The sequence below is a fragment of the Lontra canadensis genome, unplaced genomic scaffold, assembly GCF_010015895.1.
Source record: "Lontra canadensis isolate GAN:19392208 unplaced genomic scaffold, GSC_riverotter_1.0 scaffold64, whole genome shotgun sequence".
NCBI lineage: Eukaryota > Metazoa > Chordata > Mammalia > Carnivora > Mustelidae > Lontra > Lontra canadensis.
The window spans coordinates 11,623,964-11,738,120 of record NW_022631058.1 but is presented as its reverse complement, the minus strand read 5'-3'; the positions used below and the strand labels follow the sequence as shown (position 1 = coordinate 11,738,120).

Here is a 114,157-nt window from a genome sequence, read left to right as displayed (position 1 = left end):
GCATTTAAAAAGGAATATCTATTGCTATGACACTGGTGAATTTCAAATTAATTATACTGGATGAAAGAGGCCAGACAGAAAGTACACACTTTTGGTTCCATTTATATAAATAATGTTGACACTGTAAACTATGGTAACAAAGCAGACTAGTGGTTGCCTGGAGGAACATGGTCTAGAAAGGGTTAGAAGTAAGAATTACAAGGGGGAGGACACCTGGGTGGCTCAATTGGTTGATCAGCTACCTTCGGCTTAGGCCATCATGATCCCAGAGTCTTGGGATTGAGCCCCACATGGGGCTCCCTGCTCAGTGGGGAGTCTGCTTCTCCCCCTGCCTCTCACCCTGCTCATGCTCACTCACTCTTACTAAATAATAAATTTTTAAAAATCTTAAAAGAATTACAAGGGGGCACAAGGAAACTTCGGAGTATACGTTGTTCATTTGCCTATGATGGTTCCATTTATGCATACATGTTATCTGTTGTATTCAACTACCTCTTCTCAGAAAACATTTTGTTTTAGGTAATACTGAGTTTAGGAGAAGTAAAATTACAATAAAGTGGTAGTCCCTAATTATCACTGATAGGGTCTTTGACAGTATAATTAAAGATCTCAGTATGAAATCACCCTGGATTAGGGCAGGATCTAAATCCAATCATTGGTACTTATAAGAGGAGAGGACAGAGACACAAAAGGAAAAAGGCCACATGAAAACCAAGGTTGGAGTTCTGCAACCACAAGCCAGCTCATGCCAGGCACAGCTCGAAGTTGGAAGAAGTGAGGAAAGAATTCTTCCTGTCACCATGGAGCATGACCCTGCTAACACCTTGGTTTCAGACTTGTGGCCTCAAGAACAGTGAGAGAATAAATTTCTGTTTTTAGCCACCAAGTTTGTGATGATTTGGTGCAGGAGCCATAGCAAATGAATACAATTTTTTTTTTCTGAGAATCTAATACATTAAATATTTGAAAAATCAAGAATAAAACTGTATACTGTGAAAAGTCTCGTTTCCACCCCTGTCTCCTATTGCCTAGTTCTCTTCCCATCTCAAACACATGCATAACCTCAGGATTTCTTGAATATTCTTCCACAGATTTGTAATGTATATCAACAACAAAAAGATATGTGTTTCTGTACACATTCACTTTCTTTAAAAATAAACCAGGAGGGACACCTGGGTGGCTCCATTAGTTAGGCATCTGCCTTTGGCTTGGGTCATGATCCCAGGGTCCTGGAATTGAGTCTAGCATCTGGCTCCTTGTTCAGGGGGGAACCTGCTTCCTCTGTATGCTGCTCCCCCTGCTTGTGCATGCGGTCTTTCTGTTAAATAAGATCTTTTAAAAATTAAATAAATAAAAATAATAAATCAGGAAAAAATGTTTTGCATATTTTTTCACTTCTTGAGACCCTGATTTGTTTCCCCAGTTAGGCCACAGTTCCTTAAGAACATGCATATACTGTTCCCCCAATAAGGAAATGTGGACTGTGCACCCAGGAGCATTCAGTAAAGGGTAACTAGGTAACACTGAGCACCTGGTCCTCACTAGTACTCTCTATTTCCTTACCTCCCGCTGCCCATTCTGTTCCTCTGAGACTACACTCGCTGATGTCCCCAGTGGTCTCCATAGCAACAATTTAGTGGACTCTTATAAGTCCTTATGTTGCTGGACCCCTTAGCAGCAACTGACAATGATTCTTGAAACATTCCTTTCTTGGGTCTTTGGTAATGTTACACCCTCCTGCTTTTCCTCCCTTCTCCTTGGCTATTCCTTCTCTACCCTCAGGGTTCTACTCTAAAGCCTCTTCAATCTCTTCCTTTTCCCCTAAATGATTTTATTCACTCCTGTGAATAACTCCCCATTCTACAGCAAAACCAAGCCCCTGAATCGAGACCATTTATATAGAAAGAAAGATAGATAACATCCACTCATTATTTGTCTTACAGATCATAGGTATACCCCCAAACCTTGCCCCTTCCTCCAGTATTCCCTATCTCACTGAATACTATTCCTGCCACAGAGGCTGCCTAGGGCAGAAACCCAGACATCATTCCTAACATTTCTGTGTCCTTCACTCTCCACTCTCACCAAGTTCTGTTGAGTCTCCCCACTTCCTAATCATCTCTCAAAATGGTTTCCTCTCCACTGCAGGTCATTACTCTAGCCCAAACACCACCATCTCTCCCAAGATTCCTTCCACAGCATCAGCTCTTTTCTGCAGCTAGAGTGATCTTAATAAAATGCAAATCTGAGCATCTCTTCGTTAAAAATTTTATATAACTCCCCAACTGTCTTTAAAAACATAACTTCCTTAATCTAATTTCAAGGTGCAAAATCTACTATTTTCCTACTCCTTCAGCTTCATCAAACCCCTTCCTCCACTTCACTGAACTTTCAGTTCCCCCAATTCATGCTACTTTTTCAGGGTCAGAACACAGACACTTAGTAACAAGGTGTCTGGATTTGGACCCCAGCAAGGGCAACTCACTAGCTGACCTTGGAGTCCCTTCTTTTCTTAACCTCCCTGTGCATCAGTGCCCTCGTGTAAAACAGGGATCATAACAACACCTATGTCAAAGGTTGTTGTATTAAATACGTTAATATATGCAAAGTAGTTAGAATGCCTACCTTACAGTAAGCTCTCTATAAATATTGTATTTTTACACAAGCGCTAGTGTTGGGGAATGCAATGATGTCTGCTTAATCAGGCTTTCACTGGGGTAGGAGGAGAAAGATATTAAATAGTTTAACGCAGATACAAGCAGAAAGTACAAAGTGGAAAACATAAAAGAACATAGAACCCAAGTGTTCCTCACCCAGACCCCTTAACAGCCTAAAAATCCATGGCAATGGGTGGGAAGCAGAGAAATTCCTCCAGACCGTAGGTGGCGCTGCAACACCCCCAGCCCGGCCGATAGAGGGATATGGAGGACGCGCTACAAAGGTCACGTGCGCTTGCATTTACCGCCCCGGCGTTCACTTGCTCTTCGTTCCACGTGATTCATACCCTTGGGGATGATTGGTCTGTGCAAGGCACGTGGGCGGGGGCGGCTCGAGGCGGGGCGGGGCGGGGTGGGAGGAGGGGTGGGGCCCAGGGGCGGGGCTGGAGGGGGGTGGTTCGGCGCGGGGGCCGTTGGCTCCAGACAAATAAACATGGAGTCCATCTTCCACGAGAAAGTGAGTGTCCGCGTTCGGTGGGGAGCTGTCTGCGGTGCGGTGGCTGCGGTGGGGCACGGTACCTCCTCCTGTCCGAGCGCTGGCGGGGGCCCCCGTCGCCCCCGTCCCAGTCTTGCCGGGCGGAGGAGCTTCATAGGGCGGGGAGCTTCACCGACGCCCCCACCGCACCTTGTGCCCCAGAGGCGGGTGCCGGTGGAGTCCCGGGCAGGGAGCGCCGGGGAGCTGCGAGGGAATGAAGCAGGGCCGGGGGCGCCATGGGGCACGGGAGCGGGGTGGCACCGAATGGGTTAGCTTCTGCGCTTCCCCTCCACTTTCCGTGGGATTCGTTCTCCAGTCCCTTCTCCTTCACTCTCCTAGGTTTCTAGCTGTTCACCTCTTCGACAAGTCCCTCAATCCTTGCCAACTCCATCCCACTCCTCCAGTCCTGCTCCTGGCAGAATTAACTTTTCCTTCTCTGGGCTCCTCAATTCTTTGTTGGAACCTCCCATACACTTAGATCTCTGGGGTTGTGTTCTTGTTCGCCTGCACTAGGTCCCGGAGCCTCCCGAGGGCGGGGTCCTTGGCTTGTCCCCTGTAGGGGCTGACACTTAGGGAAGTGAGGTAGGAAATCCTCCGCGCCCCTAAATAGGGAAGTCGTCACAAGAGATTTTGTTACGGGATGTTTAGGTTTCGTTTCTTTTGGTAGTTGCATCTTTCCGGATCAGGAGGCCAGCTCTCTTATTAGGTATTAGGAGTGGACTGGAATAATTGTGTTGTGGTCCGCCTAGTGTTTTTGTTTTATTCTTGGATGACCACGCACTTGATACTGTTTGTGGCTTGTGGAGAAACTCGTCTTTTCTCACATACAGTAAACAAGCTATTTGGGTGTGAGTGAAACCTTCCTCAGGACAACTTTGGCACATAATATGTTGTTTCATAATAGTTTCATGTTTGGAAAGGGTTGCTAGTGAGGTTATTATGTAGTAAGAGCAAAAGAGTTTTGTTAAGTACTTGTAAACTTTCATTTATCCATTTAAAAAGTCACACAATTCAGAGCCATCAAAGATGAAAGAGGCACAGAATAAATCTAAACGAGTGGTTAAGTAGAATGCTTTTCTTTGTAGAAAACATTTTAGCACATTTTAACACTGGAGTAGACTAGTTTTTATGTGTGGGTAAGGGCTCAGTGGTATAGTTATCACTAAACTTTTGACTTAATTGACATGATTTATGAATCTTGCACAAGAGAAATTTAGTTGCTTAAGGAGATTGGGTGATGAAACCCTACATATACATATTTTTATTATTACTTTTCAAAAGTTTAGTGTAGGACCAGATGTTTCAAATGGAAGACTTTAAACATTTCCACACCACCTCTTGAGATTCATATAATGTGTTTTTACAAATATTGATTGGTGGGTATGGGGCGCTATTTGGATAGATTTCAGTGAAGGTAACAACTGAACCACCAGATCAGAAGAAGCTGTGTGCTAGCCTCATAAAGGTGTCCTTTCCTGAAAGAACTCACTATCCAGGGGTGCCTGGGTGGCTCAGTCTGTCGAGCCTCTCTGCCTTTGGCTGGAGTCATGATTCTCGGGTCCTGGGATCCAGTCCTGCATCAGGCTCCTTGTTCAGCCGGGATCCTGCTTCTCATTCTGCCTGCCACTCCTCCTGCTTGTGCAGTCCTTCTTTGACAAATAAATAAAATCTTTAAAAAAAAAGTCACAATAAGCATCTGTGTAGGCTTAAAGATACTTAAAACGTACAATTTACCTTGGTCATCAACTTAAATGTACTTAATAGATGAGGCTGGTAAGGTTTGGGGGCATATTTCAAGAATGGAAAGCACCTGTGATCATAGGGCCCATTGTTAGTTTTGTACACAGCCCATTCTGGGAATGTTTAAGCTTAATATGCCATTTTCTAGCACATTCCCTTCCCCTATGCCACACACATTTAACCTTTGCTAGAGTCAGAGAACCAGCTTTGACTCTAATGAAGCTATGTATGTAGAGATACCTGCCTACAACAGGCCTTGCAATTGCTTTCTGTGAGGTGTTGGTTTCCCCATTTTCAGAGTTACCATTTTGAGTGTCCTTTTTAAAGATAGAATCTAAGCTTAACAGTTGCTTGGTGATCTGTCCCCGGTGCCTAAGACAGTGCCTGGCACATAGTAATTGCTCAATAAATATTTGACTGACTCAAGAATTTCTTGAGCTTCTAAGATGTGTGTGGTGCTATTTATCTAAAGTAAATAATTTCTTTTTACATATTTTAGGCTTTCTAGGCTATCTATGGTATCTCACATATCCTTGTTTGATGTGTGTATGGGTGTGTTACCCAGCCATCTAAGATCATAAAACCTGGGGCACCTGGGTAGCTCGGTCAGTTGCATAGCTGGTTCTTGGTCTTAGCTCAGGTCATGATCTCAGGGGTTATGTGGTCCAGGCCCATGTGGGGCTCCGTACTGAGCACAGAGTCTGCTTCAGATTCTTTCTCCCTCTCCCCCATCCTTCTCCCTCCTTAGATGCACGCTCCCTCTCTCTAAAATAAATAAAAACATCTTTAAAAATTTTTTAAAAATAAAATCGTAAAAACCATTCTTAGCTACTGGAGCAGGTTGTATTTATCTATGGGCTAGAGTTTGCCAACCCCTAGCTTAAATCCTAATACTAATTGGCCACTAACTACTGGGTGTTTTTTCTCGTGTCTGCTGTCATTTTTGTTACTACTTCTGTTGCTGCCTGCTCTTGGTACAGTCACTGTGCCATCTCAATTGGTACTTTTAATGTAATGAAAACTGAGAATGATAATCAAAGTTTTGGGGATTGTATTTGAAAATACTTAAAAGATGCTGAGCTTTGACTATGATATTCATTTTGCCCTTCGGTGATTGTTGGTTCATAATTGTATTTAGGATAGTTTGGGTTTGGGAATAACCAAATTCCAAATGAGTGGTTTGAGGAAGTAATAATATCATAGACATGAAACTTCTGCCTGAGTTTGAATCCCAGCTCTGCCATTTACTACCCATACGATCTTGGGCAAGTTACTTGTTATGTCTCTCTGCTCCAGTTTCCTCCTCTGTGGTGCAAGGATAGTAAAGTGTCCACCTCAGTTATAAGCACTTGGAAGGCTTCCTAGCCAGCAGTATAGACATACTGGCTGTTGTTGTTATTTAGATGCATGTGTTTGCTGAACCTCATAATAGGGAGTGAGACCTTATCATCCCTGAGATGGGATGAAGATCTGCTAGGTTGATGGCGTGGCCCTCTAGGTTAGGCCATTTCCGAGCACACACTCTTAGGTTTATGCCTTGTTTCTATTGTAATCTGTTGTAAACAGTAGTATCTCTGGGAATTTGAACTAGTGGCAGGTTGGTCCTGAAGACTTTGGGGACAGTAAGGGAGTGATGTGGTTCCAGTTACTATTCATGGTTTTGGGTTTTTTTCTTTTTTTTTTTTTTTTGAAGATTTTATTTATTTATTTGACAGACAGAGATCACAAGTAGGCAGAGAGGCAGGCAGAGGGGGAGGGGGAAGCAGGCTTCTTGCTGAGCAGAGAGCCCGATGTGGGGCTTGATCCCAGGACCCTGGGATTATGACCTGAGCTGAAGGCAGAGGCTTTAACCCACTGAGCCACCCAGGTGCCTCACTATTTATGGTTTTATAAAACACCTTGATAGGGACATCTAGGGGGCTCAGTGGGTTAAGCATCTGCCTTCAGCTCAGGCCTGATCTCAGGGTCCTGGGATTGAGCCCTGCATGGGTCTCCTTGTTCAGTGGGGAGTCTTCTTTTCCCTCTTCCTCTCCCTGTGCTTTCTCTCTCTCTCTCTCAAATAAATAAATAAAATCTTTTTTTTTAAGATTTTATTTATTTATTTGACAGATAGAGATCACAAGTAGGCAGAGAGGCAGGCAGAGAGAGAGGGAGGAAGCAGGCTCCCTGCTGAGCAGAGAGACGGATTTGGGGCTCAATCCCAGGACCTGAGATCATGACCTGAGCTGAAGGCAGAGGCTTAACCTATTGAGCCACCCAGGCGCCCCATCAAATAAATAAATAAAATTTTAAAAATAAAATATCTTAGTTTGTTCATCCTCTGATCCCAGCACAATAAGTCTGGGCCTGAAATCATGGAATTTCAGTACTACTGAATTTTGACTATGGCACAGCTAAACTTCTATCTAACTTTGGTTGAAGTTCCATGAGAAAGAGGTGGGTGGGGATAAGTTGGGCACAGGGATGCATCTTAGGTGGGGCCATTGTGCAATTTTTTTTGGTTCATACAGAATTTGATTCATCTTGTGACTTTAAAAAATGATTTTAAATTTGTACAGAACAGTTCTTTTCTTCCATTAAATCATATTAGAAGTACAGAACTTGATGTTTCCTATAGCACTACAGTTTTACTTAGACAAGGTTTGATATTAAATGCTTACTTTTTTTTAATTTCAAGGCTTTTTTATAGAGACTTTCTTCAGTTTTTTATAGAGAGAATTTTTAAACTAATAGTTGGATTCACAATTTCAATGTATGTATTCAGTGTGATGACTGTAGTTTGAGAGTACCAAGCTGAGGCATGTAGCCTGTCAGCTGGACAGAAAATTTGCATTAAAACTGTTCCCAGAAAATCCAGTGTCTGGTCACCGTAGTAGGGAGCTCTTGATATGTGAAAATAGCTGTATCTTAGCAGAGGTCTTTTTGTTGTTACTTGAATTTTCTTAAGTGTAACAAAAACAGGTTAGGGGCACACAGATCATCAGAGTACAGCTCAGTGAGGTCTCACCAAGTGAACACATAAATGTAAATAATTCTTAGATTGGGTAACAGAACATTTATCTGCATTCTATAAGCTCCCCTTAGGCCATCTTCCAGATACTCTCCCTCTGCCCCAGCTTCACCCCTGCAAGGTTAATTGCTATGCTGAATTCTAATGTCATAGATGAGTTTTGCCTCTTTTTGAGCTTTGTAAATAGAATCATATAGTGTGTGTTCTTTTGAGTCTGTCGTCGTCGTCGTCTTCTTTTTTTTTTTTAAGATTTTATTTAGAGAGAAAGTTTGAGCACGGGGAGGGGCAGAGGGAGTAGGAGAGAGAATCTCAAGCACACTGTGCTGAGAGCAGAGCCCGATGCAGGGCTCAATCCCATGACCCTGAGATCATGACCTGAGCTGAAGTTAAAAGTCAGATGCTGGGGCCCCTGGGTGGCTCAGTGGGTTAAGCCTCTGCCTTCGGCTCGGGTCATGGTCTCAGGCTCCTGGGATCGAGCTCCACATCGGGCTCTCTGCTCCGTGGAGAGCCTGTTTCCTCCTCTCTCTCTCTGCCTGCCTTTCTGCCTACTTGTGATCTCTGTCTGTCAAATAAATAAATAAAATCTTTAAAAAAAAAAAAAGTTGGATGCTTAACCAACTGAGCTACCCAGGTGCCCCTTGAATCTGTCTTCTTTAACATTGATTGATCCATACTGTTGCAGGTGGCTGTAGTTAATTCATTGTCATTGTCATATAGTATTCCCTTGTGAATATAACACAACCTACTGTGATGGCATCTGGGTGGTTTGGGTTGGGAACGTTACGAATAGTGGCTCTTTTATAGATGTCTTTTGATAAATGTATGTTTACATTTCTAATGTTGGCATTATGCACGTAGTTGTGGAATTGCTAGATCATAGGGTTGGTATATGTTAAGTTTTAGTAGATACTCCAAATAGTTTGCCCAAGTGGGTGTGCAATTTAATGTCCACCAGCGGTATACAGTAGTTTTAATGTTTCTAATCTCCAACATTTTAGGCATTTTGGAGAGTCTGTAGTAGTAACGTTGTGGTTTTACTATGTCATTCCCTGATGGTTAATGAAGTGGAACATCTTTTTGTGTTTTTTAGCCATTTGGCTATCTTCTTTTGAATACTTGTCTTGCCCATCTTTCAGTACAGTAGAATATTATTAGTAGGATGTCTGTGTATCCCTTCAATTCACATTTTATTTTTAAGGAGTTGCTTTTTGGCAATAGGAATACGGTAGGAGGGAAACAAGGTCAAGATAAGTTCTCTCTCACTATGTAGCTGTGACTTGAGGGAAAGATTGTGTCTTCACCTTCAGGTGAAGTACCTATTCTGTGCTAGAATTTGAAGATGAGTTTATGTCAGTCCCCTATTGCACACTCAGATGGTCTCAATGCTCCCATCCTGTTCTGTTGTATACATATACCCTGTATCATTTTCAGAAGCTGAATCTTGTTCCTAGAAAATTAATTCATTAGGAAAAATATGTATCTTGCAAAGTGTTGCTCTCTGGGGCCACCATCTCTTGAGTAACATAGCTCAGAACAGATTGCACAAGGTAAGACAGGCTGGGGAAGACTTTACTGGGGAAAAAGAACTAGAGGGCAGGGTCAGCAGGAAAAGAAAAGTGTTGTCATCTTCTTCCATCATCCCGCAGAGGGATCTGTGTTCACAGGAAGGGATCTCACTCACCAGTCTGTCTCCCTTCTTACAAGGCAAGCGTGGGAGAGTGGCCTTGTTGCGGGGAGCAGGGTGATAGGCAGACCGCTCGGTGCCAGGCGGCTTGGATTTAGATTTGGGGAGCCAGCGGTGTGAGAGCCAGCCGCCCAGCACCGGAAGACCCTGGGCCCGTGGGAAGTTACTCCCTCCACCCCGCACCATAGGAAGGTGGTGATATCGAAGATCCTGTGGTTTCGTGGATGCAGCTCTCCTTGCTGGCTTGTCTGGAAATGAGCTCCAGGGGTGGTTTTTGGAAGTTTTGCCCATTGTACTGTACTATATACACATTTTGTGCAGAGTTCCCCAAAGAGAACCTTGGCTCTCTTAGCTACAGTCTTCATTAACATCAAATGGGATCTTTCTTACCTGTATCAATTCTTGAAATTCTTTTGTTCACTGATTTCAAATTCCTTGAATAAGCATTTTTTTTTTTTTTAAGATTTTATTTATTTATTTGACAGACAGAGACACAGCGAGAGAGGGAACACAGGCAGGGGGAGTGGGAGAGGAAGAAGCTGGCTTCCAGCTAAGCAGGGAGTCAGATGCGGGATCATGACCTGAGCGGAAGGCAGACGCTTAATGACTGAACCACCCAGGCGCCCCTCCTTGAATAAGCATTTAGATTGGGTAAAATGTCTTGATAAAAGAATACAAATGTTCTAGGGATTAAAATTCCCTTTCAGCATTTTTAATTTGTGTTGGAGCCTCCGAAGATGTATGTATTTTAGGTACTGAAAATGAGAGGTGCTAATGCTTTTTATAGAGTAGTTTCTAATAAAGTATGAAATTGGACATATCTGATAGAGAGTGATATTTGTTTAATATAAATCATTCTTAAGGGGCACCTGGGTGGCTCAGTGGGTTAAGCCTCTGCGTTCTGTTCAGGTCATGATCTCCTGGGATTGATCCCCCACATAGGGCTCTCTGCTCAGCAGGGAGCCTGCTCTCCCCTCTCTCTCTCTCTCTGCCTGCCTCTCTGTCTGCTTATGATCTGTATCAAATAAAAAAAAAAATCTAAAAAAAAAATCATTCTCAGGTTTTTGTTCATATAGCTAAATAATTATAGTTTTATTAGTGGTAAAATAATGAAATAAGTGTTAGCAAGTGAAAACTCCTGCATTTATGTTAATCATACTTATCTAAAGCCAAACGGTTCTATTTGGCTGCATTAAGTTAATGATTAAATTCCTCTTTAGAGGAAGCTACTGTACAAATCTGTTAAACCAGTCACATTTGAATTTTTTCTTTTGGAAATATTAGCAAGAAGGCTCACTTTGTGCCCAACATTGCTTGAATAATCTATTGCAAGGAGAATATTTTAGCCCTGTGGAATTATCTTCAATTGCACATCAGCTAGATGAAGAAGAGAGGATGAGAATGGCAGAAGGAGGTGTTACTAGTGAAGACTATCGCACATTTTTACAGGTACTGATTTTAAACCCACTAAATCATGTTTTTGTTTTTTGTTTTTTAATGTGGGTACTGTTTAGAAAAGGATGCGCCATTCTTCCTATGGGGCTCTGACTTGTTAATTATAATTGTGCTCTTGACTGTGTAAATGGGAACGCACAAGATGTTATTTTAAATATGCACACTAATGACAGTTTTTATCCTTCTCTCCCCACCCTCAACCTCGGCCTCAACTACCTATCCAAATTAAACAGCAGCCTTCTGGAAATATGGATGACAGTGGTTTTTTCTCTATTCAAGTAAGTAGTCAAAGCGTGTTCTAAGGGTTGTTTATGTCCCAGGCACTGTTCAAGTTAAGGATAGGGTTGATGTGAATATCTTTTCACAGCCTTTCATGGTCAGTGTAATGATATGACCTTCAGAAATTCCTCCGGTAGATGGTGTCTAAGAGTATACGATTATTAAAAAAATAAAAATGAGGGACACCTGGGTGGCTCAGTGGGTTAAGCCTCTGCCTTCATTCAGCTCAGGACATGATCTCAGGGTCCTGGGATCAAGCCTGGCATTGGGCTCTCTGCTCGGCATTTTGGCCCCCCCTTCTTGTGATCTCTGTCTGTCAAATAAACAAATAAAATCTTTTTAAAAAAAATAAATAAATAAAAAGTAAAAATGAGCTATAGAGCACAAGAAAAAAACTGGAAAAAAGTGTAAGATTATACTCTAGAGTACTAGATTTTTATAGAGATAAACATGAAAATTAGGATCGTAGATGCTTCATTTTATTTTATTTTATTTTATTACTCTTTATTTATTTTTATTTATTTATTTTTATTTTTTATTTATTTTTTTTTTAAAGAGAGCAGAGAGCCCGATGTGGGGCTCGGTCCCAGGACACTGGGATCATGACCTGAGCCGAAGGCAGAGGCTTTAACCCACTGAGCCAGCCAGGCGCCCCACTTCTTATTTTTTTAAGTAGGCTCCATGCCCAACCTGGATCCCAGTGTGAGGCTTGAACTCACAACCCTGAGATCAAGACCTGAGTTGAAATCAAGAGTCAGACACTTAACCGACTGAGCTACCCAAGCGCCCCAGAACCTTCATTTTTAGAGTAGGGCTTTTTGAAAGGAGACTATTTAATTTACATCTGGATGCTGATAACTATAATTCCAATAAGTTGCAGTATTTCATGCTTCCTACTTGTGTAAATTTGAGAAAACGTAACACCTCACTGCCTTCCATTTAAATCCACCTACCAGGATTGGATTCCTTTATTATGGTCTATGGCTTCTGTTGGTTTTCTTTTTTGCAACTTAAGTCTCCCCTTGAATTCTGTGGGTGATTGTACATGTACTGGTGAGATCTTTCATCTTCTCTTTGGATCTTTCATTCTGTTTCTGACCCCTGAGAGGTTGAGAGGTGTGTCCAGAGTTCTTTCAGAAGCTCTCATGAGGAGTCCGTTTATACACATATCTCTGTCGCACTCCCCTGTGCTGTCCTGCTGGACTCCTTATACAGCGGCCTGTCCGCCCAGCGCTCCATGGTGGCCTGCAGCCCTCCGTGGCTGCTGCAGAACTGGAGGAGGCCAGGGCAGGCCCAGCACCTGCTGTTGCCTGTGCGTACAGTGCTGTTCTTGGTGCCTGCTCACATGTGCCCACTGTACTGCGTTCACTGTGTGTCGACGCAGGTATGTGCTTCACTTCAGGCTCTGTTGGCTGCCTTGGAGGGCAGAGGGTGAATTCTCAGAAAGCTTTTTGTTTTCTCAGTTTGAAGTAATCAGGTATGTTTTTTGGGGTTTTTTCCCCCTACAAATTACAAACCCATGATAACAGAAGCTTAAATTCTGAAAGCTTCCGTTAAATTCCCAGAAAAAATTCTTTTTAATAGACAGAATTTTTATCACTACTGAAACCTCTAGATAGTGAGTTGAATATAACTTTTCTAAAGCAGGACCCGTAGCAGCCAAATTACCGCATGTGTATATTGGACTAGTTTTAAGAGTAGTACCCACTGGGATAGAATGTACATCTGGATTTTTGAGGCACTTCTATCTAGGAATTGCGTGCTTCTCTAGAACGTTCCAGAAACCTAGTGTAAATAGCACTCTCTTAATGCTATGTTTGTTCTTCTGTGGATTTAGTGATGCAGCTATACACACACTTTTTAAAAAACCATAACCTTCTGGGGAAAATTATATATAAAATATAGTTGTTTATACCCTAACATGCCTACACTACTTAAATTTGTAATTGATGGTTTAGCTTATGGAAAGTTGCTATTTTTTTTTTAACAGGTTATAAGCAATGCCTTGAAAGTTTGGGGTTTAGAACTAATTCTCTTCAACAGTCCAGAGTATCAGAGGCTCAGGATCGATCCCATGTAAGATTTTATTTTGCTTTTCCTAAATTTGATTTTTTAAAGTTAAAATTTCCTAAAGAAGAAATGTTTATTCTGCATGCTTTTGTTTTGATGATCCCTGTTTCATTCCCTCGGTTTCCCATTACATTTTTTGGGGATGTCGTGAACATCTGCCCACTGAGCCTTCCCCACACCTCAGTGTTGGAGCTGATGTTAAATGCTGTGCGAGGCCAATGTGTGTGCCTGGCACCACTAATCTGTAGAGAGATTTATACTGTTTTGTAATTTCTTGAAAACCAGTGATCCCTGTGAGCATAATCCTAATGTTTTTTATAATACTTGCCAGTAGATAAAGTAAATGAATATGAACTCTACTATTTCAACTTGTGTATGTATCTTTTTCTTTTTCTAGAAATGAAAGATCATTTATATGCAATTACAAAGAACACTGGTTTACAGTTAGAAAATTAGGGAAACAGGTAATGTTTCTCCCCTTCCCTCTCTTTTTTCTCATTTTCTCATTTTGCACTCCATTTGCAACTATAATGTAAAGGATTGGTACCTTAAAGGTGAAGAAACTTACCAGTAATGTGTGTATATGGTACGGTTTCAATCTTGATAGATTTGCTATTTCTTTTTTTTTTTTTTTAATTGAGATTTTACTTATTTGACAGAAAGAGACAGTGAGAAAGGGAATATAAGCAGAGGGAGTGGGAGAGGGAGATGCAGGCTTCCTGCTGAACAGAGAGCCTGATGTGGGGCTCGATCCCAGGACTCTGGGATCATGACTTGAGCTGAAGGCAGACGCTTAACAACTGAGCCACTCAAGCGCTCCAAGATTTCCTATCTTAAAAGACAGTATCAGTTTCCTTAGGGCACCTGGGTGGCTCAGTCGTTAAGCGTCTGCCTTCAGCTCAGGTCATGATCCCAGGGTTCTGGGATCGAACCCCACATCAGGCTCCCTGCTCTGTGAGAAGCCTGCTTCTCCCTCTCCCACTCCCCCTGCTTGTGTTCCCTCTCTCGCTGTCTCTCTCTCTCTGTTAAAAATAAAATCTTAAAAAAAAAAAAAAGACAGTATCAGTTTCCCTTATAGATTTATTTATAACAACCATGCAGAGTTGGCTCTTGAACAGCATGAGTTTGAACTACATGGGTCCACTTACACATGGATTTTTTTTTTTTACAGTAGAATACTGTAAATGTATTCTCTGTATGGTTTTCATAGTAACATTTTCTTTTCTCTAGCTTTATTGTAAAAATAAGTATATAAGGGGCACTTGGCTGGTTGTAGAGCATGCAACTCTTAGTTTCAGAGTTGCGAGTTCAAGGCCCATGTTGTACATGGAGACTACTTAAAAAAAAAAAGGTACATAATACATTATACAAAATACATGTAAATTGTTCATGTTAGCAGTAAGGCATCTAGTCACCAGTAGGCTATTAGTAGTTGAGTTTCTTGAGGAGTCAAAAGTTACATGTGAATTTTCAACTGTGGAAGGGGTCAGCACCCCGAGCCATGGTGAACTGCACAATTTAACTATATCATAAGAAAAAGTTTCTATTTAATACAGATGTGGTTACTTTTAGTGGGTTTTTATGTAATAAAGATGTTAATCCAGTTAATGGTGACTTTTATAGATTTGTGTTTAGTGTATAATAGTGTAATGAAGCCTAAAACAATGTCCAACATGAGTAAAATTTTTTCAGTTATGTTCGCTTTAGCGTATCAGGATTATTCACATGCCAAAATGCCATGTGATACATATATCTACATGAAGTCATTTCTGGTTTTGGGTGGGGGGCAGTTTCAAAAAAGAATATCAAGAAATATACTTAAAATCAAGAAATGTACTTAAGATATCATTTTTGTAAACAGTAACCAAAGATCTTTATATACATGATACCACTTTTGAAACAATTATTTAAAGTCTTTTTTTTTTTTTAGAATTTAGAATTTTCAAAAGAGGGTTATTGTAAATGATCAAATATAAAAAGAAATGAACTATTGGTATGTTCAATAACATGGATGGATCTAAAAATAATTAAGCTGAGTGAAAGAAGCCAGACACGAAATACTACGTAGTGGATGTTTCTATTACATAAAGGTCTAGAAGATTCAAGCTAACCTATAGAGACAGAAAACAGATTGACCAGTGGTTGCCTGGGGATGAGGAAGGCAAGGAGCAGTGAGAGATTAGGTTTATATGGGGCACCAGAAACTCGGTTGTGGTGATGGTTTCTTAGGTGTATAGATATGATAAACTTCAAATTGGACATTTTAAATGTGTGCGATTTCTTGCATGTCAGTTACATCCCCATAAAACTTTAAAAAAAAATGATACAGGGCAGGGGCACCTGGGTGGCTCAGTGGGTTAAACCTCTGCCTTCAGCTCAGGTCATGATCTCAGGGTTCTGGAATCAAACCCCGCATCGGGCTCTCTGCCTGGCGGGGAGCCTTCTTCCTCCTCTCTCTCTGCCTGCTGCTCTGCCTACTTGTGATATCTGTCTCTCTCTGTCAAATAAATAAATCTTTAAAAAAATAATACAGAACAAAAAAATGAAGTCAAAAATGAGTGCATTTAATTAAATCAATGAGATCATTCAAAAGCAGGAACTGTACTGTTACCTTTTAAGTCAGCTACCTAGAGGCAGCTTCATATGACATGGTTATCCCTAAAGGTCCCTCTTAAGGTACAAAGAGCAGGGAAGGGGCTGTGGCGCATTAGGGGTGAACTGAATGGGGATCAACTCTAGGGAAAGACAGTGGAGGATGCTGCCAAGATTATTTAACCTCTGGCTTTTATTTATATTTTTTTAAAAATGCAATTAAGTATTCCTTACTTTTTCTGTATAAGGTAATCACTAGATGTCTTTAAGATCTGAAAACTTAGGTCCCAGAAGTTCCTTTATATTGATTTGCATATAAACTTAACATCATTATTTTGATAGGTTGTAAAAATTTTAGTTCTTAATTTTTTTAAGATTTTATTTATCTATTTGTCAGAGAGAGAAAGAATGCAAGAGAGCACACAAGCAGGGGGAGAAGCAGGCTCCCCACTGAGCAAGGAACCCAATGTGGGGCTCAGGCCCAAGAACTTGGGATCATGACCTGAGCTGAGGGTAGACACTTGACTGACTGAGCCACAGAGCCATCCCCCAAATTTTAGTTCTTTAAAATTGAACTTTTAGGGTGCCTGGGTGGCTCAGTCAGTTAACTGTCCAAGTCCTGATTTTGGCTCAAGTCTGATCTCATGATTCGTGAAATCCAGCCCGCTGAGCAAGGAGCGTGCTCGAGCATTCTCTTTCCCTCTGGCCCTCCCCACACACTCCCACTCTCTCTCTTTCTTTCTCAAATAAATAAATAAAACTTGAAAAAAAATTAGTAAATAAAACTGAGTTTTCACATTTTAAATTACTTTATCTTTGACAAATACAAGAAATGCTATCACTTTGATTTATCTTTGGCTCTAATTTCTATTTTTGTTTATAGTTCTGTTTCTCGTTACATAGTCTTTTGTATGAGGTTCTTGTATTACGAAAAAGATGACGGGAAAAGTTTCTTTTTTTTTTCCTGTGTATGTTTTTTATTCCGGTGTAGTTAACGTGCAGCGTCTCAGTGTGCAGTGTAGTGAATCAGCGACTCTGCGCTACCCAGTGCTGCTCACAGTCCGCGTGTTCATCACCTTCACCCGTTTCACCCATCCCTTCAGTTTGTTCTTTGTAGTTAAGAGTCTGCTTTTGGGGCACCCGGGTGGTGCAGTGGGTCAGGCCTCTGCCTTCAGCCCAGGTCATGGTCTCAGGGTCCTGGGATCGAGCCTCACATCAGGCTCTCTGCTCAGCTGGAGGTCTGCTTCCCTACCTCTCTCTCTCTGCCTGCTGCTCTGCCTACTTGTGATCTCTCTCTGTCAAATAAATAAATAAAATCTTTAAAAAAAAAAACAGTCTGTTTTTGGTTTGTCTCTCTTTTCTTTGTTCCTTTGTTCTGTTTCTTAAATTCCACATATGAGTGAAATTATATATTATTTGTCTTTCTCTGACTGATTTCACTTTTTTTTTTTTTTATTTGACAGAGATCACAAGCAGGCAGAGAGGCGGGCAGAGGGGGGGGGGGGAAGCAGGCGCCCCACTGAGCAGAGAGCCTGTGCGGGGCTCGATCCCAGGACCCTGAGATCATGACCTGAGCCGAAGGCAGAGGCTTTAACCCACTGAGTCACCCAGGCGCCCCCTTTTTTTTTTTTAATGATTTCACTTATTATACTCTCTAGATCCATCCATGTTGTGGCAAGTAGCAAGAGTTCTTCTTCTTTTTTTTTTTTTCTTTTCAGATTTATTTATTTAGAGAGAGAAAGCATGAGTTGGGGGGGAGAGCCAAAGGGGGAGAGCCAGAGGGGGAGGGAGAGAGAGTCTTAAGCAGACTCTGATCTAAGCACAGAGCTAGACTTAGGGCTTGACCTCTTGACCCCCAGATCATGACCTAAGCCAAAATCAACAGTCGGAGGCTTACCAACTGAGCCCCCCAGGTGCCCCAAGATTTCATTCTTTTTTATGGCTGAGTAATATCCCAAGTGTGTGTTTGTGTGTGTGTGTGTGTGTGTGTGTGTATCTTCTATCTTCAGCCATTCGTGTGTCGGTGGATACTTGGGCTGCTTCCATAATTTGGCTCTTGTAAATAATGCTGCAGTAAACATAGAGGTGCATATATCTTTTCAAAGTAGCGTTCGGTATTCTTTGGGTAAATATCCAGTAGTGGAATTACTGGATTGTAGGGTAGTTCTATTTTTAATTTTTTGAGGAACCTCCATACTGTTTTCCACAGTGGCTGCACCAGCTTGCATTCCCACCAGCAGAGCACAAGGGTTCCTCTTTCACCTCATCCTTGTCAACACTTGTTGTTTCTTGTGTGTTTGATTTTAGCCATTCTGACAGCTGGTATCTCATGGTAGTTTTGATATGCATTTCTGTGATGATGAATGATGTTGAGCATCTTTTCATGTGTCTGTTGGCCATCGGCATGTTGTCTTTGGCAAAATAAATGACTGGAAAAGCATTGTATCTGTCAAAATCAAGGAAACCTAATAGGTCATGATGCTGAGTCATTTTTGAAACTTCTGGATCTTGTGGGTTAAATTAGGAGTCCTGTGAAGTAGTGACTAAATGATCTTAATTACATGTGATAGGGGCTTAGTGATGTTTGTAAGATAATTGGCGATTATGAATTCTCTTCCTGGAATGTCTAGTTCTCTCACAACTGAAATCTTTTTAAATTTTATTTACTTGAGAAAGAGGGAGAGCATGTGCAGGAGCAGGAAGAGGGGCGGGGGGAGAGAGAATCCTTGAGTAGAGTCTGCATTGAACCTGGAGCCGAACATGGGGCTCCATCTCATAGCCCTGAGATCATTACCTGAGCTGAGACCAAGAGTCAGACACTTAACTGACTGAGCCACCCAGGCACCCCTGAAATCTCTTGACCAAAATTATCAGCAGTGGGAAAATTTTGTGTAGTTTATTTTTCTTCAGTATAATGTGATAAGGATTTGTTGGGCCAATACTTTGAAAAAAGATTCAGTTACACCTATCAATAAAGATACTTTAAAGTACTGATTTAGTTTCTATACTCTTTTTGGGAGTGGGAGATTTAGAATTTATGACTTAAAGCACAATTCTATTTTTAAACATTTTTTAAAGGCATTTAATATTGATAAATCTGCAATGCTTATCTCAGTTCTTAAAAATCACATTATTACTTTTAAAAAATCTTGGTTTAACAGTGTTTTCAGTATTTAGATAGTTTTAATATGTTTAGACGTGTTATATTCTTAACACATGGAACTCCCTTATTACTTATAATGTACATTAACTTAAATATTTACAATTTTTTTTCCAGTGGTTCAACTTGAATTCTCTCTTGACGGGTCCAGAATTAATATCAGACACATACCTTGCACTTTTCTTGGCTCAATTACAACAGGAAGGTAAATAAAGACCTAAATTTTTATAATGTTATCTTTCGAAGTACCTAAATAAAACTAGTTCTATTAGGTTTAAGTATAAAAAGAACTTTAGGGCAGTGAAATCATCTTGGTGAACTTTAATCTGTGATTTGGATGACACCGTCCAGGCAGAATTTTCACTGATACTTTGCGCTCACCTGAGGATGCTGCTTCCTTAGTAGCCCCACTAAGTGTAGCTTTTTTTCCTTACAGACCCCACAGACCCCCATGGCTAAGGGTTGGGGGTGGGTAATCTTCCTGCTTCTCCTTGCCCCTCTTGGGCCACTGTCCTTTGCTGAAAACTCTAGCTCCTTTAAAATATGTGACCCTAAAAAATTAATTAATTAATTAATTAAAAAGCTAAAATAAAACCCTTCGCACGAGTAAACTCTCCCTTCTGTTCTGTTGCATTTATCTGTGATCCTCCTTTTCCACAGAAGATTTTTAGAGTCTGGCTCGCTGTTTTCTCTCAACTTCAACTCCTTTCGTCATTCTTAAGTGATTTCTACATCAAAATAGGAACCACATCAGCAACACCTTGACTGGGTTTTGAGCCTTGGTTTCCCAGTTCCTGTTTTCAGCAAGGAGGGGGTTGTGTGTGCGTGCGCCCGTGAGTGTGTGCGTGCATACGTGTGCATAAGGTTGGAGGGGGTCAGCTGTTTCTACAGATGATTCATTTTACCCATATTTCACATTATTACATTACATTATCTGGCTGTATCCTTACAACAGCCCTCTGAGGAAGGTACCAGTATCATTAGTCTAACAGTGGCAAAAACTGAGATGTAGCCGATTACACTGATTGACCAAAGACCATGCTCAGTCTTGGAATTGGAAGAGCTAGGACCAAAACCCTGGCCATCTGATTCCAAATTCCTTGCTCTTCCCCACTCCTTTACCTGCCTCCCTGTTAGCATTTAGTGAGTAGTCTCCTTGGTCACACATTCTCTTGGTAGGGCCCTTTGCAAACATTATTTCATTTATTCCTCACAGTCACTCTATGAGATGGCTATTCCCATCTTGCAGATGAAGAAAGTGGGGCTTCGAAACTTTCAGTAGTTTGTCCTAGATCACCCTGCCAGTAAGTGTAAGAACCATTATTTGAACCCAGGTCTTTCCCACCCTTCAGCTTGTATTCTTTCCACTCTACTGTGCTGCCTTTCCATCTGCTGTCATTTTAAACCTATTTTTAATCTCTTACTAGCTGTTTTAGTGTATTTTTGCCTTTTTTTTAGGTTATTCTATATTTGTTGTTAAGGGTGACCTGCCAGATTGTGAAGCCGACCAACTTCTACAGATGATCAGGGTCCAACAGATGCAGAGACCAAGACTCATTGGAGAAGAACTAGCACAACTGAAAGAACAGAGGTAAAATTGGGCCTGCAGTATGGAGTATATGATAGTATTTCATCACAAGAATTACATTTCTTTCTTTTTCTTTAAAGATTTTGTTTTTTTCAGTAATCTCTATATCCAGTATGAGGCTTGTACTCACAAGGCCGAGATCAAGAGCTGCAAGCTCTACTGACTAAGTCAGCCAGGGGCCCCAAGAATTACATTTTCATGCTTGTTTTGGGTATGTGGTCCTTTTATTGTTGGTGATTTTTTTTCTTTTTAGACTTGTTATATTTTTAGTGAAGTTTTTTGGTTCAAACTTGAATCGGTTCTTTGAATTACTTAATTAGCTTAGATCCAAATCACAGCATGATCTTTTTATTTTTTAAAAAAGATTTTTATTTACTTATTTATTTAACAGAGAGAGAGATCACAAGCAGGCAGAGAGGCAGGCAGAGAGAGAGAGAAAGGGAAGCAGGCCCCCCGCCGAGCAGAGAGCCCAATGTGGGGCTCGATCCCAGGACCCTGAGAACATGACCCGAGCCGAAGGCAGAGGCTTAACATACTGAGCCACCCAGGCACCCCAGCATGATCTTTATATTATGAGATGCTCTGCCAGAAAACGTGTAATTCTTGACTTACATAGACTCTTTGGGGGCAACTGGCTGGCTCAGTCATTGGATCATGTAACTCTCGATATCGGGGTTGTGAGTTCAAACCCCACATTGGATGTAGAGATTACTTAAAAATAAAATCTTAAAAAATTATTAAAAAAAGTTTTTCATTTATAAGTGTCTCTATTGTTCATCCAAACCAGGAAGACTGATCTGCAGTTACTATCTGTTTTTGTTCTTCAGAGTCCAGAAAACAGATCTGGAACGAGTCTTAGAAACAAATGACGGGTCGGCCACGTTAGACGAAGATGAGGAAGATTTGCAGAGGGCTTTGGCACTAAGTCGCCAAGAAATTGACATGGAAGATGAAGAAGCAGATCTCCGCAGGGCTATTCAGCTCAGTATGCAAGGTCGTGATGTTTGGATGTGTACTTCATTTGTTGTCTAAGGGCTGATTCCGATCATTCTTTGTTCCCCTGGTAGTAAACGTACTGTTGGTAAAAGTTCTTTGACAATTACTGCAAGAGCAGTAACTATGTACATACAGTCAGCTATTCTTTGAGCTTTCTTAAAATACAAATAACTTTTTACAACCTAAATTATATTAGGACTATTTATGTTTTTATGCTGGTTTTTCTGTTTGGTTATAACAAATGGAAGCACAACAATAGCACAACAATAAATGGAGCTTAATCTTTTTGGGCAAAAAGCAGGGAGGCCCTTCCCAGACCAGCTCTTCTGTAAACATATGCTGTTGGATACAAAGGAAGGCCTGGGCAGAAAATATTTAAAAAGTCTAACTTAGGGGCTGTGCAACTTAACAGCTTAAGCCCACTTGGATGGGTCTGCCTTGACAGTGACATAAGGAGAATGAAGATGTATCCCCCAGGGAGTCCAGGCAGAGGGAATTGTCTGGGATATAGCTCAGAGAGGCTTCCTGAAAGGTGTGCGTGGTTTTTTTTGGCTGTTTTGTTTTCATCCAATTAATGTGAATTTGCCTGCTGCTTAATGAGATTACTCAATGGAATTTCTTAAATATCTAAACAAAATTGAAGTTATGTTACTATGAAGATTATCCTTTCTATCCTGAATTCTCCTGCCTCCTGTCACATCTTGGAGTGCTTCATATGTGTGCAATCAAGCTTTGTGCAGTGGCAGTATCGTAGCCAATGAGGTTTATCTGAGGCGCGATTATTGCTAATTGAAAACTTTTCCCATATGTGTGCAATCCCACTTTTGATTAGTAGAGCCCTGCTCGATTAGCCCAACAATGAACAGATAGCAGCTTTTGTAATTTTAGATATTTTGGGGACCTTCACTTTTCTTCCTGCTTTATTTCACCATCTGAGCAGGATCTCTGCTTGGTGCAGTTATTAAGTGAGAACAGGGACACACACTTCCTTGACTTGGTATATAGCGTGCGAGTATTTTAGGTTAGAGGAATACAGAGAATGGTTTCCAGTCAACCACTTTAAGTTGTTTCTAGTTGAAAGGGCCCATTTCTTTCTAGTAAGTTAAAGATGGCGCATACATGTGATGTTAATGGCTCTTCCTTCCGTGTTGGCTTTTGGACTTGAATCCTCACATCTGCTATGTCACAGATGGGTGTGGACATGGATTATATTTGAACTGCCTTATTCAGATTTGTCCTTGAAAGTTTCAGAGCCTTTCTTATATTTATAGAATAGTAGCACAATGTTTTTAAGAGGAAAACTTTTCAAAAACTTGCTCAAATAAGTATAAACATAGGGTTGCTTAAATTGGTAAATAAAGGGGGCGCCTGGGTGGCTCATTTGTTTAACTGACTGCCTTCGGCTCAGGTCGTGATCCTGGAGTCCTGGGATCGAGTCCCACATCATCTCCCTGCTCAGCAGGGAGTCTGCTTCTCCCTCTGACCCTCCCCCTTCTCATGCTCTCTTTCTCTCTCATTCTCTCTCTCTCTTTCTCAAATAAATAAATAGAATCTTTTAAAAAAAATTTTTAGTTTTTAATCTTTAAAAAAAAATTAGTTTTTTATTCTGTTTTCTTTTGTTTTCAGGTAGTTCCAGAAGCATATCTCAAGATACTCCACACACCTCAGATACACATCTGACTTCAGAAGAGCTCCGGAAGAGAAGAGAAGCCTACTTTGAAAAGTAAAGTAGTTGGTACAATATTAAAATTGCATATTTAATGTGTGCTTTGTCTGTTGTGTCTACAGTTTATACGTGTAGAGCTTTGGTTTAAACTATTTTATTTAGGATTCTCGCCTTTCAAAAGATTGGTTACCCCCTGAACCCTGTGAACATCTAAGTGTATTTTTTTTTTTAATTTATGATGAATGATCTGAAATGATAAGTAGTTTTAGGGAAAACCTTTGCCTTGATACCAATTAAGTTTATATGAAATAAGGTGAAGGAAACCCATTTGAATTTCAGTCATCAAAAGAAAATGGACCAAAGCAAGAACAATGCCTGGTGATCCTCTGGATATGCTTCTTGGTTATCTGACCAACCCTGCAAAGTTCTTCTATCACTTAGCAGTGAAAACAGCATTGCGGTCAGGAAGCGCACTCCCATCTCAGATAGAGGTGGTGGTTCATTGTTCTGATGGTCACTTGAGGGGTTATTGCAGGCCTATTGGCATAGGGACATGGGGGCAAACCATAAATCTGAATCATCAGCTCCCAAAATCCATCTGCTTAAGTGCTCTCAAATTAGAAAATAAAAATGTCATCCTTCCCAGTAATAACCATGCACAAGTTGTCTTCCCTTTTTCTTCTTTTAAGGATAAAACTTTATTTTAAAGGTTACACAGTAAAGTAAAGGTTACACAGATAGATAAATACTCAGATCCTCTGATCCCAGACCAGAAACCAGGAGGCCAGTGGCTGAATCTGGCCTGTTCACTGTGTTTCATCAATTCTGAGATGTATGTATTTTCACATTTCAACATCTCCACAATTAAGCATCTCACAATCATAATTGGCAGTATTAGAGGAATCTAAAATATTGGTGCATTTTACATTTGATGGTGTAATGAAGATAATATTTACTTTGTTTTCTGTTTTGTTTTGTTTTTTTTTAAGTCACAGCTCAGAAGTATGTGAAGGAAAGTTCTGATCAGCTGACATCCTCTTAATGTGAGATATTTCTAGTCTTTATTCAGTGATAGATTAATGGATTTAATTATATAAAATTTCAAAATAGCGCTTATTAGTGCTTCACTTCCCTTCAAATTTTTAATTTTCTTACTTTTTAATTTTGATAAACTTCAGATATCTATAAAAGTAGAGAAACCAGCATAATGAACCCCTGTTTACTTAACGTTGCCCAGTTTTAACCAATGTCAGCACATGGCCAGTGTAGTTTTCTGTGCCCCCATCTCCCCTGCTTTCTCCTCTCCTACTACCAAGCTGGGATTATTTTGTGACATCTAAATTATTTTATCCTTTCATCCATTTTTTTGGAATATAGTGAAATGTTATTGTCACACTATAATATTAATAATTACCACATGATAATTGTTGGTAATTCTACAGTATCATCAAACATCTAGTTAGTGTTAAAAATAAGGGGTGCTTGTCTGGCTTAGTCAGTGAAGCAGATGACTCTTGACCTTGGAGTTAAGTTTGAGCCCCACATTGGGTATGCATATTATTTATAAAGTCTTTTTTTTTTTTTAAGATTTTATTTAATTATTTGACAGAGAGATCACAAGTATGCAGAGAGGCAGGCAGAAAGGGAGAGGGAAGCAGGCTCCCTGCTGAGCAGAGAGCCCGATGGGGGTCTCGATCCCAGAACCCCGAGATCATGACCTGAGCCAAAGGCAGAGGCTTTAACCCACAGAGCCACACATGCGCCCCTATTTATAAAATCTTAAAAAAAAAACAAACAAAAACTCCAAACTGTTTAATTAGATAAAAACCAATATTCTAGAAAATTTCAGACATATCAAAATTAAAGGAAAACAATCCTAGGCCTTAAAAATTAATGTTATTATTTTGACACATTCTCTTCTAGTCACACACATGTATATTGTATGTTAGTTACATCCATTTTTAGTCTTTATAATAGGCTGTGTGGTATTTCATAAAATGAATGTATATATCATAATTTATATGTGAACCTTTGACTTTTACTATTACAATTAATAGTGCAATGAATAATGTTTGTATTAACCCTGTGGCTCAAACCTCTCATCATTTCTTCCAGTTATTCTGAGATTTTTGGGTCAAAGGACAGAAACATTTTTTTAAGGTCTTGGTACAGATTTCTAAACTGCTTTTCAGAACGTTCCCAAATGATACTTCTATCATGCTTATTTCACATTCCATTTTTTGCCAGATTAAATTGGTCCAAACAGATATACTTTATTTTTTTTAAAGATTTTATTTATTTATTTGACAGAGAGATCACAAGTAGGCAGAGAGGCAAGCAGAAAGGGAGAGGGAAGCAGGCTCCCTGCTGAGCAGAAAGCCCAATGCAGGGCTTGATCCCAGGACCCTGAGACCATGACCCGAGCTGAAGGCAGAGGCTTAACCCACTGAGCCACCCAATTGCCCCAAACAGATATACTTTATAGCAAAACTACAAAATTCACAAGTAGACCTAAGAAAAAGAAAAATTTTTATACTTTAAAAAACAAATCCCTTTTTTATTTTTTTAAAAAAATTTTCTTTTAGTTTTTTTTTTATTTTTTTTTGTGGCAGTTGGGCGGGTTGAAAATGTGGAACTTTAATACATGTCATCTTTATCGTAGAGAGGATTTAAAATGTTTGAGTGTCAGTGCAGCTCCTTCCAGGTTGGAGGATAGTTGACTGGGTAGGAAGATGTGCAGTGATGGTTTCCAGCTTCAGTTTCATCATCTGCCTCCTGATTTGATCTTGAAAATATTGCTGGGAACTTAAGGAGAACTAGAGAATGTTTTACAGTCACATATTGCTGAAAAGAGTTAAGAGCTGACTTCTTGATGTTTCTTTTCAGCATTGTCTAGCATTCAGAATCTTGTAAGACTCGTTAGTAAAGGAGCTGAGAAACAGTATTAATCTCTAATATTAGGCCTTTCACTAGAATTCCTGATTACTTAGACTACAAGCTTCAGTCTTTGGGAACTGAGCTCTAAGGTTATTGAGCTCTTTGTTCCTGCTGACCCTCTCTAAATGGGCCCTGGTGCTAACTTGTTATTCAAACAAATTTTGAATTCAAAATAAGGGTTTTTTTTTTTTTTCCCATTTAAAGGGTTTATGATTCATTCAAATAGCTTTTTTCGCCCCGTACGGTATTTGAAGTTCATGCCTAATGTAGTAAACCACAGTATTCATGCACCAAGCATAAAAGTACTGTTTAAAAACCTACTTGTTAAAAAGTCATAGTCAATGGGGGCACTTGGGTGGCTCATTTGGCTAAGTGTCCAACTCTTTTGATTTCTGCTGAGGTCATGATCTCAGGGTTGTGAGATCCAGCGCTGCATTGGGCTCCCCGCTCAGCAGAGAGTCTGCTTCTCTCTCTCTCCCATTGCCCCCATATGCACATATGTGCATTCTCTCTCCCTCTCACTGAAATAAATCTTAAAAACAAACCAACAAAGTCATTGTTAATGAGTATTAAGTAATATGTTCATAGCCAAGATATATTTTCCAGTAGTAATCTCTAAACCCATTACCTATTACTACACCCCAGGTAAAACTCTTACTATATATCCGCAATGTCACTATAAAACCTACCTTAAAAACTCACAAATTGAGTGTCAAATTAGACAAAGTGTGTAAAGCTATTGTGTAAACTGTAAAGTATTCCACAAATACCTTAATTCCCAAGAATTTTTAATTCTTCTCCACGTGTAGCTCTGAAATGATACAAATTCTTTCCTCTGTTACTAAAAAACCATTTCCCAACAAAGAGGGAATTGCTGGCATTGTCTTCATGGTCATGGATTGGTGTGATTTTTTTCATTATTTAACACTTGAGCTCAGTGCCCAGTGGCATGGCATAACAGGATTCAGTTTAAGAAACAAGCTAGTAGAGGTATTTTAAGCAGGAAAATACTTAGTACAGAAACTCAGCGCTTACCCAGTCTTAGGAAGAGCTGGAGGAACAGTCTTTAGGCCAGGCTTCCAGAATTCCAAAGACCAGCTTGTTTGAAGAGCTGTGTTCACTGCCCCAGTTGTCATCATGGGGAATTGGGATATATGGAGTTGAAGAACAGACTGCTATGGCTGTCATCCTAGGATCAGGAAGCTGCCACCACAGTTGCCTAGACATGGGAACACAAAATCTGGCCCCCACTGCAGCTGGCATGAAGCAGAATCCTGGCATGGCAGCTCCCTGACTTGACTTGCCAGCAGAGAACAGCCAAAGCAGCAGGAGGATGGTTGTGTCTCATTTCTGCGAGTGCTTAATTGATAACCAGAATCCTAGCTGTACAGAGACCTAAGATGATGTTTTTAGCTTTCTAGCCTCCGATTCCGAGGGCACATTCAAAGCCACAGTGAAAATGGTGCCGCTTTGCTGTTCAAACATGTTGCATATTACTGTGTCATCAAATATGAAAAGTGTCAAAATTGTTTCAAGGTTGGCAACTCATTTACTTCTCACTTTTCATAAATTTAAAGTAGAATAAAGGTTATCCCTCTTAAGGTCACTGCCTCACCTACCATGCTCCTGTGTTCTGACATACTGTCTTGATTGAAGGGGGAAAGGGCATGGAGAGAGAGCTGATGGGCCAAGATTTTCCTCCTGCCTCGCAAGCCTGTCTCGTGCACATTCCAGACTCAGGGTATGCTGGTGGGAGCATTCTGCCATCTTAGGCATCATTAGCCCCGCATGCCTGAGATTAAACTGAGACAAATGTCGGTATACTTGGGTTTTCTTTGTTACTCATATTTAAAACAGAAGATTGAGACTCTAAGGGGAAAGAAGTATGCTATTCTATTAATAGTGTTACTGGTAAATTTAAAATACTGGTTCCTTTAAAAATCCTTCTGAACATTTATTTTTAAAGCTATGGCTTCTCAGAGTATCAGCTCTTTGTAAGGTTCATCTAATTTTCAACATATATATCTGCATATGATGTGAAATAATTCGAAATTTATGTAAAAGCAGAACTAGTTAATAGAATTCCTTTATACCTTTTGTCCAAATTCCCCAATTGTTGACATTTCTGAGGGGTTTGAACATAACTTGCAGACATGATCTCCCATTACATCTCATTATTTCAGTATGTATTTTTTTACATACAAGGACACTGTCCTACATATATATTTATTTATTTATTTATTTATTTTTTAAAGATTTTATTTATTTATTTGACTGACGGAGATCACAAGTATGCAGAGAGGCAGGCAGAGAGAGAGGAGGAAGCAGCCCCCCCTACCCCCTGCCGAGCAGAGAGCCCGATGTGGGGCTCGATCCCAGGACCCTGGGACCGTGACCTGAGCCGAAGGCAGAGGCTTTAACCCACTAAGCCACCCAGGCGCTCCTGTCCTACATATTTAGATCATAACCACCATGTTAAAAGTTTTAAAATGTGGATTTTTCTGACATTGTTTTTCTGTCTGAAAAAATACAGGGAAAATTTATTTTAACGCAATAAATGGTACTGAAACTTGATCATGCATCTTAAAGTTACATTCTTTCATTGATCAAGTATTTGGTGAATGCCTGCTAACATGACAGGCACTATTTTAGGCACTTGGGAAACAAGATAAAGTATGTGCTCTTGTTAGCTGATGCTCGAAAGAGACACAGTATATCAGATGGTGATAAGTTGATGCCAGAAATTGAAAGGGAGCAGCGATGAGATAATGAGAGTACTTGGAGACTGCTGCAGGTGGCTGGTCAGGAAAGGTCTCTCGGAGGACATGCTGAACCTCAGAGCTGGAGGACAAGGAGGAGCTGGCCATGGAAAGATAATGTTAACTTGCGTGGTAGTTGGGATGTTTCATATTCTCAAAGGTGCTTATTTTTAGTGACTTCAACAATATTAAGGATCTGTAAACCAACATGTTTGCATAAGAATAGCTACCAGCAAATGCTTACGTTGATGTGTTATTTTGTGGTGAAAATTTTTCCTATTAATTTGATAATTCAGATTTTGTATCTAGGTTTCCTAGGATCGGCACTGTGATACTTTCAAGTAACGTAAATCGGACTGGTTGCTCTGGAATTCTTTTGTGGAGTCGTGACAATGACTCTTGTTTTGTGGAACTTTATATTTTCCATATGAATACTTTTTCTCATGGCATATTTATTCTTAGGGTTTGTTTTTTTAATGTACATTCACTTTTGACTTGTTTCAGGCGGCAGCAGCAGCAGCAGCAGCAGCAGGGTCCTCCCGGACAGCTGTCACAGCCGTGTGAGAGACCGACCACAAGTTCAGGAGCACCGGTTAGTGATCCAGGTATGCATCTCTACCCATGCTCTGACACAGGCTCCCTGTGATCTTGGCTTTACAGGCTTTTTTTCTCCCCTCCTTAATATACTGAAACTCTTGTATAACTTCGTAATCTACTAAATCCTTAGATTAAGAAGCAGGCAGACTAGAGTACTCAGTGAATATGTTTCTTTAGAATTACAAACAACAGGGCACCTGGGTGGCTCAGTCATTAGGTGTCTGCCTTTAGGTTGGATCATCCCAGGGTCCTGTTGGGCTCCCTGCTCAGCGGGAAGCCTACTTCTCCCTCTCCCGCTCCCCCTGCTCATGTTCCCTCTCTCGCTGTCTCTCTGTCAAATAAATAAATAAAATCTTTAAAAAAATAATAATAAACAACACTTGCAATTTAGAGTAATTAATAATTCTCCAAAAATTCCTCAGATATAATGGATACTAGTAGTTGGAAGATGAATACATTTTACCCCCTGGAAAACTAAAATGCCCAAGGGTAGTCTAGAATTATTTATCAGGCCTTGGTTTAATAGGTCTTAAACTTTGGTCAATTATTGGTAGTACAAGTTGAGTAAGAAAACAACTGTATGTGACAAAGGCCAAGAAAATTCAGATGGGCAAAGATTTGAATAGCTCCTTCACCAAACATATGGTTGACAAAGAAGCCCATGAAAATATGGTCACTATTAATAATCATTAGGGAAATGTAAATTAAAATACAAAGAGATACCATTACACACCTTATTATAAGAATGGTTTAAATAAATGTGAATAAAATGTAAAAAAAAAAAAAAAGAATGGTTTAATAAAAAACAAAATCGAGAGTACCAAATGCTGGCTAGGATCAGAGCAATTAGACACCCTTACATTGTTGGTAGGAATATAAAATGGTACAGCAACTTTGGAAAACGGTTTAGTATTTTCTTACAAATTTAAATGTACACTTAACCATATGATTCAGTAGGCCCCATTCCTAGGTATATAACCAAGAAAAAAAAGAAAACATAAGTTCCCAGAAAAACTTGCAGGTGAATGTTCACAGCAGCTTCATTTTTAATTGTCAGAATCTAGAAGTTACCTAACTGTGGTCCTTCAGTGGTGAGTGAATGCACAAACTGTGGTACTTGCAAACAGTGGACTACTATTTCACAATAAAAAGAAATGAACTGGGGCTTTTCCCTATTCTCCTGCTATTTACAGCTAATAACCTGGACATTTATAACAAACGTAAGAAAATTCTGAAAGGCAGAGAGAAGACAGGCTGTATAGGAGGCTCAAGGACCAGAGGAATGACACAGTAATGTGTAGCCTGGATTTTCTTTTTGTCTCACATATTCTGGACTTGGTGCTGAAGAAGCCACAGTAAGGATGAAGTAATAAAGCCTGTTCTGTATGGTCAAAAGGGACTACTTAGCAAGTAAAAACTTTTGAGATAATAAATACTCTATTCCAGCCAAACAGGATTAGGTAAATAAACTGGCCTTACTGTCACCCCACCCCATTGACACAGACCAGGTAGGAGGGTAGACTGGTATCCCAGCTGCCAGGAACGAGGTGTACCTCCTGCTTCCCCTGGCTAGGGTGGTGTCAGAGAAAGCCACGTGGGAAGCTGGGACTTTAGGTCCCTCCAGGAGACAACGAGGGGCTCTTTCCCATGGTGTCCATGGTTGTAGGGAGCCTACACTTCCCACCCACCAATACAATGTGGAGGCGTCCCTCTGGCTTCCTGCCTGGCTGGTTTCAAAAGAGGCCCAGTGGAGAATTGGAGTTAGTGATTTGAGGCACTAAAGAGGCCATACCCAGAATGTTGGTGAGAGGCGATAAGGAAGCATTCCTGCCCCTTCTGGTCAAGGAGCTAGCAGTTGAGAACAGTGAGGAGCCAGAACCCCCACATGGGCACAGAAGTAATGATCACACACACGCTCCCCGTCTCGGGCTGCAGCAGGGCAGTGCCCCTCTCCCCCACTTGGTGCTGTGTCAGAAGAAGCCTCCTAAAAGAAAAGATTTAAGTAAGACTTACAGTCTTATAAAATGCAACACCACAGATGTTTAGGATGTGATCAGAAGTGTTACCATACCAAGAGCCAGGGAAAATTCAGCTTGACTGAGAAAAGACAGTTCATAGATACCATCACCAAAATGACACTGGTATCAGAATAAATTCTCACAAGGCTTTTTAAAGCAGCCATCCTAAAAATGCTACACTAAGCAACTATGAACATGCTTAAAACAAATGAAGAAACAGAAAGCTTCAAGAAAGAAATAGAAGATGAACTAAATGGAAATTTTAGAGCTGAAAAATAATAATACCTGAAATTTGAAAGTGCAGTGATTGGATTCAACAGGTGAATGGAAGGACAGAGGAGAGAATCCATGAACTTGAGGACTGTTGCCCATTCTGAGCAACAGCGAGAATTAGACTGGAAAAAATTAACAAAACCTGTGGGACTATAGTAGAAGATCTAATGTGCCATGGGAATCCTAGGAGATGAGGAGAGTGGGGCTGAAAAGATATTTGAAGACATAATGGCTGAAAATCCCCAGCTTTGGCAAAAGATCTAAAATTACAGAATCAGGGTACTTGGGTGGCTCACTAGGTTAAGCGTCTGACTCTTGATTTTGGCTCAGGTCATGGTCTCAGGATGTAAGATCAAGCCCCATGTTTGACTCCACACTGTGAAGCCTGCTTAAGATTCTCCCTCCCTCCCTCCTCCTCTCTCTGCCCCTCCCTGCCTAATAAATAAATAAATAAAGTAATTAATTAAATAAAACAAACTGCAGAATTAAGAAGCCAAGTGAAGCTCTGACAGTTAAGCGAAAGAAATTTATGCCAGAACATCATAGTCTAACTTCTGAAAACTGAACAAAAGAGGAAAATCTTGAAACCAACTAGAAACATCTTGCCTATAGCAATTTGTATGATAGCACATTTCTCACCTGAAATCACGGATATCAGTAGAAAGTGGCACAACTTCTTTTTTTTTTTAAGATTTATTTATTTTACAATCTTCAAGCATGCATGAGCAGGCAGAGGCAGAGAGAGAATCTTCAAGCAGATTCTCCACTGAGCACAGAGCCTGATCTCGTGACCCTGAGATCCTGACCTGAGCCAAAATCAAGAGTCAGATGCTTAACCAACTGAGCCACCCAGGCACCCTTCATTTTTCAAGTGTTGGAAAGAAAAAACAACCCAGGGGCACCTGGGTGGCTCAGTCGGTTAAGCATATGCCTTTGGCTCAGGTCATGATCCCGGACTTCTGGGATTGAGTCCTGAGTCAGGCTCCCTACTTGGTAAGGAGTCTGCTTCTCTCTCTCCCTCCGCCCCTCCCCCTCACTGGTAGTTCCTCTCCCTCCCTTTCTCAAATAAATAAAATCTTAAAAAAAAAAAAAGAGAAAAAAAAAAGGAACCCTAGAATTCCCAGTGAAAATTTTTTTCAGGAATGAAGAGAAAAATTAAGAGAATTTTCATTGGTAGACCCATCCTAAAATAATGGCTAAAGGAAGCTTTCTAAACAGAAATAATGGGGGCGCCTGGGTGGCTCAGTCATTAGGAGTCTGCCTTCAGCTCAGGTCATGATCCCAGGGTCCTGGGATCGAGCCCCACGTTGGGCTCCTTGCTCAGCGCCTGGTTCTCCCTCTCCCACTCTCCCTGCTTGTGTTCTCTCTCTCGCTGTATCTGTCAAATAAATAAATGAAATCTTTAAAAAAAGAAAAAAAAAACAATAAGAATTAATCTGGGAACATTAGAAAAAAAGAATAGTAGTAAGAGTAAAAATATGGGTAAGCAATAGATACTCCTCTCCTTTTGAGTTTTCTAAATTATGTTGGATGATTGAAGCAAGAATGTTTTTAGTGTACATGTAGAAAATATTTAAGGCAATTACATTATAAATGGTAGAGTAAAGGGAGGTGAAATTTCTATGTTTTTCACCTGTTACAGTCATTCTGGAAAATAGTTTGTCAATTTCTTTAAAAATTGAACTTGTACCTACCATACAACCCAGCAGTTACACTCCTGGACATTTATCTCAGAGAAAGGAACACTTAACCTGTCCATGCAAAAACCTGTACACAAATGTTCATAGCAGTTTTATTTCTCATAATGAAAATCTGGAGACAACCAAAATGTTCTACAGAAAGGCAGAGAAGTTTAAACAAGTGGTAGTATATCTATGAAATACTACTCAGGACTAAAAAAGAAACCAGCTCTTGATACATGAGCAGTTTGGTTGTGCCTCAAGGGCACTATGCTAAGTGCAGGAAAGATCTGTTACAGTGTGGTTATAGTTGTGTAACATTCTAAAAATGACAAATTTGGGGGCACCTGGGTGGTTCAGTCGGTTAAGCATCCGCCTTCGGCTCAGGTCATGATCCCAGGGTCCCAGGATTGAGTCATGCATAGGGCTCCCTGCTCAGCCAGGGAGTCTGCTTATCTCTCTGCCTCTCCCCCACTTGTGTTCTCTCTCTCTGTCAAATAAATTAATAAAATCTTCAAAAAAATAAATAAATAAAAATGACAAATTTGTAGAGATGGAGAACAAATTAGTGGCTGCCTGCAGTTAGGGAAGTTGGGGGCAGAGAAGTGGGTATGAATCAGAAGGGACAGCAGGAAAGAAATCTTTGTGGTAGTTGAACAGTTCTCCGTCCTGGTTGTGGTGCTGGTGGTTACACAAATCTACACATATGACGACATAGCATAGAACTACACACAGCTTTGTACCAATGTCAATATCCAAGTTTGGGGTTAAACTGTAGTTCCCTAGGATTTAACTATTGGGTGAAATTGAGCCAAAATGTACACAGGAACCCTTTGAACTATCTTTGTAACTTGCTGTAAATAAATTGTTTAAAAACAAGATCTAGGTAACAAATTATGTATATGTATGTATACACACACACACACACAAACTAAGTTTAATTTTTCATTTAGCATAATGCACTTGTTTTGAAATACAGAATAAATGTATTATGGGGATTGACCACAAAGGGGCAGCACGTGCAAATTTGGGAGAGCAGTGGGCAGGTCTGGATCTGGTGGTGATGGTAGTTATATGGCTCTGTGCATTTGTCAAAACTTATAAAACTGTAAGAGAGTGCATGTTACTTTATTTAAGTATAAGAAATTTAAAAAGGAAGCTATAGTAGTCAAATGTATTTTCTAAGAGCTCACCTTTTGATGACTTTTAGAATTTTCCAGAAACGTCTAAGAGAGATGCTTGTTTTCTTTCCCAACAGGAGATGCTATGAGTGAAGAAGACATGCTTCAGGCAGCCGTGACCATGTCTTTAGAAACTGTTAGAAATAATTTCAAAACAGAAGGGAAAAAATAATACCTTTTACAAATCATTTAGATATTCATATTTTCCAACATTATTATTCTGTGTGGTTAGAGCATAGAGGGTCCATTTTAGTAATGTGTCAAACAATGTTCAACAGAGGAGATAAGACTGTTAGGTGGTTTGCAACAAAAAGATGAGAAAGTGGAAAAATGCGCCAGTTGTGGGACTAAATAGTGATCTTCCAAACACTAGCCAACGAGGCATTTAGCAATTAAAGAAACTTAAAATAGTTTTCTAAATGTTCCTTTTTCTTTCTGAGTGTGCAATATCTCTCATGTCTAAAATTAGGGCATTTTTCTTGGATCTTTTTGCAGACCAACTAATTAGCTCTTGCCACAGAACATTTTCCATACATGTTCTTCTCATCCTTTCTGTTCAGGTCGTTTGACTCACTTTCCATCACCTCATAGTTGCTTTTCTTTCTCATTAACCAAGTTAACCTTTTAGGACAGTGTCTCTTTTCTGTGTTGATAGTAGTAACAGTTCCAGAAAGATCCACTGCTTTCCCTCCAATTATGTAGCTTGCCCTGGGATGTTTTCTTATGTTATTTCTCTAATCACAGTTTCTTTGCTACTTGGTTTTCCTTACTTTTCTACAGCTCTTTTGAAAGATGGTAATCTTTCTGGAGGTTTTGCTTTTTAAGCCCTCTAAGATGGGATCATTAGTTCATGATTCTGGTGCATTCCAAAACGCTGAAATCAACAAGTATTTGAGAATAAATGAGAATTTTTTTTAATGTGTGAGCACATCCTTTTCTAGATGTTTTCTAGACTGTCACAGCTCTGCTGTGACTTTTTCTCCTGCACCTTGATATTTCCTTTTCTCCAGCTGAGAAAAAATAGGAGAAGCACAGTATGCAAGCAAGTTTCCTTCTGTGTCAGACTTCACAAATAATACCCACCATGAATGTATGAGAGACAAAGTTTGGCTTTCAATTTAGCGGCAGCTTCATTTTATTCTCTCTTGTGACCGGAGCTCTCTTGTTTACGGTGGAGTCATGGAACATAGATGTCTGCTTCTGCTGCATATCTTGTAGTAGGTATTATTTGCCAGAGATGATGATCTGGAACATGAAATTAATCTACTAACAAAAGTACATTTACATTTATACTGTGATTTGACACTGACATCATGTTTAAATAGCTTAAGAATTACAGAAGTCACACAGTACTTAATGGGTCTGTAAATAAGAAAGCCTTTAGTTTTGATAAACATTCTTTAATTGGGATGCACAGAAAGTTTCTTGCTGTGTCAGTACAGTGGTATGATTTTGGTGAAAATTAACTATGTCTCTCTGAAATGGACATTTTGGATTCTGTCATTTACTCCCCATCCCTCATTCTCCACCCCCTTTGAAGCCCTTTGAAATGCTGAATTATTCATAAGCTAAAGGTTAGGAAATTTCAGCTAACAACATAGAAAATTAAAGTATGATATGTTGCCATGACTAGTGTATGGCTACACATTTTATCAGGGAAATTTTTTTGACCTAGGATTTATTGCTGAGTTGAAAGGAGATGAAAAATATGCCTTTTATGATTATGAAATAGTTTTTTTTTTTTGGATAGAGACAGATTTTTTTAGTCATTATTTTGTGCCAAATAACATTTTCTGAAGTTTACCTTGCAAAAGTAGACTGTTTTACTTTAAAGTTTTCTTTTGAGAATTGAAAATGTTTCAGAAGAGTTATAAAACTTTAGAATTGCAAGGGACATTGGCGTTAGTACTGCTCCCTCGAGATTTATAAACCAAAATATTTTAAGATTGAACATTTCTGTAGTAATCCCCAATATACTTGTCCTATTTTCCATGGATATTAGTTTTTATCTTATCCCATTGGAAAAATACATTAAATTTTTCATACACGAATGGGTGACTTACCTAATATAAAAATGAGAAAAGAAATATGCATTTGAAAGTTTTAACCTTAGAGTTTATAAAGTTCTTATATTACATGCCTTTCTTAAAGCACTTAAGGAAATATGGTATGTTGACCTTCATTTAGGGATTTTTTTTTCCCTCTGCAGCAGAGTTGAGCACACACTGAATACGTTTGAATGTGTTTAGTTTATTTTGAATATTGCATTTGGCAGGCAGATCCAGAATGACTAGAGAACTGCCAGATTTTTGGATTGGCTTAAACTTAATTTAGATTCCATCCCTTAATTGATTGGCCAGTATGAAAAGATGCCAATGCTCATAATTACAGTATCAGAAAACTTAGTTATACAAAGGTATAGTTCACACATGAGGAACTGTTATTTACTGTAAGCAACCTGCAAGAAAGTCAGAAACAATGAAATTCACAATAGCAGTCCTGCTCAGAACTCTATATAAAGATTTCCATTCTGTTTTACCAATTGGGAACACCTTAATGTTTAATATTTAAACTACTGGTATCATTTTTCTAATGTATAAATTGCGTTACCAGGATAAAATACGTACAGTGGTTATGCTAGTGTTTAAACACGTTTTAGAAACACCACTTTCATATTTTGAGATGTCAAAAATATAATAAGTAGTTATTTATGTTTTAAAAATTCACAGTAGTTTAAAGAAATTAACAGTAATTAACCTCTGCTCTAAAATCATCAATAAACATTTTTACAGTAATTCACATGCAGATATTTCAGTAACGTAAATTGAAAAGATTGCTGCAGGCAAACTGTATTTTAACTTTTAAGATCCTGATCGAATAATTTACAATTCACAGAATATTTAAGGAGGTGCTTTTTTTTCTTTAAAACTTAATTTTTCTTAATTAAGACTTTATTCATGCCAAAGTTAATGAAAAAAGTTCAACACTGGTTGAGGGTCATTATAGGCAAAACTACCAATAGTCTGTGGTTTTTCATGTAATACTAAGTTGAATAAAGTAAATTTTATTCCTGAATGATGAATCACATTTTTAATGTCTGCATGTTTGATACTCTTTTTAAATAGTATCATGCCAGTGCCAAGATTTACTAAATGTGTTAAAATTGGCCTATTGGGCCCACACAAATTTAAAGAAGATTGAGTCAGTGCGTAAGCAAAATATAGTGATAGAAATTAAAATATCTCCAGTTGAAATAAATCTCGATGTCGAGAATTCAATCATATTGATGCCTTCCTATTTAAAACTTTATGTGCAACTGGAAAGCCCAATGACTACTACTCTAAAAGTAAATAGTTTGTTGTATCTGGGCCCTAACAAGTACGGAGATATTATATATGTGACCTTAATTAAGAAAAAACAGATTGGATCAACTAATCATTTCAGCAGTGTCAATAATTTTTCGTATTAAAAAAAAAAAAAAAAAACTTTCCTTTGTTCCTGGTCCCTCTATGAACAAGCATCTTCTGCTAAAGAGATGAACTGGCTTGTATTTTTTAAAGTCTTACATTAGCAAAAATGTTTTGTTTCATTTTACTTTCATGAATGAAAAGATTATTGACACAGTTTAATCCTTGAATTTTGATTTGTTTTTATTTGAAGAAAATCTTTGCTTTTAATTTTGCAAAATGTTCTGGCATTTTAAGAATACTAGTAACATAATTTCTAAATTTACAGTAATTGGCATGTTTAACAATAGTGTATCAGTAAATATATTAAGACTGTGGATTCATAGACAAGGAATGGGAAGCAATAGTGAAATGTATGTAAAAATTCCTGATTCATTTAGGAAGCACTTCACCTTCTTGCATAGTTCAAAGGTGAATGTCTCCAGGAACTTTTAAAAATTTTTTTAAAAGAGAAAGATGTACATTGGAATGTGAAAAATTAATTTCTGTAACACTGGACTACTAGAAATAACTTTGTAAAAATTACTGTTCTGTATAAACTATTTGAAATTCAAGTACAAAGAAAACACCTGAAATCATTGTCTTTTGGCCATGACACCAGTGCACTGTGGCGGTGCCATTTGCTCAGGACCCAACCCCATAGCCCTCTCTGTGTGTGCCCTCCCTCCAAGTTCTGTTGCAGTTACTACACACACAGGTCTTCCTGTCTGGTCCTTAGAAAAGCCGGGCTTCCAAAGCACTGTTGAACACTGAGGATTCTATTGTTAATGTGGATGTTCGATGAGTTGTATTTTAAATATCAAAGATTATTAAATAAAGATAATGTTTGCTTTTTTTATTTCTGTTTTTATTTGTGCTGACGGGTTAATTCCTAGCCTTGCTAATTAAGCAAAGGATGGTGGGAAGACCAGCCGCCTCTGCACCACCTGAGAGCTTTCCAGAAATGCAGAGCTTTAGGCCACACCTACTGACTCAGGACCTGTGTTTTTAACAAGACCCCCAAGGAATCACATGCAGATTCAAGTATGAGAGGCTTGTTTTATGGGCAGTTTGTGACAAATAAAAGGGGTGGGGCACTGATAATCCATTCCAGCTCACTGCTGCCCAAGGGCCCACTATTACTAGAACCTCTCATCGTTTCTTAGAGATGCTAGGTCCAAAGTTTTACTTGAAATCTGATTTTTAAATGGTTGCTCCACTGCTTCTATAATCCTGAGGGCCAAACAAAGCACGCTGGTAACAATTTTTAGGAGTGCTGTTTTTTCCTCATCCAACTCTGGACACCAGAATCCAACTGTAGTAATTGGAATCCACTTGGACGGATGGAAGGTTCTAGAATCCTCAAACCATAATGAGGGTTATATATCCATTTTATCCTTAATTAGGGTTGGGCATGAATATTGAAATATAAAATGTTCAAACTGATCACATGAATCTTAGCAAAACCTCATAGCTTAGTGCTTAGAAGGACCGTTTCATTGAATTTGGATGCCACCAAATGGCTCTGATCTCATCAATACCTACTTGTGGGCCCCATGAATTTTAAGTTGACCCATTTTATATGTTAGTTGATATAAAAGGGAATTTGAGGGTTGTCTTTATCCCCAAGATTTGCATGTTTGAGGACTCTTTAACCATTTTGTCACCAAATGCTCAAAAGTTCATTCTTTAGGGGCGCCTGGGTGGCTCAGTGGGTTAAAGCCTCTTCCTTTGGCTCAGGTCATGATCCCAGGGTCCTGGAATTGAGCCCCGCATCAGCAGGGAGCCTGCTTCCTCCCCTCTCTCTGCCTCCTTCTCTGCCTACTTGTGATCTCTGTCAAATAAATAAAATCTTCAAAAAAAAAAACAAAGTTCATTCTTTAACTAATTTGGGTTGGGCTGACCTACGCTCTTGACGTTTCCCCTTTACACACTGTGGTCCTAGCAGGCCTCCTTGTGGGTCTTTCCCACCCCCCGGGTGCTCCCTAACATTCTCCTCGCTCCCTTCCCTTTGCTCATTTGATATCCCTGCCCCAGAAGTCTGTTGGCCACCCCCTTACTGGGAGGGCTCTTTCAACGGGGCTACCACCCTTTGCTGTGCCCTGTTCTCCCCTACCATCGTTCCAGTGCTTTCTGTGTTGGGAATGGCAGCCACCCTCTGTCTCAGGCTGCTAGCAAGAAACAATCACTGTGGCATTCATTCACTCATTCAGCAAAACATCTGAGCACTCCCTGTGTGCCAGGCATGGTTCTGGGTCCTTGGAAATAAGAGTCATGAGTCAGATACTGTGCTCTTGTCCTTGCATTCTGGCTGGCTGTTGCGCAGAGGAAACGTTTCATGAGCATAACTTCACAACATGTAAAGAACTGTGCTTGTTCTGTGAGCTCCGAAGACAAACAGGGTGATGCACTGGAGTGTGATTGAGAGGGAGGACTGCTCATTCTGGATGAAAGGAAAGGCCTGCGCAGAGGTGACTTTCACACAAACACCTGGTAACTCCTGAGGCCTCCCTGCAAAGGTGAAGGGCGTGAGACCGGCCTGAGGAAACGGCAAGCACAGCAGCTCTGAGGTGAGGGCTGGTTGTGTCCGAGGAACGGAGAGAAAGCTGGAAGAGGCTAGCAGGTAGTGAAGAGAGATGGAATTAGGATGTAGACAATTTCTGTAAGCTTTTATAAATACAGATAAGTTTGTATTGTATTGTTCTATTTATACCAAGCCATCTGCTTCCATTTTCTAAAATATTCCCCACTTCTTTCTAGAATAGTCCCAAGACTTTTTTAGGATTTATTAGAGAGAGAGAGCGCATGCACGAGCTTGAGCAGCGGGGAGGGGCAGACAGAGAGAATGAATCTCAGGCGGACACCCATCTGAGAACAGAGCCTCACTCCGGCTCAATCCCCTGACCCTGAGATCGTGACCTGAGCCAAAATCAAGAGTCAGACACTTAACTGACTGAACCACCCAGGTGCCCCCCAAAAAATAATCTTTTAAAAGGTTTATTAACTACATCTACCAAAGATCATGCCAGTGCTCACCTTCAGCAACACCAGAAACTGGCTGTATTTTAGCATTAAAGATACTGCTTAACATACCTGAGATCAGGATTTCAGGCAAGCCTCCCATTCCCCACCTGTGCATTTTGTTTTTCTTCCTCTCATATCTATGCAATTGTTTCATCACTATCAGACAACTATAGTTCGTTTTGAAATCTTAGCGTCATATTTTGGTTGGTAATCCACATCAACTGTAGTGATTAATATCCAGATATCTCCCTTTCGTCCTGTGCATTTCGTCCAGGACGCCATCATATTATGGTAAGCATGAGCAACAATATCATAGCTCTTCACTTGGACTTCAGCCTTTAGATTTGGTTGTCGGAGAAAAACAATATAACAGTGACTTTATTAGCTCTAAGTTTTTTCTCTCTCAGCTTAAGAAAACCAGAACTGATTGGGCATTACACAGTGTAAAGAATTTTTTTTTTTTTTTTCTTACAATCTGCTTTCTGGCGGCACCTAGGTGGCTTAGTCCGTTAAGCCTCTGCCTTTAGCTCAGGTCATGATCTCAAGGTCCTGCGAGTAGGCTCCCTACTCAGCGGCAAGCTGCTTCTCCCTCTCATCCCCAGCTCGTGCTCTCTATAGATATCTCTGTGTCTCTCTCAAATAAATAAATTTTTAAAAAATCTTTAAAAGAATCTGCTTTCTGTATTCTTGCTTTACATACATGGATGGCTTCATTGCTAAGATCGATTCATGGTTCAAGAAAGCTGCTGCAGGCGGGGCCCATGATTACATCTGCATCCCAGCAAACAGAAAGCAAAAGGAGGATGGAAGAAGGCCATGTGCCCATCCTTTTTTTAAATAATATCTATGCTTAAAGTGGGACTCGAATTCACGACTCTGAGATCAAGTGTCCCATGCTCTACTGAATGAGCCAGCCAGGTGCCCCCATGTGCCTTTTCCTTAAGGTTACCTCCTTGAAGTTGCATACACCATTTCCACTTAAGTTTACATGGGCCAGAACTGAATCCCATGTCCCTTTCCAGCTATAAGATGGTTTTTATTTGGGTTGGTCATGAGTCTTAGCTTGGGCATCCTAGAGGCAGACTCTGAGATGGGGATTCCTGTGAAAGTGATTTTTTTTTTAAAGTGTTTCCAGGGGCACCTGGGTGGCTCAGTCAGTTAAGCATCTGACTTCATTTCGGGTCATGATCTCAGGGTCCTGGGATTGAGTCCCCTTATTGAGCCCTGTATAAGCCCCGCACTGGGCTCGCCGCTCAGCAGGGAGTCTGGTTCTCCCTTTCCCTCTGCCCTACCCACTCATGCACTCTCTCTCTCAAATAAATAAAATCTTTAAAAAGAAAAAAAGTAATTCCAGGAAGAAAGGGAAGGGGGCATAGTGGGGTAAGAAAGTGGAATAAGGAAAGGAAGCCAAGCAAGGGTATAACAATAAGCAAAGGCTTAATCATGCAGACAGATCCGGTCGGATACAGTATATTCACATCTTGGAGTTACTACATCGTGGGCAGGGAGCTGCATCATTTTGTTTTTTTTTTTAAGATTTTACTTATTTATTTGACAGAGAGAGAGAGTAGGGGGGTGGGTAGCAGGATCCCCGCTGAGCAGAGAGCCCGATGCAGGGCTCGATCCCAGGACCCTGAGATCATGACCTGAGCCAAAGGCAGAGGCTTAACCCACTGAGCCACCCAGGCGCCCCTCATTTTAAATACTACTACACGGGGTTGTCTCAGCATCTCTGGGAACACACACAATTCCTCCAGCAGAGGAACACCTGTTGAGAGTGAAAGCACCCCAAGAAAAGGTGTGCACAAAAGAAGTAAAAGGATGAAGGGGTCAGGAGGGGGCCCCGGCATTTTCTGCTATACCACGCATCCAGGCAACAAGGGAAGGTTTAATAACTGCGCGTGAAGTGGAGAACAGACTCTGGGAAACGATTAGCCACTGCTAGGTGAGGCGACCGCAGAAGTGAGATGTGTGGCATTTTGGGCAAAGATGGAAAGTCTGTACAGGACTGAGCAGAGCTGAGGAGACCGAACACTGTGTTGAAGAGAGGTACACGCAATAGCAAACAGGAGACAAAAGCAACAACTATCTTGGAAGGTGGGGGTGAGATGTGGACTGAAATCAAGAGGATTAATTTAAATTCTCTAAAACTAGCAGAGACCCCACAGAGGAGGCACTAACCAATTAAAACAAAACCACAACGCTTTTAAATAATTTGCTGAACTAAAAGACATAGTTTTTTAAAGTGTTTGCTGGATGCCCAGCATAATGAATGAAACTACAAACAACCGATTGCAAAACACATCATTATTAATTTCAGAGCATCAGGGGCACCTGGGTGGCTCAGTCGGTTAAGCCTCTGCCTTCAGCTCAGGTCATGATCCCAGGGTCCTGGGATTAAGCCCCTTGTCTGGGCTCCCTGCTCATCAGGGGGCCTGCTTCATGCTCTACCTGCCACTCCCCTGCTTGTGCTCTCTCTCTGATAAATAAACAAACAAATTAATTAATTAATTAAATATTTAAAGTGAAATAAAGTGGGTTTTTTGCTTTACACTTGCATAAATAAACCCATTTAGATAGTTTTCTCACAAGAAAGGAACTTTTTTTTTTTTTTCTGGAGATGTATTGATGATCCCACCACTTGAGAAACCAGGTTCCAGCTGATAATACTGTTGTTTCCTTTTTTTTTTTTTTTTTTGTTTCCAGCCATTGAGATTTCAAAACTCCTAGGTTCAGGGGGTGCCTAGGTGGCTCAGTCATTTAAGAGTCCAACTCTTGGTTTCAGACCAGGTCATGATCTCAGGGTCATGAGTCAGCCCTGCATCGGGCTCTGCAATGGGTATGGAGCTTGCTTAAGAGTCTCTCTCTGGGGATGCCTGGGTGGCTCAGTGGGTTAAAGCCTCTGCCTTTGGCTCAGGTCATGATCCCAGGGTCCTGGGATCGAGCCTCACATGGGGCTCTCTGCTTGGCAGGAAGCCTGCTTCTCTCTCTCTCTGCCTGCCTCTCTGCCTGCTTGTAATCTCCATCTGTCAGATAAATAAATAAAATCTTTAAAAAAAATTTAAAAAAAAGAGTCTCTCTCTCTCTCTGCCTCTGCACCACCCCCTCTCCAGCCCCTAAATAGCATGCTTGTGCTCTCTTTAAAAAAAAAAAAATCCTAGGTTCAGAATTTCAGGTAATCAACCTAGCCCATCACCTAGAGCCACTCAGGTTCATGGGCTCTCTCCGATGTGGTATGTTTGATTGTGCAGGGGTGGTTTTGCTACTCATTGTGTGATAACGAACATCCATGTTAGCTACAGGGATATTTGGCAGGAAAAGGAGAAGTTATCTTCAGCCCTTCAGCCCAAACTTCATTAAACTTGGATGTCCTCTAACTTTTTATTATAAAAAAATTTCAAATACATGCAAAAGTAAAAGACTATTATAACGAACCTCTGTGTACCCAGCTTCAATAACGATCAATCCCTGGCAATTACTGTTTCATCTACTCTGCTCCCATTATTTTGCAGCACATCCCAAACATCATGGTATTTATCAGAATCACTCTTTAAGTCTCTTGGGCCATAGTTCATCCCACAGGAAAAAAAATACCCCATAAGGAACTTATAGGACATAGCTTTTTATGCTAATTACTTCAAAATGATGTAAATACATATAATTGTTCTTGTTTTCTTCATTAATTGCAGCATCTTTGTGGCATGACATGAATTTACAGGATGGCTCTCCATAGAATGTACAGCTGTAGGCAATAAAAGCTTGATTTACACTAGCTAAACTTTTCACTGTGGTCCAGAAACTCACAACTTCATGTGACTCCTCTGTTCAGAGCAGTTTCCCACTCTGCTAATACCGCCCGATCCTACTCAGTAAAAGCCAGAGTCCTTACAATATAGCCTACCAGGCCCTATGTGATCTGTGCCCTCCCACTCTGACTTCTTGGTTCTTATCACTTAACCAGCCTTCCCCACCCCACTCTACTCCAACCATCCTTGCCTTTTTGCTATTCCTCTAACCTGCCAAAGACCCTCCCACCTCAGGACCTTTGCATTAGCTGTTATTTCCTGCCTGTACCCCTCTTTTCCATATATATCCACATATCTCAAATTTTTCTTTTCCTAAGTAAGCTTACTTAGGCCCTATGTGGAGCTTAAACTCACAACCCTGAGATCAAGAGGTACATGCTCTACCGACTGAACCATCAAGGTGCCCTGACATTTCTCATTCTCTTAATTCCTTCAAGTATCTGTTCAAATATCACCATATCAGTGAGGCCTTCCCTGATTACCTTCTATAACATTACAAGTGCCCTCTCTCCTATCTTTTCCATATGACCCTTACCCTGTGTTTTCTTCCTCCAAGTGGTCATCACTACTTGTCTGTATTTACTATATTTTATTTATCGTTTATCCCTTTCCAGTAGAATGCAAGCTCCATTAGACCAGGAGCTACATGTTTTTTTCTCCTGCCATACTCCCAGTACCCACATCAACAGGTCATCCGGATGCCACATTTTTGAAACTTTATAAATACTTAAATAGAACTCACCAGGTACCAGGCACTGTTCCAAGCTCTTAAAAATATCACCCTATTTAATCCTCCTAATGACCCCACCCAGTAGACACTATTATTATCATTTTCCATTTTACAAAAGAGAAACTGATGCACAGAGAGGTTAAGTAACCCACCCAAGGTCGTACGTACAGCTAATAAGTAACAGCTCCAGGCAGTCAGGCCCTGGAGCCTGCATATGCAACTCTTGGGCACTGATGTCTTACCCAGAATAGGATGCAATTTTCTTTTAAAAGCATTCAGATTTCAGGGAGAACTACTATTGCCTGGTGCCATCAGATTCTCAATAGTGGAGGCATTCCCAATGTTCCAGTCACAAACAGTGTACTCCGTGGTGACTCCTCCTGTAAATAAAATCAGAGAGAAAGATGCCAGTATTTAGTGGTATGCTTAAAAGAACTGCAGACCTATTCTTTTTAAAGCAAAAAACGTCATCGTCTCTCTGGCCAGGTAATGTGCGTCGCGTACCATTGCGTCAAGTACCTGTAAGTCACGTGACTTTTCTTCCTCTGGGGAGTAAAGCAAGCGAGGCGGGACACTCCGCTGTGTGCACCCACTCGTGTAACAGGGCTGAGAGGGATGGGGACTTGCACAGTTAGTGCAACACCATAGAAGAGTTTCTGTTAGAACAGCATTTCTTCATAGTAAGTTGTCCCGCTGTCCTTTACTGAGTTATTATTTTTTAAAGGTGTTCTGTGTTTTAACTTCATGGGTTAGTTATATCGGCTTCCTGAACAAAGCGCTTGGTGTATTAGAGAAGGCAGGATTTCAGTGACGCGTTGTAAAGTTACCAGGGAAAATGACTACTGTGGAGAGTAACAACGTGTGTTTCTTGCCTGGACATGAGTTTGCTGCTCATCGCTTCTATCTGTGTATCCTGAGTCCCTACCCCAGCGGAGGGCACAGAGCAGCCGGAGACCCTGATGCAGAATAAACATAGGAACTGTGCTAAGTAAAACCGTTTGCTGTGCAGTGCAGCGACCCCGCCACCTGAGTGCCCTTGCACCGCGGCAGTCAGAATTAAAACTCAGGTTTCACCGACACCGCGAAGGTTCAGCGGCTTCCCGGGGCACGTCCGCTTCCAGGGGCCCCCACTCACGAACGGCTCGGCCTGAAGCGCAGGTGCAGCGGGCGGGGACAGCCGCGTCACCCCTGGCTCTTGAGACCACTCCCCCAGAGGCCAAAGCCGGCGCTCTACGTGGAGGCTGACCTTGCCCGGCTCCGGAGGTAGGCAGCCCCAGCCAGCCGCTCTCGGTCCTCCGCGATCCCATGCTCCCTTGCGCCAAGGACACGTCCGGCAGCTCCGCAGAGCCCTTCTACGCCAGCGCGGCGCCTCTCTATGATCCATTGCCGCGTTCAGAGTGGCTGTCATGGCGGCCGGCGTCGAGTTGGCAGGAGTTGCCCTCGGAACTGGGGAAAGTCACTAAAGCAGAGGAAGAAGTGGCCTATCCCGGACGCGGGGAAGTCCTGGGAATGAGCAGAGGCTTCTCGGGGTTGACAGTGGCACCGGAGGCGGGCCCCCGGTAACGTGCCAGGTCAGGCCTCTGCGTTTCTAGGCAGAGTCCGGCCGTTGATGGGAGCCCCCCGAAGCCGGCGTTGCCTAGGAACCCTTCATTGTGTTATCGAATCTGGAGTGTTTTGATTTGGACTGGTTCGGTGAAGGCTGCGGCTCGAGGACATCTGGCGGGATCGTCCGACGACGCCGGACGCTTTTCTCGGAGCGGACCAGGTCGTTCTCTAAACCGCAGCGATGTCGTCCTGGCTTGGGGGCCTCGGCTCCGGCTTGGGCCAGTCTCTGGGTCAAGTCGGAGGCAGCCTGGCTTCCCTCACTGGCCAGATTTCAAATTTTACAAAAGATATGCTGATGGAGGGCACGGAGGAAGTGGAAGGTAACAGCTGGAGCGGTGGGAGGGAGGGCTTTTATGGGACCCCGGGAGCGCCGGTTTGGTTCCCACTTCCATCCGTCTGGAGTGTCACTCCTCCTTTTTTTTCTTTCCACTTCTGTTGCCTCTTCTTAACGGATTTTCTCTGATGAAAGACACTGGAGTCCGGGGAAGAGTTCTGCCTCTTCTCCCACTGAATACTGTGGGAATCTCAGAGCAGAGTGAAACTGCTTCTACATCGAATGGTTTATTTTTGTTTGGTTCTTCCACGCCCACCGCTTACTTTGCCTTTACCTTGGGGGCGGATCTGATTTTGATCCTTTTCCTTTATACTGACACAGTTAAAAAGTATCTGTGCATGGCACATAGTCACCTTTTCCCTTCGAGTTTTGTAACAATTGAAGCAACTCATTAAAATACTTAGTGAATCGTAAGCCCTTTCTGACTTGACATATTGTTAAACATGGCTCTAAGTTTTTCCTATTAGTTACCTTGTATTTTTGCTTATTCTGGTGACACAACGTTCCAGCTGAAATGTATTTTTGTGCCTAATTGCCCATCCTACCCATTATTTCGACAATAAAACAAGGAAGATATACTACCTGTTCTTAGTAACTTTCACTCATTTTTGAAGTCCTTGTTTTACTAATGAGTAGTGACCCAGAGTTACAGAGTAATCGGTAGTTAGGTTAATATTTTGATTTCTTGATATTTCTTTCCACAAGTAGTATTTAGATCTAAAGAGTACTTTGTTTTTGTTTGTTTGTTTGTTTGTTTATTAAAGAGTACTTTAATTCCAGTGGAAGTCTGCCTCCACAGAGATGATGGGCTGGTCTTTTGGAAGAGAGCACCTCCTTGGATAACTTTATTTCTTATAAGTTAATTAGCATTATGGTTTAATTTTTTTATCCTGATGTAATTGAAACTTCCAGTTTATTGGGTTGAAGTAGAGAAAGATAGTTTGAGAAAAAGTATATTTAGAATGTTTGTCTTTTAGAAAGCAGAAGCATTGGAGAGCTGCTGAAACCCATTTTACTGCTTGGAGTATACCTTGGGTGGGAGTTGCATCAGGTGGGACATGTTGGGGGTAAGAGTGAAAGGGATTCTCCCTCCCTGTGTTCGGTAGAGGGTCGTGTGACCTTGAAATTTAGAAAGAAGATGAGCTGGATGACATGGAAATGACTAGTCTCTCCTTGTATCCTAGTTAGGGGAAAACAGTTGGCTATTCCTAGAAAATATGCATCCCCCCCACCCCCACCAACCTGACTGTCCTATAGGCTTAAGGTGGAATGCATTTGTTCTTCCTTCCAAATCTACTCCTATATTCTCATTCTTAATGGTTTCATCATCTGCCCAATCTCCTAAACTAGAAATCTTTGTCACCTTTGTTTTGCCTCTATCTTTTCCATTTCGTTTCCAGTTGGTCACCAAACCTTGTTCATCGACTATGCCAGATTTGTTTCTTATATTTGTTCCTTCCTTTTTTACCCCTGTGTTCTTTGATTCACACCCCCCTTCTCTCTCCCGTGCACATTCTCCTTCCCATCCTGTCACACGTTTCTCTGGACTCCACTCCCATTTTCTCTGTGTTGCCAATTTTCTAAAACATAGGTGCTGTAGAATCTTTTAGCTCTGTTCCTTTCAGAACATTCATTGGATGAAATCCAATCCGCTTAGTTTTGGGAGACCAGAAACCTATCCTGTCTGAGATCAACCTCCCTTTTTTAGTTTTAACCTCTTATTCCCTCCCCTTCTCTTCAAATTGCCATACATATGCATGTTCACACACATACGCGCTTGCACCCAGAGGTTTTGCCACATGGAACTTTTAGAAGTACCTACACAACTCCAAACCTCTGCTGGAAAGCCCTTCCTTTTCTACTTTCTCCTCTGTCCTTCTTTGCTTGGAAACAGTTTTTTCCTGTATGACCTTGCTCATGTGCCAGGTACTTGGTGAAACCATACTCATTCCATGGCAGGCTGAGTGGATTGCATGTGATCTTGAGGATCTCTGTGAGAGCACTTAACCATGTGGAGTTATAATTTACCTCTGTTCTTGATGCCCAAGGTGGGGACTGTGTGTGTGTGTGTGTGTGTGTGTGTGTGTGTGTATAAATATATATAAATAATTCTTATATCACCAGTATTTGGAACCTTCCATGATACATTGTAGATGCTCAGTTAAAAAAAAAATTGCTGAGTATTAAAAATCTGCAAAGTTGCTTAATGCTTTTATTATTTCCCTTTCTATTAAAATAGGACTTGTTTAACACCTAATTTATTGATTTTGCAAATCATTTAAAGGGTCAGAGTACAGTTCATGTATTCATTTAACAAGTATTTATTGGACATCTACCCTGTGCCAGCAGTGAACAAGATAACAGTTCCAACATAGCTCTGTTGGTACAGCTTGAAAGATTATCTGTCTTTGCAATAGCAGAAAGTTGCTCTTGTACCAGAAACTGTACTGATTTATTCAGGGTTAGGAACTTGGGCTTTTCAATTAGACATGGGTTGAAATCCCACTTCCATGCATTATAGATTGTGGGTCTTTGGCAAATTCTTAAATACTTAGCCTCTATAGAGCAGAGTTTCCTTATCAAATAGAGGTAGTCATACCTATCATGGGGTTGGGAGGATTAAATGAAATCATGAGGGTAAAATGCTTGGCAGATGGTAAGCATTAATAAAGAGTACCTTTTGTTTTATTTTCCCTCAGCAAGAAAGAATTTTTGGGTCTGCATAACATCTCCCCTTTATCCTTAAGAAGACCAGGTTTTTGTTTGTTTGTTTGTTTGTTTTGGAGGGAGGCAAGAGAGGAGGGCTGCATGAGTCTATTTTTATTTCTCTTTAAAACATTTCTGCTTCTAACAATGACCCTCCTAAACAGACTGGATTATAATTTGTTCTCTTCTGAGTAGCAATTAGACAGTCCTGTCAGAGTTTTAAGCAAGATGTATGAGCAACCACAGAAGCACCTGCACCTGGTGATTTTCAAAACAAGAAGAGTGGGTTTGCCACTATTCTTTATTGGATGTCACTTGTATTTCCTTTTGATTTAAACTGTAAATCAGGGAAGTTCTTTCTTTTTTCCTCCCCAACAGAGAAGTTATTTCTTTAGTATTAAAGTGCTGTGACTAATGAAAAATATGGCACCTAGAAAAAAATCTTAACTGATGATGATGTTCTGGTAGCCTCAGCAGTGCCATTTTGACGGAGCTGACCTCTGATTCTGTTTTTTGTTTTCTGTGTTTGTTTTTTTTTTTAATTTTTAATTATGATTTTTTTTTAGAAGATTTTATTTATTTATTTGACAGAGATCACAAGTAGGCAGAGAGAGAGAGAGGAGGAAGCAGGTTCTCCACTGAGCAGAGAGCCCGACGTGGGACTCGATCCCAGGACCCTGAGATCATGACCTGAGCCGAAGGCAGAGGCTTAACCACTGAGCCACCCAGGCGCCCTAATTATGATTTTTTAAGTAAACTCTGCACCCAACGTGGGGCTTGAACTCACGACCCTGAGATCAAGAGTCTCACGCTGCACCGGCTGAGCCAGCCAGGTGCCCTGTCCCTGACTCTCCATTTAAATGAAAATGTACAAAAGCAGACTGAGCTCATCCCCATTTTAAATAGATAGTGCCCATGTTACTTGACCTAAGTGTTCTTTTAGTACATTTTCTTCTTTATTCAGGGGTCATTATTATTTGATAGTATTGGGAGCAGAAGTTAGAAATAAGGCCTCAACCCCAGTTGTGTAAGTTTCATCTAAAATTAAACTAAACCCAAAGAGAGAATTAATTTGTAAAACTCAGTTTTCCATAATAAAATCTTACTGAACACTTCCAAGGGGGAAATGTAGATGTCTTACCTAGGTCCAGAAGATAGGCAAAAAGAACGATTTACATGATAATAAAGTACATACGTGGCAATAGGAAATTGTGATAAAAATCAAGTGGTTCTGTCTTCTGAGTTTGTTCTCAGATCAGCATACCATTCTGTTGAAAGCTCAGTGAAATACATGTACTTTAAAATGCCTGTTTATTCACATGGTGTTTATCATATATTCAGTGTATGCTGTTTCTTTTGTATAGCAGAATTACCTCATTCTAGAAGAAAGGAAATTGAAGCCATTCATTCAGTCTTAAGATCAGAGGTAAGGAAAATTAAAGACTGTTACTGAACTTAGATTTTTTTTCTTTTTTGAAGGCATGGCAGTAACTCTTTTTCAGCTCTCTGTTTTTACTACACTGCTTACCACTTCTGTCTCTTCCCCTTTGTCCCAGTTCTTTTTAGTGTTATCATCTTTCAGATGAAGAACATATTTACATGTTACTCCACTTTCTTGTTTCATATTCCCGTCATCTTTTACATGCTGGTAAATGGCCTGGGGTAGAAGAACTAGTGTCAGCAGTTTATCTAGGAAAATTACCATGTTCTGACAGTGTGCACAACTGCAGTAGTACATTTCTTGAAGTATAATGTGAAGAATGCAATTCTACTTAATCTAGACCCTTTTAATCTGCTAACATGAGAAAAGGTGTGGTATTTGTAAACAAAGAAGTTTAAAATATAGATCTAACTAATTTTACCATTTTCCGCCCATTGTTAGTGCCTCGTGGTAACTACCTCTGGACATTGTACTTAATGGAGATGAGGAAAACTTGGGAAGGGTTCAAAGGAAAGCCATAAAGAAAATGAAATGATTTAAAATAGGATCTATTATAAAGTACTAAAGACACTCAACTATTTAGCTTATGGGTAAGAACAGTGAGGGAACACAATATTTCATTAAAAGGTATTTTTAGAGGACTGTGGTAAGCATGTTTTCCTTTTGCTAAGTCCATAAACAGAGAAAATTGAATTGAAAATATTTACTGACAAGCAGTATTGAATTCTGGCCCAGATTACCAAGGTGGACGTAGAGGGACCTCTCAAGAGGGACTGTCTCGGTATTCTGTCTCAATTCAAGATGGCTGTTTGGTGACACTTGAGACGTTAGGTATAATTACCTAATAAGTAGATGCTTCGGTGACAGATGAACTTAATAACTTCTTTCTTTGTACGGCTGAGAAAATTGTTCCTGTAATCCCTAAAGAAATTCTTGAGAAGGCATTCATTAATTAGTACAGACCCACCCAGAAAAAGTAAATGGCAGAGGTGTGTGTAGTGGCATTAATTTAGGTAAATTCTCCAGTGTCCATTTGGGGGAAAAAAGTAAGTAGGGTGAATCTGCTTGGTGACTGACTGCTCTCTGTTGAGCTTGAGAAGGGAGAGAGAATTCTTCTGTCCCTCTGTTGATCTCACTTCTAATCTCACGGCGTTAAGGTAAGCATGATTCTAGTGTTTAGAAATATTTTTGGTATCATGCATCCCCAGATGAAAGCCACCTTTCTCATTTGATGCTTATTCACAGTATCTTGAGCTACTCATGTGCTAGAAGAAAAGGTACTGTTGGATTTCCCAAGGGCTTTGTTTTCTAAGGTGACTTTGATTCTTGCTGTGTGTTGGCACAGAAGCACTTCATACCCTCACCCTGTACATGATTATGTAATAAGGGAATAAGGTGATTAAAGCCATCAGGAAACTAAAAAATATAAAATCCTATTTAGAAAGTCTTAGATTTATTTATCTATTTTAGAGAAAGAAAGAAAGCAAGAGTGGAGGAGGGGCAGAGGGAGAAGGAGGGAGAATCTCATACAGGCTCCAAGATGTGGAGCTTGATCCCTCAACCCTGACATCATGACCTAGCCAGAACCAAGAGTTAGATGCTTAACCAACTGAGCCACCCAGGCAGCCCTATTTAGAAAGTTTTAGTATAGACAGAGGGCATTGTGTTTTCCAGAGGAGATAAGATTTATTTACAGACATTAATATTTCAAGCTGACTGAATTAGTTAGGTTTCTTCAATTTAACCTCTATGCCAAGAAAAAAAAATCTCATATACATTTACCGTCTGGATCCAGTGAACTCTTAAATTTTTTTATAGTAAATCATTTTGTAAGAAAGTTACAGAAGTAGGAATAAAGTGATAGTGAAAAACTTCTTCAGAAATTTTAGTAAGAACTTATTTATGGCAAGGCCATATTTTTATTCCATATGTTTCTGGTTTTGAAAACATATATACTCAAAATAGACAGTGTCTGAATGCAGTTAACTGCTTTTTAACTCTTATGCATGAACCAAAATGCTTGTTATTTTGTAAATACTGATTCCAGATTTCATTTACATCTCTAGTAGGTTTCAGCTGATCCTGACTTCTGGTTCTTGTGTCATTAAAACCAATATTTTTGCAAACTTTGATGGCTCATGATTTTGTTGAAGAGACGATGACTGTCATCTTTGCTCCATAATTACAGAGCTAATTTATAAATATCAATTAGATTTATAAATACCAATTAGATATATAAATGCCAGTTAGAATGATCAGTCCACTGAATTTTTTTCACTTTATGTCATTTTTTTCTTACCAGGCACCTTTGTATACACACCTGCCTACAGCATTTGTCCACCTATGGACTGTATCAAGTAAATGTTGGTGTACAAATATATACATAGTGAAAGAATACCATCACATAGCCCTTTAGCGAAGTGGGATGGTTCAGGTCCTTGTCACAAAATATTGTGAAGTAAAATCTTTTCCTATCGAATGACTAACTTGATGAGAACACCATATATTTTTTTTGTTCTTAGAAATATATTGGGGGCACCTGGGTGGCTCATTCTGTTAAGTGTCTGTCTTTGGCTTAGGTCATGATCTCAGGGTCCTGGGATCAAGCCCCGAGTCCGAGTCTGGCTCTCTGCTCAGCAGGAAGTCTGCTTCTCCCTCTGTGCTCAAGCGCAGTCTTTCTCTCTCTCAAATAAATAAAAAAATCTTGTAAAGAAAATTAGTAAAAAGAAATACATTGTTCACTCATCAATTTTGGAGTTTGAGAATATTCCTCTAGGATGCTTTTGTTTGAAGACTTGGCTGGGATTTTACCTCTACAGCCTGCTCACCACAACCATCAGACTCCAGAATGCTGTTTTCTGTCTCTTCATATTTGTCTTCTGGGTTGTGTTAATAACTGAAGTGTTTTCCTCTGTCCATTTTCTTTTCTTTGTGGAAACAAAAGTTCTGAATTTTCAGATGTGTTCAATAAAAGTGAAAAACAACAAAACCAAAAAGACACTACAAAGTGGGTGTCTCTAGCTTTTTCCTTTCTGAAAGGTGTTACAGTACTTTGGGCACTGCAGTCTGAAAACTTGGTTTCAGTCTTGCATCATTCTTCTGAGTGAGTCTGTCAGTCTTCTGTTTTCTTAATATATACGACTTTTTTTTTTTTTTAAGATTTTATTTATTTATTTGACAGAGATCACAAGTAGGCAGAGAGGCAGGCAGAGAGAGAGGAAGGGAAGAAGGCTCCCCGCTGAGCAGAGAGCCTGATGCAGGGCTGGATCCCAGGACCCTGGGATCGTGACCTGAGCCAAAGGCAGAAGCTTTAACCCACTGAGCCACCCAGGTGCCCCTATATAAGACTTTTTTTTTTTAGCCTACTTGAGAATAATTGGTGAATAATGATAAAATATATAATTTTTAGAATGACAAAATATCAAAATGTTTCAAAGACAGAAGAACAAGGTCATTATAATCTCGTGAAAATTCTTAGATTTTTAAAGGGTTCAACGTCCCTTTATGGTAATTGCACGATAGAATAAGTTACATATATACTTTTAAGTAATATACATATTACTTAAATTACTTAAAGTTACTTAAAAATAAAATCATGATTTTATTTTTAAGTAATCTCTACTCCCAATGGGGGGCTTAAACTCACAACCTCGAGATCAAGAATTGCACGCTCCACCAACTGGGCCAGCCAGGAGCTCTGAGTTTTATTTTTATTTAAAAAAATAAGTACTTTTACAGAGTGCCTGGGTGGCTCAGTGGGTTAACTGTCTGTCTGCCTTTGACTCAGGTCACCATCCCAAGGTTCTGGGATTGAGCTCCATGTCAGGCTCCCTGCTCACCAGAGAGTTTGCTTCTCCCCTTTCCCGTTCTCCCTGCTTGTGCTCTCTCACCCGCTCTCTCTTTCTCTGTCAAATAAATAAATTCTTTAAAAAAATTTTATTTTTCTCCATTAGAGGACATCTAAGAAAGAATAAAAGTCTTAAATATCTGTCCTTACAGATAGTTAGGACTGCTCAAAAAGAAACTCAGAAAGTAATGTTGGTTCTAGTAGACCATGATGGTATAACAGTGTTGAGCAGGATGGAATAATTTTTTTTTTTAAGATTTTATTTATTTGGGGTGCCTGGGTGGCTCAGTGGATTAAAGCCTCTGCCTTCGGCTCAGGTCATGATCCCAGGGTCCTGGGATCGAGCCTGCATCGGGCTCTCTGCTCAGCGGGGAGCCTGCTTCCTCTTCTCTCTGCCTGCCTCTCTGCCTACTTATGATCTCTGTCTGTCAAATAAATAAATAAAATCTTTAAAAAAAATGATTTTATTTATTTATTTGACAGAGAGGCAGCAAGAGAGGAAACCCAAGCAGAGGGAGCAGGAGAGGGAGAAGTACGCTTCCTGCTGAGCGGGGAGCCTGATGCGCGGGGCTCCCAGGACCCTGGGATCATGACCTGAGCCAAAGGCAGATGCTTAACAGTTGAGCCACCCAGGTGCCCCCCAGGATGGAATAATTTAAGAATATGAGAATCTCATGGATTTCAAGGGCAGAAATCGTAACCAGATTTTAGAAAGGGGATGCAAGCAGAACTTCAGACCACCAGGGATTTGTCTCTCTCATTTTTACCCCTCTCTGTTCTTGTTGTGTGTCTATTCGTTTTCCTTTCACCTCCTGGTTCCATATTCCATGTAATAAGAAATCTGGGGGCGCTTGGTTGGCTCAGTGGGTTAAAGCCTCTGCCTTCGGCTCAGGTCATGACCCCAGGGTCCTGGGATTGAGCCCCGCATCGGGCTCTCTGCTTGGTGGGGAGCCTGCTTCCCCTCTCTCTCTGCCTGCCTTTCTGCCTCCTTGTGATCTCTGTCAAATAAATAAAATCTTAAAAAAAAAAAAAGAAAGAAATCTGGCCACTGACATGTAATGTTATATAGATCAGCCACATGAAGAGAATCTGTTCTTCATGTACTTTGTCAACCTTTGTGACTCACATGGCTAGGGACATGAGGGCAGACAAGCAATTAGATATTGGCCAAATAGGAAGTTTTCAAGTTCTAGTTATTCACCAGAGTTCAACAAATAGCCTTAGTTAGTTTTATCTGAAAAAGTCTCGAGTGGACTTTTCTGACTGGGTTTTGACTTCACTATATCATGTTGCTTCAGTTGTGTTGGTGCTTTTCATGTTAAAAGTTCACAGAAAGTCACACAAAATCCACCAGTAGAATAGAAGGTAATTAGTTGTGTGGGCCTCTGTCTTATTTCTATTTCTTCAAGATAACCAGAGTCTGCATTAGATTTCTGGAGACAGACCCCCAGACTAGGGTTTATGTTTGTTCCTTTGATTTTTTTCTGCATACTTATGTAATCTCCCTGGATCATACTTTCACATCTGTTGTTGTAAGAAATTCCTAGACTCTAAGAAAGTGAAAAAGTCTTCATCTTCTAGCAGGAACTTTTTCCCCCACCACAGCTATCACCTTTCTCTCAGTTTTCATTGTTAAACTATGTTTGTAGATATATTAGTAGAATTCTTAGTAAGTTATCTGTGACAATTTGTAAATTCTTTTGCAAAAAGCTTTAGTGCCCATTTATCTTGCTCCATGTCCTTATTCATTAAGGTAATTTAATGTTTGAGTACATAGAATTTAAGTAAATTTTTAAAAGATTTATTTATTTGAGAGAGAGAGTGCGTGTACGTACTAGCATGGGAGGGGTACAGAGGGAGAGAATATTTCAAGCAGACTCCCCACTGAGCAGGGACCTCAACACAGGCCTCCATCCCATGACCCACGAGATCATGACTTGAGTTAAAACCAAGTCAGATAATTAACTGAGCCACTCAGGTGCCCCAAAATTTAAGTAATTTTTAAAACATATTTTCTAAAATCTTAGAACAAAAGACTATGATATCTTGATTCATTGAGTTAGAATATTTTGTGTACTTGTAACTAGTTTTTGAACTGAACTCTAGTACGGTTTTCAAATTGGAATTTTCAGAGGCACCTCAGAAGCCTGACAGGTAGGTAGTATGAAGGTATGATAGGTAATATGAAGCTTTGGCCTCCTACTTATACTTCCATCAAGAAGTATTTTTTAAAAAGATTTCTTTTAAAAAGTTATGTTTGGGAAGAAAACAAAAGTTGAAATGTGTAATCTAGTTTATTCATTAACCAGACATGGATTGCCTGTTATATGCTAGACCCTGGACACACAGAGATGGGGGAAATATAGATCATTGGATAAGATTTACTTTTTTTTTTTTTAACTCTGGTTCAGAATTTTACATAATCTCTATAAACGTGCTTATTGCACTTGTAGCTTTAATTAAAACTATTTCAAAGGTCAGAATTCTGAGAACTTCTGTATTTTATACCTTTTTCTGTATAAAGTGATACGGTTTTCATGGTGCCATGCACATAACTGTTACTGACATGTTTTACTTTTAGTCTTTTTGTTGAAAATACTTTTTTCTTTGTTTCTAGAATGAGAGACTCAAAAAACTTTGTACTGATTTAGAAGAGAAGCATGAAGCGTCAGAGCTTCAAATAAAGCAGCAATCTACAAGTTATCGAAATCAACTACAACAGAAGGAGGTAAAAGTTACTAAAGTTACTTCATATTTATTTCCTTGTAATGTTTTTAGGAAGGTTTTTAAGAGTTATAAATCAGGCTATCATTATTTTATCAGGCTATACCATTATTTTAAGAATTTTAAGCTTTTCTGTTAAATTTGTATTTTATAAGCTAACCTTTACTTCCTACTTTCCAAAAGAGGAAACCCCTTTCAATAAAGTATCTTCAGGCATCTGTTGTTTGTAATTTCTGATTTTATGAAACCTAATTTTTCCTCTGTTCACTTAAAATTGTGAATCAGTGTGATAATTGTTAATGGCATTTCGTTTTTAAAAATGATTTTGACTACCAGTGTTCATATAATTGAGTTGGCATTTATTTGACTTTCCATGAAAAAACAGTATTAAGTATATTAAGTTGAATTACATCGTTCTATAAATATTTTTTCCCTTTAGTTTATTAGAAACGTTTATTTTTGAATTGGCTTTTTTCTTTGCCATGCTGATAATAGATATTATATACTTTAAACAGCATTATAATGAATTCTTAAAATATAGACGATGTCTCCATGTTTCATTTTGTTGTTGAAATATCTTCAGTGTTTAGTACATAAATGGAATTTAGTTCTTCTTTTGAATTGAGCTATTTCTTGTTTTGTTAATCATTGGGGTTTTCTTTAGTTGATTAAATATTTGTTTCTATCATAATTTCATATATGAGGTTTTTTAAAAGGTTTATTTTATCACTTCTTGGCCTTTTGTCTAAGATCAAGTGTAAGATTTACTTATTTTTGAGAGAGAGAGCATGTGTGAGAGGGGGAGGGGCAGATGGAGAGAGAATCTCAAGCAGACTCTGCACTGAGCATGGAGCCTGACACCATTCTCAGACTCATGACCTTGAAATCGTGACCTGAACCGAGACCAGGAGTCAGATGCTCAATCAGCTGAGCCACCCAGGCATCCCCATATTTGAGGTTTTAAAATTTAGATGTATTGAGTTTTAGTTCTTTCAGTAACATACTGAGATGGAAAGTAAAAGCAAGCTGCATTACAGGTAAACATTTAAAGAAGAGCTTAAATTTCCAATCTGTTGGGAATTGATTTCATGAAATATTATAAAAATAAATGACTACAAAAATAAAATGAGTCTAAAAAAGGAAAATTACAAGTTCTAGTTAAAGCTAAAAGCCCACTTTTAAGAAAGATTTAACAGATTATAAAATTGCTCTGTCAAATTGTTTTAAAAGACTTTAAGCCTTATTTTTGAAACTTATGTACGTATCACAGATTGGTAGTAAATATTCATGCCTTTAGTCCACAGACCACACTTTGATCAGCACTGACTTATAAATATTACAGTAGTGTAGTAGTTCTCACCCAGGGGTTTACAGCTGAATCATCCATGATACTTTAAATTATGCCCTCCAGGACATTATGATTTTGGTTTACTGTGAAGGGGCCCTGGTATTGGTATTTTTCAGAAACTCCATAGGTGACTCTGATGCTTACATTCTAATTGGAAACACTACTGTGGAAAATCTGTAATTTTATTTTCTACTTAACTATTGCTATTAGAGGGCAAATAAAGCATTTTAGTTTAGAAATGCTTTTCTTTGTTACTAATTTGCATTTTTTAACTCAATAACTTGGTATTAATACCAGTTTTAAAATGAGAAATTTCTTTATATTAAAATTACTCTTGGGGGCACCTGGGTGGCTCAGTTGGTTAAGTGACTGGGTTCAGCTCAGGTCATGATCCTAGAGTGCCAGGACTGAGTCCACATCAGGCTCCCTGCCCAGCAGGAAGTCTGCTTCTCCCTCTGACCCTCCCCCCTCTCATGCTCTGTCTTTCTCTCTCTCAAATAAATAAATACAATCTTTAAAAGAAAAAAAGTTACACTTGAAAATAATTTTGTTTTTCAAAATTTCAGTATTTTTTACTAGAATGAAAGATAATATATGAATATACTTAAGATCTACAGTTTTCTGCCCTCATTATGATGCTCATATTCCAGAGATGGAATTTACGTCATGTCATTTATGGGCAAATGAATGAAATGTGTATGCTACCCATACATTTTAGAGAAGGGGCTCTGGTACAAGAAACCTGTTATGACACTTGACGTAATTGTATTTGGTTTTTATTTGTCTAATTGCTTGGTTGTACATGTGTAGAAATACTGTTACTGGTCAGCTAACTCCCAGTATCATATTCCCCGTTGTGGCAGGGTGTCTTCTGAGGTAGGTATTTTACAGAAAGCTTATCTCAATTCTCCTTAGCTTACTCACTTTTGTATTTTGAATAATCTCTCACTGAGTAATGATATGGTGTTGTGGTAAGTCCATATATTTGTAATTTCTTTTGACAATGAGTTGGTATTGCCAGTCCTTAGTTAAAACTCCACTAAAGGTTTCAGAATTTTTATATTATTCTTTCCCTGAGTAAGTCAAATTTTCACTGGTTCCTTTTTGCCAAGGCTAAAGCCAGGGCCTTTTTCATTGTGTGATTTCTTTCTAAGACTCAAAGGCTAATAATAACTTTTATCTAAGAATGGATTAATAAAGCATTCTTCCAGCTTTTGAACAGACCAGCACAAAGCTACTACTGATTCATGGTGCATTTTAAGCCTAAATTCCGCCATAATCGGTAACATCAGACTACTCCAACAGATGCTCCAAAGAAACTTGCTCATACACAGACTGCTACAGCTTTCACTTTCCCATCACTTATGGTTTGATAATACAGATAGAACCCATGAGAATTGTCTGTACTGCTGGATACACAGAAGATAGTAAACCCATGTTCAAATGAGAATTTCGTTGCTCCAGTTAACACACGAGTGAGATATTCTGATCTTTTTACTATTTGAAACATTATCTGTATTTTAACTGGTAAATCACTTTTGGTTTTTAAATAAAGGTTTTCTGGTTGGGGTGTTATAGAAGACTTGGATGCAGCTGAAGGAGTTACCATCATTGGATAATCTTAAATTAATACAACTTTTAACATTATGGGTCTATAAAGATGTCAGTATGGTTATTTTAAAGTACCTTCTCTAAAATACAGATTATAAATGTGTAGGTAGAAATCAGCCATCTTAAAGCAAGACAGATTGCGCTGCAGGATCAGCTGCTGAAGCTGCAGTCCGCTGCTCAGTGCACACAGTCCGCTGGCGGAGGACCGGCAGCCCCTGCGTCCTCTGCGTTCGGCTACCGTGTCAGCCAGCATGCTTCGGGTTTCCACGATGACGACATGGACTTTGGTGACATAATTTCATCACAACAAGAAATAAATAGATTGTCAAACCAAGTTTCAAGACTTGAGTCTGAAGTTGGTCATTGGAGGCATATTGCTCAGGTAGGTAAAATTATCATGAGTCTTTGGAAACTGTTACTGAGGAAAAATAGTGGTTTTATACGTAGAGCTTTTAGTATCAGAAAGAACCTTGGACTAGGAAATTGAATACTTGTGTTCTAATTCTGCCAGTGATTTTCTGAGTGATTTTGGTCAGGTCATTTTTTTCTCAGCCTCCATTTCCCCCTCTATGAAATATTTGGAAGAAATTTTCAAAAAAATTGAAAGCTGAGGTGCCTGAATGGCTCAGTCAGTTAAGCATCCACCTTTGGATCAGGTCATGATCCTGGGATCGAGTCCTACATCAGGCTCCCTGCTCAGCGGGGAGCCTGCTTCTCCCTCTCCCTCTGCCTGCCACTCCCCCTGCTTGTACTCTCAGTCTGCCAAATAAAGAAATAAAATCTTAAAAAAAAAATTTTTTTTTTTTTTGAGAGCAACAGAACCATGTCTTAAAATAGTTACAAGTCCAGTACTTACAAGACAGAAAAATGGAGTTGCTGTGGTTGAACCAGTGTCTTCCCCTAGAGTCCCTGAGGCTTCTTAGATGGCAAGTCCAGCACTCTAAGACCCCGGGTTTGAAACTACTTGTGTAGATGTTCTCTGAGGTTCCTCTTATCAGTTACGTGTAAAATGGAAATCTGATCATTGGCGTAAAATACATTAAAAGAACCTTTGTGTTGTTTTTTGTACATTAGAAATTAAATCCTTGCTATTTGAGGCATAAACTTTGAAGGAACACTTTTCACCTTACATATCGGATCGTATGTGCTATTGACATCACTCGACATGAGACCCAAAGGAAACTGGAACATTGTACATTTGGATTTCATTTCATCAGTGTAGAGAAAATGTATATAAGTAAAGAAATTATTTTCTTTTTGTGAGTGTGATCTAGTTATATAAAGGAGAAATCATACCAATTAAAATTACCTTTTTGCTTCCCAAGTTGCTAGACATTCCCAATATCCAAAATAAATCTTAGAATGATCAGTTTGTCCATCTTATCTCTAAAAATGTAGTAGTTCTTAAAGTACCATAGAATTGTAGATTCTCTGTCCAGCCTTTAGAGATGAGGATTTCATAGCCTATTTTAGAGCCTTGGGAATTGTATTCAAACAAGTAAATTCCTCAGGTGATTCTGATACACATTTTAGGAAACATTGCCTAGGATAAGATTTAGTAGGGAAGAGGTGTGTTTTTGGTATGTATATTTAAGCATATCTTGAATATTTACTGTATTATATAGATCGTAGTAGGATATAAAGGTGGAAAAGGCATAATTGGGATCTTTCAGGGGACTCAAGTCTTTAGCAAGCCATACTAAACCTTATTTGTATTGTATTTTACAAATGTTTCAATAGGTGCTATCCTCATATATATTAATCTTCATAACCGTGTGAGGTATTTATTATCTCTGTTTTACAGATAAGCAAAGTAGAAGTTTAATATACTTACTGTCACCCTAATTAAGTTGTAATTTAAACAGGCATCTTTTGACTTCAAATCCCGTGTTTCTGGTGGACTATGTTCCTTTTTTATCCAGACAGTAGCTTTTGGTTCCTTAACACACTATATAGTAAATAAGTTAATAAAGATAAATCGACTAAAAAATAAAAAATAAATGGAGAACATTTGGCTTTGAATGTGAAGAGAAGAATCCAAAAGTTCTTTGAATTGTCAGACCAAAGGGTGCTTTGAATTGAGGTAGGGATCCTCTGGATAAAATCATTTAAAAAAGATTTTAACTGGGTTTTTAGGAGAATTAATGTGGTTGGGTAATTTTTTGGAGGTTTAGAAATTTTTTTAGAATTTTAGAATTTTTAAATTTAGAATTTTAGAAATTTTGTTTTAGGAAGCTGCTTGTTTATCATCAAATTTACATTTTGTTAAGCTAAGTAAAGTATTCTCTGGTGTTTTTCTTAACATTGGTTATTTTGTGAAGGTGTCCCCCTAGTTAGATAACAAACTCTTAAAAATTATGTTTTGTTTCCTTTTTTTTTTTTTAGAAGGAGAGCGTTGGGGGAGGGGCAGGGGGAGAGTGAGAATATCAAGCAGGCTTCATGTTCAAAGGGGAGCCTGATTTAGGGCTCAGTCTCACAACCCTGAGATCATGTGTGACTTGAGCCGAAATCAACAGTCGGATGCTTAATTGACTGAGCCTGGACACCCTTTGAAAATTATCTTTTATTTGTTATGTATTACTCACAATTGGACTGGGTTCTTTAAAAGGTGCTTGGTATTCTTAATCAGGATTTGCCTGGGAAATGCTCCTTTAAAAAAAATTATATATATATATGTATATATGTGTATACATATATATATATGATTTTACTTATTTATGAGAGAGAGAGAGAGAGAGAATGAACAGGGTGAGAGAGAAGCGGACTCCCAGTTGAGCAGGAAGCCCGACACAGGGCTCCGTCCCAGGACCCTGGGATCATGACCTGACCTGAAGGCAGTTGCTTAACTGACTGAGCCACCTAGGCACTCCTGAAAAATATTTTTTAGTAAAATTATTTTGTAACTTTCTCTTTTATAAGAAAGCCAGTACAATTTTCTGTTTGTTTTTCTGATCTAGACTTCTAAAGCACAAGGATCAAACAACTCTGATCAAAACGAAATCTGCAAACTGCAAAATATCATTAAGGTAAGGAGGTTGTTGGAACAATGCCTTTTTTAAAGATTTAATTAATTTATTTATTTGAGTGAGAGCAAGAGAGAGAGAGAAGGAGCGGGGTGGTGGGGGAAGAGGGAGGGAGAAGCAGATGCCCTGCTGAGCAGGGAGCCCAATTTGGGGCTTGATTCAGGACCCTGGGATCAGGACTTGCGCCGAAGCCACCCACGTGCCTGCAACAATGGCTATTACACATCTAAAATTTGCTTATTAAAAGTAAAAGTAAAATTTACTTATTAAAAGTCTGGGGTGCCTGGATGGCTTAATCAGTTAAGCGTCTGCCTTCTGCTTGGGTCATGATCTTGGCGTCCTTGGATCCAGCCCTGCGTGGGGCTCCCTGCTTAGCAGGGAGTCTACTTTTCCCTCTCCCTCTGCCTACCACCCCTTCTGCTTGTGCTCACTCTAATAAATGAATAAAAATCTCTTAAAAAAAAGTATAAGTCTAAAGAAGGCTCAGTTATAAAGCTAATTATATAGATTATGATCGTTTGTTTTTACCATTTTGTGTTTTCATACTTTACGACAGCAAGGTATATAAAAATGTCTCTTCCAAAATCATTTAGTTTTGAACACTTGTTTTTTTTAAGTAGTTTATATTTCATTAGTGTCTACTTGCTATTGCATCTTGTAAAATTGTCTTTTTTTTTTTTTTTAAGATTTTGTTCATCAGAGAGTGAGTGGGAGGGAGAGCGAGATAATCTGAAGGAGACTCTGCGCTGAGCACAGAGCCTGATGCAGTGTTTGATCCCATGACCGTAAGGTCATGACCTGAGCTGAAATCAAGAGTCATATGATTAACCAAATGAGCCACCAAGGCTCCCCAAAATGATTTTTATTAAACATTTCCGAGGTTGCTTAAGTTTCAGGTTTTAGGGTTAAAGGATATTGACAAAATAAAATGTTAATACTGTTCATTGTAAATAATTTTCCCATAATGGTGGAATTTTGCTACTTTGTCTCAGTTACTATTTCTTTTAAGAAAAGTGTTAGTTACATACTTTTATCATATGGCAGTGAATTGTTTTTAGTGTATAAATTATTGGTATCTGGGTGGCTCAGTCTAAGTGTCTTCCTTCAGCTCAGGTCATGATCCCAGGGTCCCGGATTGAGCCCCATGTTGGGATTCCTGTTCAGTGGAGAATCTGCTTCTCCTGCTCTCTTTGCTCCTCCCCCCACACACCCTGCTTGTACTCTTCTTGCATGCATGTTCTCTCACTCTCTAAAATCTTTAAAATAAAAAAAAAAATTATTGTCAGGTATAGAATTTTTTGGTTTTGGTTTTACTATTATAATAATACTAATATGGGTATGCTCCCAAACTGTAAAGACTTGTGTTTGAATCCTGACTCTCCTGTTTACCATCTGTTATACTTTGAGCAAGTTACTTAATCTTTCCAGGCTTCCATTTTACCATCAGGGTAGTAGATTTCATAATACCTTCGTTGTAGGGTCGTTTTAAGGTTTAAATGTGAAGCTGCTTGCCAAGTGCTGGCACATAAATAAGTGCACAGGATTGAAGAGTAAATTTACTGGTCTTCTCAGGAAGTAGAAGCTAATTTATTGATTAGGATTCTTGGTTACAAGCAACAAAACCCGTCTCTGGCAAAGGAAAGCAAAAGAGGTTTTACTGGAAGGACCCAGGGTAGTCTGTTCCCAGGATTAAAAGACGAATTGAGCATTCTGGTCTTGGGCAGGACAGGAATGGGAATAGCATCAGGATCTAGATAGTGGGACACAGTGGACAGACTTTTCTGGGTGCAGCTATCACAATGCTTGTGGTCCTAACAATTTCCCTTTTTGAAGGACTAAGCTCAAGATCCACATTCCTAGGAGAGAGACTGGTGGTCTCAACTTGGGTAGCAAGATATTTTTACTCATCTTCTGTTTCATTTTTTTTTTTTCTTGCTGGCATTCCGTCATTAAATAGAAAAACTGTTCTTAAGGCCCAAGAAAGAAAGGGGACCCGGGTGGCTCAGTTGGTTAAGTGTCTGCCTTTGGCTCAGGTCATGATCTCAGGGTCCTTGGATTGAGCCACATGTCTGGCTCCCTGCTGGGGAGTCTGCTTCTTCCTTTCTCTCTGCCTTTCCCTTCCTGCTCATGCTCACTCTCTCTCTTGAATAAATAAATAAAATCTTTAAAAAAAAAAAGACTCAGGAAAGGGTAGAATTTTTCGGGAGTTGTCCAGATTTGGGGTCTTTATTTAAAATCTTAGCGTGTTCAGAGAATTACTTTTAATACAGGCTTTTGCACAACAATGAAATGGCTTAGGTATATTGTTGACTATAAATGTAGTTTACTTTGCTTTTATTTTTTTAAGGAACTCAAACAGACTCGAAGTCAGGAAATTGATGACCATCAACATGAAATGTCAGTTTTGCAGAACGCACATCAGCAGAAATTGACAGAAATAAGTCGTCGTCATCGAGAAGAATTAAGTGACTATGAAGAACGAATTGAAGAACTGGAAAACCTGTTACAACAAGGTTGTTCATTGTTTTTGTATTTTTAAGATTTTATTTATTTATTTGAGAGATCGAGAGAACATGAATAGAGGGAAGGGCAGAGGAAGAAGCTGGCTCCGCACTGAGCAGAAAGCCCAATTCGGTGCTCGATCCCAGGAACCTAAGATCATGACCCAAGTCAAAGGCAGCTGCTTGATCAGTTGAGCCACCCAGGCGCCCAAAGATTGTTAGTTTTATTAACTTAATGGATTAGGTGACATAATTAGATGACAAGCCTAGTACTGTAAAACCAACACACTGGTGTAAACTTGGACTACATTCTAAAGAATGAATGAATGACTAGTTCTGTTCATCTGCCTGAAATTTGCAGTGGCATCACTGTTGCAAGATTATGCAGAAATGGAAAGGTCCTTTTGCTTTTTTGGCGAATAGTTACATGGATTTCTTTGCATTGTTTGGTGATGATAGTTTGTTAATAAATGATTAGAAATATTTTTCCTTTCTTTAAAACTCCTATAAATAGGTGTTTTAGTGGTTGATTCAAATAGTTTTCCTCAACTATTTATTTAAAAATGCTTTATTATGGGGGTGCCTGGCTGGCTCAGGAAGTAGAATGTATAACTCTTGATCTTGGGGTCATGAGTTTGAGCCCCACATTGAGGGTAGAGATTACCTAAAACATTTTTATTCAAATTTTTATTTTGGTAATTTAACTTTTTGTGTATTTATTTTTATTTTTTATTTTATTTTTTAAAAAGATTTTATTTATTTGACACAGAGGGAGATCAATAAGTAGGCAGAGAACCAGGCAGAGAGAGAGGGGGAAGCAGGCTCCCCACTGAGCAGAGAGCTCCATGCAGGGCTCAATGCCAGGACCCTGAGACCATGGACTGAACCGAAGGCAGAGGCTTAACCACTGAGCCACCCATAATTTAACTTCTTAAAAGACTTTCTTTTCATAACAAAATTGAGAAGGAAGTACAGAGATTTCCCATATACCCATGCCCTGATATGGGTACATCATCAGAATGGTACATTTTTTTACCAAGATGAACCTGCATTGACAGATCATGATCCCTCAGCATGTGTGTTTTACCTTAGGGTTCACTCTTGGTGTGTACATTCTCTGGGTTGGACAGATATATGACACATATTCATCATTATAATATACAGAGTTGTTTCAGTGCTCTTAAAATCCTCTATGCTCTGCCTCCTCACTTCCCACCCACCCTCCCCCACAGTCTTTGTATTGTGTCTATTGTTTTGCCTTTTCCAGAATGTCACATAGTTGGAATCACACAGTATGTAGTCTTTTCGTATTGATTTCTTTCACTTAGTAATTTGCATTCGAGTTTTCTCCATGTTTTTTTCATTGCTTGACACCTCAATTCTTTTTTTTTAAAGTTTTTTTTTTTTTTTTTTTAAGATTTTATGTATTTATTTGACAGAGATCACAAGTAGGCAGAGAGGCAGGCAGAAAGAGAGAGAGGAGGAAGCAGGCTCCCCGCTGAGCAGATGCAGGGCTTGATTCCAGGACCCTGAGATCATGACCTGAGCTGAAGGCAGAGGCTTTAACCCAGTGGGCCACCCAGGCGCCCCTACACCTCAATTCTTTTTAATGCTGAATAGTTTTCCATTGCCTGGATGTACCGGAGTTTATCCATTCACCCACTGAAGGACATCTCTCCCAAGTTTTGGCAGTTATGAATAAAGCTGCTATAAATATCATTGTTTAGGTTTTTATGTGGATTAGAGTTTTTAGTTCCTTTGAATAAATACCAGCAAGTGCAATTGCTGATCATATCATAAGGGTGTGTTTTGTTAGAGACTGCTGAACTGTCTTCCAAAAGTCTTGCATTTTGCCGGGAATGAATGAGAATTCGTTCTGCTTCACATGTTCACCAGCGTTCGGTGTTGTGAGTGTTCTGAATCTTGGCCCTTTTGATAGGAGTGTAATGATATCTCATTGTTGTCTTAACTTTTTAAGTTTTTTCAAGTTCCCAAGTCTGTTAAATCTCCTAGTTGTGTATAGAAAGCTACTTATCTCTCAGTAATTGACACTGGCTGTGCTTAATTTTCTGTTTATGTTCTAGATGGCTCAGGAATTGTAATAACTGATCACTCAAAAATCCATGAAATGCAAAAAACCGTACAGGATCTACAAAATGAAAAAGTAGCATCTATTAAAAAAATTGAAGAGCTTGAGGATAAAATTAAAGACATAAATGACAAATTATCTTCTGCAGAAAATGACAGAGATATTTTGAGGAAAGAACAAAAACGCCTAAATGTTGAAAACAGACAAATAACAGAAGAATGTGAAAGCTTAAAACTGAAATGTAGTAAATTGCAGCCTGATGCTGTGAAGCAAAGTGATACCGTGACAGAAAAAGAAAAAATCCTTCCACAGAGTCCATCGGTGGAAGAGGAAGTGCTCAAACTGCAGCAAGCGCTGTCTGGTATAAAATGTTTGGAACTTATCTATGATTGGTGTTTATTGCATACTAGTTTTTATTTGTTTGACAGAAATTACAAGTAAGCAGAGAGGCAGGCAGAGAGAGAGGGGGAAGAAGGCTCCCTTCTGAGCAGAGAGTCCAATGCGGGGCTCGATCCCAGGACCCTGAGACCATGACCTGAGCCAAAGGCAGAGGCTCAACCCACTGAGCCACCCAGGCACCCCTGCATCCTAATTTTTAAAGACAAACTGAGTACTTTATGGAAATGGAGTATTCATGCAAATTGGCTGTAGAAGTTGAGTTGAATTGTTTGGTTTTGGATTTAGTGCCATAATTAATGGATCACAAATGGAAAGTTTCTACTAAAAGGCTTGGTTGTTGACTGGATGTCTCTCAACCTCCCTTTCTCATCCTTTAAGTAGTTACATGGAACTCATTGATGTCAGAAGCCATGTAGATTTCTGAGAAGTATATATGTAGCTATTTACTGGGAGGAGGTATGGGCCTATTTCTGTTAGTCTGCATAGAACCAGATACTTTGTGGAACTCTAAAGTTCCAGGCCCTCCAATTAGGGAATGCAATCTTCCTTGTTCAGAATTCTTTATTTTTGAAATGATGTCCTCTATCTAAGCAGACATGAGAATGATAAGAGCCATCAGTCCTTCACCGTTTTCCATGCTCAAGATGATATTTAGTTACATGTGTTCTGTAAGAAAAAGTAAGTTAGTAAACGAAATATGCCAAATACCGGTGTTCGTTCATGCCAGGAAAACATAATGGGAGCTTTTTACTGTGAAGATATATTTTATTTTGCACTTTTGTCTTCTCACAATACAAACTCTCACTTTATGAACTGGTTCATTGCTCCTCTGGAGGTTTCTAGCCCTTGTGTGCTGTTCTCCACCCCCTCCCCCAACCCCCCTTGGCTAGGTCTTTATCGTGAGCTTCTGACCCAGATGGCCAACTCTATAAACTTCAATTAGAGTTAGGTTTGAAGTCACCATGTCCTCCTCCTCCTCTTCCTCTTCCTACCTTGGTGATTTACCAGTCTGCCCAAACAGAAAATTCGAAGTCATCACCTAGTGTATCCTGTAGGTTCTATTTCCTTAGCTTCTCTGATTCAGTAATATTTCAGGATTGTACCCCTGTTTCTTAGAAGGGCCTCAGTCGGGAGCTGCCATGAAGGCAAAGAGAAAGTTGTCACTAGGGTTCTAGACTTCTCTCTCATTTGACTTCCAAGTAGCTCTGCTCCTTTCAAAATACGTATTGGATGACTCGTGGGTTTATTTGCTTTAAAAACACCTGCTGTCCTAGTCCTTCCTCTTTTTCTCATTTCCATTGCCACTGAATAACTTCAGCCAGTCATAATTTCTTTTGCCTGGTTATCTATAGCTGTTTCGTTTTGTTTCTTTCCTTTCCTTTCTTTCTTTTTTTTTTTTTAAGACTTTATTTATTTATTTATTTATTCGTTAGAGAACATAAGCAGGGGGAGCAGCAGGCAGGAGAAGTAGACTCCCTGCTGAGCAAGGAGCCCTGTGCAGGACTCATCTCTGAACCCTGGGATCATGACTTGAGCCAGGGGCAGACCCTTAACCCACTGAGCCACCCAGGCGTCTTGTCTATAGCCATTTCTTAATGTAGGGAAATAGCTGAGTGGTTAAGAATATGACTGAATTGGAATCCAGCTCCATCATTATTAGCTGATCTTGGACAAGTTAACATCTCTGTGCTTTGGTTTTTCCATCCCTATGGTTAGGATCATACTCCTATCTTCTTCATAGTTGCAGTAGTAGTAATGGGGAGTCTATGAGTTACTAGATCCAGAGTTCTCTTTAGAACAGGGGCTATCCCATTTTAAGTATTATAAAAGTATTTGCTGTTATTATTCTCTGGTTTCCATGATTCCTTCAATTTTTTTTTTTTTCTATCTGTCCAGAAAGGGTTTTTCAGAAACACGCATCAGGTTTAACTCCCCTGATCATAGTACTTTGTGGCTCCCTCTGAACTTCAGGATAAAGTCTTTCACGGTCTGGTCTGTTTCCCTCTTTAGTTTCACCTCACATGCTAAGCATTAGCCATACTGAACTTTGTACCTAGCTCCTAGAATCAGTGACTTTGTCTATTAGCTCTGTTGTCTTTACACTTGCTGCTCTGTTTGTGTGGAGGGTGTCTGTTTCTCTCTGCTGAGTCTTAAGTATATTATGATTCATTGAGGTATTGTGTCTGCGGAGAGGTACCTCTGCTGCTGCTTTCCTGGCCTGCCTTAGCCCCCATCCCCCCAGTCTGGAGTAGGTGTTGGCCCTTTCTGCTCTAGTAGCACCTTGTGCTCCCTGTATCCTACTGTCCAGGAGTCATGTGTTTCCTTTCTCTCTGAATTGAAAGCTGCTTGAGAGCAAGCAGGGACTAAATGTTTTCATCTTGTTGTCTAGCAACTAACTGATTTCATAGAAAATGCTTAGTGTTATCTGAATGAAAGTTGAATGAATTACTTCAGCTGAACTAATGGTATTCTGTCTTTGTATTCTTCTAGAACCACTTCTATATATGGATCTATCTGTAATACCAGCTTGAATGGTCTTTTTTTTCTCTTGTTATATCTAAGTCACTTTAGAGAATTGAGAGATTATTATATCATTACAAGAATAAAAAATATACATTTTTGTTCCATTTCCCCCACTCTCAGTCCTTTTACTATTTCCTGCTACGCAAACTAATCAGCTTATTTTGAAACATTGTTATTAATGTTTTTATCAAAGCAATAACTTCAGAGTCATCCAGAATACGATTATAATTCTTTCTTCTGTTCCATAGGACTGCATTTTAATGGAGCATCTAACTGGCATTTATGTTATGATTTCTTTGATATGTCAAATAGAAGTATAAAACAACAAGCCATTTGAGCTTGCCGATTGTGCTTATAAATATACTTTAAGATTTTATTTATTTATTTGACAGACAGAGATCACAAGTAGGCAGAGAGGCAGGCAGAGAGAGAGAGAGGAGGAAGCAGGCTCCCTGCAGAGCAGAGAGCCCAATGTGGGGCTTGATCCCAGGACTCTGGGATCATGACCTGAGCCGAAGGCAGAGGCTTAACCCACTGAGCCACCCAGGCGCCCCTAAATATACTTTATTTTAATTGAGTTTTATTCCTGAGTTTAATATAACAGGTAATTATTAAGTTGCAGAGTTTTAATGTCATTCATTATTGTTTTTACAGATGCTGAAAATGAAATTATGAGATTGAGTAATTTAAACCAGGTAAACTAATTTTAAGAGAAAAGCTTTTGGCTTTGATTTATCAAGAAAAACTGTTTTGATTATTGTAGTTGCTTATTTTGTGTTTTTTACAAATTCACTTGAACTTATCCTGGGTACTTGCATCTTAGTAATTTTATGTTTGCTGATTAATAACAAACTTCTTGAATCATAAATTGACATCATTTTAAAAGTTACATAATTTGAAAAATGCAAGTATATCATTTTCAGGATTAATTTGACAGACATTATGTTTCTAGATAGTGGAAGCAGATTTTCCACCACAGTGAGGAATGCGTTTTGATTTCCCTTAAGGAATTCAGAGAGTTGCTTCTGTTGCTAATGATTATAGGCTACTTTGTAAATGTGTTTATTTTTTGAAATGTAATAAAATTCTAAGAATATTTATAAAATGTATGACTGGCTTTGGGCAGTCCAGTGTTGCTTGCCTATAATTTTTATATATCACTGCAGAAATGCTGAGTACAAATGTACAGTAGTACAGCTTGTGTACTTTTTTGTAAACTTGAAATTTATCTGAAAACACACTGTTTTAACATTTTGTAGGATAACAGTCTCACTGAAGACAATCTGAAACTTAAAATGCATGTTGAAACTTTAGAAAAACAGAAGTCCTTATTGAGTCAAGAAAAGGTGGGTACAGTAAAAGTGGGGGGCATAATTAAAATGTATGACTATAGGTCATAGCCAAGGGCCACTTTGTATCAAAATGGAACGTTTAGGTCTTGAGAGTCCTGAGGGTAAAACTGATGTCACTGATGCTTGTCAGACCAGGATGAAATATTTAGGGCAAAGTTCGAGAATGAGAGGCTGGCCAGAGTTCACATTTACAGATAAGGGAGCCGGTAGGCATACATATATGAGCAGAAAAGATAGGTAAAGACTCTGCTTTGGTTTCCGATGAAGTCCTGACAGCAGCAACACACACAGGTGGTTCTAGAGTCTGGAGTGGTGGTAGTGGCATCCTACAGAATCTATTAACTGCTTCTCTGTCCTGGAACCTATCTAGTGTGGTGGAGTTTCTTAATGGTGAGGGATGAAGAGGGAATACATTCTCAGTGGCAGAGATAGAGTCTTTGTGTATGTTGGTAGCAGGTTTGGAATAAGGTTCTATAATGCAGTGTTGGGAATGAGGAGAGGTATTTTTATTACGTACTCGGTGATAATTCCTTGGCTAAGACAGGTGCTTAAATATAGTATGGCTGTGAGCTGATATTATTAAGTTATAGGCCAGTGTCTTAACTCAGTTGAAAAAATTGATTTTTAAAAAATAATACATATATTCACTGATGTACAAATTCAGTAATTCATATGGAAGACCTTTAAATGGTACAAATGGCATATCCTTTGCACCTCTTTTGGTTGGCCTCTTTTTTTTAAGATTTTATTTACTTATTTGAAAGAGGAGAGAGAGAGAGAGAGAACACATGCAGGGTAGGGGTAGAGGGAGAGGAAGAAGCAGACTCCCTGCTGAGCAGGAAACCCCCCCCCCCAACGTGGGGCTTGATCCCAAGACCCTGAGATCATGACCTGAGCTGAAGGCAGATGCTTTACTGACTGAGTCACTCAGCTGCCCCTGAAGGCAGTCTTTCTTACCAGTTTCTTGTATGTCCATCCTTCTAGACTACACTTATGGTGTATGATTATATAAATAGCTTTAAAAAAATACAACTTTTAGCTGCCTATACATACTATTCATATATACCTTAACATATTTTCAGCATCCTTCCACATTAGCATATACACAGTGTTTCTCTGAGGGATGCTGTCAGCATGGAAAATTCTTAGTTTTGTGCACTGTCGTATGCATGGTGGGATCCTTGCCTCCACCCTTTCTGTTTACTAAAAACCAGTGTCTCCTCCTCTTTCTTAATTCCTATATTATCTCTATTTTCTCTGTTGTTTTCTGCTCTCTTTGCATTCCGCTTTTTCAGTTCCTCCTTTCTCTAACTGGCTTAGGTATACTTCATAGTTTGCAGATCTCTGCACATATCTGATAGTATCTGTAACCTTGCCATGATATTTTTGGATTCTGTAGCCATTCCTAATAGCTCTTGGTCCTTTCTTTCAATGTTATATAAGCCTTCTTAACTTTTCCTGTAAGTTTCTCTGATGCACGTCTACTCACTGCTTAAGAACCTACCTGCAGGGCCATGCATGGTTTTTTTGTTTGTTTGTTTTGTTTTTTTAAAAAGATTTTATTTATTTGACAGAGATCACAAGTAGGCAGAGAGGGGTGGAAGCAGACTCCCTTCTGAGCAGAGAGCCTGATTCGGGGTTCGATCCCAGGATCTTGAGATCATGACCTGAGCCAAAGGCAGAGGCTTAACCCAGTGAGCCACCCAGGCGCCCCAAGGCCATGCATATTCTTAACATCTATCTGAGAAAAGCTTGCGGTTCCCCTGATTGAACACATAACTTTATTATTTTTTTAAAATTTAAACTCAATTAGCCAACATATAGTATAGTATATAGTATGCCATTAGTTTCAGATGTAGAGTTCAGTAATTCATCAGTGCCTATCACCCAGTTACCCCATCCCCCACCCCCCGTTGCCCATGTAACTTTTAGAAAGGCATTAGAAAATGCTGTTTTCATTAACCGTAGTTCAGAATAAACTTTTGAATTGGAACTAAAATGGAATTTTGAGGGAGATGTTCTGGTTTTCCCTGGTCTCTTTGTAAGGTATGTATAGTTGCTTTATTTGTAGATGTTTAGGATTCTTATTTGCTTTAAAGTAGAGTCCATAGAAATTTGATTATTTTCTATTGGTGAAAGAAAGCTTTAAACTTTTCTTGTAGCACAAGCATCACAATGAGAGGTTGAAACAGTGTTGGAGCATAGAGAACTGTCCCACTTCTGGAGTTTAGAGGAAAAGCATTAAATACCTCTAGAACAGAATATAAAATATAGTTTAAAAATCATACATATATAGATAGATAAATCTTTAGGACTGTTAAGAGTTGAGAGAGAGGAACCTAGTCTCAGGTTGGATGGCAAAGGAAGGAAGGAGTCTACTTTCTTGGGTCAAAGGAGAGTTTCATGTGCTGACAGGAGCCAGTAATAAGGGAAATTCCTTTAATGAGAGAAAAGAAGCATTTTATTTTCTAACTAGAGAATGAATGAATGTTGATTTTTATAGATGTTTATTTATTTAGTTTACGGTTGTTGGTGACTGGACATTAGGGGAATGGAAGTGCAGAGAACCAGGACACTTGGGACATTTTGAAGAGACTGTGTAGGGTGAGAGAAGCAGCAGACAGAAGGGAAGCTGAGTGGGAGTGGGATTAGGAAGGCTCCCACATGGGAAAGTTTTTGTATAAAGAAGCTGGAGCTGGATGAACTTTAACAGTCATTCCATCTTGTCTAGTGTTACAGAAATGTTTTTTTTCTTCTTCTTTTTTTTTTTTAAGATTTTATTTATTTATTTGACAGAGATTACAAGTAGGCAGAGAGGCAGGCGGAGAGAGAGAGGAGGAAGCAGGCTCCCCGCTGAGCAGAGAACCCAATGTGGGGCTCGATCCCGGGACCCTGGGATCATGACCCGAGCTGAAAGCAGAGGCTTTAACCCACTGAGCCACCCAGGCACCCCCAGAAATGTTTTTCTTGAAGCTACTCATAAAATCGCACATGAGTGAAGGCTGTGATTTGTTGAATTTTATGTATCGTTGCTGAAGTCTTACTCAGTATTGTTTCTGACACAGGCATCTGAGAATAGATTCCCGTGTGTGTGTGTGTGTTTATGTATGTATGTCTGTGTGTGTGTCTGTATATATATAAAACTTTTTGGTGTCTTCTTTCAATTGACAATATATGTTGTTTTTCCCCGTTTTTATTATTTAAGGAAGAGCTTCAGGTATCACTTTTAAAATTGAACAATGAATATGAAGTAATTAAAAGTACAGTTGTGAGAGACACGGATTTGAATTCAACACTACATGACTTAAGACTGACTTTGGAAGCAAAGGAACAGGAGCTCAATCAGAGTCTCACTGAGAAGGAAATACTGGTAGCTGAGTTAGAGGAATTGGACAGACAGAACCAGGAAGCTACAAAGGTAACACGATGTGAAAACCAGAGTGGCACACATTCTTTTTAGTACATTGAAGATTGGAATAACAAGTGAAAATGATGGGTGTGATTTAAACCTGTGATCTCATCAATATTTTGCTTCATTGATAATCTAATCACAGAGGCTGGCAAACTTCTTCTGTAAAGGGTGAGATAGTAAATATTTTTTGGCCCTGCAGGCCGTATAGTGGTCTCAGTTGTACTCAACTCCGCTCTTGCGATACGTAAACAATGAACGGTGGCTGTATCCCAGTAAGACTTGATCTATAAAAACAGGTGGCTGGCCTGATTTGGTTCATTGGCTGTATGACTCCTGCTTCAGTGATGAAGAGTTGAAATTGGACAATATATATCATTTACCTTCTCTGGTTTTAAATTGTAGTCTCTAGGATAATGAAATAGATTTGCTGTAAGTTGTTAGTAATTTTGTTGATTTTTTTTAAAAAAAGATTTATTTATTTTAGAGAGAGAGAGAGAGAATGTGCATGCATGTAAACAAGGCAAGGGCAGGGGGAGGGAGAGTCTCAAGCCGGCTCCGCACTAAGCATGGAGCCTGACGTAGGGCTCAGTCCCACGACCCTGAGATCATGACCTGAGCTAAAACCAAGAGTCGGACGCTTAACCAACTGCGCCACCTAGGCGCTCCTAAATGTTGGGATTTTTTAAAAAGTTTAAGAAGGATTAGAAGTATCTGAGGAGTATTCTTTATTATTTATGACATTTTACCAAATTTTCGTTAGGTACTAAAATGAGAGCTTGTCTTAAAGTTATCATTCAAATTATTTTTCTTTCAGCATATGATTCTGATAAAAGATCAGCTATCAAAACAACAAAGTGAGGGAGACAGCATCATTAGTAAACTGAGACAAGAGCTAACTGATGAAAACAGGAGAGTCCATCAACTTGAAGATGATAATATGAACATGACTAAAGAGCTGGATGTGCAGAAAGAAAAGTTAGTTCAAAGTGAACGTGTCCTAAATGATTTGCATTTAGCCAAGCAGAAGCTTGAGGAGAAAGTGGAAGATTTAGTAGATCAACTAAATAAATCACAGAACAGTAACTTAAACATGCAGAAGGAGAACTTTGGACTTAAGGAACATATTAAACAGAATGAGAAAGAGCTTTCTAGAGTCAGGGATGAGTTAACTCGGTCTCTGAATCGAGACTCCGGCAGTGATTTTAAGGATGACTTATTTAAAGAAAAGGAGGCCGAAGTCAGAAACTTAAAGCAGAAACTTTCAGAAATAGAACAGCTCAATGACCATTTAAACAAAGTTGCCTTTGATCTGAAAATGGAAAATGAAAAGCTGGTTTTAGCATGTAAGGATGTAAGACATGAGTTAGAAGAATCCATTGCTGGTAGCAATCAGATTTCTCTGGAAAGAAACACTTTTGTGGAGGCTCTAAAAATGGAGAAAGGTCAGTTAGAAGCAGAATTGAGTCGGGCCGAACAGAGGCTGGTAGAAGAAGCAAATAAGTATGAGCAGATGATCGAAGAACTATCTAAGGCACGTGATTTGAGTACTTCTGCTTTACAGCTGGAACAGCAGCGTTTAATGAAACTTAGTCAAGAGAAAGACTTCGAAATAGCGGAACTCAAAAAGAACCTTGAACAAATGGATACGCACCATAAAGAAACTAAGGAGATTTTGTCCTCTAGTTTAGAAGAGCAGAAGCACTTGTCCCAACTTATAAGTGAGAAGGACGTTTTTATTGAAAAACTTAAAGAAAGAAGTTCAGTGCTTCAGGAGGAATTAGATAAATGTACTGAGGCCTTAAGAAAAAATGAAATTTTAAAGCAAACCATGGAGGAAAAAGACCGAAGTCTTGGGTCCATGAAAGAAGAAAACAATCATCTCAAAGAAGAACTGGAACGGCTCCGTGAACAGCACAGTCGGGCTGCGCCTGTGGTGGAGCCTAAGCCCCTGGATAGCGTTACAGAGCTAGAGTCTGAGGTGTTGCAGCTGAATATTATAAAGGGGAATCTTGAGGAGGAAATAAAACGTCATCAAAAGATAATTGAAGATCAAAACCAGAGTAAAATGCAGCTGCTTCAGTCGTTGGAGGAGCAAAAGAAGGAAATGGCTGAGTTTAAGAGCCAGCATGAGCAAATGAATGTCACACACACCCAGCTCTTCTTAGAGAAGGATGAAGAAATTAAGAATTTGCAAAAAACAGTTGAACAAATCAAAACCCAGTTGCACGAAGAAAGACAGGGCGTTCCAACGGAGAATTCTGAGATCTTTCACGAAACGAAGGTACAGAGCCTTAATATAGAAAACGGCAGCGAAAAACATGATTTATCTAAAGCCGACACTGAGAGATTAGTAAAAGGAATAAAAGAACGAGAATTGGAGATTAAGCTCCTAAACGAAAAGAATATATCTTTAACAAAACAGATTGATCAGTTGTCCAAAGATGAGGTTGGTAAACTCACTCAGATCATCCAGCAGAAAGACTTGGAGATACAAGCTCTTCACGCTAGAATTTCTTCCGCTTCCTACACCCAGGATGTTGTCTACCTTCAGCAGCAGCTGCAGGCCTACGCTAAGGAGAGAGAACAGGTATTAGCTGTTTTGAGTGAGAAGACTAGGGAAAATAGCCATCTGAAAGCGGAGTACCACAAAATGATGGATATCGTTGCCGCCAAAGAGGCCGCTCTCGTGAAGCTGCAGGAGGACAATCAAAAATTGTCCACTCGATCCGAGGGTGGTGGCCAGGATATGTTTAGAGAAACTGTACAGAATTTGTCGCGTATCATTCGAGAAAAAGACATTGAGATAGATGCATTAAGTCAGAAATGCCAGACCTTGTTGACGGTTTTACAGACATCCAGCACTGGCAGTGAGGTCGGAGGCGTTAACAGCAATCAGTTTGAGGAGCTTCTGCAGGAACGCGACAAACTCAAGCAGCAAGTGAAGAAGATGGAAGAGTGGAAGCAGCAGGTGATGACCACGGTCCAGAATATGCAGCACGAGTCCGCCCAGCTTCAGGAGGAGCTCCATCAGCTTCAGGCACAGGTTCTGGTTGACAGCGATAACAATTCTAAATTGCAAGTGGACTATACTGGCCTGATCCAAAGTTATGAGCAGAATGAAACCAAACTTAAAACTTTTGGACAGGAGCTAGCACAAGTTCAGCACAGCATCGGGCAGCTGTGCAGCACCAAGGAGCTGCTTCTAGGAAAACTTGATAGTATTTCGCCCCAACTCTCCTCCGGATCTTCGTCGCCTTCCCAGCCAGCAGAGTCTCTTGGCCCGGTGAAACCCGATAGATCGAGGGAGTCTTCGAAACAGGAGCTAGAAGAGCTAAGAAAGTCACTGCAGGAGAAAGATGCAACAATTAAAACGCTCCAGGAAAACAATCACAGATTGTCTGATTCCATTGCTGCTACCTCAGAGCTGGAAAGAAAAGAACACGAACAGACAGACTCAGAAATGAAGCAGCTCAGGGAGAAACAAGAGGTCTTACAGAAGTCACTGAAGGAGAAAGACCTCTTAATCAAAGCCAAAAGTGATCAGTTACTTTCTTTAAATGAAAATTTCGCCAACAAAGTGAATGAAAACGAACTTTTGAGGCAGGCAGTAACCAACCTGAAGGAGCGGATATTAATTTTAGAAATGGACATCTGTAAACTGAAAGAAGAAAATGAAAGAATAGTAGAAACAACCAGGGAAAAGGAAACGGAGTATCAGGCGTTACAGGAGACTAATACGAAGTTTTCCATGATGCTTCGAGAAAAAGAGTTTGAGTGCCATTCAATGAAGGAAAAGGCTCTCGCGTTTGAGCAGTTGCTGAAAGAAAAGGAGCAGGTATGTTGGGGATGGAATTTTTTATACAGGAAAGTTGGGGTGGGAAAGATTTTCCAATGGGTTGCTTACTTTATAGGTAATTGTGTTTGAAGGGGAATGTGAAGTTGTTCATTCAGAAATCCCCTTTCAGGGTTTTGTGACTTCATTCTGAGCAAATTTTCCTTAGAGGTACCTGGAGGTTTCTCGCCTAAATTACTAGATTTTTCTAAACCTTTTTAGCAGCAGGTTAATTTAAATAGAAAAAAAAAAAAGAGACTTTAGTAGCAATATTTTTCTTTAGAAAACGGAAGTGTTGGAATGACTTCCCTGTCTTTTCTTTGCCAGCGACTTGCACTTTCTGAGGAACAGTTGTGCATGCCTGATGAAGGAACGCACACACACACACAGCTCTCTCTCATACTCTTTTGATTGATTTTGGGATCTGTGAACATTTTGTTGTATAGAGTAAATTTGAAGAGATTGTGTCTTTTGAATTCTTTTGAAAACTTTTCTGATAACTTTTTCTTCCAGAATAGTTTGATTGTTTTGAAAAAATTGTAAAGATTATAGAGTTCCCTTATGCCTCACACCCAGTTTCCCTTGTTTGTTAACATCTCAGATTACTATGATGCATTTGTAACAGCTAATTCACCAATATTGATGTATTAACTGAAGTTCCTACTTTATTTGAATTTTTTTTTTTTTACTAAAAAAATGACTACACGTCTTCTTTCTGTTCAGGGTGCCATTCAGGATAACACATTGTATTTAGTTGTCATGTCTCCTTAGGCTTCCCTAGACTGACAGTTTCTCAGATTCTGTTTTTGATGACCTTGATATGGTTAGCTATATCTCAAAATTAATTATTTAATGAAGAAAATGTGTCTTTTTTAAATGTATCTTTCTTAAAGCTAAACTTATTTCTTTCCAAAAGGGCAAGACTGGGGAGTTAAATCAGCTTTTAAATGCAGTTAAGTCAATGCAGGAGAAGACAGTTAAGTTTCAACAGGAGAGAGACCAGGTCATGTTGGCCCTGAAACAGAAACAAATGGAAAACAGTACTTTACAGAATGAGGTATGCTTTTACTCTAAAGAAATTGATTGAAGCAATAAGCTTAGTAATCATTACGAAAACTAGAACGATTTATCAAAATTAATTTCTCTATTAGGTGATTTTTTTTCTGTCTTCCTCTGATGTGTTATTGTAGGATTTTGATCTCCAGGGGCATATGTTATTTGTTTTCAAAGGTAAAAACTATAGCATATCTTGGGTATTAAAAAAAATTTCCACTGATGCAATCACTGTAGAAACAGGTATGCAGATTCCCCCCAAAAAATTAACCACAGAAATAACATATACTCCAGTAGTCCATTACTGAGTATTTACTCCCCAAAAATGAAAACACTAAATCAGAAAGGTAACCTGCATCCTTATGCTGACTGCACGTTATTTACAATAGCTAAGATAGGGAAGCAACCCAAGTGTCCATTGATAGACGAACAGATAAAGAGGGGGGTATAAATGGAATATTACTCAGCCATAAAAAGAAATGAGATCTTGCTGTTTGCAACAACATGGATGGACCTAGAGGGTATATTAAGCTAAGTGAAGTAAGTCAGACAGAGAAAGGAAAATACTATATGATTTCACTTATGTAGAATCTAAAAAAACAGTGAAACAGAGACAGAATCATAAACATGGGGAACAAACTGGTCGTTGCTGGAGGGGTTGGGTTTAGGGAGGATGGGCAAAAAAGGTCAAGGGGATTTAGAGGTGAAAATTTCTAGTTATAAATTAAGTCACAGGGCTGAAAAATACGTCATAAGTAATAGAGTCAGTAATATTGTAATAATGTCTGATGACAGATGACAACTGCATGTACTGTGGGAGCAGAGTGTAACATGTAGAGTTGTTGAATCACTGTTTTGTATACTTGAAACTAGTATAACCTTGTCTTCAGCTTAAAAAGAAATTCTCACCTGTGATATATGAAAAAATGAGATTTTTCACTGAAAAAGTAGTGTATCAAAAAGAGGCATATACTTGGTACAATTCCATTTTTCATTAAAAGCCATGGGGAATGAGCTCTTACAAAATAAAACTTCAGATGAAACGTCAGGTTGATTTTCGGTGACTTTTTTTTCCTAATATAAATACATCTTGCAATATGAGAAATTAGTATGTAATTAATATACTTCAATAATGGGCAAAAGATTTGATAACAGAGTGTCTTGTAGAGGGGAAAAGGGAACATTTTATAGAAAAAAAATAAAGAGGTGTTCTCTGCCTAGGTTCAACATTTACGTGACAAAGAAATACGGTTAAACCAGGAGCTAGAGAGATTGCGTAACCATCTTTTAGAATCAGAGGATTCTTACACCCGAGAAGCTTTGGCTGCAGAAGACAGAGAGGCCAAACTGAGAAAGAAAGTTACAGTATTGGAGGAAAAGCTAGTTTCATCTTCTAATGCAATGGAAAATGCAAGGTAACTTTTCCCTGTTTTTAGCACTTACATTAGTTGAACCCTCCTTGAGTGTCAGAATCAGAAAACGTTTTTCCTGGCTTACCTTGTTTTACTCTTAAGAAATTCATTCTCTCCGGGGCGCCTGGGTGGCTCAGTGGATTAAGCCGCTGCCTTCAGCTCAGGTCATGATCTCAGGGTCTTGGGATCGAGTCCCGTATCGGGTTCTCTGCTCGCAGGGATCCTGCTTCCCTCTCTCTCTCTCTGCCTGCCTCTCTGCCTACTTGTGATCTCTCTCTGTCAAATAAATAAATAAAATCTTAAAAAAGAAAAAACTCATTCTCTCCAAATGATAGATGAAGATACTGAAGGTAGAGAGGGTTAGTAAGCTGCCCAAGGTCAGACCCAGAGTATGTTTGCGGGTTTCACGTTTGGGTCTGTAACTCTTGATACCAGATCTGGCATTCAAATAGCTCTCTCTAAATCTTTCTTTCTTCTTTTTTTTTTTTTTTAATAATTTTATTTACGTATTTATTATTTTCTTATCCTAAGTGTACTAGCTCTCTCTGAATCTTAACTGCTACCCTAGATAATTGCCTCTCATTGTTTTAAGAGTTTAGACTTAAATTCTGACTGATTTTTTTTTCCTGACAGATTTTAGCTTTGTCACGCTCCCAAAGAAATAATTTGACTTACGTGATTTTACTCTTGATTAAATGATTTAGATTGAATAAGGTTTGGATATTAGAAGGGAGAGAGTAAAGGAAGTAGCACGGTGAAGACCTAAGTCAGCATGAATTAACTCCTAGTTTGTTGAAACTTTTGAATTATTAGATCCCTACCTACATATTTTTATTTTATTTTTACTAGAGTAGTAGTTTATTATAAAAGGCTTTAACTCAGGAACAGCAGATGGAGGAGATAGGTAGGGCAAGGCATGGGATAGGGGTGCACAGCTTCCAGCTCCCTTCCAGCAAGCAGCTGTCCCCATAGCTCTCAGTGCTCATGAGCCCAGAAGCTTTCCAGACCCTCTCGTTGTGAGGTTTTATGGAGAGTTCATTATAGAGACATGATTGACTCCCTACTTATATAATTTAAAATTTTATTTCTCTCAATAAAATGTTGTGTATTCTTGGGATGCCAGGGTCCTGGAATTGAACCCCACATCAGGCTCCTGCTCAGCGGGGAACCAGCTTCTCCCTCTCCCTCTTCTACTCCCCCTGTTTGTGCTCTCTCTCTCTCACATAAATAAAATCTTTTAAAAATAAGGTATTTTCTTCTCTTTCTACCCTTTTTATTATAAAATCCTATTTGTACTTCAGGAAAATTACAATATTTTCTTCGAATTTTTGGGTTTTTATTTTCTCTAATTAAAATAGTTTCTGGGCTCTCTGCACCCTCATTAGCCTTATTTTGCACTATCACCTACATCCAGCCAAACCGTCTTATTCATTCCTTTCACAGAGCTACTATTTTCCTATGTCTTCTCCTTTTTCTATGCTTTTCTTTAAGATTTACTTATTAGCAGTGTGTGGGGGCACACACGTGAGCAGGGAGGAGGAGGGTGGGAGAGAAAAATCTACAGGAGACTCCCCACAGAGCCTGATGTGGGACTTGATCTCATGACCCTGAGTTCATGACTTGAGCCAAAATCTAGAGGTGGATGCTTAACCACTGACTGAACCACTGAGTCGCCCCATCTTCTACCTTTTCGTTTCATATTCTTCTGCCTTGAGTGGGCCTGATTCCTAACAGTTTTTCTATTAGTCCCACCTTCTTCAAATAGCATTTCCTTTGTAAAGAATGCTTTAGTTAGCATCCTGCTCCTCAAATTCAAAACCAAACCCTGGTGTGATGTTTTTCTTTTGAACCTGCTTAATCCTTTGTTTGAGTCTTTGGTAGCGCACTTACATTTTACTTTAGGGTACGTAAGTAATTGTTGACCCATCTTATATCTTACACCTTCTCCCATACAGTGAAATATAAGGCCACTGGGAGTGGGCGTGATGCCATTTATTTATTTATTTATTTACTTACTTACTTACTTATTTATTTAACATTTTAGTCATTTATTTGACAGAGAGCACAAGCAGGGAAATGACAGGCAGAGGGAAAGAGAGAAACAGACTCCCTGTGTATCATGGAGCCTGACACAGGGCTTGATCCCAGGACCCTGGGATCATGACCTGAGCCAAAGGCAGACACTTAACCGACTGAGCCATCCAGGTGTTCTGATGCCATTTATTTTGTACCCTTCCCACAGCATATCTTCTTACACAGAGTTAATAGATGTGCAGTAATATTTTTGAATGAGTGACTCAGATCTACAAGTCAGATTATCGTGTTTTGAGCCCTTAATTAGCTGTAGTAATCCCTGGTGTTTATTAACTTTTTGAGTGACATCATAGCTCATTTCATCCTTGCAATGACTTGTTCCATGGCATGCCTACCAGCAAAGTTGTATAAAATCCAGGAACACTTGAGGGCAGTCTCCTGATTATCAATTTACTGCTTTTCCCACAAGAGGGTGCTGTTGGGTAAAGTTTCCTCAGAGTGCATGGTGCTTAAAGGACTTTAATGGACCGCTCCTGAATAAGAATTTATTAACTGGATATTAAAAACCCAGGAAAGACTATTGCAATATTTTGTTTGTAATCATTATACATTAAGGAGGTACATCAATGATATAATCCTGGGTCAGTAAATCTCTAACCTATCTCTGATTTATTATTTGGGGCAGGTGTAGGGGTTATTATATTGAATGTAAAGAGAAAGAAAGATGATAGTGAAAAATAATTAGTAATTAGAGCATTTTGTCAATGGATAGCCTTTGGAAACTTGGGAGGGTCAAAAGCCAAGGAAGTTTCAGAATCCATTGCTTATTGGGTTGGAAGCTGGACAAAATGACTTCCAAGGTCCTTGCAACTTAGAGTTTTTTGATAAATTACATCTTAGAGTTTTAGCCTGAAAACATGAATGTTGCAGGCTGTTTGTAAATTTTTATTATACTGACGTTTCTTGTTTAGTTCAGCTTTTAATCTTTAAAATGACTGCCATTTGTTCAAAGTCATTTTATTATTTATATTTTATATTGTTATTAACAAAAGAGGGAGAATGAAGATCGAACTCTTCAAGTTTCTTTGAAATCTAATGTGAATGCAATGAAATGTAAGGAAGGTCAAATTCATAGAGTCAGAAGGTAGAACAGTGCTTACTGGGGGAGAGGGTACTGCTTACTGGATATGGAGCTTCCCTTTGGGAGGATGAAGTTCTGGAGATGGATGGTGGTGATGCTTGTACAACATTGTGAATGTTATGTATATATTTACACAATTTTTAAAAAAAGTAGGGAGGAGATTTCATCTTGTTAAAGTAATAGAAACAGTTGGACTTTTATTCTTTTTCTTTGGTGGGCGGGGGCAGAGAGAGAGAGAATCTTAAGCAAGCTCCATGACGTGGGGGCACGATCTCACAACCCTGAGATATTACCTGAGCCGAAAGCAGAAGTCGGACAGCTTAACTGACTGAGCCATCCAGGCACCCCTGACTTTTATTCTTTTTGTTGGAAGCCATCAGGCCAGTTTGCAGGTGGAGTCACTGCAGGAGCAATTGAATGTGGTCTCCAAGCAAAGGGATGAAACCACCCTGCAGCTTTCTGTCTCTCGGGAACAAGTAAAGCAGTACGCCCTGTCACTGTCCAACCTCCAGATGGTGCTGGAGCATTTCCAGCAGGGTGAGTTGTGCAGTCGGCCTTCCAGGGAAGAAGAATTATTGTGTTATTGGGAATTCTGGCTTATTTCAGTGCTATTTTGAAATAGGCACAGGGAAATCTTTGAAAGGTTACCCCACTTGTAGGAGGAAAAGATAAGTTGCCCTCAAAAAGTTAACATAGACTCCTTTTACAGTTAAGACTAGAGAATGCGACGTAGGAATTATTAAAGATATGTTTAAGTATCATATTATGACCAATGAAGGTGAGAATTGGGGAAGGATAAGGATAACATAGGAAGGATAGTCACGTGATAAAGAGGGGCCCATGTAGAAGCAATACTTAAGTTTTGAGATATAGGTCAAAGGTTGAATCTACTTCATAGAGTTAATCATCAGTAATTACTGTCCTTTGAAATATTGACTGACTTGTTCTTAGCTGTTCATATACCTTGAGGTAACTACATTTCTAGTCCCGGTGGAAAATATTTCTCTAGAGACGTAGTAACAATCACCAGAGAGCAGTATTCCTCTGATAACCAAGTACGCTTTTTCACATCTACCTCCCACCCTCACATTTACTTCCTTTAGATCATTCATTTCACCCATCTGTTTATAATGATTGGCAGTGAATTTACTGCTGGTAGGGGCAGGTGATGGGGGATATGAGGGTCATGAAGTAACGGGTTAGTTTTGTGCTGAAGCAAAACTTTGAATTTGCATGTATGTTGATCTTCAGGCTTACTCATGGTTGAAATCTTGAATTTTAAGATAAGAATTCTCAAGGTCCATTGTACCTAATACTTTCTAGAATGGACAGGTGTACAAAGTAGTATGGCCGTAGGGAAGGCTTTACTGAAGAGGAGTTACCTGAGTGGAGTTCTGAAGGGAGGGAAGAGTTTGCATGATGAACAAAGTGGAGAAGGGTTTAGGCAGAGGAAACCAATCTCTTTCATTCTAGCTCACATGATCTAAGGCAGAGGAAACTAATCTCTTTAATTCCTGCTCACATGATCGCATGATTTTCTTGCTGAGAGATTTGAATTGTTAAAATTTCAAGAGGTATAAAATTCTAATTTTATCACAAAATTGCAGAATACTAATGTAACTTTATTTTCTCTTTAGAGGAAAAAGCTATGTATTCTGCTGAACTAGAAAAGCACAAACAGCTTGTAGCTGAATGGAAGAAAAAGGCAGAAAATCTGGAAGGAAAACTAATGTCATTACAGGTTGGTCAAAATAATTTTCTCTTGTAAATATTATTATTCATGAACAATTACTTGTTGAATCTGTATCTTGAAATAATTTCCTAAACAATTTTAGTAAAATCTGGTTACTTATCCTATGCTGGGATCTAGCGGGGAACAAGATTTCAGGACTTTCCCTTATAGTTTAGACACAACAAATATGAGATGATGGGAAATTTTAATTCTTTAGCACAGATGGGTATTTTTCTCTTTTCAGCAAGATATATCAGGCACTCTATTTCACATGGATTAGAATAATGTATATAATCCTTTATCTCTTTTTCTTTTGTGGTATAATCCTTTAAATACCATAGTCCTTTAAAGTATCTTTCTTTGGATGTTCCCCGGGTGGCTCAGTCAGTTAGTTAAGTGGCCGCGTTCAGGTCAGGTCACGATCCCAGAGAGGGATTGAGCTCTACATCTTCCTCTGCCTGCTCTGCCTGCCCTGCCTGCTGCTGCTCCTGCTTGTGCTCTCTCTGACAAATAAATAAATAAAATCTTAAAAAAAAAACAAAAACAAAAACAAAAAACTTTGTTATAGTTCATATGAAGAATTTTATAAAATATAAATATATATTTAAAAAATATACAAATATATATTATATATAAAATACATATTTATATAATATATAATAATATAAAATGTAAAATATAGAAAACATAAATATATCAAATATAAATAAAATGAATCCCCATGAAGAGATATGACATGAAAGTAACTTGCTTTTAGAATTAGGATGAACTTTTCTTTTCTTTTTTTTTTTTAATATATATATTTTTTAATATTTTATTTATTTATTTGACAGACAGAGATCACAAGTAGGCAGAGAGGCAGGCAGAGAGGGAGGAGGAAGGCTCCCTGCTGAGCAGAGAGCCCGATGCAAGGCTCGATCCCAGGACCCTGGGATCATGACCTGAGCCGAAGGCAGGGGCCTTAACCCACTGAGCCACCCAGGCGCCCCTAGGATGAACTTTTCTAAGTTATAAGTAGACTTTGTTGATGCCTAATAGTAATAAAATTTGTTTACCTGTCATAGTCGTCATTAGTTGTGAATATGCTGTTCAGCCATGTTAGTATTCCTAATAAAAGAAGACCTATTTCCTTTAAAGTTTTGAAATTTTTATTAAATATTGAGTAGCTGCAAAACAGTATTTAGATAATACATATAAGATAATAGCAGTCCTGCAGCTACTTTCGTACTTGCCCACCCAGTATAAGAAGAATGTCATCCTTAGAAGTCCTGACGTGCCCTCCATATCTCATCCCCTTCTTGTTTTTTAAGATTTTATTTATTTATCAAAGAGGGAGAGAGAGAGAGAGAGAGAGAGCTGGGGGGAGGGGCAGAGGGAGAAGCAAACTTCCCACTGAGCACGGAGCCAGCCCAACGTGAGGCTCAATCCCAGGACCTGGAAATCATGGCCTGAGCTGAAGGCAGATGCTTAACCCACTGAGCCACCCAGGTGCCCCCTCATCCCCTTCTTATCATTTCATAGAGATCGAGTCTAGATTGTTATATTTATCACCCCTTATTTTTCTTTATGGTTTTATCACATGTATTTGAATCTCCAAAAGATACATTGTATGGTTTTACATAATTTTGAGCTCTGTGTAAATGGAATTTTGAAATTAATATAAATTTAATAATTCTCCTGAAACTTGCTTTTTTTTTTCACCTAGTATTATATTCATGAGTTTTAACTGTGTTACTGTGTGTTGTTATATGTGCATGGCTTATTACTTTCATCACTGTATTTATTGCATGAATGTATAATTTATTTACCTATTTTACTGATAGAAGACCTTGCCATTGTTTGCTTTACAAACAATGTGGTTCTGAGCTCCCTTGTTTACATCTCCTGGTGCACACGTTCGGAAGTTTCTTCCGGGCATGGATCTTAATCGGAATTGCTGAGTCCTGAGATATATATGGGCACTTTCAACTTTATTCAGTGATGGCAAGTTGTTTTATAGCAGTAGTGCTAGTGTCCTCCTACCAGTGGTGCGTAAGAGTTCTTGGTCTGCATCCTTGGCAGTACTTGGCCTTAGTAGAATTTTTAAGTTTTTGCCACTGTAGTGGGAAGGGCTATCATCTACGGTTTTAATTTGCATTTGTCTGACTGCTAACAAGATTAAGCATCTTTTAATATCTTTATTGACCATTTATGCTTACTTTCTGGTCAGCTCTTTAATATGTTTAAAAAGATACTTTATCTAACACTTAGTTGTTTTCAGTAGGTCTAGAGTATGTCGTCTGCCATACTGTTAGAAGTCCAGATCTTCTTTTTAAACTGGCTTTATTTTTAATTTAAAATATAGCATATACTTAGAAAACAAATAAAAGAAACTAAGAGGGAATTAGTAAAAATAAAAGCTGGAATTGGTGAAATAAAACCCAAACAAATGGTAGAAAGAATAATGAAGTCTAAATGTTAATTTTAGAAAAAAATCTTAGTTTAGTTTTGAAATTTAATAATTTCTTAAATAGAAATCCTGTGATGGGCGTCTGGGTGACTCAGTCATTGGGCGTCTGCCTTTGGCTCCGGTCACGATCCCAGGGTTCTGGGATCAAGCCCCGCATTGGGCTCCCTGATCTGCAGGAGGCCTGCTTCTCCCTCTCCCATTCCCCCTGCTTGTGTTCACTCTCTCACTGTCTCCCTCTTTCTCTGTCAAATAAATAAATAAAATCTTAAAAAAGAAGAAATACTGTGAAGTTTAAAAAAATTATTTGAAGATTTATTTAAATTTCCTTTATACTGAATTTAGTTTTGTGGACTTTGAATATTAAAAGTTTTATTTAAAATGTTTTGTTTCAGTCCCTTTGTGTATCAGTTAGGGTTCAACCTGAGAAGCAAAACCAGTAGGGAGGGGGTGTTGTGTGTGTACACACACACACACACACACACACACACACACACATTGATAAATCTATGAGATTTATTATAAGGAATTGGCAGTGCGATCATGGGAGTTGGTAGTCAAAATCCGAAGATCCCATCACAGGCACGGGCCAGAGTGGTTCTCCACAGATGGTCAGGAAAGAAAATCAGAAGCAGGATATATGACTCCGTGGGAGGGGCTGAAGTTGTAGTCCGGCAGGAATTTTTTCTTTTTCTGGGGAATGCTCATCCTTGCTTTCCAGGACTTTTAACTAGCTCAGCCCCAACCCTGATTATTCATGCCTTCCTTAAATTCAGCTGTTTAGGCACTTTGATTACATTTGCAAAGTACCTTCACAGCAACATCTAGATAGTGGTTGATGAGGTAACTCAGGACTGTAGCCTAAGATGACACATCAAAAAAACTGTCACTTTGCTTCAGGATGGTAAAATTTGACCTACATGGGTGAATTCACAAAAATAGCCAAGAAGATAGAAAGAACAACAGTGAGAGCGTCTTCCTACTAAAGATCAAAAGAGAGCCATTAATCAACAGTGTATTGGCTAGATTGGTCAAACAGAAGGAGAATCCAGAAGCAGAGTGTAAGATGGATTTGAGAATTTAAAACCAAATCCTAAACTAATTTTAATTTAATGAAAAAAGGTTAGATTATCTAATAAATGATGTTGCCACAGCTGGCTGTCTATATGGGAGAAAATAAGATTGGATCCCTTATACCATATGCAACAATAAATTCCAATTGTATTAAAGCTCAGATTGTCACCTGGGAGTGTTGCTAGAAAACGGGGCTATTTTTGCTCACTACAGTGACAGGATATAGTGGGCAGGGGCCAAAAATGCCAAAATCACACCCATTGAGAAACACTGTTGGAAAGATTTAAATGTTAAAAACAAAACAAAAAACCTTGCCAGAAAATCTGGAAGAGTGCATTTAGAGTCTGGGGGCAGGGAGGAGCCTACCCAAGACTGAAACTCAAGAAACTGTGAAAACAGAGGGAGGACATGTTTGTATACAATTTAAATACTTTTATATGGCAGTAGGTATCATGCAGTCAATAGACAAATGGCAGATCTGGCAAATAATACTTCTAGACTGATGACAAAGGGTTCACGTCTACTCTACAAGGTAAGCTCAGAAACAGACAAGAGAAAGCTCACTAGAAAGACAAGGTAGGCAAATTTTCACAGAAAAGCAGCTCTAGCTGTCCTGTAAACATGGAAGAATACTCAAATTCTTTAGTAGTGAGGGAAATAAAAATTAATCAAGTAGTAATGAAATGTCATTTTATACCATCAGACTTTCAGAAATTAAAAAGACCATTTGTTGTATTTCTTGACCTTTTGTATCTGCTTTTTGTAGTGTTTATGCTCTTATTATTGTCCTTTTTAAAAAACTTTTGTCACCATATCTTAAGTAGCATCTTCTCTTTTATTTAGTTCTGAGGAAGACAGTATTGTGCTGTGAAGTATGGGCTCTGTCTTGGATACTTACCCTGTGAACTTGCCCGAGGTCACAGAGGCACAGCTTCATCAGCTGAATGGAGGAGGTGGACTGACTTTGGCTTCCAGCTATGTAGTTTGTGAGGTGGTTTTTGTATGCACTTTTTAATGGACTTTTCTTCCTTAGGAGCGTTTTGACGAAGCAAATGCTGCATTGGATTCGGCATCAAGACTTACAGAACAGTTAGATTTAAAAGAAGAAAAAATTGAAGAACTTAAAAAACAAAGTAGGTGTTTCTTTATCATTTTTTCCGTATAACACCCATGTTGAATCAGAGGTAGTCTTCCCCCTTGCGTCCGTGTGGTTGAGTGAGACCAACTTCCACTGGGTGTGACTTCCATTTCTTTGTCCCATGACCAGCTTGCTTCAATTTTAATACGGTCCTAGTGAAACCAGAGTCGAAAGTTGGCCCTGGCTGTCCACTTAGTTTTCCTGTATATGGAAGCAAGCCGGTTGTGTTGGTTGTCACTCTGTTGACCGTCACTGGGAAGTGGTTTTACTGACCCAACTTTTTATGGTTAGGACTTCTCTCTGATCATTGTGTTCATCCATGGGATATATTAGGACAATATTCTCGAGAAAAAGAGTAACTTCTTATGGAATGAATGTTTGAGTATAACTAGCTTTTTATGATAATAGATGGTGCTTTATATCTAGGCACTCACTCTGTAATTGTGTGGTGCTTGTAAGATAAAAGCCTTGCCACTTTCCTCAGGTGAGTGCTATGCTTAGCATTTTCCGTTGGGTCTCAAGTAATCAGGTGATTCATAATGCTTTGTTGAATCTAACAGCTAAGATTGCATGTCTGTTTAATCTCTGATTTAAGGGTCTGTGGAAGTTGAGCTCTTCTAGAGCTGCATTCAGTAGGTAATGATTTAAGGTGATCATGGAATCATGATGCTTTTGGGTATCTGTGTTGGGCACAGGCAGTAATTAAGGAATTAAGAAGTGCCACTTAACATAAAATAGAAATTAGAAATAGGCAAAATTAGGAGGTGGCACAACAGAGATGCTGTCAGATGAAAGAAACAGTGACTTGGACACTAGGAAGGCAAACAAGCAGGATTCACTGAAGCCTGGGTACCAGCGGATGAGCCAGAGGAAGTCGTCCTGCCTCTAACAGCAGATAGCAGATGAGAGATTTTAGGACTACGAAAAACAGCTTCGTCATTTGAGGTAGGTATCTTCAAGCTAGCTTGATTCTGAGCAGATTACTGCTCGCTCTTTGTCAGGCTTGGCCAGTTTTGGAACTCTAAATCTCGGAGGGGCCAGAAATGGGCAGCAAGGAAACAGTTACATACTTGAGTATCATCGGCGTTTTATGTAACATATACTGCATTATATTTAGTCTTCTCTTATTTACTCTTTACAAGCATTTCTAGAGTAGGTGATAAGAGTTTCATTTTATAAGTCAATGAAACTGAGATTTGAGCTCTGATCTTCTTACCCTTGACCAAAGCTCATGATGTTTCCATGTTACTTTATTTCGTCCTGTCAGAAGAATGGTTATTTATAGCGTGACTTGTATTTTGTTTTGTGTATCTTCATCTCCTTTAAAGATAGGGCAGCATCATTTATATTGTGTCCTAAATGTTGATATGGTTGCTCTTATGGGCAGGCCGTATTTATTGGGAAAATGCCAGAGCATTATACTATAGCATTATCTGCAGACACATGGCCAGCCCAGAGAAGATGCACTGGTTACCCAAGAAGTAGAGAGAGAATTGACAGCTTAGGGTAGCGCTGCACTAATGGAGGTGAACACCTAGTATTGTGAGCCAGCCCATTGGTCCTGTGACACCCCAATGCATTGTGGCATGCTGCTGTATAATGTTTAAGGCCGCATCCCTTTTTATGTATCTACCTGAGTCATTTCCGGTAGATGATGCTAAGATAAAAAAAATGCCGTAACTTACTGTAGTTGGTAAATTATTTTCAGACTCCCTGCACTCCTTAGGATTTGTTCAGGCACTCATTTAAACCCCCAGGAGTAGACTGTTTCAGAGTTAGATTGTATCTGACAAGGCTTAGGTGGCTTAGGTCCCTATTGATATAAAAAAATGACAATTGTCATTCAGTGTAAATGTATGGAAACTTCGGACTCATTATGTGGGGTGTATATTAGCTACAGGGAGCTCTGATTATGCTTACACAACTGGTGTTTGAGAGGACAGGCAAGAGTCCAGTGTTTCACAGACAGGAAGGGGAGTGAGGAGATCATTCTGTTGTGTCTTTAAGTCATTCTTGCCATTTACATTCTTGTCTCTTCTTTACGATGTTTTCTTTTATTACCTCAGTGCTTATTATTGCTTTTATATCTATAAACACAAATGTGATTTTATTTTCCCAAAGCTGCACTCTTGATTTGATAATATAAATAAACCTTGATTGGCTTGGTTGTTTCAAAAGAATCACTGTATATTTTCTTTCGTAGATCATTAAGTACTTTAAATGCTGATTGATGTTGTAACACTGTACTTTATTTTTAACACGAAACTTGGCCAGACAGCAAGAGTATTTGCCAGGAGAAACAGATTTGAAAAAGACAGATTGGCTTTTGTTGCAAGAAAGTACCTAGAGACTTAAATTGTAGAAGCAAAGTATTGTTTTATTTCTAAGCATCTGCAGACTGATGATTAGTTGAAATGCAGTTTCAACATTTAAACAATATTGGGAAGCTTACTTTCAAAGTGGTATTTTATTCAAAATACTTGTTATGCTCTTGCTACTGGAGATGAGATGATTCATTGTGGTCAAACGTATGAAAAGGGAGCCATTACATATAACACCAACATGAAAACAGTAGATCATTGATGATTTTGGTATTCTTAGAGTACATAATTGTGTATGTACTTGGAACTGTAGTTCTAGGTTCAGGTATCTACAGGCCTTGTATGAAAAACATGAAGATACCTTATCAGGCATTAAGTAATTAATGAGAACCGACTAGTTGGCCTCATACTAGATGCTGTGTGAGACCCTAGCTAGTAACATGTGGCATAGGTCCCGCATAGGTTCACAATGTAAGATAGTGGCTCACAGCTGTGGTCATGAGACATGCATATTTACCTCTCTAAGAATCTCCTTGAGTGTCAGGGGCATGCCACTGAAGAAAGGAACTTGAGCAGAGCCCTATACTAGTAGAAGATTTCACCCCTAAAATGTAAGAACTTCCATCTCCCTTCCCCCCATAACCTCCTTTTCCCATAAAATAATAATGAAAGGTAACCCTAAGATCCTGTAGGTGCTATATTTTAGTAATGTGTCTGGTAGAAGAAATATATTGCTTTCCTTCCTTCTAGAAATTACTCTTGCATCATTTTACCCGAAAGCGTTTTTGTTCAATATGGTTCCAAAGACTCACTTCACACACCATCCTGTATTACTGATTTTCAAACTTAAGAATCTAGTCCTCTGTGAAGCAGGTAGGAGGACGGAATCTTTCTTTCACTATTTTGAATTGGTCAGAGTTCAAAATTTCCGTGGAATTGTCATACATTGAAAAATACACACCTGTGGAATCCTAGAGTACTGCTGAACCATTTAAAGATGCATCATCTTGCTATATTTATGTCCAGATTTGACATTTTACTTCTTTGACTTCTTGTTCCCTACCATCATCTTTGAGATGAATTCCTGCTTAAATGAAAATGATTAGATAAAATTGAAATGGCACAAAATAGTTCTCATTTGATTTTGTGATACACAAAAATATGTTTACATAAAAAATACAAAATTAGATTCTAGCATTGGGAGTATCTTTTGGTATGTATGCCAGTATAGAGCTGCACCTTGAAGGGTCTCGTAACTGATTTTCGTTTTGTTTTGTTTATGTTGTTAGTTTTTTAAGACTATCATTTAGAGCAGTTTTAGGTTTGTAACAAAGTTGGGAGGGAGGTACAGACATTTCCCATATAACTCCTTCCTCCTATTTTTAACATCACTTACCAGAATGGTGCTTTGCTTTTTTTTTTTTTTTTTTTTTAAACCAAGGCTGAACCCACTGTGATTTATCATCTTGCCCAAAGTCCACGGTTTACCTTAGGGTTTACTCTCAGTGTTATATATTTTGTGGGTTTGGGCAAATGTATAAGTAACTACAACATTATTATAGTATCATGCAGAGTTGGTTTTTTTTTAAGATTTTATTTTCATATGAAAGAGAGAGTGTGAGTGAGAGCGCGAGGAGGGTGAGCAGGAGAAGCAGACTCCCCTGCTGAGCAGGGAGCCTGATTCTGGGCTTGATCGCAGGACCTCGGGATCATGACCTGAGCCGAAGGCAGAGGCTTAATTGATTGAACCACTCAGGTGCCCCTCATGCAGAGTATTTTTACTGCCCCAAAAATCCTGTGTTCCTTTTATTCATCTTTTCCCCACCCACCTCCACCCTCACCTCTGGAAACTACTGATCTTTTCACCGTCTCCATAGTTTGCCTTTTCCAGAACATCATAGAGTTGGTATCAGACAGTATAGAGATTTTCCAGAGTAGTTTCTCCCTTCATAATACGCATTTAAGGTTCCACTCTGTCTTTTCATGGTTAGCTTAGTTCTTTGTAGTGCTGAGTAACATTCCCCTGTCTGGATGGACCACAGTTCATCCATTCATCTGCTGAAGGACTGACTTCTTGTTGGCATCCAAGTTTTGGCAGTAACAAGGAAAGCTCCTGTAAATATCTGTGTGCAGGTTTTTGTGTGGACATAAGTTTTCAACTCCTTGGTGTCAATACCAAAGAGTGCAATTGCTGGAACATATGGTAGTTTTGCAAGAAAGTACCCAACTGTTTTCGAGAGTGGCTGTCCCATTTTGTATTTCCACCGACGATGCAGGAGCGCTTACCCCCACCAGCATTTGCCTGTGCCAGAGCTCCAGTGCGGCATTCTCATAGGTGTGTAGTAATAGCTTGTTTTAATTTGCATTTCCCTGATGACATATCATGCGGAACATCTTTTCGTATTCTTATTTGCCATCCGTGTATCTTTTTTAGTGAGGTTATGGTTTTTGGCCCATTTTTTAAAAAAATGTTTTTAAAGACATTTTGGTGACTACTTTTTAAAAGGTCTATAAGTTTGAGAATGGAAAATTTCCTTACAGTGTTTTGTTTTGTTGATGAAAATCTGGAAGAATGTATAAAAATAAGCCCCAGTAAACCTGGTATAATATGAAGCATAAAAATATGTTTTAAAACTACAAATATAAAAGAGGTTTAAACTGTTTTCATGGAACTACCTTTATGGTTGCTAGATGGTGGAGTTTTTATTTTAAATAAAGACATTCCGTTTTCCAGGACATGATTTATACAAGAAAACATATAATGTCCTGTTGAACATAAGCCAAATACATTCCCAGACGCTTTGTTACCCAAACCTTTTGAGGGATTTCTTTATAGATGTTTTTGGCAGAAGTGGTGATTTTAGAGGAAACATATAAGAAATACCAGATGCAGTTTTCTGAATTGCCATAAATGGTTAAAAAATTATTTGTGATGATATAAACATCTGGGTATAGTAGACAATGCCAGGACTTTAGTTAAGAAAAAAGTTTGTATCAATTAGGTGAATAACAGCCCTTTAAAAAAAAAACCATACTGGTTATATTTTAAATGTGTGTTCTATTAATTGTTCTAAATACAAAAGGAAAAAATAAATTATGTAGAGATGTTTTGAGTTAATATGTTTTGTGTATTTTCCCTCATATGGACAGAGTAATTCAGAACATAAATCATTTATTCTTTTTGTCTTGTGTTCTGTTCTTCCCCAGATACTCTCCCTTCCTAGAGAAAAATCATTTTTTCATTTAGTTATCAAAAATGCATTGTTTCCTGCTATGTATGCAACACTGAAGTAGGCACTGAAGATACAGAGATAGGGGACTGGTACTTCCAGGAGGTTTAGAGTCCGACTAGAAGGGCAAGATTACATGTAATCACATACGTACAACCAGGTGTTTCAAAAGGAAGGGACCATTCATTGTCCTTGGTTATGGTGATATGGAAGGGTAGAGAAGGCTAGTGAATGGTATACTTGACCTCAGTTGAGCTATGAATTAGGTACAGCTAAGCAGGTGGAGAGTTGGGGAAGAGTATTCTAGATTTAGGGAGGAATTCATATGAATCTATGCAGCTTAATCTGAAACTGGCTGAAGATCTGGTGGACTGGTCGTAACCAGAGGAGAGGCGGTCATGGAAGTGAGTTATTATGTGGAGAAAAGAAACTATAAGGATGGATCGCAAACACAGATTTTTAAACTGGGGCTGAGGAAATAATACAAAAGAACAAATAGGACGAAGTAGAGAGAGTGGTGAATTGGAGATTTTCTTAGGGAAGCTCTCTGCTCGGCGCGGAGCCTGCTTCTCCCTCTCCCTCTGCCTGCCTCTCTGCCTACTTGTGCTTTCTTTCTCTGTCAAATAAATAAGTGGAATCTTAAAAAAAAAAAAAAATTTGGTGTTTATAAAGAAGTTGATCTTGTAGAAGTTGAAATTCTGTGATAAAATCATCTAATTTCTAACCTTTGTTTTGATTAATTATATGAAGAGGCTAAGGTTCTTTATATTAATGTATTAAGATTCACGTTTATTTTTTAGGTAGCTAGTGCAGATAAGACACTAGAGCCAGTTAATTTACTAACATATCTATAAATGAAATCATCTTTCTAACATTTTTTTCTTCCTTCTCTTGGCTTCTTGGTTCATAAAGAGGACAAGACAAAATGGAGGCAGAATTATCAGTGTTAATATTAACTCAAGTGATAGCATAATTGTATTGGTCAGGGGTAGGTTAAAAAGTGAATTCTTTAGTTATTTTAAGAAATCAGATGAGTGAGTACTAACGCTTAATATAGCACTTCACTGTTTAGAAAAGTCACATTTAATCAGTAGATTCAAAATCCTTGGAGATTAAGCATGCATATTTTACAAAATAGGCAATAGCATCTGGCCCTGGTGAGAGGACCGTGATTCATATGCGGGTCTTCTGACCCTCAAGTCCTGTTCCAATCACCTTTCTTTTCTCTGTCAGATGACTGTTAAATAAATCTGACTTGAGTCTTGTCCAAGGGAGCTAAGTCATGCAACAGCCAGATGACTTTGTAAGGAGTGTGACTTAATTTTACGATGTGCTCTAAAGACAGTATTATAGTGCAGTGTTACTAATCACAAATAAAATGTAAAGTTATGATGGACTTATTTGTTATAGTCAGTACATTTCATGTTCAGTTTTGATTTTAAATCAAGTGGTGAGGACCGCGGAGTCCTCTCGAGGCATGATGGAGAAGAGGCTATCATCCGGCAGGCTTTAGGATGGCATATATTTAGGGTAACTCTTCCCCTAAACTAGACTAAATCTCAGTTGCTTCATACGCTTTAACTTTAAAGCGTAACCCCCTGCCTTTTATTTTCTTTTTTTAACTTCCAGAGAATTATTTTGGCATGTTAGATTATTTCACAGGGATATTATATTTGGCTAAAAACCCATTTCTGAATAACCGTTATTTTGTCTGCCCGTATAAATACAGTTCTGATTTCAAATTGTGGTTTGAATTAGTGTTCGGTTTTTGTGGAGAAATACTCAAAATCTCTGATGGGAGGAAAATCAGGGTGCCTAGAGAAAAAGAGAAGTCCATAGGGACCTTTGAAGTCAGTATTTGACTTTCTTTTCTAAGCCTTTCCTAGTTAGTACCATTCTTCCAAGCCTTCCCTCCAAATTCTGAGGGGTTTTTTGTAGACTTTAATATCAGAATATGTTTAAACTACTACTTGCATTTGAAACAGCCCTCTGCATGCCTGCAGGGATATGCAGAGTTATCAGTTTTCTATCACATTAGTTTAGGACTAACTTGTATTCTGATGAGTTTAAGAAATTTTTACCCTATTATTTTGGCCATTAGGATGTTTTGATCTTACCTTTCAGAACAGAGATTTTAATCAAAATTACGCCGATACTATTGAATTTCATCAAGAAAATATCTTTGACTTGAACTTTATTTATTTATTTATTTTTAAAGATTTTATTTGTTTATTTGATAGAGAACACAGGCAGGGGGACCGGGAGAGGGAGAAGCAGGCTCCTTGCTGAGCAGGGAGCCCGATGCAAGGCTCGGGAGCTTAGGGTTGCACCCTGAACCAAAGGCAGATGCTTAACCGACTGAGCTATCCAGGTGCCCCGAACTTGATTTTTATTAAAGATTTATTTATTTATTTTGTGAGAAAGAGAAGAGGGGGCCAAGAGGGGAATGGCGAGAGTGGGGGCAGAGCGAGAGAATCTCAAGCAGACCTCCTGCTGAGCGCAGAGCCTGATGCTGGACTTTGTCCCACGATCCCAGGATCCTGACCTGAGCCAAAATCAAGAGTTGGATGCTTAACTGACTGAGCAACTCAAGTGCCCCTTGATTTGAACTTTATTAAGATAGATTTCTTGATCTGTTTTTATAGAGCAAAATTAAGTTTTTCTAGATTATTTTATTAAAGTTTTAATCAGAGCAAAATCAACTTTTTGCTCTGTCAATTTTACTCTGAAGATGTCTATCATTCAGTTTTATCTTTCTTTTTTAAATAAGAGACAGTATATTATAGTGGTTACATTCTGGTTATGCTCCAAAGCAGTGCTATCCAATAAAAATATAATGCAAGCCACATGTTTAGTAGCCATGTTAAAGCAATTGAAGTTAATCTTAGTCACATTTTATATAGTTCAGAATATTATTATTTTAATATATAATCAATATAAAAAATCATTAATTTGGGAAGAATGTAGATGGAGATCTGAGAGGAAGGGAAAGTGGAGGTAAATTTGACCTCTGTTTCTCTGCTACCTTTCCATAGTGGGGGAGGATGAAACAGAAGACTCTGCCCATCGTTACTCTGGCTCTTACTGTAGTCCATGAGTGGGATGGTTAATTGAGAACATCGACAAGAGATTAATTTACTTGCTGTTCTTCCTCCGAATAGTTGAGAATTCTAACATTCAGAATGTAGTGATAGAAAGGGCCCAGATAGCAGCATGTGTTCATAGTATATACATGCATGTTAAGAATCTAAAATGTCTTTTACTGACTCAGATTTTATAGTAATCTTGTTCTCTCTCTCTCTCTCTTTTTAATGTCCAAGCTTAAATTCCTTACTGGAAAGACAGGAAAGGAAACGTTGGTAGTAGATTTTCCAAACACAAACCTTGCTTTTATAATATGGTTATGGCAACCATCTCTATTTTGGTAAAGTTAGCCTATAAATGAATTACATTTTGCAATTTAGATTTATGCAATTTAGAAGAACCACAAGCCATTGCAAACCGTTAAACTGGACATTTTTGTGTATACGTTTAGTACTTTAACAGAATAGTAGGCATTGTGCAAGGGGGATTGAAAACATAAAGCAAGTGGACCTGGCTAATCTGTAGGGTTCAGAGAAAACTTTGAGGAAGTGACCTATGAACTTAGATGTGAAGGTGAATAGGAGTTAATAAGTGTCCCGATGGAAAAGAGCTTTTCAGGTAGAAGAAAAAACATATGCAGAAGTCTTGTAGTAGGAATTGAGAGTCCGGAAATAAACCATATATATCTGATCAGTTGGTTTTCAACAGAGGTGCCAAAAGAATAGTTTTTTCAAAACGTGGTGCTGCAACAGCTGGGTGTCTACATGCACAAGAACGAAATTGATCCCTTACCTTATACCGTGTGTGTAAATTAACTCAAAATATATCATAGACCTGCATTTTAGAGTTACATTTATAAAAAATCTTAGAAGAACACACAGGAATAGATCTTTGTGATGTTGAATGTGACTCTGAAAGCACAGGTAACAAAAGAAAAAAGTTGAACTTCATCGAAATTAAAAACTTGTACTTCAAAGGATAACATCAAGAAAGCAAAATGACAACCCACGGAATGGGAGCAAATATTTGTGAGTCCTGTATCTGACAAGGGGACTTGTATCCAGCTACCACCAGTAAAATGCAGCATAATACAAAGTCTAGTTTTGTGGAAAGAGGTCAGAGTCTAGTTGTTTGGATTGGAGTATTTCTTGATTTGAAAAGTAGAGCTCTGCTGCAGAGCAATCTCTTCTCTTCTTTCAGAACCAAACTTGTAATCTAGCTTGGATAAGCATCTACTTCAGCTCAAATTATCCATTTCTGAGGTGACAGGTACCAAAACTCCATGGGTCTGGCTGAGAGTTCCTTTGTCCGGGAATAGTTGGCCCTGTGGCATGGTCGGATTTATGAACAGGGTATATCTCCTGTTGTAATTCTAGACTGTGCCTGTAACACTGCTTGGATTCCAGCTGTTCCACCAAGATTTTACAGATTTTGCTGCTTCTTTAAATAAGAATTATAAAATGAAGTAGTCCAACATTCTTCTGAATTAATCATAAAAGTTATAGATATCTTGATTAGTATGTTAGAACCAGTGATCTGAATTGGGTTTTACAACCTGTATACCTCAGAATACTCTGTCCTCTGAGCTGCATCCGGAGCCATGCTCTTAGTTATATTAAATACTCTTCTTTGCTCACCAAAAACCAGAGTCCAGCCAGGAAAATGGGAAAAGGAAAATCTAAAATTGTCCTTTCCATTTCTCCCCCATTAAAGAGAGGCTCTGGAAATGTTTTATGCAAGGAAGCAGTGCTGAAAAATCTCTTTTTTGCTTTTAAGTTTATGAAGAGGATGAAAACCTGTTTTTGGTGTTTAAATTTTCTATTAAACAATTGAATACTTTATTGGGGATAAACTGTGTCAATAAAAGCGTACTCTGGCTGTTGGGTAATTTCTATACCAGAAAGCCCAGTTTCTGAACCAAAGAAGAGATGGAAGTCATTAAATATTACTAATTAGAATAAGTGTACATATTCGGAATTTGCAGTGAAGATGTTATAAATCTCATTGTATATTCATCCAGGCTATTTTAATCAGTTAATGATTATTTTTATTCACATGTTTTAAAACAGATGAACTCCGACAAGAAATGCTGGATGATGTACAAAAGAAATTGATGAACTTAGTAAACAGCACAGAAGGAAAAGTGGACAAGTATGCTTTTTTTAACTTTTATGTATTTTATGGAGACTACCTTTATGGGAAAAACAGCCGCTACGTGTAGATGTTTATATGCGATTAAGTTTTTAAAAGCCTTTTCTTGTATGGTGATGAGATGTAGGTCATTTTCGTGAGGAGTATGTAGAATAACTTCTCTTGATTTTTTAAATGGCTTTATCCCGGCTCAAATTCTTTTTCTTAAAACCATATGGAAGAATTAAAACATCACCATGCTAGGAAGTACCTGAAATAAAAACTTTTATTCTTAGCAGTCTTTCTAGCTCCCTCTTGCTCTCCTTCAATGAACGTACCTTGCTTCAGTGTATTAGGTCTGGAACCTGGGTGTATATGTAACATATCATTAATATTTTAAAGATTTAGATATTACTAGCAAATTTGTAATAAGTGTGAGTGGGGAACTATGAGCATACTTGTGGTGAAGCACAAGTGCTATCCTCACCATTCGAGGCGAGGAGGGAGACATCGGGAGTGTCTAAAGGCAGAAGCCAGACAGACACTGACTGTCACTGAGCACTGTCTCAGGTGGTCGATTCGATGGGAGAAAATGGGCGATAACTGATGTTGTAAAAGGTACGCATTTTTAGATTGTTTGAAATGTCTTTGTTTAAAGTTGTCAAGAGGTTTTCTTTTTAAGTATTCCAAAATATTTTGTTGTTTACAGTTTTTTGGTAACTTTTTAAAGTATAATTAAATACCTATATGTTTAATGTTTATTGTGGTTTACACTGAATATGGGGATAACTGGGATAACTGTTGAGTTAACCTGAGCTATTCTTTATTTTCACAGAGTCCTAATGAGAAACCTCTTCATCGGACATTTCCACACGCCCAAACATCAGCGCCACGAGGTGCTGCGGTTAATGGGAAGCATCCTGGGCATCAAGAGGGAGGAAATGGAGCAGGTAACTAAACGATGGAAAGCCATCCTGAGTATGTTTATAACTAAACTGTGGCATCCCATAAAATTGTCTCCTTTTACTCTATATTATACAGCTTTTCCATTTTCTTAGTAAAGTGGAAATGGACCAGTTCACACTGGTGAGGAATATGGATATAGTGACTTTGGATATGATATATGGATATGTATCTTCATATAGTGAAGGGGTGCATTTGTTCAACTTGTGTAATACTAGCTTTGTCACTTATAAGCCACCTCTCCTGTCAAAATGCTGACATTTGGAGACATGACAGTCTTCAACTCTGATTTAGTGCTTGGGATGACATTTTATTGTATTTATAGCCTCTCTCAGTGGGAGACATTTACTAGGAATTGGGCTTGAAAAGCATAGTGTGCTACCACTGAAATCAAGTAAAAATAGTTCTTATTTTTTTCTTTTCTTGTGTTGATAATATTTTTCTGTTTTAAAATAATCTTTCAGTTGCTTCACGAAGGTCAAGGTGGTGTTACCAAGTGGATGACTGGGTGGCTTGGAGGAGGATCAAAAAGTGTCCCCAACACGCCTCTGAGACCAAATCAACAATCTGTGCTTAATAATGTAAGAGCCAGTTTTATTCTTGCCCCGAATAGGAGTGGTGAAATGGTTGTGCATCACATACATTTGCAAAAATCAGATTTCTTTTTTAGATTTTTTTATTATAGAGCCCTTTTATTTTGGGTTTGTGGAAACTGAGATCCAGAGAGGTGATTAGCTTAAGGATAATAAGCCAGTTTATTAATTACAGTGTAATATATTTATTTATTTATTAACATTATTTATTTATTTATTTGATAGAGAAATCACAAGTAGGCAGAGAGGCAGGCAGAGAGAGAGGGGGAAGCAGGCTCCCCACTGAGCAGAGAGCCTGATGCGGGGCTCGATCCCAACACCCCGAGATCATGACTTGAGCTGAAGGCAGAGGCTCAACCCACTGAGGCACTCAGGTGCCCCTGTTTATTTATTTTTAAGGATTTTACTTAGGTATTGGCAGAGAATACAAGCAAGGGGAGGAGCAGGGAGAGGGAGGAGCAGGTCCCCCACTGAGCAGGGAGCCCAGTGCAGGGCTTGATCCCAGGACCCTGGGATCATGACCTGAGCCAAAAGCAGATGCTTAACTGACTGAGCTTCCCAGGTGCCCCAATTAGCCAGTTTAAATATTTTATTGCATTTATGTTTTATTCTAGCTTTTTATTTATATAGTACTTTTGTTTTTCATAGTATTAGGTACTTTTGTATTTGATCATGCTGCTATAGGCACAGGGTCTTTTATCTTACTACTAAATTATGAGATTCTTAATGACGGAGGTTTTATTTTATGCATGTGTGTGTCTGGTCATTGAGCACTTACTGAGCACCTGCTGTATACCAGACTGTTCTCAACTTTGGGGATACAGCAGCAAACCAGAAGACAAAGTGCCTGCCCTCAACAAACTTAGATCATGGCAGGAGGAGGCAGTTAATAAACATGAACACACAGTGCCTGGTAGTCTGAATGAACAATAATACATTGAGTAAGCTTGGGGGCACCTGGGTGGCTCAGTCGGAAGGACATGTGACTCTTGATCTCGGGGTTGTGAGTTCAAGCCCCATGTTGGGTGTAGAAATTACTTAAAAACTAAAAAACTAAAATTGAGTAGCTCTGTGAATTAGAATATGGAGTTTGCTTCTTTATTTTACTTTGTTTTTTGTTTTTGTTTTTGTTTTAAAGATTTTATCATTTATTTGACACAGAGAGACATAGAGAGAGAGGGAACCCAAGCAGGGGGAATGTTGAGAGGGAGAAGCAGGCCTCCCGCGGAGTGTGGAGCCTGTTGTGGGGCTCGATCCCAGGACCCCGGGACCATGACCCGAGCTGAAGGCAGACACTCAATGACTGAGCCACCCAGGCACCCCTACTTTGTTTTTTAATAAAGAAGAAATTGAGGCTAAGTAACATACCCAGGGCTGTTTGAAGATTAAAAATATGCCCTATTTTAAATCAGATGGCATGAAACTTACTTTAAAGGAAAGTTCTAATGGTATCTGGCTGGCTTAGTCGGTGGAGCAGGGGTTGTGGGTTTGTGCCCCATGTTGGGTGTAGAGATTACTTAAAAATAAAATCTTTTATACTATATTATTTTAATCTGATAATTGGTGAGTTTTTGCTGTATTCATTGACCAAGTATTACTGTTTAATACTTGTTTTCTATATTGTGTTTCATGTCCACGTAAACAGTAAAATGATTTAAGACTTGGATGTCCTAAGTGCCATTGATGGCAGGAAATTTCAGTGTCATTGGGTAGCTAATTATGACTAAGTTCTGTAACAAATGTCATCAAACAATATTGATTATATTGCTGAAGGTTTTAATGGATAAACTTAACTAAAGCACTAATAGTTTTCATGGTTCATAAAGCTTAATTATAAAGAAATGATTCAGAAGGCATGATTCGTTTTTTTATATTTAGAGTTGCTACATTTTCTTGGTTGTAGTGAGTATAATTTAATATCTGCCTAAAATAACCCAAATATTTCTTTAGTCTTTTTCAGAACTTTTTGTTAAATTTCTAGAAACAGAATCTCATCCATCTGTTCCACCACCAAAGCTTTCTGTTCATGATATGAAACCTCTGGATTCACCAGGAAGGAGAAAAGCAGTTACAAATGTACCGGAAAGTTTTAAAGGTAAGACCAGATACTTATTTTTTCTATAATTTAAAAAAGTTGAATGTTTAATTTGTGATTGTTTTATAGTGATCTTAACTAAATTTTTAGTATTTTTGAAAATGTGCAGTGACTTCTTCCAAAATTCCAATAAAGCATTAGATTTTGGCTTCATATATTTTGTAGCAATCTGATATTTAATTAGCTTAGATTAACCTAAACAATATGAAGTATTTTTCCTTTGTATATTGGAATAATTCTTCTCTCTACATAAGCCACTTGGAATTATTCTTGGAAGTGCTGGTGAACCACTATACCTTTGCTTGGTCACCTGTTTTTCTCTCATACTAAGTAATGGTACTTATTGCTAAATTAGAGTTGAAAGTGTAGTTTATGTTCACATTGTGTCAGTTTCTCTGTTATAAATTCTTTTTTTAAGATTTTATTTATTTATTTGACAGAGATCACAAGTAGGCAGAGAGGCAGGCAGAGAGAGAGGAGGAAGTAGGCTCCCTGCTGAGCAGACAGCCTAATGCGGTGCTCGATCCCAGGATGCTGGGATCATGACCTGAGTCGAAGGCAGAGGCTTTAACGCACTGAACCACCCAGGCGCCCCTCTCTGTTAAAAATATTGCTGTGATGGGGCGCCTGGGTGGCTCAGTGGGTTGGGCCGCTGCCTTCGGCTCGGGTCATGATCTCAGGGTTCTGAGATCGAGTCCCGCATGGGGCTCTCTGTGCAGCGGGGAGCCTGCTTCCCTCTCTCTCTCTCTCTCTGCCTGCCTCTGTCTACTGTGATAGCTCTCTGTCAAATAAATAAATAAAATCTTTAAAAAAAAAAATATTGCTGTGATGAACATCCTTGATAAATTTTTGCACACATCATTAATGTTTCCCTTAAGATAAATTTCTGAAAGTATAATACCTACATGTAGACATTTCTTAAGAATTAAAATATAACAGCAAATTACCCTCAAAAAAAAAGTGTAGTTTATAGTTAGAGAAAGGTTTTTTTTCCCTGTGAACATCTAAGTGTTACATTCAATAACCAAACCTTGGTATGTTAGTAATATTTACAAGAGCAGTTTAGTAAACTGGCTTAGACATCCAAGAATATATTGACGCATTCTTATACCTTATACTTGCCTGGAAGCAAATGGTTTGGTTGTTCTGGGATCTGTATGTATGGTTTTCTATCTCACTAGGTTGTAAGGGCCTTACAAGGGACTTATGTCCCCTATATTATAGGCATACAGTGACTTTTCTTGAGGTGAAATTGAAGTATAATCCATTAGACAATAAACATTATTAGAAACTCTCTCTTTTATTTAAAATCTTTGTATTTTAATACAGACTAAAATCTTAGCTAGTTGGACTGTAAAGGTGTATGTTATATACTCTCAGGCTTATTTCACATCAGGTACTTAAATTTGGATAAAATATTAAAGAATTTATATTTCAGAATTTTAAAAAACTCTCTTAAAGTCTAATTTAGCTGAATATTTCTATTTTCCTGAACTTTTATATAAAGAAAAATGATAAAATTTGTTTTGATAAAAGGTTTGGCTCCTAAATTCATTAAAAGGTCTTCACTTTATCTAACAGCTATAGACTGTATACTAAAAACACTTTATTCTTGGGGTGCCTGGGTGGCTCAGTTGGTGAAGCGTTTACATTCTGCTCAGGTCATGATCTCAGGGTCCTGGGATTGAGCCCCACATCAGGTTCCTTGCTCAGCGGGGAGCCTGCTTCTCCCTCTCCCTCTGCCACTCCCCCTGCTTATACTCTTTCTCTCTCTCTCTCTCTCTGTCAGATAAATAAATAAAGTCTTTAAAAACAAACAAAACCACACTTTTTTCGTAGCAATCCATCTTCAGGTGGATTTCAAAATTCATTATGGTAACGTCTCCTACTCCCTGTCCTCCCTTCCCCCTCCATCTCTTCCCCTTCTTCCCTCTCTTCTTTCCTTTTCTCTTCCTCTTCACTTATCAAGACATGTGCCCACCTTGGTTTGGAATGATCAGAGACAAAAGCCAGTGATGTTCAGAGCTGGTACAGGGTTTACATTAAAAAACAACAGCAGCACCAAATAAGCTTAGTCTTTAATCCTGGATTTGGAAGTGTGTGGCAAGGGTCAGAGCTTACAAAGGAGCACCGGAAGCTTTTCCAGAGTTTGGAAAGTTACCATTTAGAGGGAAGGAAAGCTTGGGGACCCAGGATGCTCAACGTTAAGTTGACTGGATGAATTTGTCTCAGTGCTTTCTTTGTTTTAGAAGCTTTTGCTTTTTTTTTTTTTTTTTTTTTTGGTGGTACTTGTGTTTTAGGGAGTTAGTCTTCTTGGGTAATAAGGCAGAATTCTAACCACCAGGACATTAGAGCATTAACAGATACCTATTCCAATAAAAAAACGAGTTTCAGCATAACTTGATAGAGAAATAATCTAACAGAGAATTGTTTCAAACCTTTGTATGTCTAAAAAAGGATCAGGTTTTTCTTCGGTTAAATTAATATTAAACTTGATTTTTATCACTGTGGAATTGGTGCCAGTTATTTTCATGGCCCTCATAATTATTGGGGGAAAAGGAGTTTTCAAGTCCTTCAGTCTTTCAGGTGAGTAGTTAGAAAATTTACATTGTAACGTAGAAAACACCACCTGAAAAGCCGTCATTAAAATAAGTGAAGTTCATCAGTTATATAACTGGTATTTGAGTATCAAACAATATTAATGTGTTTAATAAAGTGTTAGTGTACATACAGCTCTTCCTCCCTCCCCTGTTCTTTCTCCATTCCTTTTGCTTCCTGTCTTGTCTTTTTTTACCCTTTTTATGTTACAGAACCTGCTTAGGGGGTCCAGACCCAGCAGCATAGGAATTAAGTTTATTTGAGGGCCAAATCTAGGAACGTAAAACACATGTATAGTGTTAACTGATAATATATAGGAGACTGAATAACTTGCATTTTATTGTCTAGATACCGCAGAATCCAGATCTGGTAGAAGAACAGATGTGAATCCGTTCTTGGCTCCCCGCTCTGCGGCTGTGCCTCTCATTAACCCAGCTGGACTTGGACCCGGTGGGCCCGGGCATCTTCTTTTGAAACCCATCTCAGATGTCTTGCCCACATTTACACCTTTGCCAGTGTCACCTGACAACAGCGCCGGAGTTGTGTTGAAAGACCTTTTAAAGCAATAGGTGATTCCCAAACCAGAGACAACATACGTAGCACTTTAAAGAAACCGCAAACACTATATGTATGTACTCTCTCACGAAGTGGCCTTTCAGAAAAAGTCATGTATTTGTTTGCAGTTGTACATTCTCTAAACTTAATAAAAATATTCTTTTTGCTTTTAGAAATTGCAGGTGTCACAGGAGGAAGTGTTTGCTATATTACGTACTTTTTTCCTTCTCTGATTTGACCTAATTTAAGCTAGAAACATTTGATCTTTCATCTTAATTTATAAAAAATAAGAAAAATATAAAGATAAAAATTTATAGTAGCTATATATCAGCTCTTTATCTTTTTGATTTTCAAGCTCATTTAAGCTAGAGACATGTGGTTTATCTTTTAAAGGTAATCAAGAAATTTCCAAAAAGGAGAAAATAATAGTAGTGGCTTATCTGTATAGTGCAAACAATTGATCTGAAGCATATATGGGTCATTTTTTTCCCCCCTTAAGCCCTCCTGAGAGGACTTGGTGTAGACAGGCCAACAGCAGGGTTGTCCCTGGGAGATCGCAGGTGTCCTGAGGTGGAATGTGCGTGTGTTTGGTTCTTTGCGGTTGTATCACACGCGTGGGTTGATGTGATCAGCGCTGCGGTGCCATGCAGATACCCAGCAGTTTCGTCAAGCCTTGGAGCTGCCGTGCTCCTCCTTCCCGCCCATTCCTGCCTGACCCCGGGAACCACTGACTGCTTTCCAGCTCCGTAATTGGGTCATCTCAAGAGTGCTGTGTAAATGGACTCAGGCAGCATGTAACCTTTGCGAGGGGCTTTTTTCACTCAACATAATTCCCTGGAGACCCATCCTCATTGTTATGTGTATCAGTCATTTGTTCCTTTTCAACGTTGAGTACATCTGGTGGGGATGTGATTGAGTTTAAAGAGCCAAGGTATCTTTTTAAAGGTATCATCTCAAAACCGTTTGCTCACACATGCGCGCCCAGCTTTCGTGTAAGTGTTAAGTCAAAAACAGGTGCGCTCGCGTACCTACAATTAGCAATGTCACTGAACGGGAGACTTCCTGCCTCTGTCTGGGGTGGGGTGGAAGAGGTTCGTCGATCCGGGAGTCCCCTATTCTCATCCTCGCCGTCACTGAGGGTAGTGACGTCAACCCCACCAGCACTGGGTGTTCGCAACCCAAGAGAAGGGAGTAGTTCTTTAATTTTTCACAAACCCATCCTAAAAAAGTCTTGACCTGGAGCTTCATTTTATCAGGATGTTCGTGTTTTTATTAGTCGTTGGGAGTTGTACATTTATGCGAATTTTGTAAATTTCAGTATGCCTTGAAAACAGAAACATCTGTATAACAAGGAAAGGTGAAAATAATACTAATCCAAATATGTAAATAGGCCTGGCCCGGACCAGGGCTCAGTTTGTTTATTTGTAAATTTCGTTGTAACTGTCTACTGTATTTAGATTGGAGGATTAGAAGTCTTCATGTATGGATGGGTAAAGCTTGTTTTTTTCTGAAATGTTCAGTAGCCAAGATGTCGCTGCCTCAGAGCATCACCTGTCTCCCGAGCTAATGTATTTATATATATCGCTGTTCTTTGTTCAGTCCACTTTAAAGGAAATTGTTGTACAGGTTCTATATTAGAACTGTCAAACTGCCTCATGTCTGTTTTGCGCATTATTATTTCTCTATGAAATTATTACCCTTAAGTTTTATACGATCCTTCCAAAGACGCTTTCACTGGCCATCCTAAATTATGTGCTGCTTGCCATTAAAGTTTCATTTCAGTGTGGAGCATCTGAAATAAAAATTTCTAAGTTGGAAAAAAAAAAAAGACACATGATCCTTTGAAGAGAACATGCAAAAAAGTTTCCTCTTTTAATTTGAAAAGGAGATGCATGCTACATATTTAAGTGTAGCATATCATCATATTTTAAAGGCCATTGAGGACATTTTGAGCATTTCCTTCCCGCGCTCCCCCCACCAGAGTTTCATGTAAGTTTGAAAGCTGTTATGTGTGGATTGCATATCTAAACATCACAGCCTGTCCTTTCATGGCTGCTATTTAAATAAGTATGTGACCTTGTCCTCAAGCTGTGGTACCTAATGTTTCAGTTGTATCATAGCTGAAACTATAGCTCACTGGTATGCACACTAAGTGTTTGTTGATCTAAACCAGGCATAACTCATCTACTTTTCTGAAACCAAGTTGTGTCAGAGATGAGACATCTGCTCAAGGAATCTTCAGTAACCATACAGTGATGAAGCATATAATTGTTATGTTAGCAACAGGACCTGGCAAACGGTATTTTTACTGCAATATTTTAACTACAGTACTTTTACTGTTTACTTCTCTCTAAACTTTGTGGTTGAATTTTGCTTTAGCTGCCAATTTTTCACAGCATTCCTAATGGTTTTCAACTGCTATAATATAGTAGCAAAGCCATCCAGTCATTGAATTTGATTTTAATATAATCCTGTATCATAGTTGGTTGAGTTTTAGTACCTGGCATTATCAATTTTTCAAAGAAAACAAAAAAAAAATAAAGGAAACAAAACCAAAATAACAAAAACGTGGGGGAAAAGGAATGACTTTCTAAAACCAGCCAATTAAAATATTAACTATCCTCTACAAATAAAGCCTCCCATTTATTTTAACCTTTGAATGGTTAATTGCAAAGGGGAAAAAGACTCAAAATACTTAGCCCATCAGTAGATGGAAAACAAACTTCATCTTCAAGGTTAGGGGAGTGATAAGAATTAGTGGGGGAGTGCCAGTATGTGTCAGACTTAAAGCATTTGAATCTGATTTTTCAAGCCAATGAAGTTTTTCATATATCGGTATTTAAAATGTCTTCCATCCACAAAAATTGAATATTGTAAATATCAAGTATAACTGATAATTTATTTTATATATTCCTATGGAAAAAGTAATGGTATTTTAATGTTCTGACATTTGTGATTATTTGCCAGTCTTTACTTTTTAACTTATTAAGGTTTCTCTAATTAAACTTGATAAGTTGTCCTTTGGTTTTTAGGGAAATAACTAAATGTGGGAAATTTACAACCCAACCTTAATATTGGGCTGTGTTTTATAGAGCTAAAGTCAATGCATTTCTGAATTTCTCAGGAGCACTGCAAGGCAAAAAACAACAACAACAACAAAAAAAAACCTCTAAATAAAAATGATATATGTAAGTTGGCAATGTCTTTATCCACAATAAAAATTTTTTTTAGCAAACAGCTGCTGACTTTTTCTTTAGAAGGGGGAGAAATGACTACACATGTTTGTAGCAGCAGTTGATGGACTATGGAAGCTAATGTCTTCAAGCGCTCACCGGATGTTGCCCTTAGGATGCTGTGTGAGCCTTGGAAATGTTAAGTATGAATAACTGAATGGATGCCGAAGATTTTGCATGAAAAGAGGATCTGAGAGATTTTATCCAGCCTTTTAATTTTCTTTTGGAGGTAGCATGCATCATTGGGCTCTTGGTTTTCCAGCAAGATAATCTCAGTTATGTCTTCATCTTTTCTGAGATGTGGAACTTGAATATTTTTAACAGTGCATGTGATGGTAGTATTGGAAGGAGCATGGTTTTTAAAGCTGGGAGTTGGAGTACTGATTTTGATCCCCTCTCTGCGACTTTTAACAAAATTGTCTTGACGATGGGACTGATTTTCATCATTGAACACCCACATAGTAAATGGTCAGATGACATTTATTCACAATATTGAGTAAATGTATCACTTGTGGGAATGCTTTACTTATAAAGCCAATAATTCTACACAGATTTTAGAGGTTGTGATGATTACTACCAAAAAGTGGGTAAGAATGTCGGGTGAGGGTGTTACTGAAGCCAACGGTTGTTTCAAGAAGGTAGGAAGAGGTCAAAAGTGTGAAGTGCTTGTTTCCCTGGCAAGGTAAGTTTTAAGAA

General features: G+C 39.0%; 2 protein-coding genes, 1 long non-coding RNA gene and 1 pseudogene across 16 annotated transcripts; 3 read left to right on the top strand and 1 right to left on the bottom strand.

Annotated features, from left to right (window-relative positions):
- The first annotated feature begins 3,075 nt into the window (after positions 1 to 3,075).
- Positions 3,076 to 35,792, top strand: ATXN3 (ataxin 3). 12 transcript variants are annotated; one of them, XM_032878660.1, is made up of 11 exons: positions 3,076 to 3,174; positions 10,911 to 11,075; positions 11,318 to 11,359; positions 13,351 to 13,436; positions 13,828 to 13,894; positions 19,300 to 19,387; positions 20,641 to 20,773; positions 21,598 to 21,764; positions 23,393 to 23,489; positions 29,633 to 29,733; positions 34,954 to 35,792. In XM_032878660.1, exons 1-11 carry the CDS (start codon positions 3,151 to 3,153, stop codon positions 35,046 to 35,048), a joined length of 1,065 nt encoding a protein of 354 aa, XP_032734551.1. In that variant the 5' UTR covers positions 3,076 to 3,150; the 3' UTR covers positions 35,049 to 35,792. The 12 variants fall into 12 exon arrangements, 11 of the variants coding, with proteins under 11 accessions (XP_032734551.1, XP_032734550.1, XP_032734548.1 ...); XM_032878659.1 differs by having other exon boundaries at positions 11,315 to 11,359; positions 29,636 to 29,733; XM_032878657.1 differs by having other exon boundaries at positions 11,315 to 11,359.
- On the top strand, positions 22,495 to 22,659 carry LOC116879982 (annotated as a pseudogene).
- Positions 35,793 to 40,792: 5,000 nt separating the features above from the next.
- On the bottom strand, positions 40,793 to 46,821 carry LOC116879966. The gene is made up of 3 exons (XR_004385144.1): positions 46,402 to 46,821; positions 46,125 to 46,262; positions 40,793 to 40,938 (listed from the first exon to the last, which is right to left on the bottom strand). It is a non-coding gene; the product is annotated as an uncharacterized LOC116879966 (long non-coding RNA).
- Positions 46,822 to 47,252: 431 nt separating this feature from the next.
- TRIP11 (thyroid hormone receptor interactor 11) lies at positions 47,253 to 110,400 on the top strand. Of its 3 annotated transcripts, none has more exons than XM_032878655.1 (21): positions 47,253 to 47,807; positions 51,895 to 51,953; positions 58,433 to 58,543; positions 61,605 to 61,880; positions 64,456 to 64,524; positions 66,869 to 67,034; positions 69,107 to 69,472; positions 72,688 to 72,728; positions 73,293 to 73,379; positions 76,591 to 76,803; positions 77,612 to 80,632; positions 81,546 to 81,686; positions 82,904 to 83,097; positions 86,643 to 86,806; positions 87,907 to 88,010; positions 92,555 to 92,654; positions 103,364 to 103,445; positions 104,260 to 104,374; positions 104,852 to 104,968; positions 106,931 to 107,075; positions 110,022 to 110,400. In XM_032878655.1, exons 1-21 carry the CDS (start codon positions 47,669 to 47,671, stop codon positions 110,240 to 110,242), a joined length of 5,931 nt encoding a protein of 1,976 aa, XP_032734546.1. In that variant the 5' UTR covers positions 47,253 to 47,668; the 3' UTR covers positions 110,243 to 110,400. The 3 variants fall into 3 exon arrangements, with proteins under 3 accessions (XP_032734546.1, XP_032734547.1, XP_032734545.1); XM_032878654.1 differs by having other exon boundaries at positions 47,669 to 47,807; positions 51,892 to 51,953; XM_032878656.1 differs by lacking the exon at positions 64,456 to 64,524 and having other exon boundaries at positions 51,892 to 51,953.
- The last annotated feature ends 3,757 nt before the right edge of the window (positions 110,401 to 114,157 follow it).

Bases quoted from the DNA above. Each gene is read 5' to 3' on its own strand.
- TRIP11 (XM_032878654.1), top strand. From the start codon at position 47,669: ATGTCGTCCTGGCTTGGGGGCCTCGGCTCCGGCTTGGGCCAGTCTCTG. The intron at 76,804-77,611 runs GTAACACGATGT...TTTTTCTTTCAG, and splicing joins AGAACCAGGAAGCTACAAAG to CATATGATTCTGATAAAAGA. The intron at 83,098-86,642 runs GTAACTTTTCCC...TTTTGTTGGAAG, and splicing joins AATGCAATGGAAAATGCAAG to CCATCAGGCCAGTTTGCAGG.
- ATXN3 (XM_032878657.1), top strand. From the start codon at position 3,151: ATGGAGTCCATCTTCCACGAGAAA. The intron at 13,437-13,827 runs GTAAGATTTTAT...TTCTTTTTCTAG, and splicing joins AGGCTCAGGATCGATCCCAT to AAATGAAAGATCATTTATAT. The intron at 23,490-29,632 runs GTAAAGTAGTTG...GACTTGTTTCAG, and splicing joins AGAGAAGCCTACTTTGAAAA to GCGGCAGCAGCAGCAGCAGC.